This window comes from Apium graveolens, chromosome 11, assembly GCF_009905375.1.
Source record: "Apium graveolens cultivar Ventura chromosome 11, ASM990537v1, whole genome shotgun sequence".
NCBI lineage: Eukaryota > Viridiplantae > Streptophyta > Magnoliopsida > Apiales > Apiaceae > Apium > Apium graveolens.
The window spans coordinates 13,499,581-13,643,759 of NC_133657.1; the positions used below are offsets into that span (position 1 = coordinate 13,499,581).

At 36.8% G+C, this 144,179-nt stretch overlaps 4 protein-coding genes and 2 non-coding genes across 6 annotated transcripts; 4 read left to right on the forward strand and 2 right to left on the reverse strand.

Annotated features, from left to right (window-relative positions):
• Positions 1-6,100: 6,100 nt before the first annotated feature.
• On the reverse strand, positions 6,101-81,827 carry LOC141695367 (glutathione S-transferase T3-like). Its single transcript, XM_074499616.1, has 3 exons — positions 81,708-81,827; positions 6,748-6,936; positions 6,101-6,688 (listed from the first exon to the last, which is right to left on the reverse strand). The coding sequence occupies exons 1-3, from the start codon at positions 81,825-81,827 to the stop codon at positions 6,101-6,103; spliced, it is 897 nt and encodes a 298-aa protein (XP_074355717.1).
• Positions 23,422-23,528, reverse strand: LOC141699422 (small nucleolar RNA R71). Its single transcript, XR_012565886.1, has one exon. It is a non-coding gene; the product is annotated as a small nucleolar RNA R71 (small nucleolar RNA).
• Positions 81,828-86,092: 4,265 nt separating the features above from the next.
• On the forward strand, positions 86,093-91,611 carry LOC141697314 (uncharacterized). Its single transcript, XM_074501611.1, has 3 exons — positions 86,093-86,506; positions 88,181-88,468; positions 90,229-91,611. The coding sequence occupies exons 1-3, from the start codon at positions 86,366-86,368 to the stop codon at positions 91,393-91,395; spliced, it is 1,596 nt and encodes a 531-aa protein (XP_074357712.1). The 5' UTR covers positions 86,093-86,365; the 3' UTR covers positions 91,396-91,611.
• Positions 91,612-97,769: 6,158 nt separating this feature from the next.
• LOC141698358 (callose synthase 12-like) lies at positions 97,770-103,159 on the forward strand. The gene has a single exon (XM_074503048.1). It carries the CDS (start codon positions 97,770-97,772, stop codon positions 103,065-103,067), a length of 5,298 nt encoding a protein of 1,765 aa, XP_074359149.1. The 3' UTR covers positions 103,068-103,159.
• Positions 100,720-100,800, forward strand: LOC141699134 (small nucleolar RNA J33). Its single transcript, XR_012565619.1, has one exon. It is a non-coding gene; the product is annotated as a small nucleolar RNA J33 (small nucleolar RNA).
• A 156-nt stretch (positions 103,160-103,315) lies between the features above and the next one.
• On the forward strand, positions 103,316-106,245 carry LOC141698493 (pentatricopeptide repeat-containing protein At3g49170, chloroplastic). The gene has a single exon (XM_074503198.1). It carries the CDS (start codon positions 103,405-103,407, stop codon positions 105,922-105,924), a length of 2,520 nt encoding a protein of 839 aa, XP_074359299.1. The 5' UTR covers positions 103,316-103,404; the 3' UTR covers positions 105,925-106,245.
• The last annotated feature ends 37,934 nt before the right edge of the window (positions 106,246-144,179 follow it).

Sequence of the window (144,179 nt, forward strand, 5' to 3'; positions counted from 1 at the left end):
GAAATTAGCCTTTGTTGTCTCTTCTCTCTGGACTCCATTGTTAAACTTACTCCTCACTCCGTTCCTAAAAACATTTCTTATTTGTGTTGGACACATTTGACAATTCACACTTTTAATTGTTAATATCTTTAATTTCGTATTACTATTAAATATAAAATTTTCATTGTATTAAAGTACTTATAAATACGAATCTAACAAGATCACTCATGACTATATTTGATCTTATAAATTAGTAGTCAATCGCTTATTATAAATAATATAAAAAGACAAAACGGAAAATATAATATGAAACGGAGGGAGTAATGTTTAACAAATATTACTCGCATAAAACAAAAGTTGGAAGCTTAGCAACCTAAGAGCATCTTTGATACAAAAGGTTGCCAAATTTTGCCAAATTAATAGATATATTACTTTTTTAATCTTATCTCTCCTCCATGTCATTTTTCACAATTTTTTTTTTAAAATACACTCCAATAGTTGGCAATCTCTATAGTTATCAATATAATCCCTACATATGTACAATAAAAATAAATTGGAAATTTAAAAATTGAAAAGAGTTGGATATGTTTTTCGGACAAAAATTTCTTTTTTGTTAAATAATTATTTGAACAAAAGTTGTATTTAACTAAATATTTTGACAAACTTGATTGTCAATTTCTTGACAACTCCGTCCAATAGGTGGACAACCAACATTATCATACTACATAAACAACCCACCGGAGATGCTCCAAGCAACCGTATGTTTGGCAAAATCAGCTAAAAATGATAATCCCTACCTCAATTGTACTAATAGTAGGATCAGCATAGCAATCATCACATTAGAAAAGGAGTACTTACGGTTGGTCCATGTATGCCAAATCGCTGGATGTAACCACCCCATTGTACACTATCTTTTAAAATGCTCCAATTTTTTAGAGGGTTGCTTGTGAGATTCTAGATAAACAAAATGTGAGGCACATTTCAAATTATAATTGAAGAATGTGCAAACTAACACTTTTGTGCAGGAAATCAGCATTAATTGTGTCAATTTAAATGGAAAATTATTTATTTGTCGTTAAAATAAGAAAAACTTATCCAGACAAAAAAAAACTTTTAGTTAAAAGAGAGATACTAACTTCCAACTTAATGTCACACAAAAAGCAGGCTAAAAAAGAATACCCAACCCCCAAAAATCTATTTTATATTAATAATAGCCCAACATGGGGCAATATTGATAAGACATTTTATTATCTCAAAAATGATGAGTCCAATTTGTCCTTAAAATTTGGTGAGACATAAAATTCAATTTAAAATATCTAATTTACCCCTCTTTTTATAAATTGTATAAAACTTGTTATTAAAGGGAATCAAACCCAGGTTTTCAAGTTACAATAACAATCTACTTAACACTTTGCCACTTATTCACATGAGTCTTTCACCATGTATATAATATAAGTGCATGTGATCAAGAATTATTGTTACCTCAAAATTTTGAGACATTTTATTATTCGTAAAATGTCTAATTACTTGTAAAAGTTAGTGAGACATAAAATTCAATTTTTTTGATCATAAACTCTTTATATTTAATAAAAATACATTAACTTTTTATTAAAGAATTATAAGTTTTAAGTAATTATAAATGTGTTAGTAAATACATAATTAAAATGTACATAGTATTATATTTTTAAAAAAATATTTAAAAATAAATAAACATTCACGGGTATAAATAGCCATTAAACTTCAGCTTATTTCGAATTCAAAATTAGTACTTCACTTATTTTTTAAAAGATACTCGAAATTTGACAATGTGATCCAGCATAAATTAATCGTTATTATCCAGTTTTATAGGTTCAAAATTACGATCTCGATAAAAACATCTTACAAATACGACAAAATTTTTGTAAATGCTATATAGATAATGATTGATGTGTTTGAGACTCTTTTTTGTAAAATCAAATTAATAACTAATAGGTATCAAACTTATTAACTTGATCGGTGATAGGTTATTATTTTTCGGACTTAACTCGGGTTTTAAAAAATACTCAAAATTTGAAATTAGTCGTCACCAAATTTGATATGATTACATAATACACACACATAACATACACACACACAACACACACAACATACATACATACATGCATACATACATACATACAAACAAACAAACAAATATACATACATATATACACATGCACGTGAGAAAGATGGGTCTGAGTCATCCTCACGTGACAATCCCGAGATCAAAAGATTTTACATGTAAAATTTTAATGGTGTATTTGTATATTCGATCATATTTTATATATTTACAAATATATCCTTATGCATTATACGAGAAAATAGTCTAATATCAAGGTTTTATCCAAGGTCACCCACATGTGCAATATTATATATATATAAGATGAGATTCGGTACAAACAATCTTTAACGTGTAAACCCATCTCCAAACTCATATATAACTTTGGTTCAACATCGTTTATTAAATAAATAGTTAAAATTATATTGAATACACATAATTTATAAGGAAAATATATTTATTATATTTTATAATTTATTCTTAAACAATTTAAGACAAGTGTTTAACAAATAAATAACTTAAGTTCTACACATATGTTGAACAATAGTTATACTTGTGTAGATCAAATAGATAAAATAATTTTACATTGGTATTATTAATAAAATTATATTAAATTAATAATGTTTCCTTTTTGCATAACCAAATTTAATATTGATGAACCTTAGAAGGATAGTTCAAAATTATGAAATATTTATTTAACAAAATTTTAACAACAGTTTTACACATTCTATATTAAATAAATAAAATTTTCATATCTTTGTACTATAATTTGATATTGATGAACTATAAAAGGATATTGAAAGATTAAATTATATGTATTCAATTAAATTTCAACTATTATTTAATAAATTAAGTTGAATTTACGTGTGTGCGGGCACGTGTACTGCATGTGTGTCAGAGATTTATAAAGAATATAGAACTCAATTTTTAAAAAAATTATTAATTAAAATAAATAAATTTAATTTTACGAATATGATATTTAATGCTAGCAATTTTTATACATATTTTGAAATTACTTTTATATTTAAAATTAAATAAATAAAACTCTAACTGCTCGATGTTGTGCAGTTTCATTTGATACATGTTATTATATTTAATGAAAATGTTGTATTGATTTGTAATTTCAAATGATTAGAAAACCTAACTATTTTTTATAAAAAGTTTAATTGAGAATATTTAATTTTATAGAAATAATTTATAATATATTATCTAATTATTATAAGAAAAGATTAAAATTATAACAGATAAAATTCGAAATGATTTAAATGATGATATTAATTCATAACTTAAGATCAAATTCTAGAAAATAACTCGTGCCTTGCACGGGTTTTTATGCTAGTTAAAAGGAAGTAACTGAACTGCAACAAAACGTCATGGAATAACTTATAAACAACGCTTCACATAAGTTTATTATACGAAAATTGTCGTATTTTTTTGCCAGAAGAAAATAATTTAAGAGCAGCTCCAACGTTGTCCATTTTACTCACTCGATCTGCATTAAAGTTGAGTGGCCTGATCATATGGAAAAACAGGCACCGGAAGAGATCGAAAAAAATGGGCAACCCCAACTTACTGACCGCGGCCAATTGTTTTGTTAATATTATTTTATTATTACTTTTTATTATTTTTTTTTATTGTTGCTGCTGCCTGCCATATAATAAGGAAATAATGGGTCCTATAAAATTGGTAAATGGGCTCTAGAGCACCTCCAATACATGCCCAAATTGTGTATTGAGACAAGTAAAGTAGAAATTGGGTATCATATTTTGCATTGGAGCAAGATAATAGAGTTGGTCCAAACCCTCTTTGGTGTCCCTGCCCAGTTTGATCATAAATATTTTATTTATATTAATTTATCGACTACAACAACCATTACACTACCTTTTAATGTTTGTGTGTGAAACACTCTTGTGCCGTAAGATCAGTTTTATTAATATTTAAATACAAGTGGCTAGCTGAGTTGCAAACTTGCATTGTATGATATAAGCTATTTAATGTTCGTTATACATGTGGCATATGAAGGGTCCCAGCAGAAAAGAAAAAATGGGCTTGTAGATGATCTTTGAGCATCAGTAACGCGCAATCCCTTTTTTCTAATTTTGAAAACCCCACAACACACAGTCACCTCAGCTAAACTAGTACATGGAGAAGAAGTGGCTGATTGCTTCCAATGCAAGGGTCATTTAACTCTTTCCAAAATAATATTATATTAATATCTTAGGCCCCTTTTATAAACTATTATAATGAATGCTCATTGTGTACGATTCTCTAACAACATTTTACGTTTTTAAGCTCAATTTGCTAATAAACAAATTTATTTTTAAATTTTAAAATTTAAAATAAAATTATAATTATAATAATCAAATTAATGTGATTAAAATTTTAAAAATATTATTAAAATACAAAATATGTAATTAAAATGCACCATATAATTAAAAACATCAAACTTAAAAAACAATTAAACGTTACAACATAAAAAAAAAATAACGATTATTAGGGAATTGCGAGATATGCCCAACCAAGTCATTTTGGAGTTGACGATGGATCCGTTTATTACGCATCTACATACTGTTTTGAATATATGTTTCATACGGGATAAAAGGTTCTTCACCCAAGTTTGGTTCCGGTAAGTCATTTGTTGCATCGTCATAAGTTGGTAATGGACCAAATTGAGTGGTATATGTGTCCCTTTCGTCTTCAACAATAATATTATGTATTATGATGCACGCTCTCATGATTCTCCCAAGATCAGCTCGGTCCCAAAAGCGTGTCGGACCACGTACAATTGTGAAACGGGACTGTAACACACCAAATGCTCATTCAACGTCTTTTCGTTGACTTTCTTGATATTTTGAAAATAATTTCCTTTTCTCACTTTGTGGACGTGGTATTATTTTAACGAATGTTAATCATTCAGGATATATTCCATCAGTTATAAAAATATCCCATATTATAATTATTTCTTTTGATAGCGAAATTTACCTCTAGAGCACGACCTTGTATCACATCATCAAATACCGGTGACCGGTCTAAAATATTTATGTCATTGTTTGATCCCGCAACTCCAACAAATGCATGCAAGATCCATAGATCGGATGAAGCAACCGCTTCCAATATAATTGTTGCAACTCCTTTGTGACCACTCATGAACATTTCCTTCCATGCTTTTGGATAATTTTTCCATTACCAGTGCATGCAATCAATACTTCCCATTATACCAGGAAAACCACGAGTCTCACCCATCTGTAATAGTCATTGCACGTCATTTGAGTTCGGCTTTCGTAAATATTCACCCTCAAATATCGTAATGACATTAGAGACAAAAATTTTCAAGCATTTAACCACGATACTCTCTCCAATACGAACATAGTCATCAACATCGTCAGCAGATACACCGTATGACAACATACACATTTTCGCATTAGATTTTTGTAAAGATGATAAACCTTTTCTTCTCACTGCATCAATTCTCTGTTGAAAGTATGGATCAAAATTTGAAAGAGCATTCACAATACGAAGAAAGACATGTCTTCCCATACGGAATCTTCGTCAAAATATATTTTTTGAATATATTGGATTAGGTGAAAAATAATCATTGACCAGACGTACCTGTTTCACGATCTTTATAAATACATTTCTGAGGCGTGGATATTAAACTCTGTCCATATATTTTATGAAAGAACTTGACTCGACGATTGTCTTCAGCGTCATCGCAAAACTCTTCAATGAATTCTTCAGTAAATTCTTAAATGAAACTTTCCGGTGTAGGTGTTTGATTCATGTTGATGTGATTTGAAAGAATTAATACATCTTATTTATATAAAAAGAAAAATCGAATATATTTCAACGACCATCTTACAAAAAAATAAAAACAAATACTAATTTCCAACGACTAGTTTATAAAAAATTAAAAATAAATACTAGCTTCCAACAGCTAGTTTACAAACAAATAAAAACAAATACTAGCTTCCAATTGTATATTGAATTCAATCTACTGATACATTGAATGCAATCTACTGTATAAAAAAACATGAAAGATAAACTCTAGTTTTTGGACATAATTTTCTCAAGTAACTTTGCATGTGCCTTCCGTTGAGCGTCATTCATTTTTGTAGTATCTGCCATAATGACTTCTAAATCCATCTCAGATTGTTTCGCCTCAAGCTCCTTTAGTCGAATTTTATTTAGTTTATCCATTATGTCCATTTTTCTTTCGTGATTAACTTGTAAAGATTTCCATTCATCAACTTCTACAGTTGTGGCCTTCCCTTTTCTCTTCCTTTTAGTTGCAGCTTTTGTACCTTTAGGACGAACCGGTTCAAATTCATCGGATATTGGTGTATCGTTATTTCCTTCTGATGAGTAAGCTCCACAACTACATAATTTATTTCTTTTAGAACTCACACTACTTGGAGGAGTTCTCCACTTGGGATGTCTACGAAATTCACACCAATGAAGCTCAAAATTAGACTTCTTCTTATAATTAGTTAAATGATCTTGGTGAGATTTCTCAATTATTTTGTCCAAGTTTGAACCACTCCCGATTTTTCGCTGAACCTTATCATAATACGCACCAAATTTCTGAGCACCGTCATTTATTCTTTGCCACCTTTTTTCATTGCCACAACTCCTCTTTTAATGACACCGGGATTATCGTCTTCATAATATTGATGAATTCGTTCCCAAAATACGTCATCTTTTTGATCAGTACTGACTAATGGATCAATTGACACATTTAACCATGCACTTATTAAGAGTTTATCTTCAACCCACTTCCACAGACCGGTAATTTCTCGTAAATCTTCGGTTTCTTCGTAATTATCATTTAGATCAATAATATTTTCGCTACCAAACGCCGACACTTGCGCTTCTAGAGAATTCTGGATATTAATTGGTGTTTGTTAAGTTTCAAATTGTGGATTTGAAAACGAAGGAAATAAGAATTTGGTACGGAGAATTTTGAGGACATGAAAATGGAAACTGAGAATTCTGAGAAAATGGAAATTGGTATGGTGAATTCGGATTTTGAGAATTAAAATTAAAATTTTGTGGATTTGCAAAATAGGAAATTGGATATGGATATGGAAATTGAGGGTTTGAATTTTGAGAATTTGAAGGTAAAGGATTGTTGGAATTGTTTGGATTCATATTTTCCCAAAGATTTTTTTTAATATTTTTGAGAATGTAAAGATAATGAATAAGGTATGTGAATTGTGTAATTATAGGGAAAAAATATTGCCATTTTTAAAGTTTATGTTAGAAATATATACATTATATAAAAATGAAAAAAGTTAGAAAAATAATCAGTAGGTATCTATAAACTGAAAAAGCAAAGTAAGCATTCTGGATAACTTTGAATATATATTAAAATAATGAAATGGGACAGTCCCGACAAGGAAGGACTGCCCATTTCTATCTTCTTTCCTACAACGCTAACATAGTCTCAATTTTTATATTTAAGCCACTTCATATGGCCCTAGGCAACAAAAGACCCCGCGTTGCAGGTGCTCTTACCATTGGAAAAACATGGCCAATTTTTTTCACTGGACGATTTTGTGTATGTGGCCAACAGTGGGGTCAGAGAAAATAGGAAATGGGCAGCGGCGTTGTGGTTGCTCTAATGTCAAGCAAATTCTATTTACCTTGATTCGAATTATTAAGCCACTGTAGATATAGCAAAAACAACTATAAATTAAAATGTAAATGTGTGCTACTTGTGGAATCGTAGTAAAATAGTGGCAATAAACTAGCATACCTTGATCAAATTGTACCAAAACAAACTCTTCCATCTCCGTAAAGACAACCTTATTATATTGTGATTCTGCTATATATAGAATCTATTTTGTCCATGCCTGACTTCATCGGAAAAAGAGTGCCTTTTTTACTGCCTTTTCTGCCTTAGAATATGCCGATTGAGAGTTCTTATAAAAACCCATCTATAACTTCAACATAAAAAATAAACAAAATTGTAAATTAGACAATATATTTTTCAGAAAAGCTTAAACTTGTTTGAAAGCAGAGTAGATAAAAGAGGTATAAACTAATGTATGATGAATTAGAAATATATGGAGATACCTTAAGGTTTAGCCGACTAGAAAACTTGAAGTCGACAATGCATGAAGTATTTTCCTAAAAAATTATAGGAAAGTACAAGCGTGAAGCGTGTCTGCTAATGTAAGGCATGTTTTTAATTCTACTTTTTTCAAATATTTTTCTTCCTCTCCTAAATTCTCGTCTTTCCATAAAATTTTTCATTTTTTAGTACTTCCTCCATCCTATTTTAACTGTCCATAAATTTCACACATATTAAATAATTAAATATGTTGGATATATTTGAGATGTCATGTCTAATATGTTTCATGTTTAGTTTTCAGATCTTAACTAACAGGAAATATCAGTACTTACTGGAATCAGGACTTACTGGAAGTTAGGACTTAAGGATATCAGGACTTAGATTATCAGAAGATAATATCAGAAAATGGATATCAGAACTTAAGTACTGGAGGATTAATAGTTAAAAAAGGAAGCTGATTCACATGATAGAAGATCGAGACTAATACAAGAAGAAGATATGCATGGAAAGATTTAGAGGACTAGAAGAATTATATAAGATATCTGGTTGATATATTTTAGGAGACATAATTATATTCCATATCAACTAGAAGTTATCTTGTAACCGTGTGTCTACATAAACACAGACATAGGTTTACTCTATAAGAGTTACGATCATCGAGAAGATCATATATTGTAACCTAGCAGCTCTCGTAATATTTGTTCATCATTGAGAGAGAACAGTTCCATTGTAACAGAGTTTATTATATTGAATACATCTGTTTTCTGTTACTTGTGCTTTCAATCGATTTGATTGTATTCTACACTGTATTCAACCCCCTTCTACAGTGTTGTGTGACCTAACAAGTGGTATCAGAGCACATCTATTAACACACATACAGTAAAGATCCAAAACAATCATGTCTGAAGAAGCAGAAAATCCAACCAAGCCCGCCAAAACTGAAGAAACTCCAAAGACTCAAACCCATAGTTGATATGAGACTATCAGGGTTCCCATGTTGAGACCTTCTGAGTATCCCATATGAAAAGTGAAGATGGCTATGTTTCTGGAAGTTACAGATCCAGAATACCTTGACAAAATTTATGAAGGACCACATAAGCCGACCAAGCTCTCTGTTGTAGTTGCAGATCAGCCAGCAAAGACCATACCAAAGGAGAAAAGTGAATACACAGCTGAAGATATCTCATCTATTGCCAAGGATGCAAAGGTAAGGCATTTACTGCATAGTGTCATTGATAATGTCATATTAAATAGGGTAATTCAATGCAAGACTACAAAGGAGATATGGGACGCTTTGGAGACAAGGTGTCAGGGAACTGATGCAATCAAGAAAAACAGGAGGACTATACTCACTCAAGAGTATGAGCACTTTGACTCGAAAAGTGATGAGTCATTAACTGACTTATATGACAGATTTGTCAAATTCGTGAATGATCTGTCACTGGTGGACAAGGAATATGACATTGAAGATTCAAATTTAAAATTCCTTTTAGCTCTTCCTGAAAGTTGGGATTTGAAAGCTACTATTATAAAAGATAACTATGCTCCTGATGAAACTACTCTTGATGAAATTTATGGAATGCTACAACTGTGGTGAGAAAGGCCACATATCTCCTGACTGCAAGAAAGGAAAGAGTGATAAATGCAAGGCTCTTGTCACAAAGAAGAAAAGATGGACAGGCACCTCAGATTCTGAAGATGAGGAGAACTATGCCTTGATGGCAAATGCTGATAATAGTTCTGATGCTGCTGAGTTAAAGGTACCTCAAACAACTTATGCTTTCATACTGATGATATTACTGAGTTGAGATTATATCTTAAAACCATGTTTATTAGCTATAGAGATCAAACTTTAACATGTGAAAGATTAACTTCTGAAAATCTTGCTTTTAAAAAGAGGAATGATTATTTAGAAAAAGAGTTAGTTATGTTCCATCAAACTCAGAAGGATAGAGATGATGCTTTCTATGTTAGAGATGAAGTGCTAAAAATGAATAAATCTCTAAAAACTGAGTTAGAAAAGGAGAGAGAGATTATCAGGACTTGGACTAACTCTGGCAGAGCAACTCAGGATATACTAAGTAGTGGAAACTGGAAAGAGGGCTTAGGTTATGGAGATGAGAAAAGTGAAAAAGGAACTGAACAAGTTAAGCCAATTATTGTTAAACAGACTACTAAGCCAAAGGTAAATCCTGTTAAATTTGTAGCTAAAACTGTAACGTCTGATTCTGAAAAGATGAAAGATATTGAGACAGAAGTGATAGCAGAGTCAACTTCTGACAAATTAGAACAGGATAAACCAACTGAAGTTAATATAGGCTTAATGACAAAGAAGCAGCTTAAATATAAGCTGAAAGAGATTACCAGTATAAACAAGGTAAAGGTAGCTAGGAAAAATAAGAATAAAAAGGAAGGTGTGAATAAAAGTAACAATTATATGCCTGTTCCTAATGCTCCTAGAAAGAAATACTATAAATGTGGAAACTCTAACCATCTGGCTTCTTTTTACAGGAAGAATAAGAATATAAACTCCTTACCTTCTAAGTTAGGAGTTAAGAGTCAGTCTGTTAGATTTAAGCCACAAAATCCTTGTTTTCATTGTGGTAGTATATGGCATTCCATTTATACTTGTAAGGAATATCATAGTTTGTACTATGACTATTATCAGATAAAACCTTATTTGAAGAAAGTTGCTTTAATTCCTTCTAGTGTAAAGTATGATGCAAAATCTGATACTGTTAATACTAAAATTGTTAGCATAAACTCTGATGTTAAATCCGCTGCAAATGTTAACAAACTTAAAAAGGCCAAAGGATCCAAGCAAGTCTGGGTCCTTACAACTAACCATTAGTGGTCTTTGTGATTGCAGGGCAACAGGAAGAACATCCTAGTTCTGGACAATGGATGTTCAGGACATATGACTAGAAATAAAGCCCTGCTATCAGATTTTGTAGAGAAAGCTGGCCCAGAAGTTTCTTATGGAGATGGTAACATTGGAAAAACTCTGGGATATGGCAAGATCAATCTTGGGAATGTCATTATTGAAAAAGTAGCTCTTGTCTCGGGACTTAAACACAATCTGTTGAATATAAGTCAAATCTGTGACAGGGGTTATCATGTGGATTTCTTTGAAGAACACTGTGAAGTTATAAGTAATTCAACAGGAAAAGTGATTCTGAAAGGATACAGGCATGGTAACATTTATGAAGCCATACTTTCAACAAGTACTGATGGTTCTGCAATCTGTCTGTTGAGTAGAGCATCAATTGAAGAAAGCTGGAATTGGAACAAGAAACTCTCTCATTTAAATTTCAACAATGTAAATGTGCTTGTAAAGAAAGATCTTGTGAGAGGACTGCCAAAAATAGTATTTGCTCCTGATGGCCTTTATGATTCATGTCAGAATGCAAAACAAAGAAAATCTTCTTTCAAGAGCAAAACTGAGTCATCAATTCTTGAGCCTTATCACCTACTACATGTTGATCTATTTGGTCAAGTCAATGTCATGTCTATTGCAAAGAAGAAATATGCTACGGTTATAGTGGATGAGTTCACAAGTTACACTTGGGTGTACTTCTTGCACAAGAAGACTGAAACTGCATCTACCCTAACTGATCATGTCAGACAGCTGGATAAATTGATCAAAAATTCTGTTAAAATCATAAGAAGTGATAATGACACTGAGTTCAAGAATTCAGTCATGGAAGAGTTCTGCAAAGATCATGGAATCAAACATGAATTTTCTGCACCTGGAACTCCACAGCAAAATGGAGTTGTAGAAAGAAAGAATATGACTCTCATTGAAGCTGCACGAATAATGCTTGATGAAGCAAAGCTACCAACCTATTTTTGGGCTGAAGCTGTGCAGACTGCTTGTTTTACACAAAATGCCACACTTATAAACAAGCATGTAAAAACACCATATGAGATGGTGAAGAAGAAGAAGCCAAATCTGAAATACTTTCATGTATTTGGTTGCAAGTGTTTTGTTCTTAAGACTCATCCTGAACAGCTGTCCAAATTTAATCTAAAAACTGATAAAGGAATTTTTGTTGGATATCCACTTTCCACAAAATCCTTCAGAGTCTACAATTTGAGAACAAGAGTTGTCATGGAATCTATCAATGTATCTTTTGATGATAAGAAGATTACTGGACTTGAAGATTTCGATGATCATGATCAGCTGAGATTTGAGAATGAAGATTTAAATTCTGATTCTGGAAATTCTGATGACTTAAATCCTGATCCTGTAAGTTCTGATGGATTAAGTTCTGATGGATTAAGTTCTGATGTTGTTGAAACTGTGGTAACAATTCCAAAGAAAAATGCACCTGTCCAAGGGGAGCAAGCTGAAGAAACTACCACATCTCAAGACTCTCAAGAAGCATCAGAACCTGTCACTGGCTCTTCAAGTTCTAATTCATCTAGTTCTGATGAGCCAAATTCTGATAATTCTGGAAGCTCTGATTCTTCAACTCCTGAAAAATCAAATTCAATTTCTGAAGTCTCAGAGAGCATAACTATAGGGGGAGCATCAGATAATGCTGATGTAGACATCATGGATCATGGGGGAGGATCCAGTTCTAAAGATTAATTTCCATCTGCAAGGAAATGGACTAAAGCACATACACCTGATCTAATCATTGGAGATCCTGACGCAGGTGTCAGAACTAGAACTGCAACTTCAAATGAATGTCTCTATCATTCTTTTCTATCTCAGACTGAACCAAAGAAAGTGGAAGAAGCTCTTCAAGATGTTGATTGGGTGCAAGCAATGCAGGAAAAGTTAAATAAATTTGATAGAAATAAAGTCTGGACCCTAGTGCCAAGACCAAAGAACAGACCAGTTGTTGGTATAAAATTGGTGTTCAGAAACAAAACCGACAGTGATGGCGTAATTACAAGGAATAAAGCAAGACTAGTTGCTAAAGGCTACTCTCAACAGGAGGGTATTGATTATGATGAAACATTTGCACCAGTTGCTAGATTGGAAGCCATAAGGATCTTTTTAGTTTATGCTGCTCACAAGAAGTTTAAAGTCTTTCAAATAGATGTAAAAAGTGCTTTTCTCAATGGAAAATTGGATGAAGGGGTATATATTGAACAACCTCCAGGCTTTGTAGATCCTAAATTTCCTAATCATGTCTACAGGCTTGACAAAGCACTTTATGGCCTTAAGCAAGCTCCAAGAGCATGGTATGAGACTTTAGCTCAATTCCTTCTAGAAAGTGGATTTCACAGAGGCACAATTGACAAGACTTTATTCTACCTCAACCATGGAAATGACTTACTTTTGGTACAGATATATGTTGATGATATCATATTTGGCTCTACTAATTCCAAATTGTGTGAGAAGTTTACAAAGATAATGCAGTCAAGATATCAAATGAGTATGATGGGAGAACTCAACTATTTTCCGGGCCTTCAAGTCAAGCAAACTGCAGAAGGCACTTTTATCTGTCAATCCAAGTATACCAGAAATTTACTGAAGAAATTTGGAATGCCAGATTGTTCAACTGTATCCACTCCCATGGCCACTGCAACCAAGTTAGATAAGGATACTGGCAAATCAGTAGATATTACTAACTACAGAGGTATGATTGGCTCCTTACTCTATCTAACTGTAAGTAGACCTGATATCATGTATGCTATCTGTCTTTGTACAAGATTTCAGGCTGATCCAAGAGAACCTCACTTATTAGCTGTGAAAAGAATTTTCAAGTACCTTAAGGGTACAGCTGATCTAGGATTGTGGTATCCTAGGGAATCATATTTTTAAGTTAATTGGTTACTCAGATGCAGATTTTGCAGGATGCAAAATAGACAGGAAAAGCACTAGTGGAAGCTGCCAATTTCTTGGAGGCAGATTGGTTTAGCAAGAAACAAAAGTCAATTTCCACATCAATTGCAGAAGCAGAATATATTGCTGCAGGGAGCTGTTGTGCACAGATTCTTTGGATGAAGAATCAGTTACTGGATTATGGGTTAGAATTTTCTAAAATCCCTATTTACTATGATAATCAAAGTGCTATTGCTATGACAGGTAATCTAGTTCAACACTCAATGACAAAGCACATCAGCATAAGGTACCATTTCATAAGGGAACATATGGATGAAGGTACAGTGGAATTACATTTTGTTCCAACAGATCAACAACTATCAGATATCTTCACAAAACCACTATGTGAAGCTACTTTTATAAGATTGGTAAATGAACTTGGAATGGTTTCATGTTCTGTCTCTAAATCTGCTTAGTTTTTGTTCTCTTGCATCAGACTTTATGATCAGTGTTTACAGATTGTATTATCTATATGTAATCTGTGTTGAATTTGAAAATTCATTAAATACTGATTATTATCTGATGTGGATTTATATACTCTGATAAGTGTTTTGAATGTTCTGTGACTATTCAATCCAATGAGGATAACTGTGTTAGATGCTGACCTAGTAGTATTTAACATACTAGAAATCCCATGTTTGAATTAGTTGTTTAACACAAGCAGATTCTGAAATTGAGCTTAGTCAAAGTTTACTTTATGTATCTTATTACTAAGTCACAAACTAGATTCTTGTTTCTTATCTGTCAAATTCTGTTGTCAGTAAATCTTGAGAATGAACTAAGTGCTGATAAGCCTCACTTATCAAAAGAAAAGAAAAGAATAAAAGTCAGGTACTCCTTTGAGATCTAGAGTAAAAATGTGGAAGGGAAGACCCAAGTGCATTGCTGGTATTAAGTAATATGCATTAGAAAAGAAAAAAAAATTCTTGGTGACTTTTCACACTCAATGATTACTGGAGAAATACTCTGATTACAACATAAATTATGATAAGGAGTCGTGACTCACTTACACTGAGAAGCCACTGTAAAAAGGAATTTCAAAAGATGCATAAAATGAGCACAAATAGTTGAGGTGGACTCATGCATACAGTTGTTCTATAGTAGACATCATGACTGATGACAGATTTTAAGCATTTTTCTGAGTTATGCCTTATTTCTAAGATGTACTGAAGTTGATCAGACTTTAATCTCTCTCTAATATTTTGCTGAATGCACACACTTTCACTCCATATGAATGATGAAAATTACCGTGGTGATTAAGTTATTTTTGAAAAAAAGTTAAGTGTCATTTGCATAATTTCTGAGGACAAGTTCTGATGGAAGTTCTGATGATTAAACTCTGAAGAAACCAAGTCAGTATTTGTATGAAAAATCACAGAAAAAAGATATTCACTTTTTGAGTACAGAAGCCATGTTCTGATGACTGTTAAAATCTGATATAATATAGTTCTGATATTAAATCCTGATGGAATCTTTGATGCTTACGTGGCATTTTTCTTTACTTGACTTATTTGTGGTAAAATCTGAAACAGTCATATTTACATCAGAATAAATTTGGGTGAGATAAAAACAGTCATAATCATTATGGGTTAGTGGTTAACGGTATGTCTTGAAAAACTGCATGTGCACAGTAATTGTTAATTATTTCCCGTGCCCATTAACTCTTGCTTTAGATCTTTTACTGACTGTTATTATTACACATCAGTCTAGGAAGTCGAGGGATCATTAGTTTTACTTGTAATTGTTAACCAGCCCTCGCGTCCTTTGGTATTCTATTGCCTATTTAAATGACTGATCATTCATCGGTAAAATCACATCTTTTCATTTCTCTCAAACAATGGCACACTATAGTTGGTTTTACTGTTATAGTACAGAAACTGTGACCATTTTTCGAAATGGAATTCTGACTCTATATCCTATCAACGGCATTCCATTCGACATCTGGATTCAACTTCCAAGTAACATTAAAAATGAACAGATGACTTTCCAAAGAGAAGTTCAACTTCGTATTCTTAAACAGCAGGAGCAAATCATTCGTCTTGCTGTTCTCTTTATTGAAAGTAGGAAGAAGACTTAATTGTCATCCATTCGTTTCTCTTTACTGTCAGCTTTGTCAGTCTTCTTAGACTAGGACTAAGGCTGTTGATGTTAAGAATCTTATAATAGGACTATCTTGTAATTTTTGCATGTAATTGATAAATTTCATGACATGTACTCATCTGATATATTAATGAAATTTCCTTTAAATTGCAAGATTTGGTCTTTGTTTCTCAAATTATGTGACTGTGCATGTCTTAATTGCAATTTGTTAATCTTTACTTCATCGATTTTTTAACTTTATCACGTGATGAATGTTTTGATTCAATAATGGTCAATAATAAATTTTGATGATTTGAGGAAATAATTGAAGCACGAGTTCATGCATCTGAACCTGTGATAGTTAAAGCTGAGAATGTTACTTCTCAGAAAGAGAAAGCAGCTCAAAGTTTTGATACTTTGAAAAGGAAATCTGTAAATTCTGATGCTGCTGAAGCAACTCCTTCATTGGCAAGGAGATTGAAGAAAATGAAGGCAAGGAGGTATTTGGCTAAGGCTATATCAGAAGATACTGAAGAAGCTGAGAAAGGGGATTAGGAATCTCTGATCTCACAAGACCCAATTATCATTGAAGCCCTTCCAGCTCAAACCAAAGACACTGCTAATGACATAGTTGTTACCCCTCCTGTCTCTCCTATTAAAGCTACAGATGATGCTAAAGAACAAACTGATAATTCTGAAATAGATATTCATAATTTGAATATACCTAAAGTTCTTTAACTAGAAGCTCCATCTACATCAAAGACACCAGCTCTGGAGATAAATTCTGCTGATCAGAATTTAGATGATGTTATTCCTGAATCTCCAGTTGCTTCACACACTATTGAGCAATCAGAACATAATGAATCTTCCTCAAGTTCTGATGACAGTGTTTTTGTTGAGACTCCAGTACCTACTCTGGGCAAGGAAGAATTGGTGAAGAAATTTGTTGAAAAGGAAGCACCTATTCCTTGGGAGGATACTCACAGAGGTGTTGAGTGGACCAAGAAGTGGAATGAATCAGATTTTATTCCATGTTCTAAAATTCTGACAAAACATATTGCAAAAGCTGATGAGTTGCTTACAAATGTTGATTTTAAGACACAACTCAAGGTCACAGCTCTGTCTACAAAACATCTTCAAGGTCTACATACTTCTACTCATGAAAAGGTTGATACACTCAGGGAACAAGCTGATAAGTTCAATCTACATATCAAGCTTGACAAGAACAGGTATATCAGACCTATTTCTGAAAAAGTTGTAGCCATTGAGAAAACTCAAGAGAAGTAACATGCCCAAATTGCCGAGGTTCTGGCTAATTAAGCTTCTCAGAAAGCTCAATTGGATGAAATCCAATCTTCAGTTGAACTTCTTCTTTCTCTCTTACTTCCTGATGATGCCAAAAAGGGGGAGAAGGTAGTTAAGTCCAAATGCTCACCTACTCAAGAACTGAAGAAAAAGGATGATAAAGGTGATGACCAGGGAAACTCTGAAAGAAAAAGGATGATAAAGGTGATGAACAGGAAAACTCTGAAAAGAGCAGAGGACAAAGAAAAGTTCAAGGAAAATCTTCTATTCTAAACAAGTCAAGTTCTGATGCTGTGAATGCTCAAAGATTGAAGTCAAGTGGTGATAAGCAAAGTCTGATGTTAAGTTCTGATATTCTGATTCAGTCAGGATCTGAAGACTCTCAGAAGTTCTTGCAAACTCTGAAGTTAAAGGGGAAGCAGACTACTGTTTATTATAAAGATCCTAAAATCCAGACACTTGATGAGAAGATAGCAAGAAGATTATTTCTGAAACACAATCCAGGAATGGATTTAGAAACTCTCAAGGAGGAAGAAGCTAGATTTACTGCTAAGAAAACAAATCCTAAGTCTAAAGCTTCTAATGCAAAGAAACCTCCAAGGCCTAAGGAAAAAGGCATTTTGATCAAGGAAAAGTCAAATTTTGAAACTTCAAAGGTCAAAACTAGATCACAGACTGAGAATGATCCCAAAGACAAAGGGAAAGGAAAAATTTATGAACCAACCAAGTCACTGGACTTGAAAACTTTTCAAGCTCTGATGAAACCAGTGTGTAAAATGGTTCAAGTAACTGATGATAATATTGTTGGAGATGAAACCGTTCAAATTCTGAAAAGAAGAAAGATATTTGAAGATTCTAAAAAAACCTCTCACACTGCTCAACTTTTTATGCAGAATAAAGGACATGAAGGAACAGAAGAAACAGCAAATTCTGATCAAGCTATCAAGACATCAACTACTGATAATGCTCAAGTTGATTTGGATTAAATGACAATTGCTGATAAGAAGAAGCTGTTATGGAAGAAAGCTACTCCAGTTGAACCAAAATCCAATCTTATGATTAATCAACTTGCTACATTTGGGTTGAAAGCCAAGCAACCTAGAGATAGAGTTGGATTAGGTTCTGATGAAGAGAAGATTCAAACAGGAGTAGAGGTTACTCTAAGAGATCCTTTCATATTGACAGACAAACCATATGAACAAATCAAAAAAAGGCACCTTGACAAGGTATTGTCTGCTCAAGTTGTGATAGATGCTCATGACAAAGAGAATCTAAAAGAGAAATTGATCTTATTTCTCAATGATGGAAGGACTTATAGATTAGCTGATACTGATGTATTAAAGAAGTCTATCAGAGAACTCCAACATATTCACTATCTTCGGGAAGTAACATCCGATGTTACAAGAAGATGGTCAGAATACATTTTGAAGGCTATAAAGATCTATTCAGAATCTCTGGTACAAAGACTTCTCATTACAGTCCAATGATTACTGAAGGTGATGGAAGAGAAATTCCTATGCTGAAGAATTCTGCTAAGGTGGAAGTTATTCTGAAAGGAAGATGCTTATGTTATAATGAAAACTCTTCACATCCTAAGGTTATCAGACTTGGTGATGGACTTGAAAGAACATCCATTCAAGCTCTCAGAACAGCCATTTATCAAATTGGTGATAGTAATGAAGAAGAACTGATGCAGGTCAAAGCACAGTTAGCTGAAGTTCTGAAGAAAGCTGAAGATAATCTGATAAATGATTTTGTTAAGAATCATTATGGATTCAGATTGATTCAGTGATGTTGGTAAAGCTGGATGTTTTGTAAGTTATAATTAATAGTCTTATTAAACTCTTATTGCATTTGAACTTAAATGTTTTTGACATCATCAAATCTATTAACTTGTACATTCTTGCATAATTTACAAGTTGGGGGAGATTGTTGGATATATTTGAGATGTCATGTCTAATATGTTTCATGTTTAGTTTTCAGATCTTAACTAACAGGAAATATCAGTACTTACTGGAATCAGGACTTACTAGAAGTCATGACTTAAGGATATCAGGACTTAGATTATCAGAAGATAATATCAGAAGACGGATATCATAAATTAAGTACTGGAGGACTAACAGTTAAGGAAGGAAGCTGATTCACAGGAAAGAAGATCGAGACTAATACAAGAAGAAGATATGCATGGAAAGAGTTAGAGGACTAGAAGAATTATATAAGATATCTGGTTGATATATTTTAGGAGACAGAATTATATTCCATATCAACTAGAAGTTATTTTGTAACTGTGTGTCTATATAAACACAAACATAGGTTTACTCTATAAGAGTTACGATCATCGAGAATGTCTTATATTGTAACCTAGCAGCTCTCGTGATATTTGTTCATCACTGAGAGAGAACAGTTCCATTGTAATAGAGTTTCTTATATCGAATACATCTGTTTTCTGTTACTTGTGCTTTAAATTGATTTTATTATATTCTACACTGTATTCAACCCCCTTCTACAGTGTTGTGTGACCTAACAAAATAGGTGCTTAAAACCAGTGTGATGCACAAATTATTTTTAATAATAATTAAATTTTTAAATTTATTTGAAATGAAAAATTTAAGATCTAAATTTTATTTATTTAAAATTTTAAATATATATGATTTAATAATAATCTTAGAAATACACACGTATTTAAGTTAGTGATATTTTTGAAAGAAGTGGCATTTAAAACATATAGTTTTTATTAATATTTATAGTGATGTTTAAAATATAATTATGTTTTAATTAAAAGGTAAATTTTAGGTTAAATTAGTGAAATACATATTATTTTAGTTTGATTCTAAGCTTCTTTTCGTCCCAAGCAATTATATACGTTAATTTTTATTAGCCTAAAGCCCATTATATAATCAAATCCAACTAATTATATTCAATTTTTTTAGTTTAACTTGTTTAAGGCTGGACTAATGGTAAATTGTTTATGTTAGCGCGGATAAATGTAGGTATCATTAAGTTTTAGCTTATTTAATTATTTTCTGATTTTAATTTCATTTTATCATGGATCAGTTGTATAAATTTTGTTAGACCGGATGAAAAGTGTATATTGATCTGTAACAAATTATCTTTAATTTCATTCTAATAAAATAGTAAGGAAACTATAAAAATTTAAAAATCTTGTAATTATATAAACCCAAATATTATATGAATAGACCGACTACCAAACTTTCATTATTTCATCTTTTATATAATAATATAGAAATGAAATGCATTTTTTTTCTCGTTTTAACACAACCATACAACTTAATTTTTCCTATTATATTGATTACACATACTCCAAGGGTTAAGTTAGTGTACACACATGTATATATAGGGGTTACTGTAATGAGACCCTTGTTAAAATTAGAAATTAGTGTCTGTTTGAGAAATTTTAAAATAAATAACTTATGACTTAAAATGAATAAGTGTCTTATAAGTGATAAGTAGATAAATGCTTATAAGTTATTTAAGTGTTTGAATAAAAGTCAGAATTTTTTTTTACCTAATTGAACAAAAAAAATTATAAATAAAATTATCTTAATCCGTGATTATTATATTAGAAAAATAGTTAAGAACACATTTTCTATAACTAAAGTTAATAAAAAAAATCAAAATAAGTTGAGAAAAAGTATGTTGTTGCTAACATTCAACTTATCAGTTTATAAGTTGTAAATCTAACTTAAAAGTTGGGTCGACAAACACTCAGAGATAAGTCATTACGGGCTTACAAACTATAATTAACTTATAAGTTGGTAGACAAACAAGCCCTTAGTATGGGCCTTAAAAAAGCCCAATATGATAAATTATAGAGAGGGGAGAGAAAAATGTAATTTTATTATAATAAAACTTGTTCTCAATTACAATAGAAGAGGGGTTTATATAAACCACCAACCAAACATAATAAACGAAAGTATCCTAATAAGTAAGCTATTATGCTCTAATAAGCTTTGAATTGATGCATTTGTACTCAAGTTGTTAAGTGTTTTAATGGTTTTCTAGTATTTTTGCATTTCAGGCATTATATAGGTAATCAGGTGAATTAGCATTATTTTGGTGCTAATTTGGTGTCAAGGTGGTTTTGGAATAAAAGCTCGTGGAAAGCCGGCTCGAAGCAGCAAGGAAAAAGATGAAATCTGAGTTTTTCCCAGAAGGACGGCGCGCCCCCGCCAAGATTCCAGAATGACAGCGCGCCCGCGCGGTGATAGCGCGCGCCCGTGCTGTGATAGCGCGCGCCCGTGCTGTGATAGCGCGCGCCCGCGCTGTGATATCGCGCGCCCGTGTCGGTGCGAACGTTTTGAATCTTGATTCTAATGCAATTCTATTTGGGAGACTTCCAGATTGATTAGGGTTGCTATATATATTCAAATAAGAACATTTTCATAAGAGAGACGTAAGATAGCGCAAGGAGAGCTGTAAGAAGACCGTATTAGCATGATTCAACGAAGATGAAGAAGATCTTGTTTTTACTTGTGAATCTTTGTTTAAGTTGTAACTTGGATGCTAGTTTTCTTAATTGTGAACCTTTAATCTTGTTTCATACTTGGTTTTGTTATTTAAGTATAAAGACTACGTTTGTTATACCATGCTTTCATCGAAACCCACGTTGATGATGAGTCCGATTATGGGCTAATCGTTATCATGGGTTTCTAGCGGATTTATTTATTGATTTCTTTAGTTACCTTAGTGTGTGGTGATTGTATGATAACCTAGTATTGGTTGTGCGTATTCGTCTTATGAGAGTCGCGAACTTATAAGATAGTGTGTTAATTCTTAAAGCGACAGTGAATTTAAGGATTTAGAACTTGCAATTCTAGCATAGGTTCATGTGTTATTGTTATGCATGATTCGTAGGTAATTTTAACCATCTTACTTGCCCTATGTAATCAAGATAGATAACTTGTGCTTAAAACGTTATGTTGTCAAATTCTATAGACCTATAGGGTCTCAATATAATTGGTGTCTATTCAGCTTCTATCTCTTTTGTGGATGTCTGGTAGTGTGATACTCGTGCAACGAAAGTTGGCGTTTATCAGTTTCGTGTTGTCTGATTAGTGTCATCACCATTGCATGCTAAGGTTAAGAACAATAAGGCTATTGAATGAAGTATTTAATGAAGTTAGAATCCCATGTTTGTCATATATATTAATTCAACCAATCTTATTCTCTTAGTTATAATTGTTAGCTTAATTATTAGTTATAAATAACCCAAATTGTTATCGTCTTAGCATTGAATAATAACCATACATTGTTGCTTATGTGCATGAATTAAATAGTTAACCAACGCCAGTCTCTGTGGGAACGAACTAGAAAAGATTTTATATTACTTGCGAACGCGTATACTTGTGTGAATTATTAGCGCGCGTTTAGCGACTAACAAGTTTTTGGCGCCGCTGTCGGGGACTGCAGTGTTAATTTATAGTTTATGTGCTTTCCATCAGTGGTCGTTAAAGTTCATTGACTCAGACATTGTTACTTATTTGTTTCCTTGCATTATTTCAGGTACTCTAGCGAGGGTGTATGCATACGCGTTCGCGTACTCGTAAGAGAATACTGGATGAAGCCGATGAAGAACTTGTGGTGGTTCGAAAGGAAGTTTTTGAGGAAGAAAAAAAGGTAAAAGAAGAAGAGAAAGTCGAGGAATAAGTTTTAGTAAAGATGGGAGATCAAGCAGAAAATCCTAAGGCTTTGATGGACTATTCTCAGCCTAAGATCAATGACATTCAGTCAAGCATCATCAGGCCATCCATCGGGGCTAACACTTTTGAGATCAAGTCAAGCACGATTCAGAAGATACAGAACTCAGTTCAGTTTGGGGGTTCTCCTACTGAAGACCCCAACATGCACATCAGGGATTTCATCGAGATCTGCGACACTTTCAAATTCAATAATGTGACTGACGATGCTATCAAGCTGCGACTCTTCCCATTCTCTCTGAGGGACAAAGCTAAATGCTGGTTACATTCTCTACCAGCAGGGTCTATCACCACTTGGGAAGATCTTGCTCAAAAGTTTCTCACTAAATTATTCCCTATGGCGAAGACTGCTGCAATCAGTAATGCTCTTACTCAGTTTGCTCAGCAAACTAGAGAATCTCCGTGTGAGGCTTGGGATTGATATAAGGAGATGCTAAGGAAGTGCCCACACCATGGCATGTCTGATTGGATGATTAATAATTGCTTCTACAATGGATTGGGTGCTACTTCTAGACCCATGCTTGATACAACATCAGGAGGAGCCTTGTGGGCCAAAAGCTACGATGAAGCTTATGAACCTATTGAACTGATGGCTGCTAATGAGTACCAGAATCCTTCCCAGAGACTGACTCAGGAAAAAGTTGCAGGAATTCTGGAGTTGGATGCAGCAACTGCTATAGCCGCCCAACTTAAGGCTTTGACGATGAAGGTGGACATTTTGGCTAATTATGGAGTTAATCAAATCACTAGTGTCTGTGAGCTTTGTGCTGGTGCCCATGAGACTGATCAGTGCACAATTTCTAGTGAATCAGCTCAGTTCGTGAGCAACTTTCAGCGTTCGCAGCAACCTGTGCCAGCCACTTATCATCCCAACAACCGCAATCATCCTAATTTCAGTTGGAGTAACACTCATAATGCGGTTCAACAGCCTTATCAGCAGTATCCAGCTAAGGAGTACAACCCCCTGGTTTTCAACAACCATAATATATACCAAGACAACAACTCCAGCTGCAACAAGCCAATGAAAAATCTGAATTAGAGGAGTTGAAACTTATGTGCAAGAGTCAAGCCGTTTCTATCAAGACCTTGGAAAATTAAATTGGGCAAATTGGCAATGCCTTGCTTAATCGTCAGCCTGGTACACTACCTAGTGACACTGAAGTGCCAAGAAAGAGGGAAGCTAAGGAGCAGGTAAAGACAATCACTTTAAGGTCTGGAAAGGTTGTGAATCCCGAACAAACTCAAGTGTTGACTGATGAAGCTGAGGCTGAGAAAGAAGTAGAGCAGCAGAAAGTAGAAGTGGAACCAAGGAAGACTACTGTTGAGCACACTCCTCCTGAGGGTAATATAGGGGAGAAACAGATATATCCTCCACCGCCTTTTCCTAAGCGGCTGCAGAAGAAAAAGCTGGACAAGCAATTTGAGAAGTTTCTGGAGATGTTGAAGAAACTTCATATCAACATACCTTTCGCGGAGGCTCTTGAGCAGATGCCTAGTTATGCAAAGTTTATGAAAGGTATTCTCTCTCGAAAAGTGAAGCTTGATGATTTAGAGACTTTCGCTCTTACGGAGGAATGCAGTGATGTGCTGCAACATAAGTTGCCTCCGAAGCTTAAAGATCCAGGAAGCTTTACTATTCCTTGTACTATTGGAAAATTGTCTTTTGACAGATGCTTATATGACTTGGGAGCTAACATCAATCTAATTCCATTATCAATCTTCAAGCAGTTGGACTTACCTGATCCAAAACCGACTTATATGACCTTGCAGTTAGCCGATCGTTCTATTACATATCCGCTAGGTACTATGGAGGATGTCTTGGTCAAGGTTGATAAACTCATCTTCCCTGCTGATTTCGTAATTTTTGATTTCGAGGAGGATAAGAAGATTCTCATAATCTTGGGAAGACCTTTCTTGGCGACTGGCCAAACCTTGATAGATGTGCAGAAGGGTGAGCTCACAATGCGAGTGCTGGATCAGGATGTAATTTTTAATATGTTCAATGTTATGAAGTTTCTTACGGAAAATGAGGAATGCCTAAAAGTGGAGTTGGTTGATTTTGTGGTTACTTCAGAACTTGATCAATTGCTAAGGTCCGATGCCTTAGAGAAAGCCTTATTGGGAAATTCAGATAGTGAAGATGATGAAGGTGAAGAACAATTGCAGTATTTGAATGCTTCTCCTTGGAAGAGGAAGATAGATATGCCTTTTGAATCTCTTGGAATGGAGGAATTGAACGAAGCTCCTAAACGCCTCAAGCCATCTATTGAGGAAACTCCCACTCTTGAGCTTAAGCATTTACCCAAGCATTTGAGGTATGCGTTTTTAGGTGATGCATCTACTTTGCCTGTTATTATTACATCTGACCTTTCAGGTAGTGATGAGGAAAAGCTTCTGAGGATTCTGAGAGAGTTTAAATCGGTAATTGGCTGGACTATAACAGATATTAAGGGAATCAGCCCTTCTTATTGCATGCATAAAATTCTGCTAGAGGAAGGTAGCAAGCCTACGGTCGAGCAGCAAAGAAGACTTAATCCAATCATGAAGGAAGTAGTGAAGAAGGAAATTCTTAAGTGGCTAGATGCAGGGATCATCTATCATATTTCTGATAGTTCATGGGTAAGCCCGGTTCAATGTGTGCCAAAGAAAGGTGGTATTACTGTGATAGCAAATGAAAAGAATGAGCTTATTCCTACTAGAACAGTCACAGGGTAGAGAGTTTGCATGGACTACAGGAAGCTGAACAAAGCCACTAGGAAGGATCACTTCCCTTTGCCCTTCATTGACCAGATGCTTGATAGATTGGCTGGTCATGAGTACTACTGTCTGCTAGACGGCTATTCGGGTTACAATCAGATTTGTATCGCTCCAGAAGATCAGGATAAAACTACCTTCACTTGTCCATTTGGTACTTTCACCTTCAGATGAGTTTCTTTTGGTCTGTGTGGTGCACCAGCCACATTTCAGAGATGTATGATGGCCATCTTTTCTGATATGATTGGCCAAAATGTGGAGGTGTTCATGGCCGACTTCTCTGTATTTGGTGATTCTTTTGATGAATGCTTGCAAAATTTTGGACACGTTCTCAAAAAGTGTGTTGAGACCAATCTGGTTCTCAATTGGGAGAAATGTCACTTTATGGTCTAACAGGGCATTATTCTCGGGCACAAGGTTTCTAGTAAGGGTCTAGAGGTGGACAAGGCCAAGGTGGGGGTCATTGAGAATCTTCCTCCGCCTATTTATGTAAAGGGAATTCACAGTTTTCTTGGTCATGCTGGTTTCTATAGGCGTTTCATCAAAGACTTCTCTAAGATTTCAAAGCCATTGTGCAGTTTGCTAAAGAAAGATGTCCCTTTCAAGTTTGATGACGAGTGTCTGGCAGCTTTTGAGACTTTAAAGAAGAGTTTAATCACGACACCGGTCATAACTGTACTTGATTGGAATGAACCTTTTGAGATGATGTACGATGTAAGTGACTATGCAGTTGGAGCAGTTCTTGGACAGAGGAAGAACAACATATTTCATGTGGTCTACTATGCTATTAAGACTCTTAATGGTGCTCAACTGAATTACACTACTACGGAGAAAGAACTTTTGGCTATTGTCTATGGTTCTGAGAAATTTTGATCTTATCTACTTGGGACTAAGGTGACAGTTTTCACTGATCATGCTGCAATTCGATATCTCGTCTCAAAGAAGGAATCGAAGCCTAGTGTTCTTTTGCTTCAAGAATTTGAACTAGAGATCAAGGACAGAAAGGGAACTAAAAATCAAGTCGTTGATCATCTCTCGCGCTTAGAAAATCCTAATGCTACTTCATTGGATAAGACATTGATAAATAAGTCTTTTCCCGACGAGCAACTGTTTGGAGTGCAAGAAGAAGAACTGTGGTTTGCAGACATTGTGAACTACCTGGTGAGTAATATCACGCCTCCCGATTTATCTTATGCTCAACGGAAGAAGTTTCTACATGAAGTGAAGTGGTATATGTGGGATGAGCCATTTCTTTTTCATCAAGGAGCTGACCAAATCATCAGGAGATGTATTTCTTACAACGAAACGGGGGGGGGGGGATCTTGCGAGATTGCCACTCAACGGCTTATTGAGGACATTATGGGGGAGAAAAGACAATAATTCGTGTTCTTCAAGCAGGATTCTTTTGGCCAACATTGTTTAAAGATGATCACCAGTTCGTCTTGAAATGTGATCGATGTCAACATGTGGGTAATATGTCCAAAAGGGATGAAATGCCTCTTAATGTGCTTCTCGAGGTTGAAGTCTTCGATGTTTGGGGAATTGACTTCATGGGGCCATTTGTCTCATCTTGCGACAATCAGTATATCTTGTTGGCGGTTGATTATGTGTCGAAATGGGTGGAAGTTAAGGCGTTGCCAAAGAACGATGCGAAAGTGCTGCTTAATTTTCTTCATAAGCAAATATTCACAAGGTTTGGAACTCCAAGAGTCATAATCAGTGTTGAGGGGTTGCATTTTTGTAATCGCAAGTTCACTGCTATGATGCGAAGGTATAATGTGAATCATCGCATTGTCATGGCTTATCATCCTCAGACAAATGGTCAAGCTGAGGTGTCTAAAAGAGAGATCAAGCGCATTTTAGAGAAAGTTGTGTGTCCGTCGAGGAAAGATTGGTCTTTAAATCTTGATGAAGTTGTTTGGGTGTATAGAACAGCATATAAGACTCCATTGGGAATGTCGCCATTTCAGGTTGGTTTATGGTAAGGAGTGTCATTTTCCTGTGGAGCTCGAGCATAAAGCATATTGGGCTTTGAAGAAATTGAATCTTGACTTGGATGCGGCTGGAAAGAAGAGGATGCTTTAGTTGAATGAACTCGACGAGTTTCGACTTCAAGCTTATGAGAACAACAAAATGTACAAGGAGAAAGTCAAGAGGTGGCACGATCAGGGTCTAGTGCTCAAATCATTTGTGCCGAGGCAACAAATTCTAATGTTCAACTCTCGTCTCCGTCTTTTTCCTGGGAAGTTGAAGTCAAGGTGGTCAGTGTAATAACCCCCAAAATTTTCAACTTTTTGTAACCCTTGTGAATAGTGTTTTTGCTGAATGAGAAAACTTTTCATGCCACACTATGTAGGGGTTCTGTTATTGATATTCTGGGATATTATTAGTACTCTATGTGGTATATAAGTGTATGTAAAGATCGTCAGAATCCAATTTCCGAACACTTGGATTTTTCCCGGAAATCCACTAGATACGGAAAGGATTGAGTATAAGGTAACAGGATAAAAAGGATTTAAATTAAAGGATTATAATAGAGGATCATAAAAAGGAATATAATGTATTGAGAAAGGTTAAGGGAACCTAAGTAATAAGATCCCGAGTATGATCCTTCAAACGATAAACGAAAACGAAAGTTAAGCGAACCGTATAACAGATCAGCGGTCATTAGGCAAACGATTAGGAAGTTAAGCAAAGGGATTAGAGGGAGTGATGTCACCCAACCAATGAGAGGAGGAAAAAGAGGGAAAGATGACATCACAACATGACATAGGCATGACATGGGAAGGAAGGAAGTGTGGTGGCTTTTTAACCACACAAATTCCAGGGCAACAAGGTAATTAACTAAATCAAACACAAAAACAAAGCAACCAAACCAAGTAAATTCATTCTTCATCAAAAATCAAAAAGAACCAAGGCTTTGTTCTTGAGAGCTCTCGGCTTTTTACTATTCAAAAGGCAAGGAAATTCAAAAATCAAAGATCCAAGCTTCCTAAATTGATCCAAGCATTCCTAAGACTTCTCAAAGCTTCTTAAGGCTTCCTAGCTCCTCCCACCACTTCAAGGAAGGTATATCATCTCCAAGCCCTAGATTCCTATGTATTATAAGATGATTTTGATTAGTAGGATGATATTGTAGCTTGATATTGGTGATTTAGAGTTTGGGATTGAATTGGTATTGAAATGGAATGGTAAATGTTGTGGTTTTGATTAAAAGAACTTAAGTATGATTAAAGTTAAGCTTAAGCATAAGTATGAATGTTAAAATTGAATTGGTTGGGGTTGTTATGATGTGATAAGGATGGATGTTGGTTGTATGTTGGATTTGAGGTTGAATTGGGTTGGTTTTGAATGGTTTAAAATTGGGAAATCGCGTAAACATAGCCGTCGTAACGTCCGATTTTCTTTAGACTGTTTTTGTGCATAAAATTAGGACCCTAGAACCCCCTGCTAGATTATGACCATTGCCATGTTTAGATAGCTCATGTTACGAGCTTCGTTTTGATATGTAGTTCGTTCGATTCCGATGCACGGTTTAGGAGAAACGACAGTTTCAAGTAACGGCGTTTCGCGAACGAAACTTTTTCCCCTCGCCTTACTTTGAAACATAGGTTAAGGACCAAAAAGGGTTAATTAATGTATGAAACATTTATGGTAAGTGTGTTAGGAAATTGGTAAGACACTCGCGAAGGAATCGCCTTAAAACTCGTAAAGGTTAAATTATTAAAAATGATGGAGCCGAGGGTACCCGAGTGACTTAAGCGAGTCAGTAAGCGCAAAACAAGCGTTAGAGTCTAAGTTAGTTAAAGTATAGATTTACAAGTGACTTTGGTTTAATTCCAACTTACTTGTTGTTTATAGGTTACCAGACTCGTCCCGAGCCTTTTATCACCCCAAGTCGCTCAGGCAAGTTTTCTACCCGTTATAACTGTTGTTGTGATGTATATATGTATTTGCATTATCTTGCGATAGATGCATGTTGGTTAATTAGCAAATGTTGCAATATATTGAAGCATGCTGCTATGGTATATATATATGCATGCCTGTTTCGTATTCTTTTCATATATATCTGTTGATTCTGTTGATAATACATATGCTAGAGGATAGCGGTAATTTGCATATACCCTTAGTACATGGACCCAAAGGTGAAAATATTTTCTAAAACCGGGAGTCGAGGATCCCGAGTAGATTTTGTATATATGGATATAAATATATATATATATATATACTTATATATATATATGGTCATAGTTTTTAAAACTATTAATCGAATAAGGTTTATTCGATAACTTTAACTTTATTTTATTATTGAATATTATTTCGAATATTATTCGAAGGCGTATGACTCCTTTATATTAAATGAATATTATTTTGAATATTCATTCGAGGACTTATGACTCCTTTTATTTTATTAAATGAATATTATTTTGAATATTCATTCGAGGGCTTATGACTCTTTTATATTATTTATTGAATATTATTTGAATATTCATTCGAGGGCTTATGACTCAGTTTATATTATTTAATGAATATTATTTGAATATTCATTTGAGGATCTATGACTTCGATTATTTGCTGAGATATATTCTTTATTTTATTAAAGAATAAGGTGTCAATAATCAAACTTATTTTCGATTATTCAATTAAAGATAGTACTTTCATATATGTATATCTTTGGTAATTTAATACTCGTTTCAAGTATAAGTTTTAATACTTCTACTTCAATTATTTTTATAAAGATTATTCTTTAAGGGAATATTATTTAAATAATAATATTCAGACATTTTCTAAATATTCTGGGGACTGATTTACTTCATTAAATCAGCTTTACTCCAAACACTCTTTAAAGTGTTTTCGAGTCTTCAAAATGATTTTTAAAAGTTAGAGCGGATCCCAAAACTCATTTTTTAAGATCTTCCTTTTTAAGGGGATTTAAATACTCGCTCAAAACCTGAGGGATCCGGCTCTGTGGTGTATTTTATATTCGCAACACGGTTGCAGTTTTGGTAAATGACTTGATTACTTACCCAACGTTCGGGAAGTAAGTCCATCTATTGAGTCGGCATAAGCAACATGGGATCAGTGGGCGTCCATAATAGTGTAAGTGGCTCAGTGGGAGTCCATCAAATGCATAAGTGACTGAGTGGCAGTCCAGCATAAGGTCCTATTGAGACCAGGGTGATGACCAGTGGGGAATTCGTCCATCTACTAGTAGAAAAGGTTACTTATGGGTATCTTTGCCTGATCAGCAAGATATCTGGTTTATGCCAAAATTCTTTTCCTTTCCAAATTTATTGGATATTGCAATTCTGTTCATACTTTACATGATAGAGGTTTTCAGGAAATTGTATAAAGAAGATGTATATGTGGATATATATATATATATATCAGAACTTAATGAAGTATATCATGACTTCATTTCCTTTAATAATATTTCAAAGATTTAATCTATTCAAATCTTGTCTTGTAGTCTCATCTATCTGATGAACTGTTGAAAGCTCATTATACTTTGAACAGTGGTAGTTCAAGCAGCTTTTTAAATGATATAAGTGTAGTGAAGTATTTGGTAACTTCATCCCCTATTTTTACTTATATCTAGTAAGTAATTATCTTACACTTGATAAAAGATTCTAGTAAGTATCCATTTAGATACTTATATTATTGTTATCACTACATATTATCTTGCGAGCTGTCAGGCTCACTCTTGCTTTATTTCTTCATCACACAACAACAGTTAGGAAAGATGGCCAGACTCCAGCAGACCCAGCGCAAGCGCGTGGGAAGCGTCCCGCGTCTTTCCGATGATGTTGTAGCTGCTATAGCTGCAGATGTAGATCTATTGTAGATCAGACCATCTACTTTTGAGAATCAATTATGTATAATTATAACTTGTGGCAGATAATGGCAATTAACTGTAAATTTATCAAGTAATCATTTTGGGTTGTAATAACTTTTAAATTATGGATTCAAAGACTTGTACTTATTTCTATTTCATCTCTGAGACTATAACGGGTTGTGGTGTGTGTTAGTATGGGGTCACATCATAAGGTTATTATTATTAATTAAGTGAAGTAATATTGTGGAAAGAAAGACCGTGACGACCCGGATCCCCGACCCCGGATCTGGGGGTGTTACAGAAATGGTATCAGAGCTAAGCGTTATAAACCTCAGAGATGATGCGTCGATATAATAACAAACTCACAAAGATAATAAGAACTCTTGCCAAGTTCATGGTCGGACTACTTAAAGTAGTGCTGACAGTTAAAACCCTTACGGGAACCCTTATAAGTAGCATGATAGTAACTTAGCTCGTTTAATGTGTAGGCGCCTGAGATAGAGGACCCTGAGAGGTTCGAGCGTGAGCATGATGAGGCACTGCTAGATGTTGAGGACCAGGAGGAGCCTGAGATGGAGGAGGATGAGGAGGACCCCTCAGAGGAGTCAGAGACGGAGGTCATTGCTATTTCAGATGAGGAGGACCCCTCAGAGGAGTCAGAGACAGAGGTTATTGCTATTCCAGATGAGGAGGACCCGGATGAGGTCTTAGTAGCTGAGGAGCGTGTTGGACCTATGGTAGTGTATGCTGGTACCCCATTACCCACACTTCCGGTGGTCAGAGCCCCTACCCCTCCACCACTATCTTGGATTCCCGATGATGACAGCTCAGAGACCCATACTTCCGAGCCTAGGCAGACCGAGGAGGCACCCTCAGCGGCTCCGGATTCACCACCTCTTGACCCTGCCCACAGGCAGTCTTCGTTAGCTCATAGATATGTTCAGGATGTTCTGAGGACCCGAGTGGCTGTTGCCGAGGCCCGACTGGGTGAGGCCAGGAGGGAGTTGGATGCAGAGAGGGCGGGTAGGCGTACCCGAGCTTATGAGACTAGGGCTTCTATACCCCGATCCTTGAGGAGGGAGCTTACGGGGATAGAGCTCACATCCCGAGCGAGGCTCAGATCACTCCAGGGGGACAGGCATGGTAGGATCTCCAGGCGGCAGGCCGACTATATCTTCCGTCGTGCGATGGAAAGGGTATGGGAGCTGACCCGCTCCGGTGTGTGATTCAGGATTGATGATGGAATAGTCTAGTTGTCTAGTTAGCCGAGGCCTTCGTAAGAGCCAATTTTCCGGGATAGTTGACTTGTATATAGCATCCCTTTTTCTGACTAGACAGATAGACTCTTGTGTATCACTTTTGGGATAGATGACTGTAGCACTGTCGTACTTTTGACCAGATCAAACTATGTATTTCTCGCATTATGTATATATTTGTTTCCTTTGGTTCAGTTCATTAGTGACGGGATCACTGTTTTTATCATTATTATTACTGCACTTCGTATTAGAACTGTCATAAAATAATAGAATTGCGATATACGTTCTCCCCATTATAAGAGCTGTGCAGGGCACAATGTTGTATATGATTGTGACCTAACGTTGAATTTTCCCAATAATTTTTTTTATTATCAGAATCATGCCGCCAAGAAAGATTGGAACTAGGGCGAACCCTGGATCTGAGGACCAGGGAAGCCATAACCAGGATGATAGGAACCAGGAACACAGTGAAGAGGAAGATGAGGATTATGTGGAACAGGATGACTCCCTGTATGAAGAGGAAGAGGAAACATATGATGTTGAGGGATTTGAGATAGAGGCTGAAGAAGGAGAAACCGAGGTTGAGCAACCAGTACCAAACCCAGGCATGGATCCCATGGGCCAGTTCATGCAACTCCTAAGGCAGAATTTGGAACGTCAACCCAACCCACCCCCTCAAGAAAATAACAATACTGTGGCAAACTCTTTCAGGGCTTTTAAGTCCCTTAAGCCCCCTGAGTTCCACGGATCAGCCGACCCAGTTGAGGCAAGCGCATGGTTAAAGGAAATGGAGAAATCTTTTGAGATTTTGAGTACCGATGAGGCACAGAAGACTGTATTTGCTACCTACCTTCTGAAATGAGAAGCTAACTACTGGTGGGAGGCCAAGAAAAACATGGAGACAGATGCTATTATAACCTGGGAGAGATTTAGTCAGTTGTTTCTGGGAAAGTATTTCCCGAGGTTTATGGAAAACCAGATGGAGCTCAAGTTCTTGGAGCTAAAGCAGAATAACTTGTCTGTAGCAGAGTACGAAGCGAAATTTACTGAGTTATCAAGGTTTGTGCCGGAGTTTGTGAGCACCGAGGAAAAGAAAGCTAGGAGGTTTCAGCAGGGACTGAAACCGTGGATTCAGAATAGGGTGGCAATCCTTGAGCTTACGGACTATGCCACTCTGGTACAAAAGGCAACGATTGTAGAAGTCGGAAGTGAACAGATGCAGAAGGAAAGAGAGAAGAAAGGAATAAAGAGGAAAAGTATGAGCATGGGTGGAGGTTCCGCAGGAAGGAGCTTCCCAACTAGATTTAATCGAGGAGCAGTGTCCCTACCAGGAAGGAACACTGGGTTTAAGCGGCCAATGAGTGTGAGCGTGAGCTAGGGCGGCCAGAAGTCAAGAATGTCCTATTCCAACCAGTCTCGACCCCCATTGCCAGCCTGTAACATATGTGGAAGGAATCACACTGGGGAGTGTAAAGGAAAGCCAGTAACCTGTTTTAAGTGCGGTCGGGAAGGCCACTATTCAACTAAGTGCCCATCATCAACCCCTGCCGTCATTCCAACCACCACTTGTCATCAGTGCGGACGCCCAGGTCATTGGAAGAGGGAATGCCCAATGAACAAACCAGCAGCTTCGGGAGCAAGCAGGGCTGCTTCTAATAAGCCACCTACTGCGAGGACTTTCAACATGACAGTCCAGGATGCTATGAAAGATTCAGATATGATAGCAGGTACCCTTTCTCTAAATTCAGTCAGTGCAAATGTTTTATTTGATTCGGGAGCAACTAAATCTTTTATATCAAAGGACTTTGCGCGTAAGTTAAGACTTAAGGCTGAACCCTTGATAAAACCCTTGCAAGTAGAAATAGCCAATCATGAAATTATTCCTGTTAACCAGATTCACCCCGCCTGTGAGATAGGCATAGGGGAGCAATCCTTTAGTTTTGATCTGATTCCTTTTAAATTAGGGGAGTTTGATGTAATTTTGGGAATGGACTGGCTATCTAGCAATGATGCTCAGATAGACTGTAAAGGGAAGAAAGTTAAGCTAAATGTCCCAGGGAAGAAAGAAGTTATATTTAGAGGAAAGAGGCAGACGCAGAAATTTTTGACCATGGCCCAGGCCAAAAGGATGCTACGAAAAGGAAGTGAGGCCTACCTAGCCTATGTGGTGGACACGCAGAAGGAGGTGCCTAACTTACAAGATATTCCAGTAGTCAACGAATTTGAAGATGTATTCCCACAAGACCTTCCGGGATTACCACCCGATAGAGTGATTGAATTTGCTATTGAGTTGGCCCCAGGGACGGCGCCAGTTTCAAAAGCACCTTACCCGTTAGCCCCGTTAGAAATGAAGGAGTTAGCTATCCAATTGCAGGAACTCTTGGATAAGGGTATGATAAGACCCAGTGTGTCTCCATGGGGAGCACCAGTTTTATTTGTTAAGAAGAAAGATGGGAGCATGAGGCTGTGCATAGACTATCGAGAGTTGAACAAGCTAACCATAAAGAACAGGTACCCATTACCTAGAATAGACGATCTGTTCGACCAGCTAAAGGATGTTGTTTATTTTTCCAAGATCGACCTGAGAACTGGATATCACCTACTAAAGATTAAACCCGGAGATATTTCCAAGACAGCGTTCCGTACCAGGTATGGGCATTATGAGTTCTTGGTAATGTCCTTTGGATTAACCAACGCCCCAGCAGCTTTCATGGATTTAATGAATAGGGTATTTAAGAAGTACTTGGACAAATGTGTGATAGTTTTTATCGATGATATTTTGATCTACTCAAGGACTGAGACAGAACATGAAGAGCATTTGAGGATAGCTCTAGGAATACTCAGAGAGGAACAGTTATATGCCAAATTCTCGAAGTGTGAATTCTGGCGGAATGAAGTACAGTTTTTAGGACATGTGATCAATAAAGAAGGAGTATTGGTCGACCCCTCCAAGATAGAGGTGGTCTTAAATTGGGAAAGGCCAACCACACCCACAGAGGTAAGGAGTTTCATAGGATTGGCCGGCTACTATCGTAGATTTGTACAGGACTTTGCGAAGATCGCAGCCCCTTTGACACGACTTACTCGTAAGACAGAGAAGTTTGAATGGATGGAGAAATGCGAGAACAGTTTTCAGGAATTAAAGAAAAGGTTGATAACGGCTCCGGTATTGGCATTGCCGGACGGAAAAGGAGATTTTGTGATATATAGTGACGCGTCGCACAAAGGACTAGGGTGTGTGCTTATGCAGCACGGTAAAGTGATTGCGTATGCGTCGAGACAACTGAAGGAATACGAGGTTAGATATCCTACTCATGACCTTGAGCTCACGGCAATAGTATTTGCCTTAAAAATTTGGAGGCACTACTTGTATGGAGAGAAGTGCGAGATTTTCACACACCATAAGAGCCTCAAGTACATATTTACGCAGAAAGAGCTCAACATGCGCCAGAGGAGATGGTTAGAACTAATCAAGGACTATGATTGTGAGATTCTCTATCATCCAGGGAAAGCCAATGTGGTGGCTGATGCCCTTAGTAGAAAGGAAAGACTCAGAATGATAACGACTTCGGAAGAATTGATAAGGGATTTTGAGAAAATGGAAATAGAAGTAAAGGTAACCGGAACCGGAACTGAAAAGCTTTTTGAGATCTCAATGCAGCCAGAGTTATTGGAAAAGATCAGATTGTGCCAGGAGAAAATAATGAATAAAGGCAGAGAGTCAATGACTGGAGAGGAGATCCATACTGAGAAAGATGATAAAGGGATAATGAGGTACTCCTACCGGATTTGGGTTCCGAATGTTCAAGAGCTTAAAGATGAGATATTGGATGAAAGCCATAGTTCAAGGTATTCCATTCACCCGGGAAGTACCAAGATGTATAGGGATTTGAAGGAGTATTACTGGTGGCCCAACATGAAGAGGGATGTAGCAGAATGGGTAAACAAATGTTTGACTTGCCAAAGGGTAAAAGCAGAGCACCAGAGACCCAGTGGACTCTTACGACCCCTGGAGATTCCCGAATGGAAATAGGAACAGATAGCGATGGATTTTGTTGTAGGCTTGCCAAGGACGAAAGCCAATCACGATGCCATTTGGGTAATTATAGACCGACTGACAAAGTCAGCTCATTTCATTCCTATCAATGAGAGATACACAGTCGATAGACTGGTGGACATTTACCTTAAGGAAATAGTAACGCGACATGGAGTTCCAGCGTCCATTATCTCAGACCGAGACCCCAAGTTCAACTCCAGATTTTGGAGGAGCTTTCAGGAATGTGCGGGGACCAAGTTAAATATGAGTACCGCGTACCATCCCCAGACGGATGGGCAGAGTGAAAGGACCATCCAGACACTAGAGGATATGTTGAGAGTCTGTGCAATAGACTTTAAAGGGAGTTGGGATGATCACTTGCCGTTGATCGAGTTTTCTTATAATAATAGCTTTCATGCTAGCATCGGAATGCCGCCTTATGAGGCCCTGTACGGAAGAAGGTGTCGATCTCCCTTATACTGGGATGAAGTAGGAGAGCGGAAGATGCTCGGACCCGAAGTGGTCCAAAGGACCAAAGATATAGTGGATCTCATCAGAGGACGGCTTGTAGCAGCCCAAGACAAACAGAAGAAATATGCAGACCTAGCCCGAAAGGACAAGGAATATGAAGTCGGGGACTTAGTACTGCTAAAGGTATCCCCTTGGAAGGGATTAATGAGGTTCGGAAGGAAAGGAAAACTAAGCCCAAGATATATTGGACCTTTTGAGATATTAAGACGGATTGGAAAGTTAGCTTACGAGCTAGCCCTACCCCTAATTTGCAACAAGTTCATAATGTGTTCCATGTGTCAATGCTAAGGAAGTATCATCGGGATGCCAGACACATAGTGGAGTACGAGCAGGTGGATATGCAGCCATATCTAACTTACGTGGAGAAACCAGTAAGGATTATAGATAAGAAGGAGCAGGTGCTTCGGAACAAAGTGATCAAGCTAGTCAGAGTACTATGGCAGAATCATAATGTGGAAGAATCAACTTGGGAACTAGAGAGCACAATGCTAGAAAAGTACCCCCATTTGTTTTCTGTTTGATTCCGGGACGGAATCTTTTTAAGGAGGGGAGACTGTAATAACCCCCAAAATTTTCAACTTTTTGTAACCCTTGTGAATAGTGTTTTTGCTGAATGAGAAAACTTTTCATGCCACACTATGTAGGGGTTCTGTTATTGATCTTCTGGGATATTATTAGTACTCTATGTGGTATATAAGTGTATGTAAAGATCGTCAGAATCCAATTTCCGAACACTTGGATTTTTCCCGGAAATCCACTAGATACGGAAAGGATTGAGTATAAGGTAACAGGATAAAAAGGATTTAAATTAAAGGATTATAATAGAGGATCATAAAAAGGAATATAATGTATTGAGAAAGGTTAAGGGAACCTAAGTAATAAGATCCCGAGTATGATCCTTCAAACGATAAACGAAAATGAAAGTTAAGCGAACCGTATAACAGATCAGCGGTCATTAGGCAAACGATTAGGAAGTTAAGCAAAGGGATTAGAAGGAGTGATGTCACCCAACCAATGAGAGGAGGACAAAGAGGGAAAGATGACATCACAACATGACATAGGCATGACATGGGAAGGAAGGAGGTGTGGTGGCTTTTTAACCACACAAATTCAAGGGCAACAAGGTAATTAACTAAATCAAACACAAAAACAAAGCAACCAAGCCAAGTAAATTCATTCTTCATCAAAAATCAAAAAGAACCAAGGCTTTGTTCTTGAGAGCTCTCGGCTTTTTACTATTCAAAAGGCAAGGAAATTCAAAAATCAAAGATCCAAGCTTCCTAAATTGATCCAAGCATTCCTAAGACTTCTCAAAGCTTCTTAAGGCTTCCTAGCTCCTCCCACCACTTCAAGGAAGGTATATCATCTGCAAACCCTAGATTCCTATGTATTATAAGATGATTTTGATTAGTAGGATGATATTGTAGCTTGATGTTGGTGATTTAGAGTTTGGGATTGAATTGGTATTGAAATGGAATGGTAAATGTTGTGGTTTTGATTAAAAGAACTTAAGTATGATTAAAGTTAAGCTTAGGCATAAGTATGAATGTTAAAACTGAATTGGTTGGGGTTGTTATGATGTGATAAGGATGGATGTTGGTTGTATGTTGGATTTGAGGTTGAATTGGGTTGGTTTTGAATGGTTTAAAATTGGGAAATCGCGTAAACATAGCCGTCGTAACGTCCGATTTTCTTTAGACTGTTTTTGTGCATAACATTAGGACCCGAGAACCCCCTGCTAGATTATGACCATTTCCATGTTTAGATAGCTCATGTTACGAGCTTCGTTTTGATATGTAGTTCGTTCGATTCCGATGCACGGTTTAGGAGAAACGACCGTTTCAAGTAACGGCGTTTCGCGAACGAAACTTTTTCCCCTCGCCTTACTTTGAAACATAGGTTAAGGACCAAAAAGGGTTAATTAATGTATGAAACATTTATGATAAGTGTGTTAGGCAATTGGTAAGACACTCGCGAAGGAATCGCCTTAAAACTCGTAAAGGTTAAATTATTAAAAATGGTGGAGCCGAGGGTACCCGAGTGACTTAAGCGAGTCAGTAAGCGCAAAACAAGCGTTAGAGTCTAAGTATAGATTTACAAGTGACTTTGGTTTAATTCCAACTTACTTGTTGTTTATAGGTTACCAGACTCGTCCCGAGCCTTTTATCACCCCAAGTCGCTCATGCAAGTTTTCTACCCGTTATAACTGTTGTTGTGATGAATATATGTATTTGCATTATCTTGCGATAGATGCATGTTGGTTAATTAGCAAATGTTGCAATATATTGAAGCATGCTGCTATGGTATATATATATATGCATGCCTGTTTCGTATTCTTTCCATATATATCTCTTGATTCAGTTGATAATACCTATGCTAGAGGATAGCGGAATTTGCATATACCCTTAGTAAGGGGACCCAAAGGTGAAAATATTTTCTAAAACCGGGAGTCGAGGATCCCGAGTAGATTTTGTATATATGGATATAAATATATATATATATACTTATATATATATATGGTCATAGTTTTCAAAACTATTAATCGAATAAGGTTTATTCGATAACTTTAACTTTATTTTATTATTGAATATTATTTCGAATATTATTCGAAGGCGTATGACTCCTTTATATTAAATAAATATTATTTTGAATATTCATTCGAGGACTTGTGACTCCTTTTATTTTATTAAATGAATATTATTTTGAATATTCATTCGAGGGCTTATGACTCTTTTATATTATTTATTGAATATTATTTGAATATTCATTCGAGGGCTTATGACTCAGTTTATATTATTTAATGAATATTATTTGAATATTCATTTGAGGATCTATGACTCCGATTATTTGCTGAGATATATTCTTTATTTTATTAAAGAATAAGGTGTCAATAATCAAACTTATTTTCGATTATTCAATTAAAGATAGTACTTTCATATAAGTATATCTTTGGTAATTTAATACTCGTTTCAAGTATAAGTTTTAATACTTCTACTTCAATTATTTTTATAAAGATTATTCTTTATGGGAATATTATTTAAATAATAATATTCAGACATTTTCTAAATATTCTGGGGACTGATTTACTTCATTAAATCAGCTTTACTCCAAACACTCTTTAAAGTGTTTTCGAGTCTTCAAAATGATTTTTAAAAGTTAGAGCGGATCCCAAAACTCATTTTTTAAGATCTTCCTTTTTAAGGAGATTTAAATACTCGCTCAAAACCTGAGGGATCCGGCTCTCTGGTGTATTTTATATTCGCAACACGGTTGCAGTTTTGGTAAATGACTTGATTACTTACCCAACGTTCGGGAAGTAAGTCCATCTATTGAGTTGACATAAGCAACATGGGCTCAGTGGGCGTCCATAATAGTGTAAGTGGCTCAGTGGGAGTCCATCAAATGCATAAGTGGCTGAGTGGCAGTCCAGCATAAGGTCCTATTGAGACCAGGGTGATGACCAGTGGGGAATTCGTCCATCTACTAGTAGAAAAGGTTACTTATGGGTATCTTTGCCTGATCAGCAAGATATCTGGTTTATGCCAAAATTCTTTTCCTTTCCAAATTTATTGGATATTGCAATTCTGTTCATACTTTACATGATAGAGGTTTTCAGGAAATTGTAAAAAGAAGATGTATATGTGGATATATATATATATATCAGAACTTAATGAAGTATATCATGACTTCATTTCCTTTAATAATATTTCAAAGATTTAATCTATTCAAATCTTGTCTTGTAGTCTCATCTATCTGATGAACTGTTGAAAGCTTATTATACTTTGAACAGTGGTAGTTCAAGCAACTTTTTAAATGATATAAGTGTAGTGAAGTATTTGGTAACTTCATCCCTTGTTTTTACTTATATCTAGTAAGTAATTATCTTACACTTGATAAAAGATTCTAGTAAGTATCCATTTAGATACTTATATTACTGTTATCACTACATATTATCTTGCGAGCTGTCAGGCTCACTCTTGCTTTATTTCTTCATCACACAACAACAGTTAGGAAAGATGGCCAGACTCCAGCAGACCCAGCGCAAGCGCGTGGGAAGCGCCCCGCGTCTTCCCGATGATGTTGTAGCTGCTATAGCTGCAGAGGTAGATCTATTGTAGATCAGACCATCTACTTTTGAGAATCAATTATGTATAATTATAACTTGTGGCAGATAATGGCAATTAACTGTAAATTTATCAAGTAATCATTTTGGGTTGTAATAACTTTTAAATTGTGGATTCAAAGACTTGTACTTATTTCTATTTCATCTCTGAGACTATAACGGGTTGTGGTGTGTGTTAGTGTGGGGTCACAGCATAAGGTTATTATTATTAATTAAGTGAAGTGATATTGTGGAAAGAAAGACCGTGACGACCCGGATCCCCGACCCCGGATCTGGGGGTGTTACAGTCAGGGCCATTCATAATCAAAATTGTGTTTCCACATGGAGCGGTGGAAATTATTGAGAATGATCCGGGCCAGGCATTCAAGGTAAATGGTCAGAGATTGAAGCATTACTATGGTAACACGGCAAACCGCGAGGTGGTTAGTGTCGTTCTATTTTCCGTTTGAGCTCAAGGTTCTACGTCGAGCTAGCAACGTAAAAGAAGCGCATCTTGGGAGGCAACCCAAGTTTATTGTACATTAGTAAGTAGAGGAAGCAAGAAGAAAAGAGAAAATCACAAAAAAATTAGAAAAAGAAAAAAAATCAGGGTTCACTTCAGTAGCTTGGCGCGCCCGCGCTGTCCTAGCGCGCCCGCACTGATTTCACAGAAACATGGTACGCCCGCGCTGTTACAGCGCGGAGCCGCGCCGATTTGGCAGAAGTAGCGCACGCCCGCGCTGTCTCAGCGCGCGGCCGCGCCGTGTCCCGACTCAGAAAAAAAGGTAGTTAAGGGGGGGGGGAAACGGGAATTTTGTTCCAAAATCAATTCCCAACCGAATTTTACTCCCCCACATCCCATAATTTCCTCTCCAAATCAAACCCATTACTCCCATTATTCCTATAATCAAATCCCACTTCTATTCCATATATAATTTTCTTTTCATCACCTATATATACATACACCTCATACACAAACTTCTTCACCCATTCATAAATTCTCAAACACAAATTCTTTCTCAAACATAAATCTTATTCTCTCTACTCACTTCCAATGGCCCCCAAGAGACAAAGAACACAAGTCGACAGTAGAACCACGGAGTCATCAAGTGTGGGTGGTGTAAGGCCAAGGTTCTCTACTCCCGAGACTGAAGCGGAGTATACTAGGCTTATTTCGAAGCCGATCATTAAGGAGTGAGGTTTTCTGCCATCAGGGAATGATGGTCAGCTGTTGGAGATGATTCTTGAGATGGGCTGGGTTCCTATTTGTGAGGCACCCGCTGCTGTGCCCATGAGTATTGTTCGCGAGTTCTATGCAAATGCCAAGGCCGGGAAGAATGGCTTTACGGTGGTTCGGGGGAGGACGATGAAGTATAGAGCAGAGGCTATCAGGACTGTGATTGAGCAGCCCGTGAGGAAGCCCGGGCAGGACACCTGGAACGATAAGACTCCAGAGGACTTTGATCTGGATCTTATTGTTGCTACTCTGTGCCAGCCCGATACTCACTGGAAGATCAAGAGGGGCACAACCGAGTATTCTACGTTCCCGGCTTCCAGAATGAACAGGTTTGCCCGTGCATGAAACACTTTTATATGTGCTAATATCATGCCATCTTCGCATATGCATGAGATTACTATGGAGCGTGCACGGCTGTTATGGGGCATTCTTCAGGGCGATTATATAAATTTGGGGATGGTGATTTATCAGGGGATTCTGAAGTTATATTGGGGGAGTACTACAGGGTCTATTCCGCATGCGTATGTGGTGACGAAGCTGTGCGTGGCAGTTGGTGTTCATTGGCCTGCACACGAGTAGTTGCAGATCCCGAGTGCTCCTATTGACAGCACTACTTTGGCTACGATGCAAGAATAAGATGGAGGCAAGCCCGATCTGAAGGGGCTTGGTTATACTTTTGACCACCTACCTGGTGGGAGGCCAGCTGCTGGGGCCACTCAGGCGAGCATGATTGCATGGAGATCTCAGTTAGGAGATGAGGCAGGGCCATCGCAGCAGGCACATGAGGAGGAGGAAGGGGATGATATGGAAGCTGGCGTGAGCATGACACAGTACAGGCGTTTGGCGAGGATGATGGATGCGATGCATGACATCCACAACAGGTTCGCACGTGATCTCATCTAAGCATTGGAGACAGCTTTTAGAGCCACCGGTGTTGATAAATAGTGGCCAGTTTTTGGTGAGGATTCCATGTATCCACTTCCGGACACACCTGACACTCCACCCGTTGAGGGTGAGGAGCCTGATTCTGATTAGGTATGCATGAATTCCTTACTATTATCTTCACTGAGGACAGTGAATATTTTAAGTTTGGGGGTAGTAGTTTAAGGAATATGTTTTTGTGTGAGTCACATATAGTTACATATTCATGATAGTTTAGTTCATATAGTTTGCATATTTTGTCATGTAGTTTTTTTTATTATTATTTTTGGTAGTTTTTTATGATATTTTGTTCATTTAGTTTTCATGCATTTGCATTATAACATGATCCCTTAGATGGTTTTTCCAATTAATGGGTGATATTGATGTTAGTGTAGTGATGTCGTATTTAGTGATGTTGAGTCTTGTCGAATTAATCTAGAGACACTTGTATTTTACTAAGTCTTATAGGTTGCTAAAGTGCTTGATCATGATCATGGTTTGTTTGTTTGTCGAGGTTTAATTGCTTATTTATATTTAGAATTTAGGATATTCTCTTAAGAATAAAAGACATGGATATTTAAAATTGGAGAAAATTTGATTTCATTGCTAGTTGTTGTGGCTAGGTGTCAAATGGCTCGTAGCCGGCTCATATTTATATGAGTAGTCTAGGGTTGAATGAGATGGAGCGAAACGCATTTATTCAGAAATTCGTTGAAAAAAGAAAAAAAGAAAAAACGAAGAAAAAAAAAGAATAAGTGTTATGTATAATTGATCACGAGTGGGCTCTTTAGTACTCGAGTTATTAAGTTCTTAGGGGACTTTATGCCTAGTGACCTAAGGCTTTTATAGTCTGGGATCTGTTAACCTAACGCTCGCTACATGGGTACTATTATATAAGTCTTTTGTGGACCTTACTCATTGCACGATCAAATAAGCATATATGTGTTGTTTTTTATGAATAAAAGCTTGAATCCGTATAAAACTCCAATATAAGAATTGAAATGTTATAAATTATTTTGAGTTTAGCTTTTATTCTATTTATAAACTTGGGATTATTTTGATAAGTAGTGAGTCATGATTATCGATCTAGTTGCGATAGTATATCTGTAAGCATCTGCACACACACATGTCTCTAGTTTCTAAGTTGATTTGTATAATTTAATTGATCTTTATGCGAGTAGATGCATTTGTTGATATGTTGCTTGTTGAGTAGTTTAGTTATTCTATTGGGATCGTTGCATTCATATAGTTGCATTTATGCATTTTTTATTTCTTGTTCTTTGAGTCTGTTTATGCTTGAGGATAAACATCGATTCAAGTTTGGGGGTATGTTGAGTGTCATTTATGACACTTTATTAAGCTCTAATAAGCTTTGAATTGATGCATTTTTACTCAAGTTGTTAAGTGTTTTAATGTGTTTTCTAGTGTTTTTGCATTTCAGGCATTATCTAGTTAATCAGGTGAATTAACATTGTTTTGGTGCTAATTTGGTGTCAAGGTGGTGTTGGAATAAAAGCTCGTGAAAAGCCGGCTTGAAGCAGCAAAGAAAAAGATAAAATTTGAGTTTTTCCCAGAAGGACGGCGCACCCGCGCTGTGATAGCGCGCGACCGTGCTAGGATTCTAGAATGACAGCCCACCCGCGCCGTGATAGCGCGCGGCCGCGTCAGTGCGAAAGTTTTGAATCCTGATTCTAATGCAATTCTATTTGGGAGACTTCCAGATTAATTAGGGCTGCTATATATATTCAAATAAGAACTTTTTCATGGGAGAGACATATCATAGCGCAAGGAGAGCCGTAAGAAGACCGTATTAGCATAATTCAACGAAGACGAAGAAGATCTTGTTTTTACTTGTGAATCTTTGTTTAAGTTGTAACTTGGATGCTAGTTATCTTACTTGTGAACCTTTAATCTTGTTTCGTACTTGGTTTTGTTATTTAAGTATAAAGACTATGTTTATTATACCATGCTTTCATCAGAACCCACGTTGATGATGAGTCCGATTATGGGCTAATCGTTATCATGGGGTTCTAACGGATTTATTTATGGATTTCTTTAGTTAAATTATTTCGATGCCTTAGTGTGTGGTGATTGTATGATAACCTAGTATTGGTTGTGCGTATTCGTCTTATGAGAGTCGTGAACTTATAAGATAGTGTGTTAATTCTTAATGAAGTGACGGTGAATTTAAGGATTTAGAAGTTGCCATGCTAGCATGTGTTATTATTATACATGATTCGTAGGTAATTTTAACCATCTTACTTGCCCTATGTAATCAAGATAGATAATTTGTGCTTAAACCGTTATGTTGTCAAATTCTATAGACATATAGGGTCTCAATATAATTTGTGTCTATTCAGCTTCTATCTCTTTTTTGGATGTCTGGTAGTGTGGTACTCGGGCAATGAAAGTTGGCGTTTATCAGTTTCGTGTTTTCTGATTAGTGTCATCACCATTGCATGCTAAGGTTAAGAACAATAAATCTATTGAATGAAGTATTTAATGAAAGTTAGAATCCCATATTTGTCATATATATAAATTCAACCAATCTTATTCTCTTAGTTATAATTGTTAGCTTAATTCTTAGTTTTAAACAACCCAAATTGTTATCGTCTTAGCATTGAATAATAACCATACATTGTTGCTTAAGTGCATGAATTAAATAGTTAACCAACACCAGTCTCTGTGGGAACGAACTTGAAAAGATTTTATATTACTTGTGAACGCGTATACTTGCGTGAATTATTAGCGCGTGTTTAGCAACTAACATTATAATAATGAAACTATCCAATAATATAATATCATTTTATATGTTAACACCCCCTCAAACTTGCGATGTTAAATCGGGAGTTTGCGAACTAAGAGAATGAGCCACATAACGAAACAAATCCAAAGTTGCAACACAAGATTCAAGAGCATCCAAACAAATCCAAAAAGAGAGTTACAAATCCAAATGTTAGGTAATGAATACAACACAGAGGGGGGGGTGAATGTGTTTTAAAATTTTTTGAAGGCTTTTTAATTTACTTAGACTTGGTGAACAAAGCAGGCAAGAAATGTAACAATACTATGTTAACTGAGCTAAAGACAGTGAACACAGACTTTCAAAACTCACTTAATTTTATATAAAAATCAAGCTACTGTTTTGCTAAAATATCTGGGTTCTTAGTATGTTAAGAACTCAGCTTCTATCTTGAGAGTTTCAAGAATTTCTAGATCTATTTTGTTACCACTACGACAAAGCATCCAGTGTTTACTTTATTGAACAGTAAACACTGGTTTTACACAACATGTAATAGCATGTACTAAACCCTACTTTTGGATAACTAAATCTTTCTATTTCTGGCTTAGTGTATCTTTGCAAATCGTGCATGTCTGTGACTTTACTTTGTCAGTTAATCTTAGCCTTTGATATTGTACTCTTCAAGCTGCTTTTTGTAGACTTTTCAAATCAGTGATTGATTTATTTGTTGATTGATAATCCTGGATATTTAACTGATCTGCATTCTATACTTTGAGTTTCATATTGAGATCTCCAGTTTGTCATATAGAGAACTCGACATCTCGATAAGTATAATGACTTATCGAGATCTCTTATTACTCTATAGTTGTTTTGACTTATCGAAGTCTCTGTGTTCTCTATAAGAGAATTAGGCTTGTCGAGGTCTCCAATCTTCATGTCTTCATTTTATCTTATCGATATCTCTGAATTCTCTAGTGAAGAAATGACTTGTCGATATCTCAGAGATCTCTAGTGATATTTTGACTTGTCGATATCTCAGAGATCTCTAGTAATATTTTGACTTATCAATATCTCCAATCTTCATGTCTTCATTTTGGCTTATCGATATCTCTGAGACTTCTCTATAAGCTTTTCTTGACTTTTCGATAAGCCATTCTGGAGTTCCGAATGACTTCTCTATAAGACTTAATCTGTGACTTGTAGATTTCTTTACTTAGAATGTTTTTCCTAAAACAAATTTATTCAACTTCAAGATTCTTCACACTTTCTCTGAGGCATGATCTTCATGATCTTCTTCCAGAGTTTATTCTTAGGCTTGAGACTGTTTACATAAAAATACTCTAGTCTAATCTATTTACATTTTTATAGACTTAAGTGATACAATACAAAATACAAATTTAGATTATCATACAACTTACTTAGGGTTGTCAATTTGACTTAGTCTTGTTATAGTACAGGCATGTCTTGCACAATAATTTCCCCCAATTTGTGAGAAGATTGCTTATCATAAATTCATGCCTGTTAACAAGACTAACCCTAATCTATAATGAACAATTTAAACTTTACATACAAATTGACAGAAACACAATATTTAACATTGAGTGGTTATTGAAGTGTTAACAAGGACATTCATTACATAAAACCCTCATAGCCTGGCTCCTTTCTAATGAGATTCTTAAAAGTCACTAACACTTCCATTTCTTCTAAAATTCCAGTTCATCTTAAAGCTTCCACAAGCTTGAGCCACTCATCTAATGAATAACCATTTAAGTAACCAATTCTAAATTTGGAGAATCTGCCAACTTTTATGTTCATAAAATGTTCATCTTTGGAGAGTCTGCTCATCCCTTTTGCTTTAAGCTCATTTGATCTTTTCTCAATTCTTGCAAGTTCTTCTGCATACTTCATATCTCTTTCTTTCTTTTCAGCCTTTGCCCTTACAATTTTCTCATCCATTTCTCTCACCCATACATAATATACAGCTTTCCAGAACCTTGTGATTGTATCCTTATCCTTCATCAAACTGATCACTCTTTTAAATTATGTGGTTAAAAGTGTGTCCATTAGGTTACTACCAAGTAAAGTGAAAGAACCATCATCATAATAAATTTTGACTTCTGTATATGATACAACCCAGACTCTGACTATTTCTTCAGCTAGCTGTTGAAAATATTCTTCATCTGTGAGGCACCAATTTAGTGGCAGAAAATCAGTTTGATTATAGAAATTCCAGAGAAATCTCTCAGTAACTTGTAGTTGCTTTGTTTTTCTCCTAACAGATTTAAAGTGTGTCTTGGTTGCTAGTTCAAATGAAGGTAAGTTTGAAATTTTCTTTAGGCTAGTTTGGCTGGTAGTGATAGGGATTTTGAGAGTTTGCAGTTGGCTTATATAAGAATTTTGGCTTTGAGGTGAAGGATGGTTGAATGTTTGAGCTAAAAGGTTTAGTGGGTTGAGCTTGGTTGATTTGGATTGGTAGGAATTGTTTATGTGGTCCTGAACCATCTTCCTTCTTCTTCCTCCTTCTCTCTTCTCCTCTTTTCTTATCACCTTCCTTCTTCTCCTCCTGCTTTTTATCCTTGCTGTCAGTTGCTCTAGAGGATTGACTTGGATTTGAGCCAGAAGGTGGTTGATCATCTTGCTTCTGCTCATCATCATCCTTGTCATCCTTTAATATAATATGTAGTTGGCAACATGGTCTCTACATTCTGAAGATATCTCCCCAAGATTCTGATCATTTTCTCATTTCAAGTTTCTTATTTATCTTGGTCTTTAAATCAGTCTTAAGGGTCATTATCAATCTCAAGTTATTTCTTACACAATTCTTGGGAACTGTGAAGTATCTGCATTTCCTTGTTTGTGAATAGATGTAGGCAATCCCCCTGCTTGGATAGAGATAGGCTTCTGGAAAAGCTTCTATCTGTGCATTTTTGAGTTCCTTTAGCAGTTGGGTGTCCTTTGGAATATCTGCATGCACTTTATCAATTACCAAATACAGCTCAGATGCTCTCAATATTTGAAGATTTTTGAGAGACGCCTGGAGACATCTGTCCAGTCACAGTCATTTACATTAGCAACAATCCTCTTCTCCAGAAAGTTTTCAACCTTGATAATCACAACTCTAACAAAGTTTATGTTGTTGGCCAAAGCTTTCTTGTATGTGATGTAGTTGTTATGGAGAGAAACCCTCAAGACTGTTAGAAGTTCGTTGAATTCTTGATCTTGACAAGGTCCTTCTATAGATTTTAAAAGTCTTTCATTTCCCACATCTTTAGAAATTTGAGCTTTTGAAGAGCTTGGAGCAGTCTGAGTGGTTGAAGTCAATTTTCTAGGCTCCTTTGACTTATTAACATCCCTGGATTGTTGAATCCTAGCTTCTATCTCCCCCTTAGTCTTGGAAATAGGCATGATGAGGGGAGTTGGTAGTTCTAGCCTCACAGACTCAGGAAGTACAGGCAATGGAATGTTAAGTTTGACCATGATGGCTCCCAAAGCAATAAAATTTTGCATTTGTAAGTGCTTGTGGGAGTCCACCAAAGCTTGAATATCTGCCTATTGACTCTGCACTAGAGTAGTGAGAGCTTGCACTTGAGCTGTGAGTTGATCATTGGGGGACTGTAAGGTTGAAACTTAGCCTTGAAGAGCTTGAATTTGGAGATTTGGAGATGTAGAGGCAGGTTGTTGAGAGCTTGAAGGAATAGAAGGTCCAAAGGTATCTTCCACAACCTGTTTGATGCCCTCCATTAGAAATACAGAAGGCTCATACCTGCTTTGATGGAGTTGATTTAACTTGAGCTTTGTGTCATTTGAGCTTGTTATTTGTTGTTGAATCACCTCATGCAGAGCAATGAAGGACTGTCTGAGATTCTTGACATCTTTTTCCATAGAAGTCAGATCAAATCTTGCCATTTGGTCAGCAAAGTGTTGAAATTTATAAGTGATATTGACTTGAGAAGGTATGATCTCATCCATTTTCTCTCTCACCAGTTTTCTGATCTTGTCCTCATGACCAATCATCTTTAATTCCATAGCTTTACCAAATAGGTGAAAAGCCTTGAGTTGAGCTTTCTATACTTCATTAATTGCATCATAGACATCTTGTAGAGTCGGGACCTTGGTATTGCTCCCTAGTATGGTGATATATTCATCTTTAAATCCAGGCAAGACCCGATCCATTTCTAAAGCAAAGTCCTTAGACAACCAAACATCTGCATTCCCATCTTGCTCAGCTTCATTAACAATTTTCTGCTTCTAACAATTTTCTACTTCTGCTTTTCAACTTCATCATTGTATGTTAACAAAATGGCTTGATAATCCTGATTGCTCATATCCGAACTAAGCAGATGCTGTGAAATGTTGGCTAGTCCAGAAATCTGCTCTACAAGAAGATCATCTACATTAGTAGGTTGAGAGTCAGTTGTCTGCAGCCATTGTGAGATGAGATATGGTTGTTGAGGTTGATAAGAAGAAGGTTGATTGGATGGGTATGAAAGTGACAAAGTAACATAACCACCTGTGACAGAGATCACAGTTTTACTCACAGATTGCTCTGTGGTTATGATAGATTGTTGTTCTCCCCTTGTAGCGGGAACCTCTAGTTGAATTGGAGGGGATTTGATTGGGTTACTGTCATGTGCACCAATCTCAAACCCTTGTGCTTTTTGCAAAGCACTGTCACATGAATATGATAATCTTGCCTCTTCCATAGCAGGATCATTGACAATTATACTCCCAACTTCAATTGTTAATGCAATTTCAGCTAGAGTTTAGAGGGGAGTTGTTCCTGTGACAGGAACCTCTAATTGAATTGGAGAGGATTTAGATAGCTCCCCCTCAGGAGTACTACCCTCAAACCTTATATCATGTGAAGGATGATTTGCACATGAAGGTGCATTTGAGATCACCATGGGGTCTTCAGTAAAAACTGATAAATTCCCCATGTTTGTGATGGTGTCATCAAGGTCTACCCCAGCTAATAGCCTCTCACCATCTAAATTTGGTGTTTGGGTGGTGAGCAAAGTTTCTTGAACCAAGTCACTTGAGTGAGATTGGACCTGAGAATTAGATTCAGGTGATGTGTAGGAAGAAGAAATTTTAGAGACAAGATTTTGAATTTCCATGTTGAGTGTTGGCAGCTCCCCCCGAATAGATGAGGGAGCTTCAAGAGATGTGCTCTTCTTGTGTGTGCCATCCTTATTTCTCCTCCCATACACTTGAATTTGTTCAGGTGATGGTTGTGCAGACTCTTTACAGGGTGCATTTGGGTTAATGGTCTTTTCAATTGAGACATCCTTTTGAGAGAGTGCCTCTAGAGTCTGTTTAAGTCCCTTGTTTACAACTACATCCTTTTGAGAGGATGCATAGGTGGCTTGAGTGGTCAACTATAAGTTTTTAGCCTTCTTTGGTTTTCTCTTGACCAAGGGTGACTCAAATTCTGTTTGTTCCTCACCACTATCATTTATAATTGGTAAATGTGCCTGTTTTCTCTTCTTTTTACTCACTTCACCCTTTTGAGAGAATGAAGTGGTTGGTTTCATATCTTCAAGTGGTATAGAAGAACTGGTTTCAGCTTGGAAAGGTCCCTGTTGGTTGTCCTGTGTATGTACATCTACAGGCTCAGGGACCATAACTATACTAGATTGTGTATTTGATCTCATATCAGGAATGGGGGTAAGGGTAAGTCTTAAACCTCTCCAACATAAATGGAGTGATTTTCAGACTTACAGTTACCTTATTCTTTGCAGTAAGTGAGCCAAATATAATTTTGGGCACTTACTTACAATTGCCTATTTTTGTGCTGTCTATACCATTAAGCAAATGTATGTCTGATACTTTATGATTTAAAGTAGACATAATAAATCTAGGAAAGAAAATTTCCTTATCTCTTGCAGCTAGGGGCATTGTTAGCCTGGTGGCAAGTTCTTCCAGGATCAATAGACCAACATTGAAGTGTCTGTTGTGGGCTATTGAGAACACCAGCTTCTGCACCATACTTGAAATATTGTCATATCTTGTCTTTCTGCATGTGAAGGCCCTAACTATAAAATCAAACACAAAATACCACTCATTTCTTAGGTTTGTTTTGTTCAGACTTGCTAGGTTGATCCTTCCACCATAGTTGATGAAATCCATGAACTCAGCTCGCTCATCCTGTGTTGGCACCTCCACCAGATTTGCAGTTGGAAGACCCAAAGCTGTATTTACATCTTTCTCATTAAACTCTAATTGTTGTCCTCTAATTGAACATGTCACCATCATAGACACAGAGTTATCACTCATAACTGTCCTTACTACAACTGTTGTCCGGAACTCATGCAGGACATCCAAGTACAGGATTGGGTTAGCAGTCAAAGCACCTGCAAGATATGATTCAGACAAAAATTTCACAAACCCCTTGAAACTATCAGGGGCTTGGTTAACATCAGTAAAAGCAAGGTAGTTGGTTCCTTGTTTTGGGATTTCATCTCTAATATTGTTGAGTGCCATTGTTGTTGAGTAAAAAGGAATGGGTAAGAACAATGAGAGAAAAAAAGCTCGAAATGAGAGAGAAATCGATTTGGAATTGAAAATTTTAGGTCACTTAGAGTTCTCAAAGGCGTAAGTATGTGTCTGTCGAGATGTCTGAGTATTTATAGTAAAAGCAAATGACTTATCGAGAACTCAAAAATAAATGTTTGGAATTTATTTATCGAGAAGTCATTTTGAAAATAGAATTACATATCGAGAAGTCATTTTAATTTACTCTTTTAGAGAACTAAAATTGACTTGTCAAGATGTCAAATAAATACTCAGTTTGTCCTAAATGGACTGATTTTTTTCTAATTTTATTTGAATAAATCAAAATAAAATCAGAATGATTTTTATCAAAAGTATTTTACCAAAATAATTTATTAAATTAAATTATCTCAGTTCTGAGTTATTTATAAATCTAAGAATGTACTTGTAGAGAACTTTGTAAGTTAACTCTTATAGAGAACTCTACAATGACTTATCGATAAGTCATAATGAAGCTTATCGAGAAGTCCTTCGAGAAGTCAGAAAATTGACTTGTTGAGAACTCACTCGAGAAGTATTAAAATGACTTGTCGATAAGTCTAATTGACTTATCAAGAACTCAGTTCTCTATACTTTTGATTACTTTGATTCTGCCTTGTGTTAATTCTACATATTGAGAATGCAAATCAATATTTAGATAGTTTACTTAGAATTTGAAAAATTCCAAGTTAAATTTTGAATTTTGAAAAATAAATATGCAGATATTTCTGAAATATTTATAATTCATATTTAAGCTAATTTCCAATTAAATCAAATTAATTTTGATTTACTAGAAATTAATCTACTGCAAAATATTTGTTGAGTTCTTGCCTTAGGATGAAGAATTTAACATTTCAATTTCACCTACAAGTCTAGTGAAAATTGCTTCATCAAAAAGTTTAGTAAAAATGTCAGCTAATTGTTTTTCTATTGGAACAAAAATGAGCTCAATGGTACCATTTGCACTATGTTCTCAAATAAAATGGTATCTTACATCAGTGTGCTTTATTCTAGAATGATTAACTGGATTAGCCACAATAGATATAACACTAGTATTGTCACACATAATTGGAATTTTGTGTAACACTAGGCCATAGTCCATTAGCTGATTTCTAATCTAAAGCATTTGAGCACAACAACTTGCAGCATCTATGTATTCAGCTTCAGTTGTGGAAGTTGACATAAATTGTTGTTTCTTGCTATATCAGGATACAAGTCTTTGTCCAAGAAACCGACAACTTCCACTGGTACTCTTCTTGTCAGCCCTGCATCCAGCAAAATCTGCATCTATGTATCCAACTTCTTCAAAATCAGTTCCCTTAGGATACCATAATCCCAAGTTTGGAATCCCCTTTAAGTATATGAAAATCCTCTTCATAGCCATCAAATGTGATTCTTTTGGATTGGCTTGAAATCTTTCACACAGACATGTGGCAAACATGATATCTCATCTACTTACAGTTAAGTACATCAAAGATCCAATCATTCCTCTATAGCTTGAGATATCTATACTCTTTCCCTTTTTATCTTCATCCAATTTTATAGCTGTAGATATAGGTGTAGATGCAGGTGAACAATCAACCATACCAGACTTTTTCAATAACTCCTTGACATACTTAGTTCGGTTGATGAAAATTCCATCACTTCTTCGACTGACCTGAGGTCCAAGAAAGTAACTTAATTCCCCCATCATGCTCATTTCATATTCACTCTGCATAAGCTAGGAGAATCTTTGATAAAGTTTTTCATTAGTAGAACCAAAAATAATATCATCCACATAAATCTGAACTAGGATCATATCACCACCATGCAGCTTGTAGAAGAGTGTCTTGTCTATTGTTCCTCTAGTGAATCCATATTTAAGTAGAAAATATGACAATATGTCATACCAGGCTCTAGGTGCTTGTTTTAGTCCATAGAGAGCCTTGAGCAACTTGTATACAAAGTTTGGAAATTTTGGATCTTTAAAGCCAGGTGGCTGTTGCACACTAACTTCTTCTTCCAACTCACCATTTAGGAAGGCACTTTTGACATCCATTTGATATACTTTAAAATTTGAATGAGCAGTAAATACAAGAAAAATCTTATTACTTCAAGTCTTGTAACTGGAGAAAAAGTTTCATTATAGTCAATTCCTTCCTCTTGTGAGTACCCTTTTGCAACCAACCTTGCCTTGTTCCTGGTGACAATTCTATTTTCATCCATCTTGTTCTAGCACACCCACTTTGTTCCAATTATACTTCTATTCTTCGGTGCAGGAACCAACTCCCAAACTTTGTTTCTTTCAAACTGATTTAGCTCCTCTTGCATAGCAGATATCCAATCAGGATCAAGTAGAGCTTCTTCAGTTTTCTTTCACTCAATTTATGAAAGAAAACATGCATGTAGACATTCTTTTGCAGTTGCACTTCTAGTCCTCGCTCTAGCATTTGGATCTCCAATAATTACTTCTCTAGTGTGACTTCTATCCCACTTTCTGGTGTGAGTTTGTTGACTTGAGTTTTCTGTGTTTTCTTCACCATTGGCATGACTTGCAGAACCTTTCTCTCTTTCTCCCCCTGAGTTTGTGCTATCAAATTCAGGTTCATGAGATGAGCTTCCATCCTCATGATTCACTTGTTCAGTTGACTCTTCATTTGTTCTGTGATTTATGTTGACTTCAGCTTCATCATCAGAATCACCATCAATATTGAGATTTTCAAACTTTTGGGCTTCGGCTTCATTTTCATCAAGGTATTCCAAGCTTGGGAACTTGTCATCATCAAAAGTAACATTTGTGTTTTCCATAAATTTCTTTTGATCAAGCATATAGAGCTTGTATGCAGTTCTTTCCAATAAATATCCCAAAAAAATTGCCTCAAAACTTTAGAGTCAAATTTTTCCACATATTCAGAGTTGTCTTTCAACACATAGCACTTGCTTCCAAACACATGAAGATGCTTCACAACAGGCTTTCTCTTAGACAAGATTGAGTAGGGTGATTTGCCAAGACTCTTGTTGATGAGATATCTGTTTTGAGTATAGCATGCAGTCTTCACAGCTTCTTCCCAAAAACTAGTTGGCAATTTTGCATCTTGCAACATTGTTCTAGCACCTTCCACCAGTGTTCTGTTCTTTCTCTCAACTACACCATTTTTTTGAGGTGTCCTAACTGCTGAGAATTCTTGAAAAATGCCTTTATCTTTGCAGAATTCAGTTAAGTTTGCATTCCTGAATTTTGTTCCATTATCACTCCTCAATCTTTTCACACAATTTTGATCTTCAGCCTGTTTCTCAATCTTCTTGATGTGTTCAATTATGATGTGTGGAGTTTCATCTTTAGAGTGCATAAATTCTACCCATATATATCTTGAGTAGTCATCCACCATCACAAGTGCATATCTCTTTCTTGAAATTGACTGGTCCAAACAAGTCCATGTGAATAAGTTGCAAATGTGCACTTATAGAATTCACAGTTTTACTCTTTGATAGGGATAAATAAATCCTGATTGTATAATTAAATATTATATTAATTATACATGATTTGGGCTACTAGGCCCGATAAGAAGATGTATGATATTCAGACCAAAAAGGTTAACACATTGATCAGGCCTGATGGACCAGATCAGCCCTGATGGAACAAAGAAGGCCAAAAAACCCTGAATATTAATTAATTTCGTAATTAATTAATAAGGAAAAAATCAGCTATTGAGAAGAGTCCCAATAAGGACATAAATCCTTGCAGATTAGCCTCTAAGGGACCTAGAAGGATAAGGAATCAGTTTTCTACTATTTAGGACTCCAAAGTCCATTCTAATTCTGAGACTTGGCTACCAAGTCTCCTGTACCAAGTCCAATTCAAGGACCACCAACATCTATATAAGGGGTCTCACCCCACAAATCAGAACTACATTTTTTGACTTGATCCTTGGCAATCAGCAAGGTACGTAGGCATCTTGTTAGGGCAGATTGAGTCACGAAACACAAGAGCAGTCAAATCGAGCCTCGAAGCTCACGTTCCTTAGTAATAAATACAACAGTTATTATACTTTAGTTTTTAATCCATAACATTTGGCGCCATCTGTGGGAATAACAACGACAACCATGGCGAGAACACGAAGAATAATTAGAGCTCTTGAGGAAGGAACACCATCGGGGACAACCCAAGTGATTTCGTCAATCGTGGAGGTACCTCCTCATTCAACTTATGCAGTCACCAAAGGAGAAGCCCGGATAGGGGTAACTGAACCTCAGCCACAAGGGATGATTCCCTCGGTTATTCAAGGTACGAATCCCCAAGATCAACAACTACATGCACTTGTGAATTCTTGACCTATTGGATACGAGTATTCAACTGTTGTAACTACTAACCCCTTATGGGATGCCCCTTTACCCCAAGGTTGGAGGAAGTGGACATGCTGGACGGAGTGAAGCACGAGGGCGATCGCCCCCTACATACGAGGTTTGGCTCCTATCCCTGAGGATCAGGAATTTTCTGGTCCTTACACTGAGAGAGACTCAGAATATTCGGATGATAAAGTAGCCCCAAGAAAGAGACGTGCTGGCAAAGAGCCGATGGCTAATGGTAGCCAACGTCCTAGAAGCACCCAATGGACGAATCCCCAAGAAGTGCAGGAAAGGATCAGGGCTCACAAGGCTGAGATTCAAAGGCTGAGGCGCGACTTGGAGGCGCACCAGACCACCAGACCCCCACTACCTCCTAGGGGGAGAAATCCTCCTCCTATCATAGACCTGGATGGTCCAATACAGAGAAGGGCTGTTATCCCAAGGGCTGATCTAAGCAATCTTCTTCCCCTTGGAGATCCTGATGATCCTACTCTGCCCTTCACTGAAGAAATAATGAATGCCCATATCTCAAGAAAGTTCAAGATGCCAACTATCAAAGCTTATGATGGCACGGGAGATCCTGCTAATCATGTTAGGACATTCTCTAATGCACTGCTGTTGCAGCCCGTGAATGATGCTATTAAGTGTCGGGCCTTTCCTCAAACCCTGTCGGGTATGGCTCAAAGGTGGTATAGTCGTTTGCCCCCAAACTTTATTGGGTCCTTCAAGGAATTAAGTCAGGCTTTTATTAAACAGTTCATCAGTGGGAGAGTGCATGAGAAAAGTCCAGCATCCCTCATGAGTATTGTGCAGGGAACAAAGGAATCCTTGAGAGACTACCTGAATCATTTCACAAAGGAGGCTTTAAAAGTCCCGGACCTTGATGATAAGGTAGCCATGATTGCACTGCAACAAGGATCTAGAGTATGAGAAAAATAGTCGTGAGCAATGAACCCGATGGAGGCAAGAAGCGGAAGACCGATCTGGAATACATCGCTAAGGACAAATATCCTATAACTGAGCAAAAGTCGGACTCAACTCCCAAGAGAGGAGGACCTGGATAAAAATTTACTGAGTATGCTAAACTGAATGCTCCAAGGAGCCAACTTTTAATGAAAATCGAGAAAGATCGAGATATTCGCTGGCCTAAGCCCTTGAAGGCCGACCCTGCCAAGTTAGATAAGAGCAAGTATTGTAGATTTCACAAGGATGTTGGTCATGACACCGATGAGTGTAGGCAACTGAAAGATGAAATTGAGTTCCTTATTAGAAAAGGGAGGTTAAACAAGTATACTGGAGATGGAGAGGATAGGAATAACAATGGAAGAAAGAACTTTGAAGATCGTAGGAGGGACCAAGACGATCAGGGGCGGAATCCCCAGCCTAGGGGACCGGTGATAAATACAATCTTCGGAGGACCATGACCCTGAGGGCCTGTGATAAACACAATTTTTGGAGGACCAACTACTGCTGGGTTATCCAAGAACTCCAGGAAAGCGTATGCCTGAGAAGTTATGCATATTGTTAGGGAAGCCCCAAAGAGGGTCAGGACAGGAGTAACAATGTCTTTTGATGATTCTGATATGGAGGGTGTGAAATTTCCTTATGACGACCCGTTGGTTATAACCCCGATAATAGGGAACAACCCAGTGAGAATGGTCCTTGTGGATAATGGTGCTTCAGTGGATATCTTGCTCCATGACACCTTTTCGAGGATGGGATATAATGACTCCAAATTGACCCCAACCGACATGCCAATATATGGATTTGCGGGAGTGGAGTGCCCCATAGAAGGGATAATCAAGTTGCCAACAACCATAGGACAGGAACCAAGGCAAGCAACTCAGATGTTGGACTTTGTGGTGGTGAAGGCTAGTTCGACTTACAACGCTATCATGGGAAGAACAGGGATACACGCCTTCAAGGCAGTCCCTTCTTCCTACCATTCAGTTATGAAGTTCCCCACCCGGGATGGGATTGCAGAAGAGAGAGGAGATCAAAAAATGGCTAGAAGCTGTTATGTGGCCTCTTTGAGGGCAGATGGAGTTGGGGGACAGGTTCTTCCTATTGAAGATCTGGATATCCGAGAGAATGATGAGAAGAGAGGAAAGCCAGCAGAAGACTTGGTTTCAAATCCTTTATCCCCCGAAGATCCTGAGAAGGTGACCTTTATTGGAGCCACGCTCGAGGAGCCCTTTAGAGGGAAGTTGGTGAAATTTTTGTAAGAAAATAATGACGTATTTGTATGGTCAACAGCTGATATGCCAGGCATAGACCCGGAACTAATTACGCACAAGCTGAATGTGGACCCAAATCAGAAGACAGTGAAATAAAAGAAAAGAAGTTTTGCTCCAGAAAGGCAAGAAGCTATAAAACAGGAAGTAGAGAAGCTCTTAGAGGCTGGTTTCATTGAGGAGATTCAATTTCCGGAGTGGTTAGAAAACCCTGTAATGGTGAAGAAGGCCAATAGAAAATAAAGGATGTGTGTGGACTTCACTGATCTAAATGATGCATGTCCTAAGAACTATTTCCCGTTACCAAGGATCGATACTTTGATAGATGCCACTGCTGGGCATGAGATGCTGAGCTTCATGGATGGAATTAGTGGATACAATCAGATCAAGATGCATAAGGATGACATTCCAAAGGTATCATTCATCACTAACTTTGGTGTTTATTGTTATCTTGTTATGGCATTTGGTCTCAAGAATGCAGGAGCCACCTATCAAAGGTTGGTAAATCAAATTTTTAAGGATCTTATTGGAAAGACTATGGAAGTCTATGTTGATGACATGTTAGTCAATAGTCTAGTAAAAACTGATCATATAACCCAATTGAGGGAAGCTTTTGAGGTCCTAAGGTACCATAAGATGATGTTAAATCCTACGAAGTGTGCTTTCGGAGTAGGATCTGGAATTTTTTTGGGATTAATGATCTCTAAGAGAGGGATCAAGGCCAACCCCGATAAAATAAAGGCAATCCTGGACATGGAGCCACCGAAATATGTCAAAGATGTTCAGAAGCTCACAGGAAGGGTTGCTGCGTTGGGACGATTCATCTCCAAGTCAGGAGACAAGTGCCTGTCGTTCTTCAAGTCCTTAAAGAAGGTCAAAGATTTTCAATGGAGTGAGGAAAGCCAGAAGACATTCGAGAAATTAAAGAAATATATGGCCCATGCCCCGTTGTTGGCCAAGCCAGCTTTGAATGAAGTCTTATACTTGTACTTGGTCGTTTCAGAGAGTGCCTTGAGCGCTGTGTTGGTTAAGGAGGAACTGAAAATCCAGAAACCCGTATACTATGTCAGCAAAATTCTGCATGGAGCTGAGTTGAATTATTCAACCATTGAGAAGTTTGCTTTAGCTCTGGTAATGGCTTCAAGAAAGCTTTGTCCTTACTTTCAGGCTCATCAAATTGAGGTTCTAATAAATCAACCCTTGAGAAATATAATCCATAGTCCTAAGGCTAGTGGGAGACTGATCAAATGGGCAATAGAGCTGGGAGAATTCGACATCAAGTATAAGCCACAAACGGAAATAAAAGCCCAGGCATTAGCTGACTTCGTGGTGGAATGTACCATACCCAACCAAGAAGTCGGGGGGCAGGAAGATACCATACCTCAGGACAAGGAAGTTGATAAGGGGGACAAAGAAAAGGATGATAAGGAGAAAGAATATTGGGTTCTCTATTTTGATGGAGCATCAAAAACAAATTCAAGTGGGGCAGGTTTGGTTTTATAAAGCCCTGATGGGTTCTTGATTGAGTATGCCATGAAGTTAGACTTCCCAACCACAAATAATGAGGCAGAATATGAAGCTCTGATAGCTGGTCTTGGCTTAGTAGGGATACTTAGAGTCAAGAACTTAAAAGTCCGTGGAGACTCGAAGCTGGTCATATCCCAGGTAAAGGGAGAGTTTGAGGCAAGGGATAATACGATGGCTAAGTATGTCCGCCTAGTAAGGGCTGTGATGACCCAGTTCGATGAATGCCATGTTGAGCACATTCCAAGGGAGGAAAATGCTAAGGCAAATACATTATCAAAGTTTGCTTCATCTGAGATATAAGAAAGTTCTAGAAGTGTATACTTTCGCATTTTGAAAACGCGGAGCATTGATGTTAAGCTTGTGGCTCCTATAAGCCTGGGGACGTCATGGATAGGTCCCATTAAGGCTCATATTCAAACCGGTTGGTTGCCAAATAATGCTATGGAAGCACGGAAATTGGTTGTTCGAGCACTAAGATACTCTTTGATAGATGGAATTCGGTATAAAAGATCTTTCGTGGTTCCCTACTTAAGGTGTCTCAGGCCCGATGAGGCACGTTTAGCTCTTGAAGAAGTACATGAAGGCATATGTGGGCAAACAGTCTCTCCAAAGTAAACTCCTTATAATCTTGTGAGTTTCTTAATGAGACTGTCATTGGTTTCCATTCCTTTGGAAGAGATCTAAGGAATTTCATATTGGAGTCTTTTGTCTGATAGACACTTCCATGCAACTTTAGAGCATTTAGTAGTTTTTGAAACCTACTAAAAATGTTAGTGAGAGACTCACTTTCTTCATTATGAAAATGCTCATATTGCTGAATTAGTAGCTGCATCTTGTTTTCTCTAACTTGCTCAGTGCCATCACAGATGATCTGTATTGTATCCCAAACTTCCTTGGCAGTTTTGCAGTTGATAATGTTGTCAAACATATCTCCATCAACTCCATTAAACAGAATATTCATGGCCTTTTTATCCTTCCTGACTTGTTCAATGTCAGGATCAGACCATTCATGCCTTAGCTTGGGGACTGATGGCTCGTTTCCTGTTGCAGCTCTCATTGGAACATGAGGGTCTCTTTCTATGCAGTTAACATAGGCCTCATCTTGAGAAAGCAAATGAAGATGCATCTTTACCTTCCAATGATGGTAATTATCTTTATCCAGAAAAGGGATCTTGACTCCAACATCCTTCTTGTTCATCTTGTTATATTGTTTTGATCTTTAAACTCTTTGTAAGTTAAGAGCTTGCTCTGATACCAATTGTTAGTCCCTTAATAATATGACAAGAATTATAGAAGGGGGGTTGAATGGAATTCTTGAAACTTTTTCTCGAAATAAAAATGTTCTAACTCGAATACATATATAAGTGTGAATTGATTTGCACAATGCGGAATAGTTACTTAAATGAATCAAAACACAAGTAATTAAAAACAAGAGTCTTTAAAAACTTTCTGGTGGATTTGAATGACACGAGAGATATATATATTATATATCGAGAGAATCCTGTGTGCAAAATGCTCACAGCTGCTTACAAGTATTGAACAACTTAGAGTACAGAGAAATGCTAAGAATTATTCTTACAAATGTTTCTCTGCTTTGTTGCTTCGATGTTCTTTAGTTGCTACTTCTTGGTTTATATATCACCAAGATTACAAAGTAATGAGACAGGATAATAAAACAAAAACTATCTAGTCTATTACGATGCTACTTTATTACTCTATTCCAGCATCTTTGAATATCTTCATAATAGCATGGAAATGGCAATGCTTCTTTGTTCTCGAAAACCCAGTTGAATAGGCTACCATATTCCATTTGCATCCACTCGACGTATGTGACTGTGTTGTCATTGTCAACATATATTTGAATTCTTTATCCGTCGAATTCATGATCATCCGTCGAGTTATTGATCATCCGTCGGGTTGTTGATCATCCGTCGAATTCATTGTTGTTTATCCGTCGGGTAGCAATCAGGCACTTGACTTCATTTCACTTATGCAGAATTACAAGACATCATCTATGTACAATTAATTAACCTATTTTGCATATCTAACTAAAGTCAACATGACTCAAATACTACTACAGATTCTAAATAATGTGTATGCAGAAATGTGCTACAGACTTATTGTTACATAAGCTACTCACTCGATGGATAATAAGTCATCATCCGTCGGGACTATAATGAGTCATCCGTCGGGACTATAAATCTTATCCGTCGAGTGCTACATAATTTCACTAAGTAAAATCTATGAAGGTGTTTTGTTCATGAAATCATCAAGTACACAACATATACACAACAATCTCCCCCAATTTATGTCTACTGGAATTGTAGCCATAAATTAAGAGACACTTGATGATAACAAAATACCTTAAAAATACAACTTTTAAAAGACAGTAGATAATACTGAAAAGTGCTTCAAATAACAAAATGTACAAAGTTTTGCTCACAGTCATTTTCAAGATGCTCCTCTAGCCTGAGCAGATTTATCTAGTTCCTTGATGGTCTGGATCTCTTTCCAAGCTTTCTGTTGTTTTCCTCAATCTGATTTTGGAGCTGCTTGTGGAATTCCAGTTCATCAGATTCTGAGAGATTTAGCTTTCCTTGCATTTCCAAAAGAGTCTCATTGCTAGAGATGCTCAATTGGTCTTCTAATCTGAAAAATCTTCTCACTTCTTTGTCATCTATGAACTCCATTAGCCAGTAGGGCCTTAGATGCACTCTTCTCCCTGTGTAAGGGATAATTAGAGTCTTTGGGAGTGCATCTTTAGCTCTAACACTCCTTAGCTCTTCAATCTTCTTCAGTACCAATCTTCTTGCAGTAATGTTGAACCCAAAGTTCTTCTTGAAGGATGAATAAACTTTAATCAGTACAACTTGGCTTTCTTGAAGGATCCTGTGAAGTGGCCACTGAATCTCCTTTCCTCCTTTGTACTTGAACACTAACCTTTCAGGTAGGTTTCTGTTTACATCAATTCCTCTCACTTCATCTAGTTCATCTAGATAGAGGTTTAGATCAAAAAATTCTTTGATGTCACACAAGTACATGTAATCTCCCTTATTGGCTTTAGATTGAGCTTTGACTAGAGATTTGGATTTGAGAGGTGACAATTTCATTTTCTTGACTGCTCTTGACTTTGTTCTCTTTGGCTTGTTAAGGATTGGCAAATAGAAGTCAGGAATTGGTATGTTCTCCCATTCTACCGGTTCATCCTTAGGCACTATAGGTTCACCATGGATGTTCCTGTAAGGATCCACCACTTTGATATCTTCAAATACCACAGAGGGTCTTGATGCTTGAGTTGTAATTGGAGTGGATTCCTTCGGAAACTGATTCTCCAATTCCTTATCAACAATGTCCAGTTTCCTTTTAGTTCTTTTAGCTAATTCCTTGATTTTTGGAGATTTCTTCTGTTGTTCAACTTGCTTCTTTGATTCAATAACTTCAGATGGCTGAGAAGGAATTTGTTGTGATGAATTTACAGCATGTAGCTTGGCCAAGATAGCAATTTGCTCTTTCTTTTGTTTAGTCTTTTTAGCATCTAGAGCAGCTTGCTTCTTTTCCTGCTTCAATCTAGCCTTTTCTTCTCTCTTTGCTTGAGCAAATTGAGGATGTCCAACCACCACATAAATTTCTTTCCCATTCCTGAAAATTTTAGCAATTTTTATTTTTGAAGTTGAATCAGCTGGATCTTTGTAGAAAGCAATTGATCTTGACAGAAGCTTCTTTTCATCAGGTTTAGGTATCTCATACACAGTATCCAAAGGGTTCTTCAATGATGATTTTGAGTAGTTTACCCTTGGTTTTAGAATTGTTTCAGCCTTTGGAGATTTGATGCATGATGGCTGTCCTCTTTCCAGATAGTTCATGCTCATCTCATTCACACTAATTTGCTGGACTTGAGAGTGATGGATGGCTGACTTAACTGGCTCCTTGACAAGTTCAAACTTCTTTTATATTTCCTCATCAATTTTCTCCCAGTTGACTAAACTCAACTTCTCCTTATCAGCTGCTCTTATGTTGGCTGCTGCTGCATTGATCAGATCAATACTATCTGTAACTGGTGGCTTTGAGATAGTAATTGAAGGCACAATTACTTTACTAATTTGAATCTGAAGTCTCTCCCCCTCACTTGGTCCTTTCTCCCCCTTTTTGTTATCATCAAGTTGAGTAGAGGAGGAGGTTTGAGCAGCCACCAATTTTTGAAGTAGATCTGTCTGTTGGGCTTGATGAAGATGAATGGCTGTTAAAGATGCTTCCATGGCTGACATTCTTATGTCCAAGGCATCTATCTTGGTTGCAAGATCAGAGTTTTTCCTTAATTGCCTCTTGATGTCAAGCATTGTAGCTTCTGGAAGTTTAGAATCTATCTTGTCTGAAATGGCCTTCTTCATCTCCTTAATATCACCCTTCATGGTGTTTACATCCCTAGTATGCTGGAAGCCTTGGATTTGTTGAAGTTGCAGGGAGGCTAGGTGTTCCTGAAGGAGCTTCTTGGTGCTGGCATTAGTAGTGGTTTGAAGAGCAGTATTTGTCTGATTGATTAGCTGAATCAAGGTTGTCTTGAAGTAGTGCTCATAACAGTGCTTTGAAAATGCCCATTATGGCATACCTGATCTTGAACTAGAACCTACTTCTCCCCCTATGTCCATTGCCTCATCTTCACTATCCCCACTCCCATCTCCAAAAAAATCAGCTGAACCACCAGTCTCATAGTCCACATCACCAGCTGTAGAGGGCAAAACTGTGATGGCATCCTTCGCTCTTAGCATAGACTGAGTGGTATGCACCAGATTGAGCATCATTTCTGCATTGTCATTGCCCTGTTCAGCTAGAATTTGATAAGCTGGAACATGGTGAGTAAATGCCTCAGCATCAAGGGATGTGGAATCTATAACAGCTTTAGGTTGCTGAGATAGTCCCTCCTTATCTGCATCCTGGACATTCATTGACTCACTAGCAATGACATCCATCCTTATAGCTCCAGTACCTGCATTTTTCTCGATTTCTCTCTTTTGTTGCATCAGGGCCTCACCCTGGCTCCCCACCCTCACACCCTCACCTTCACCATCTAAGGTGGGACTCCACTCACTCTCTTTTGCCAATCCTAAAGAAATGGATTGCATAGTTTCACTCATTTCCTCTCCTTTTTCCTGGGAGCAACCCAGACTCTCACTCAAAACACTCTTCTCTCTCAATCCTAAGAGTGACTGTACAATCACTAAATCTTCTGCACTTAAAATAAATGAAGTTTGAAGCTATGCATAGATACTCGACGGATGAGTGATATCCATCGAATGAGTGGTTTTGCTATCCGACGGATAACTGCTGTTAAGCTTATCCGTCGGGATACAATCACTACTCGACGGATGAGCAATATCCATCGAGAGAGTAGAAATGAATGAACTGGGAAAAGGAACTATTGTTGACTCTGTGCTGATTGAAGATATTTTGGGCACATATGATACAACAGTTCCTGAAAGAATTGGCAAGTGAGCCAACAAATCATCTAAAAGATGATGCTCACTTGCACTAGATTTTGGCTTCCCCAACAGAGTTAAAGAAGGGGAATCAGGGATTGATGTGTTTACCATATCCACATCCAGAGAATTTGTTGGTGAGTTTGGTGTTTGAGGTGCTTCTATAACTAGAGATTTTGGCTGTGACTCCATATTTATTGGAGCCACATCAAACTGAATTTGTGAAGGTGCAGTGACTGTGTCTTTTGCACCAGTTTGCACAGTGTGTGTACCCTGTGCATCCCAAAGGGTTTTGGACTTCTTCTTTCTGGCATAAGTTTGGGGTGAGCTTGTGTCCCTAACCCTCTTTGTCTATGCTCTTGGTTGAGAGCTTTGTTCAATAACTATATCCTTTTGGGAGGATGCAGCTAGAAATGAGCTTTTATTCTTTTTAAGCACTGCAGTTTGTTTGAAAACTGCTGTGTGGCTAGGCCGGGATCCACTCAACTCTCCATCCTTATTCTTAGGGTTTCTTTTATGTTCACCCCTTCCCTCACCTATCTTGCCCTCCTTCATACTCTCCTCTTTGGTTTTAGTGGATTTTGCAACTGGCATCTTTTAAGAGATACCAGAGGGGGCTTTCTTTGATTTGGGTTTGAAAATTTTTGCAATTTTGGTAGCTTGGGTAGGCAACTGTTGGGTCATTGACACAGTTGCCATAACCACACTGGAACTCAAAGAAATTGTTGAGGTTGGAGTAGTGGTAGGGATAGATGAACTTACCTCACTTACCTGAGGTGCTAGCATTACAGGAAAATTGAACAATGGCACATCCTTGTGATGATTGGCCCTGTTCCAATCTGCAATAAGCCTTCTCTCTTGAACCCAACAATCTAGTTTGTTGTTAGGGTTCTCAAGCACAATCTCTTCACAGAGTTGGTTAGCTAACATCATAAATAATCTAGCATAATACACATTTTTACCTCTTTTATTTAACTCTCCTAATTTAAAACCTAACTCAAACAAGACAAGGTCACTGAAATTATAGAATTTGTCTGTAACTAGCATGTAGAGCATGTTAAGCATTGAGATATTGACTGAATCAAAATTCCTGACTTTACCTGAAAAGACCTTTGTCACAACATCACACATAAAACTCCATTATTTCCTAAGACCCATTCTCCTAATGTCACTTAACTTAGAAGTAGAAAGAGCATAGTTCATGGAATTAAGCATATTGATTATATCAGTGTCAGTGTGTGGTGAGGTCACAGTGTTATCAGGAACTTGAAACATGCTTTTATAACATCACTATTGATACAGAACTCTTTACCTTTAATGGTGAGTGTGATTGTCTTATCTGTTGAGTTGTAGGTAGCAGTGGTCCACATCTCTTCAACAACTTCACAGAATATTGTGGGTGATTCCAGCATGGCATAATGCTTGCAATTCTTCACAAAGTCCATCATCTTGTGATAGTCACCAGAATGTTGAATACCCTTGTTCACTAGTGCAGTGAAATTGTTCTTCTCATAAATGAACCCAGTTTGAGACATAATCTTTACAACAGGTGCCATTGTTAGAGAATAAGAGCTTGAAGAGAAAGAGGGTAAGTGCTTTAAGAGAGAATGAAATTAGAGCAGTTGAATTAAGAATGATAAAAGAAAATCGATTGAAATGAAATAAGCTTTTATACTATCTCAAAAATAACTGTTAAAAAATAATAAAATAAAATAAAGTAACCAATAGAAATTGCCTAAAATAGCCGTTTAGAAATAAATTGTAAAAATTTCCACCCATTATCTGTCGTGTTATGCTTACAAACTGTAAGTATACTCGATGGATAATGTACAGGGAATCAACGGCTGAGATTAAGACAATTCGACGGATGAGGATAAACTGTTATCCGTCGAGTCATAAAATATTCCAGAAAAATAATTGATTTTTGTTAGCAAATAGTATACCGACGGATGATTAAACTCGATGGATAAAGATCATCCGTCGAGATGTAAATTTTGACTTAGCCAAAATTTCATCCAAGACTGAAAAATCAATTAAATTTATGGCTGCATTTCAACTTGCAAATTAGTTCATATAGATTTAATAGTAATTAAGCATACCTAACTCACTTACCAACCTTGAAAAGGTGGATTCATCCAGTGGCTTGGTAAAGATATCTGCAAGCTGCTTCTCACTTGGAACAAAATGTAGCTCCACAGTACCATTCATTACATGTTCCCTTGTGAAGTGGTACTTAATATCTATGTGCTTTGTCCTTGAATGTTGTACTGGATTTTCAGTGATGGCAATTGCACTTGTGTTATCACAGAAAATAGAAATCCTTTCAACTTGCAAACCATAGTCTAGCAATTGATTTTTCATCCATAAAATCTGTGCAGCTTCAGCTGTAGAAGTAGAAACTAAATTTTGCTTTTTACTGAACCAGGACACAAGCTTGTTTCCTAGAAATTGACAAGTTCCCGTTGTACTTTTTCTATCAATTCTAAAACCTGCATAATCTGCATCTGAATAACCAGTTAGATCAAAACCGGAATCTCTAGGGTACCAAATGCCAAGTTTTGGTTCCCTTGAGATATTTGAAAATTCTCTTAATAGCTATTAAGTGAGATTCTCTAGGATCACGCCTGAAATCTAGCACATAAAAATGTAGCAAATATTATATCTGGCCTACTAGCTGTTAAGTACAAAAGTGAGCCAACCATGCCCCTATAACTTGAAATATCCACAGACTTTTCAGTAGTGTTTAATTCAAGCTTAGTTGCAGTGGCCATGGGAGTTTTTGCAGATGTGCAATCCACTAGATCAAACTTCTTTAAAAGATCAAAAATATATTTAGTTTGACTAATGAATATTCCATCACTAACTTGCTTAACTTGTAAACCAAGAAAGTAAGTTAGTTCTCCCATCATACTCATTTCATACTTACTTTGCATCAATTTGGCTAACTTTTTGCAAAGTTTCTCATCTGTAGAGCCAAAAATAATATCATCTACATAAATTTGAACAAGTATACTAGAGCCATTAACATTTCTGAAAAATAAAGTTTTATCTACAGTACCTCTTGTGAAGTGATTTTCCAAAAGGAACTTTGATAAAGTGTCATACCAGGCTCTAGGTGCTTGCTTCAGTCCATAAAGTGCTTTCAAAATATAATAGACATGTTCTGGAAAATTTGGATCTTCAAAACCAGGAGGTTGACTGACATAGACTTCCTCCTCCAAATCTCCATTCAGAAAGGCACTTTTGACATCCATTTGATAGACCTTGAAATTGGCATGAGCTGCATAGGCTAAGAAGATTCTGATGGCTTTAAGTCTTGCAACAGGAGCAAATATTTCATCAAAATATATTCCTTCTTGTTGACAATAGCCCTTAGCAACCAATCTAGCTTTGTTCTTGACTACTGTACCATTTTCATCCATCTTATTTCTGAATACCCATTTGGTGTCTATTGGATTCTTTCCTTTAGGCTTGGGCACCAGCTTCCATACATTATTCCTTTCAAATTGGTTTAGCTCCTCCTGCATAGCTAAAATCCAATCAGGATCCAACAAAGCTTCTTCTACCTTCTTTGGCTCTTCCTTGGAAAGAAAGCTATTGTATAGACATTCTTTTTGAGTTGCTCTCCTTATTTGAACTCTAGAATATGCATCACCAATTATGAGCTCAAAGGGGTGATCTTTTGTCCATTTTCTTTGTTGAGGTAGATTAGCTCTAGATGAAGAGGCCTCATTGTTATCTTGATGTGTGATTGAGTTTTGATTGTTAGAAACTCCCCCTGAGTTTGTGGATCTTTGATTTGAGAAAGGAGAACTTTCTATAGGTGATCTATCTTAATTTCCAGCTTCTCTTGATAACCCGACGGATGGTGAGTTTTGAGTACCGACGAATGAGGCTGGTTGTTTCCCGACGGATAACGCAGATTGCCTCCCGACGGATGAAGCATTATGCAACTCGACAGATGTTGAGTTTTGTGCTTCATTTGTAGTAGATTTTTCTGCATTATCCTTATATACTGTTTCTTGATCACTTTCATTATCACTGTCATCACTAACCATCTCCACATGGTTGAATTTGAGGCTCTCATGGTAATCTCCATCTTGCAGTCCTTCAATCTTTTTATCATCAAACACAACATGTATTAATTCCACAACAATGTTGGTTCTTAGATTGAAGACTCTATATGCTTTACCAAGAGCATATCCAACAAAAATTCCTTCATCTGCTTTAGCATTAAACTTCCCATTTTGGTCAGTTTAATTTCTCAGAATATAACATTTGTAGCCAAAGACATGAAGAGAGTTTAGAGTTGGAATCTTTTTCTTGAACAATTGATAGGGAGTCATGCATCTTGCTTGATTAACCAGAGATATATTCTGAGTGTAGCATGTAGTATTTACAGCTTCAGCCCAGAAATATGTTGGCAGTTTAGATTCTTCAAGCATTGTCCTTGCAGCTTCAATAAGTGATATGTTCTTCCTTTCCACTACTCCATTCTGTTGTGGAGTTCTTGCTACTGAAAACTCATGCAGAATCCCATTTTTCTCATAAAATGCTCTCATGACAGAATTCTTGAACTCAGTTCCATTGTCACTCCTGATTCTTCTAACCTTGAAATCAGGATGATTATTGACTTGCCTTATGTGATTGATGATGATTTCACTAGCCTCATCTTTAGACTTTAGGAAATATGTCCAAGAGAACTTTGAGAAATCATCTACAATTACTAGGAAAAATCTTTTTCTTGAGATAGACAACACATTGACTGGTCCTAACAAATCCATGTGCAGCAGTTGCAAAGGTTCTTCAATTGTTGAATCAAGTTTCTTCCTGAATGATGCTTTAATCTGCTTTCCTTTTTGGCAGGCATCACACAGTCCATCCTTAGAAAACTCCACTAGAGGAATGCCTCTAACCAGTTCTTTCTTTACTAGCTCATTCATGGTCTTGAAGTTTAAATGGGATAACTTCTTGTGCCATAGCCAACTTTCATCCTGACTTGCTTTACTGAGAAGACAAGTAACAGATTCGGCATTAGATGATTTGAAATCAGCTAGGTACACATTTCTTTTTCTCACACCAGTGAGAACCACTTTGTTGCTCCTTTTATTAGTCACAACACAGGCTTCTGAGTTGAAGGTTACTGAGTTGCCTTTATCACAAAGCTGGCTGATACTCAACAAATTGTGTTTGAGACCATCCACTAAGGCAACCTCCTCAATGATGACATTTTCCATTGAAATCAAGCCATATCCCAAAGTATAACCCTTGCTGTCATCTCTAAAAGTAATACTTGGGCCAGCTCTTTCCTTAAACTCTATGAGCAGGGTAGAATCACCAGTCATGTGTCTTGAACAACCACTATCCAAGTACCAAAGATTCTTTATGTTTCCCTGCACACATCAAAATCAAATCAAGTTGATTTTGGTACCCAAGTTTCCTTGGGTTCTGCCTTGTTAGCTTTCTTTTTTTGTTTTTAAGGCTTTATCTCATTTAACTTGGGGATATCAGATTCATCCTTGGTCATTTGAGTTGAGCCTTTGAAACCATTCATTGCAACAAAAATTATCATGCATATTATAATCAACAGGAAATGGCATGCTATTAGTAAACATGTTATTCCAGTAAGGCATGCTAAATGGCATTTGTGGCATACTAAATACAGCATAATAAGGATTAGGTGAAAATGACATGTTAGCAAACTGTGCATTCATATTCTGTATAGACATAGCATTCATAGGCATGGGAGGCATGTCATTCATGTTAGGAAAGTGAGGTGGCACATACATGGAAGTAGGCATGGCAGATTTACAATTAACAGACAAATGATTTACACTACCATACTTGACACAGACTTTTCTAGGAGCATATTTATCAGGTGTGTAGTTATTGTGTTTGTTAATCCCTACTTTACCATTTCTATTGTTTTTCTTTTTAGCCTATGTTTTTACCTCAATCTTTTCAAGTATGTCACTTAACTGTTTGACAGTCATGTGACCAACATTAGCCTTTTTCCCTTTCTTAACATGACTCGATTCTCCTGAAACAAAGTTCTTGGAAACAGACCCATACTTCTCATTCAGCTTAACAAGTTTGGCTTTACTAATAGGCTTGCTCACAGCCGACGGATGAGGATTTTCATCATTCGACGGATAACCCTTTTTTATCCGATGGATGATCCTCATCATCCGTCGAGTCTACATCTGTCAGCACTCCATCTACCAAATTTGGTTCTAGTTTCTCTTTGTTCTTTTTCCACGCTGCATCACAGAAAGACTCAATTCCTTGAACTTTGGTGATTTGAACATGGACATCCCTGGATGTTTTCCATGCCTTAATTACCTCTTGTTTATGCTCGAGCTGCTTCTTTAAAATTTCTTCTTTCTTCAAGGACTCAGTTAATACCTCCTTGGCAATCTTACACTCAATTCTTAACTTTTCAAAATCAATGAACTGAGACTCAAGCACATTATTTCTCTCACTCAAAAACAAATTGTTTTCTTTGATTTTAGCATTTTCTTTAGTAAGAGACTTAAGTGTAATACGCAAATGATATAACTCTGTAGACATGTCATTTATGGCATCTTTACACTCAGCTTTAGATAAATGTGCAAGGTTTGTAGTAATTACTTGAAGAACTTATTTCGTCTCATCAGACTTGGCCATTAGGGCTAGATTAACATAGCTGACATCCTCATCTTCATCCAGACCATCTGCTGCCCATTCATTTTCTTGTGTTATGAAAGCCCTTTCCTTTTGTTTGAGCAGCTCAAAGTATTTTTACTTATAATCCACAGGCTCAAACTTTTTCTTACTAGAATCTGACTTCCTACACTCACTGGAAAAGTGCCCTGCCAAGCCACATTTGAAACATTTGAATTTTGATTTATCCACCATATTTCTATTTGTCTTGGCTGCTCCAAAGTTCTTCTTGAACTTGAGCTTAGCAAATCTCCTCGAAAGAAATGCTAGGTGTTTATTAATGTCCTCCATGTCATCTTGGCTCAAAGAATCTTCCCTTTCTACTGCAAGCCCTTTGCCTTTGCTTTCACAGACCCTTGAAGTTGACTCAACAGCTTCCATCTTCACTTCCTTCTCTTTTTCCAACTCAGCAACTAGTGCAATGGATTCTCCTTTCTTCTTTCCTCTCTCCATCCTCTCATCTTGCTCTATTTCAAGTTCATAGTTTTCAGGATGCCATACAGTCTCTCCAAAGTAAACTCCTTATAATCTTGTGAGTTTCTTAATGAGACTGTCATTGATTTCCATTCCATTGGAAAAGATCTAAGGAATTTCAAATTGGAGTCTTTTGTCTGATAGACACTTCCATGCAACTTTAGAGCATTTAGTAGTTTTTGAAACCTACTAAAAATGTCAGTGAGAGACTCACTTTCTTCATTATGGAAATGCTCATATTGCTGAATCAAGAGCTGCATCTTGTTTTCTCTAACTTGCTCAGTGCCATCACAAATGATCTGTATTGTATCCCAAACTTCCTTGGCAGTTTTACAGTTGATAATGTTGTCAAACATATCTCCATCAACTCCATTAAACAGAATATTCATGGCCTTTTTATCCTTCCTGACTTGTTCAATGTCAGGATCAGACCATTCATGTCTTGGCTTGGGGACTGATGGCTCGTTTCCTGTTGCAGCTCTCATTGGAACATGAGGGTCTCTTTCTATGCAGTCAACATAGGCCTCATCTTGAGAAAGCAAATGAAGATGCATTTTTACCTTTTAATAATGGTAATTATCTTTATCCAGAAAAGGGATCTTGACTCCAACATCCTTCTTGTTCATCTTGTTGTATTGTTTTGATCTTTAAACTCTTTATAAGTTAAGAGCTTGCTCTGATACCAATTGTTAGTCCCTTAATAATATGACAAGAATTATAGAAGGGGGGTTGAATGGAATTCTTGAAACTTTTTCTCGAAATAAAAATGTTCTAACTCGAATACATATATAAGTGTGAATTGATTAGCACAATGCGGAATAGTTACTTAAATGAATCAAAACACAAGTAATTAAAAACAAGAGTCTTTAAAAACTTTATGGTGGATTTGAATGACACGAGAGATATATATATATATATTATATATCGAGAGAACCCTGTGTGCAAAATGCTCACAGCTGCTTACAGGTATTGAATAACTTAGAGTACAGAGAAATGCTAAGAATTCTGCTTACAAATGTTTCTCTGCTTTGTTGCTTCGATGTTCTTTAGTTGCTACTTCTTGGTTTATATATCACCAAGATTACAAAGTAATGAGACAGGAAAATAAAACAAAAACTATCTAGTCTATTACCATGCTACTTCATTACTCTATTCCAGCATATTTGAATATCTTCATAATAGCATGGAAATGGCAATGCTTCTTTGTTCTCGAAAACCCAGTTGAATAGGCTACCACATTCCATTTGCATCCACTCGACGCATGTGATTGTGTTGTCACTGTTAACATATATTTGAATTCTTTATCCGTTGGGTTCATGATCATCCGTCGAGTTATTGATCATCCGTCGGGTTGTTGATCATCCGTCGAATTCATTGTTGTTTATCCGTCGGGTAGCAGTCAGGCACTTGACTTCATTTCACTTATGCAGAATCATAAGACATCATCTATGTATAATTAATCTACCTATTCTGCATATCTAACTAAAGTCAACATGACTCAAATACTACTACAGATTCTAAATAATGTGTATGCAGAAATGTGGTACAGACTTATTGTTACATAAGCTACTCACTCGATGGATAATAAGTCATCATCCGTCGGGACTATAATGAGTGATCCGTCGGGACTATAAATCTTATCCGTCGAGTGCTACATAATTTCACTAAGTAAAATCTACTATGTACACAACATATACACAACACCACGGCACAAAGAAAGATCATGATTGTAGCCATTGATTATTTTACTAAGTGGATTGAAGCCAAGCCTTTGGCCAAAATCACAACTAAGCAGGTTGCACAATTCCTGTGGGAAAATATCATGTGCCGGTATGGAATTCCCCGCATCCTAGTCACTGACAATGGAACACAGTTCAACAATGAGGAATTCAAGAAGTATTGTGAGGAGAATGAAATTGAGTTACAATTCACCTCTGTGGCTCACCCGCAAGCCAATGGGCAAACGAAAGTGGCGAATCGAATAATCCTGGATGGACTTAAGAAGAGGATCGAGAAGTCGAGGAATAACTGGGTGGATGAAATACTCCCAATACTATGGGCCTATAGGACTACCTGTAGAGTCACGACTGGAGCAACTCCCTTCATGTTAGCATATGGTGCAGAAGCAGTTGTTCCTGTAGAGATATCACATTCCCCCCAGGATTCAAGCTTTTAATGCTGAGGAAAATGAAGAAGGGCAAAGGTTAGCCCTGGATCTAATTGATGAAGCACGAGATGAGGCACATGCAAAGATAGTGGAATATCAGAAAAAAGCCTATTAGATTGATGCATTGTGAAGGATAAAACCAAGTTATAAACTTGAGTTTGAAAACTCGGAAAAAATACGATGATACTTGGGCAATACAACTGAAAATAATAAAAGTCAATTAAAAAGTTCAATATTGTCTAAGAAAGAAGAAATACATAAAACTTAGGCCTTGGAAGGCTCAGATTCTTCGGAACCACTATCCAAAGTCTCCTCGGACGTCTCTTCAGTCGTTCCCTCGGATATCTCTTCGGAAGTCTCCGCAGAGGTTTCCTCAGAACTATCATCGGACGCCTTGGAGGCCGCATAAGACGTTGGTTTAGGAGACGCTGGCTTTGGAGGCTCTTCTACCCTGGCCTTCTTTATAACATGCTCGGTCTCCTCCTCAGAAGATTCCTCCTCTTCAGAGCTGGATTTAAGCTCTTTCCTTTTTTGGCCTTGGCCCTGGCTTTCTGATGGGCCATCCTTAATCAGATCAGCAAGTTTATCTGCAATGCCCCCAAGTGTTGGAACTCGCACAGGACAAGGGAAGGAAGATTGTTCAAGGACTTCTGGAAACTCGTCCTGCATAGCCTCCACAGCGGCGTCCTAGCCTTCCTTGTAGCTAACTGGATGTAGGAGGGCATCATGCTCCACCATTAAATCCTTGAATTCCTGAGTATCCATCAAACCATCAAAGGCTTTGTCCTTTTGAGCCTTGAGGATAATATTCTCAGCCCGGGCCGTTTCCAGGTCAGAAGTTGATGAGGCGAGCTGGGCTTGAAGAACCTCTATCCTCTAATTGGCCTCCTCCAGCTTCTTGTTTGCATCCTCTAGGCCAACTTTCCAAGCCTTGGCTTGGTGAATTGCCCCTTGAAAATGGACGTTCGCCTACAAGATACAAAGCAAAAGTGAGAAACGAGAAAAATTACGGCAAAAAGCTATGAATGCCAAAAAAAAGACATACTGTCGCCAAAGCCTGAGCTTCGAAAAGCTCGTTAGCCTCCAAGTCCTGTTGAAGGACAAGGTCATGATAGTCAACCGGGGAAATGGAATGCATAGACCATTCCTTGGAAAGCACTGTGTTACCAACAATTGAATACTTTCCCCAGATTCCCCAAGCGGGTTAGAAGAAAGCCCCTGGTTTTTGTTTAGTACGTAAAGGTTGGTCGGGGCCTTCTTCGCCTGGTTCCTTTGCCTAGAGTAGGAACTCCGGGAAACGATCCCTGAGGCGCGGGTCTTTGAAGACCTTCCCAGCATGTTTCATCCTAGTTGTCTCCAGGTTTTTAGGCTTTGTAGCCTCCTCAATCTTCTCATCCACAGCAACAAATAAGAAAAGTGAGTTGAGAAATTAGCAAGGTAAAAGATGGAAAAAACGAAGACAACTAGAGAAGGAAGGAAACATACTCTTTTTAGGAACGGGAGAAAGGCCACGTTCTACAAGAACGGTCTCCCTGATGAGATCCTAAGAGTGGGAAGTCCCATTATCTTGAGTAAGGAGTTTAAAAGCTTTGGTCTCCTCCTAAGACAAAACTATATCATGAGGGCTCCCATCTACAGCTAGCCCAAAAGACGAACGAAAGAGGGTGCCCCAATCACCGCCCTCCCAAAGAACGTACATAAAATCTTTCTTCCACCCCAAATTATTGTCAGGGATGGACTTCCCGTTCACTATGTGGGGAACGGTTGGGCGCTGGTTCAAAGAGACCCACTCCGGATTCTTCTCGGGACTGTTCTTGAACTGAAAAATCTTTCTAAAAACGGCAACCGAGGTAGGAACGTTGTGTTTGGTGCATTGCGACAGGGAGCACAGAATCAACCTCAAAGAGTTTGGAGGGAGTTGGCAAGGGATGATGCCCACATCAGCTAGCAAAACAGGGATAAATATATAAAAGGGGAGTCTGATACCTGCCCTTAGAGTGTCCCTGTAGACGCATAGTGCGTCCTTCCTCCATTGACAGGCCCTGTTGGTTGGACCCGCAAGAACCAGCTTGAAGGGCTCCTTGATTTTGAAACAAGCAGTCAACTTGTCCAGCTCCTTTGGATCCCGGAAGACACTGATATGGTCATGCGCGTCCAGATGCGCGTCAGATGGGTACTCATCCCCTCGGCTGTTGATCATATCAATCAAGGATGTGTACCTCGATCGAATGGGGAACTCACTGGACTTTTTGGCCACGTTCATCTTGGCCAAACGTGTAATTCTCTTATCAGCCATATGAAAAAAGGGCACAAAAGAAGACAACTTTAAACACGAGCTACGCAAAAACAAGTAAAAACGAGTAAAAGAAAAGAAGGGAAAAGTGTTTACCTGAAGTAATGCTACTAAAAGAGGCTGGCTTGCTAAATGGAGGCTTTGGGGCTAAAAAAACTCCGACCTACAGTTATTTCTCTGAGATCCTTAACAGAAGAAAAGAGAAGGAGAATTTAGAAATGAGAAAGTGAGGAGCAATAGACTCTACTCACTCCTTTATATAGGAGAAAAAGTGAAGTTGAAGGGACAAAAAGCCCAGTAAGATTAAAGGCCCAAAGAAGAAAGCCCAGAAATGGAACGTTCCAGAATACTCCAAGGAATTCCAAAGAAAATAAAAAAAAATCCCGAGAATTCTAGAGAATTTTAAAGAAGGTGTTTAAACATATTAAAGTCTAGTTATAATATGGAAGAGGCCCAAATCCAATTAGGATTTGGAAAAATGGAGGCCCAAATCCAATTAGGATTTGGAAAAATAGAGGCCCAAATCCAATTAGGATTTAGAATAATACAGGCCCAAGTCAAGGCCCAAATCAAAGCCCAAACCCAATTAGGATTTGGAAAAAGAGAAGACCCAAACAAGGCCCAATCCAAATTGAATTAGGAAGAAGGACAATAAAGACCAGGGTTGAGGTCGAATTTGAGGTCGTGAATTCTATTCGAATTCTTTCGAACAGACACCAAAAATTACGGTTAAAAAAGACCAGGATTGAGGTCGAAGTCCAGACCAGGATTGAGGTCGAAGTCCAGACCAGGACTGGGGTCGAAGACCAGGTAAATGAGACCAAGATTGAGGTTGAATTCCTGAATCAAGCATAATATTTTTCGAGAACAAAGACAGAAATTTCGACCAAAATCCATGACAAGGATCCAACTAGGATCCTGGTCGAGATCCAGGTCGTAAATCCTAGTCGAAACCTTACGACCAGGAAACAAATAAGCACAAAAATTTCGACTAAAAAGCCAGGTCGAGGGTTTGACTAGGATCCTGGTCGAAATCCAGGTCGTAAATCCTAGTCGAAACCTTACGACCAGGAAACAAAGAAGGACATATATTTCGACCAAAATTCAGGTCGAAGGTTCGACTAGGATCCTGGTCGAAATCCAGGTCGTGGATCCTAGTCGAAATCCTTAGACCAGGATTGAAAAGCTGCCCCAAAATTCGACTAGGATCCAGGTCAAAATTTTAACTAGGATCCCGGTCGAAAAAGGGCTGAAATTTTAAAAATATTTGTGAAAATTGCAGAAAAATTTGGAAAAATCTCGGAAATAAAGGGAAAATTCCTGAAAAATACCAGAAAATTCCTAAAAATAGGAAAAAGGTAAGAAAATAAAAAGGAAGTTTTTAAACGACCCTGAAGCCGCGTACAAGGCAAATCGTTGTAAACGTGTAGGTCGCTCCACACTTTACGCAAAACGATACCCTGTAAGGGAATGAATGAACTTAACTTTTGCGAAATCTTATACGGTTTCCCAAAAGTTGGGGGGAAAATGATAGGGATAAATAAATCCTGATTGTGTAATTAAATATTACATTAATTATACATGATTTGGGCTACTAGGCCCGATAAGAAGATGTATGACATTCAGACCAAAAAGGTTAACACATTGATAAGGCCTGATGGACCAGATCAGCCCTGATGGAACAAAGAAGGCCCAAAAACCCTGAATATTAATTAATTTCATAATTAATTAATAAGGGAAAAATTAGCTATTGAGAAGAGTCCCAATAAGGACATAAATCCTTGTAGATTAGCCTCTAAGGGACCTAGAAGGATAAGGAATCAGTTTCCTACTATTTAGGACTCCAAAGTCCATTCTAATTCTGAGACTTGGCTACCAAGTCTCCTATACCCAGTCCAATTCAAGGACCACCAACATTTATATAAGGGGTCTCACCCCACAAATCAGAACTACGTTTTTTGACTTGATCCTTGGCAATCAGCAAGGTACGTAGACATCTTGTTAAGGCAGATTGAGTCACGAAACACAAGAGCAGTCAAATCGAGCCTCGAAGCTCACGTTCCTTAGTAATAAATACAGCAGTTATTATACTTTAGTTTTTAATCTATAACACTCTTGTGACTTGATCTCTTCATTTTTCCTTTTTGACAAGTATCACAGACTTCATCTTGAGCAAATTCTAGATTAGGCATGTCTTTCACCAACTCCTTTTTGAATAGAGTATTGATTGCCTTGAAATTCAAGTGAGATAGTTTCTTATGCCATATTTTGTTTTTCTCTACAGATGCCTTGGTGTAGAAGCAACAAATTTCATCCTCATTTGCTGAGTCTAAGTCTGAAACTAATAAGTTTCCTTTCTTTGCTTCTTTTAGAGTAACTTTACCAGTCTTTTTGCTGATAAAAATGCATTATCCTTTGTCAAATGAGACTTTAAATCCTTTGTCTGCAAATTGAATAACACTAAGGAGATTCACCTCAAGACCAACTACTAGTGCTACATCTTCATTGACAACATTTCCAGAAATCAATTTGCCATATCCCATTGTGAAACCTTTGTTGTTTTCTCCAAAAGTCACTAATGGGCCAACCTTCTCCTCAAATTATGATAGCAGGGCCATATCACTTGTCATATGTCTTGAGCATCCACTGTCTATGATCCATATGACTTTCTTTCCCTTGCCCTGCACACAATGAGTTTTAAGTGTTTTTAGCAACCCAAACAGTGTTGGGTACTATTCTCCTGTTAACATATTTGATAGAGGTAGAGTTTGATGATTCAGAAAGAATAGAATTCATTGAGTAATGTGCATTGTCCTTTTTAACTGAGAACTCAATATTGATTTCCTTAAGGTCAACTCTCAGCTTGTGCCAACTTGTCATTATTTTCATGTTGCAAGGTAAGCAATCAAACTTGTCACAGAATGAGTAGAGATCTTCAGTTTTTGCCTCATTGTACTTTCATGCTCCCACTCCTGGCTTACTAACAATCTTTTTACCAAGGTGAGTTAGATAATTCACAGAGCCATATTGTTGACATTATTTTCTTGGAGCATCTGCAACATAAGCAAAATTATTGCTCTTGTTTATCCCAATATTCCCATTTCTATTCTTTTTTTCTTTCTTGCATCTTCAATTTTTACTTTCTTGACAGGTCTCTTGGAATCTTGGTTGACCATGAGCTTCTTTTCAGTTTTGGAAATTGGAGTTGTTTCTACATTTTTATTCTCATTGTCCTCATCAACAATTTTTTGCTTTATGATCGACTCTTCTTCACTAAAATCTATTTCACATGCTTTGAACATAATTGTACCAACCTTTCTCAGCATAGCTGGGACATCTTCATTTTCTGTTGCTTTTCCTTTACCACCAACATCTTTCTTGTTGTTGTTCAAAACATCATAATCAAGACCAATTGCTATGTTAGCACATGGTTTGTTCTTCTCATTGTACTGACCAACCAACTCAGATGCATTCCTGAATGATTTCAGTTTTACCTCATTCTTTTCAATGTTTTCTCTTAACATAGCTTCAATGTCATTGGCACCCTTCAACTTATTTTTCAAATATTGATTCTCTTTCTTGACTGGCTCAAGCTCCACAAGCAATAGATCCATCTTTTACTTCTCACTCTAAAGCTTCTCATTAGCATTTGTTAGCCTGCTTACTTTCTCAGTAGCTGCTACTAAGCTAGTGTGAATATGAAACATCTCCACACTCATATTTTTCCACAGTCTCCTTATATTGACTAACATTTAAATTAATGGTGGTTAGAGTTGGTACCTTTGATTTTGAAGTTGATGCTTCTCCATGCCCAAAAGCCATTAGTGCATAGTTTTCAACTTCTTCGTCCTCATCATCAACATCAGTGTCTTCCCAACTCTTTCCTTTTGTAATATAAGCATTTCCAGACTATTTCTTCAAGAGAGCTTCATACTTTGCTTCCAGTTCTAGATAAGCTTTATCATTCTTCACCTTTTTAGCCTTTCTGCATTCAGTAGCAAAGTGACCTAACTCATCACAGTTGAAGCACCTTATCTTTGATCTGTCAACATATCCTGTTTTGTAGCCACCTTTCCTAACTGAATTGTACTGAGTTTTTGGTTTCCAATTGTTGTTGTTGGAAGATTGTCCCTTGCTCTTAAAGAACCTTGGCTTCTTGACTCTTTTTTTGGAGAATTTCCTAGCCAAGTAAGCCATGGATTGGTCCATTTCATCTAGCTCATCCAATGTATAATATTCATCTTCCTCTAACTCCAATACAACTTGCTTCTGAGGTCCTTTTTTCTTTTGTTCCATAGCTTGAACAACTGGAACTTGATCATCTTGCTCATATTCACTTTCTTCTCTGTCATTCACAATCAAAGCACTTAAATTATCAACAACATGTCCATGATGTGCTTTCAATGACTTTCTTTGCAGCATCTCAAGTTCATAAGTTTTCAAGATTCCATATAGAACTTCTAAAGTCATTCTACTTAAATCTCTTCCTTCTCTTATGACTGATATCTTTTGTTCAAGATGTTCAGGAAGGGCTAGCAGAAACTTTAGGTTAACCTCCTCAGCTTCATAATATTTATCATGTAGCTGCAAGTCATTTATCAGCTTATTGAACCTTTCATAAACTTTAGTAATTCCTTCTTTTGGTTTAGCCATACACCCTTCATACTGAGAAACCAGAATCCTCCTTTGGTTTGGCCTAACTTCCTCTGTTCCTTCACATAAGATCTTTATTTTATCCCAGGTCTATTTGACTGTGTCACAGTTGGCAATGTTGTTGTACATTACATTTTCAAGCGACTCTATCAAGATCAGCTGCAAGCAACTATCTAGAGAGACTTTTTCTTTTTCAGGCTCAGTATATTCTGAAGGATCTTTAGGAGCATAATGTGTTGGAATGACCATGTATCCATATGTAGATTCCCTAACTCTTACCATGGGGGTGAAATTCCCATTCTTGAGGATATGAATGTATAATGTATTGGCCATCCTGATGAACCTCATCATTTTTTTCCATAGTGTGAAGTTAGATCTGTCAAATATAGGAATTTTGATACTGATGAGTTTCTGTATATTCATTCTTCCAAGATCTTTAATCTGTTTTCTTTCAGATTTTGCTCTGATACCACTTGTTAGGTAATGAATACAACACAAGGGGGGTGAATGTGTTTTAAATAATTTTAAAGGCTTTTTAATTTACTTAGACTTGGTGAACAAAGCAGACAAGAAATGTAACAATATTATGTTAACTGAGCTAAAGACAGTGAAAACAAACTTTCAAAACTCACTTAATTTTATATAAAAATCAAGCTAGTGTTTTGCTACAAATATCTGGGTTTTTAATATGTTAAAAACTCAGCTTCTCTCTTGAGAGTTTCAAGAATTTCTAAATCTATTTTGTTACCACTAAAACAAAGCATCCAGTGTTTACTTTATAGAACAGTAAACACTGGTTTTACACAATATGTAATAGCATGTACTAAACCCTACTTTTGGATAACTAAATCTTTCTATTTCTGGCTTAGTGTATCTTTGCAAATCGTGCATGTCTGTGACTTTACTTTGTCAGTTAATCTTGGCCTCTGATCTTGTAATCTTAAAGCTGTTTTTTTGTAGACTTTTAAAATCAGTGATTAATTTATTTGTTGATTGATAATCCTAGGTATTTAACTGATCTGCATCCTGTACTTTGAGTTTCATATCGAGATCTCCAGTTTGTCATATAGAGAACTCGATATCTCGATAATTACAATGACTTATCGAGATCTCTTATTACTCTATAGCTGTTTTGACTTATCGAAGTCTCTGAGTTCTCTATAAGAGAATTAGGCTTGTCGAGGTCTCCAATCTTCATGTCTTCATTTTGGCTTATCGATATCTATGAATTCTATAGTGAAGAAATGACTTGTCTATATCTCGGAGATCTCTAGTGATATTTTGACGTATCCATATCTCAGAGATCTCTAGTGATATTTTGACTTATCGATATCTCAAATTTTCATGTCTTCATTTTGGCTTGTCGATATCTCTGAGACTTCTCTATAAGCTTTTCTTGACTTCTCGATAAATCATTCTGGAGTTCTCGAATGACTTCTCTATAAGACTTAATTTGTGACTTGGTAGATTTCTTTACTTAAAATATTTTTCCTAAAACAGATTTATTCAACTCCAAGCTTCTTCACACTTTCTCTGAGGCATGATCTTCATGATCTTTTTTCAGAGTTTATTCTTAGGCTTTAGACTGTTTACAGAAAAATACTCCAGTCTAATCTATTTACATTTTTACAGACTTAAGTGATACAATACAAAATACAAACTTAAATTATCATACAACTTACTTATGATTATCAATTTGACTTAGTCTTGTTATAGTACATGTTGATCTTTAGCTATAGTGACTAAATACTGATGTTATTTACTGATCAGTAAATGCTGATGACATATGCTGATGACGTCACCTTCTGCTAAACTCTGATATCAAATGTTGATAATAAACTCTGAATATTTATAGGCTGATATCATTAATTTCTTCTAACATCCTCATCTCTGCTCTAAATGTAATATATAATATTGGCTCTTAGTGACTTAATGTGTGTTGTTTTCCAACGATACTCTTTATGTTTAGTTTTAATTGATTTTTTATAATTAAATATAAGTAATATTCATATAGGACAAAGATAATGGGGAGAGAAAGATACTCTTTATGCAAGTCCGACATTGTCTTAGTTGGTTCTTTATAAATATTATAAAAGAATGAATCTCAGTGATTTAGGATATCGATACTCAATACTCAATCCTTATTATTATTATTATTATTATTATTATTATTATTATTTGATAATAAATTTGAAAGGAGAGCGACAAAAAAAGGGAGAGAGAAAGAAAGTGGATAGACTGGTATATTATAAAGTATAACTTAGAAGTGTGCTGCGACTCTTAAGAAGGAAAAAAAGGCTCTTAGTAGTTTAAGGAGCCACTCAAATTCTATTGAAGTTGAAATTTCAATATTTTTCTTTATATTATGAGTAAAGTGCTTAAATAAAGAGTTTGTTGGAATTGGTCTTAAATAAAAAGTTTGTTGAAATTGCTAATAGTGAATTTAAAAGATCCTGAGAGTATCCTTAAGTAAAAAAAAGCTCAAATCACGTCTCAAATTTCTAGTTAAATGTTAAGTTAAAAGAATATTGGAGATACTTTAAGGCTATAAATTATATTAACCAAAAAAATATAGTGATGTAACTCGACCCCTAGGTCTTGCTCCAAATTTTTAAAAGAAAAGTAAATGATAAAGAGGTAAACTAAAGTGAAAGTGTATCAAAATTATATTCATAATCACTTACTTTCGTTTTTTTAAAAACTTGGAAGTATAATTAGAAAACTGAAATTACTTTAGCATCTCTAATGTTTCTTAGCTAAAATGATTGGTTAAATAATATATAATACTGATTATTTAAATTTTACTGAACCTGTAGGAGATTGTATTTTAGCGGAGTTGGCAATAATTGTTGGCTATATTTTAAAAATAACATGTTATTATTATTTTTATTTATTATAAATAAAATATTTTATTTCAATATGATAACAGCTGATTTGGCATATGCTACGGGTCTCCAAATGTTCAATAAATATGGATAACATCATGTGGTTGGCTAAAATTTCAACTAATGGTTATATTTTTACATAATCTCTATAATAATATTTATGAAATGCCATATAGACTTTTAGCCGATGGTTTTGTACATTGAAGATACTTATCATTCATGTATTTTCAATTTTTTTAAAATTCGGGACTTATTTTCATTTTTTTTAAAAAATTCGGGAGCTAAGAGGCAGCATGACAACAAACTTTCCGGCCTAAGCACGCCTAGTAAAATCAAGAATTTATAGTATTATTCTTATCCCCACTATCAACCCCCCCTAAACCGAAAGCACACATCTCCTCTCCTCTGAAAACGTTTACAATTTGTTATTGTCTGAAACCATTTTGTATATAATAAACCCAACCCATCAGCTACGAACTTTCCTTTTTGCAACCAAGCTACGCAAAGTAATCAACTTTCTCTCCCTTCCATTCAATATCTCACTCATCCCTATACATACCCTCTTTTACTTTCTGCCAAACCCTAATCTCTCTCTCTCTCTCTGGGTATTAGCTATGGCATCTGGATCTTCTTCGGGTCGGGTCAACGTGGGATCCAAAGGGTATGATCTTGGTAACGAGGACATTCTTTCCTCTTACTCAAATCTTGATTCCCTCAATGAAAATTACTCTGATCCTGCCACTATTTCTTCAAAGGTTTGCCCCCTTCTTTATCTCTTTCATCTATGTCTGTGTATTTTAGTGATTTGGGGTTTTCATTTATGTGGTTATTATGATTAATTTTACACTAATTTGTTTAAAAATATCATCTTTTGATTGATTTGAGCTTCTGGGTTTATTCTATGAAGAGATTGATGTAGCCCACTTTCTTATGCGTTTAGTATTGTTCCTTTTTTGGTGATTTGTTAGTATTTGAGATTAGTTTGGTAAAGTTTAAGTTAATACTGTTTATTTGAATTATTGTTGAATTGTTTTAATGTGGGGGACAGGGTTGATACTGATTTTGGATGAGTTTGAGCATTTATTTAGGAAGTTGGTTCCTTTGTTCGGTGTATTGATTAGTGTATATAATGGACTAGTGACTTGCCGAAAATAATCCAGCTACATGACATCATGTGTTTGGAATATCGTTGCCTGTAAAATTGTTTTTTGTTTTTATCTGCATTGTACGGCAGTAATTAATGTGTTGTTGGAGTTTTAGGAGGATTGCGTGTAAATTGTGTACATTATGCTCCTTCTTTTGGTTAAGATAAATCAATATATAGAAAATTTGATATTAACTAGTTATGTTAGTATGCGATTTAATACTATGAGTGTAGATTCTATTGTGCTCTGGTTTGTTATTGGTTGTATAGGAAGTTGATTGTTGTCAAAAAATAGTTTTTTTTTCTATATAAGGCTCTGAGTTTTCGGATTGCTGCTGTGTTCTTTCGTAAAGTTGTCGTGTCAATTTGAGCTTGAAATGTACGCAGCTAATGGCAGCATTTTAGTTGTGTTGAAAGGTGTCAGCTAATGTATATTATGCACAAGGTTAGATGGATTTTACGAGTAGACATGACTACCCTGTCTTGAATCTTGAGATATCCTGGACTGTGATAGTCATGGGTGATGACTTTTAGGTTCATTTAGATAAGTTTAGCAATGCAGCTAAGCAATTTATTGGTTTTTAGTGGATGCATACAACTTTAGTCGTTCTCAATTGTTAAAATATGAATTATATTATGTCATGGCCGACATTATTATTTTAATTATAAATTTATAGGTGTATCATACCCATTAGTCATCAGTTGTACATGAAGTGATTACTTTTTGAGATAAAGGCAAAGAGAAATATTTGACAGATTACCTTTTAAGTTTTTACTATATTAGGTTCTGGCTGAATGTTATTTTAATAAAGTGTCTTATTAGTGGTTAATGTATGAGCGGTTTCAGATGAAAAGATTTTTTCTTAAATCTGTTACTTGAAAGCATGCATGTACATATATGTATATGTGTGTGGATGTACTAACTGAAATTTTTCATACGTTTTTAGTCCCTACTCTCGTGATGCTTCGGTGTCCATCGCTCTCTTAGGTTACTGTCTTTGCTTGCGGTCAATTCGTAACCAAGCGCCCAATAATATATGTCACCGAATCCTAGTCATTCTTTCTGTCACTTTTGCCATCTGTTTATTTTAGAGTATGTTGCGGGATTACCCTTTCAGTCATGTACTCGTGTAGTCGTGTATGACTTTGGTCTTTTGTTACTGTGGAAGCACGATTATTTATTTCTGCTTTTAGCACATGTGAAATTTAACTGCTGAGTTGCCCGTGGTTTATTTACATAGCTTTCCATGCATATTCTTGAATAAATTTTTATTATGTTGTCCAGGATTTCCAAAAGAGTAGAATGGCACAGTCATCAGCCTTCCCTGCTCCCTCTTATAGTCCTCCAGAAGAATATGTTAACCAAGATTTGGCCACAACTGTTGAAAGGACAATGAAGAAGTATGCTGACAATCTGATGCGTTTCCTTGAGGGAATTAGTTCTAGGTTATCACAGCTTGAATTATACTGCTACAATCTTGATAAATCTGTTGGAGAGATGCGTGCTGAGTTAGCCCGCGACAATGGGGAAGCAGATTCAAAACTCAAATTTATAGAAAAGCATCTACAAGAGGTAATTTTGTTACAACTAAACAGTACTAGTTGGTAACCCGTGCTTTCCCAAAATTAAAAATAATAATATCACATTATTATTTGCATAAAACCAAAACTCATAATCCGTGCAAAATACAGATCTAAATATAATATATAAAATGTTGTTAAAATATGTAGTTAAAAAATAGAAGTTAAGTGTAAATCTAAAATTTTACCGTATAGTTCTAGTTATGCATGCACCTAATTACTTAGGTATATAAATCTGACATGTTAACTTACTAATACTATTAATTTAATGTAAACTGAAGCTTGGATGTTCATGGATGTTCAGCAACAAATAAAAATTGAAGAAAAATAAAATTTACATAGAGTAGAAGTTAATTTTTGTCAGTTGAGATTGTATTACATAAAATTTTAAAAATAGTTGTATAATTTTCTAGTAAGTGCCAAGATTTGGAACGCTTATTAGTATAAATAGTTGATAACCCGTGCGAAACACGGGCCTTCGCACGGGCCAGAGACTAAAAATATCAAAAATAATATTCGTAGAGAATTATTCATAATCCGTGCGAAACACAAATTAAAATTAATATATTAATCTTAAATATTAAATTGTTACTTGCAAAAAATAGTTATGTGGTTAAAAAGAATTGAATCAGTTATAAAATTTTCCACTATAATTCTAGTTTTCATTGTTTTACTTGATATAGAAATCTAACATATTACTTTTATTTTTGTGAAACGAATTGTATTTCTATCTTATGAACCAAATATTTGTTCTTTAGATAATTTAATAATAATTAATATAATTTGATAAGTATCTTATAATTACCCTTTTCAATATAGTTTATTTAATATTACTTAATTATCGATAAAAATTAATTTACAAATTAAAAGTAAATAGATGTTATTAAACTTAATTTAATATTACTTAATATAATTTAAATACAGCACAAAAATCTGTATAAATCTGTAGCTGTTAAAATATGTTTTTTAATTTAAAGTAAATAAACGTTGTGATGTACAGTAACAAATACAATCATTAAATCAATAATTTTAAGTTTAAAAGTTAATAAATGTTACTAAAGTCATTTGCTATTACTTAATTATTTTTAAATTAATGCTATAGAAAATACAGTTTACAGTGAATAAAAATCAATTTGTGTTAATAGTTATTTTGTAGTTAGTAGTTTTTTGAAATAAAAGTATATATATGTTATTTTACTTAATTTAATGTAACTTAATAAATTTTTAATATAATTTATAAATAAATAAAGTTTACAGAAAATATAAGTCAATTCGTGTTAGTAGTTTACCTAGTAGTTTGTAGTTTTTCTAAAATTAAAATTAAATATAAGTTATTTTACGTAATTTAACGCAACTTAATAAATTTTTAATATAATTTACATATCATTTAAAAAATATTTTTATTTTATGAAGTAAATAGACGATTGGATGAATACTAACTAAAAAGAAAATAAAATTTACAAAGAATAAAAGTCAATTTGTGTTAAAAACAAAGTTTATAGAGAACAGAAGTCAACCTATGTAGGTAAGTACCAAAATTTGGTACTTTTGGTACTTTGGTACTTTTAGCACCAAATTATACATTGTTTCGCTTATTAATAAAGTGTATAGATTATAAACTTCTGTTTAATATGCAGCAACTTTGCCTTTGCATGCATCCTTTTTATACTGTTCATCCTCTGTATATTATTTTATTGATTAGTTGAAGCTGGTTTCTATATTCACTTCTTCCTTGCATACCGCACCCTGCAGGTCCACAGGTCTGTACAGATATTAAGGGACAAACAGGAGCTTGCTGAAACTCAAAAGGAACTAGCTAAGATTCAGCTTGTGCAGGAGTCTAATTCTTCAGTCCATTCCCAACAGAGTGAGGAGAGAGCTTCACCCCCTATTTCTGATCCAAGAAAAAATGACAGCACATCAGATATGCATGGCCAACAACTAGCTCTTGCTTTACCTAACCAAGTGTCTTCACAACCTTCACTTCCCGCTAGACATGTGGAGCAGCGCCAGCCTCACATTTCACAGCAGCCAACAATGCCACCTCAGGGTGTTATGCTGTCCCAGGGTTATTATCTACACCCAGTGCAACTTTCAAATATGCCATCTCAGATGCAACAGACACAGGGTCAGTATCTACCATCTGATTCTCAGTATCGTACTCCCCCACAGCCCACACAACCTCAAGTGAATCAGACACAGCAGAACCACTCCTTATCCCAGTATCAGCAACAGTGGTCCCAACAGCCATCTCAACAGGGTCAATTAGAACAACAAACATCTCTGCAGCCCCATATTAGGCCCTCATCGCCTGCTACTTATTCTCCTTATATGCCTGGTCAAGCAGGAAATCCTTCTGCTCCAGAGACCCTCCCAAATAGCATGCCAATGAAGATGACATATTCAGGAATATCTCAGCCCATTTCAAGCCATGCAGAATCAGTGTCTTATGGATATGTTGGTGTTAGTAGACCTGTTCAGCAGCAGCAGCAGCAGCAGCAGCCGCAGCCGCCACCCCATCAGCATCTGAAAACCACTTTTGGAGCACAGCTGGGAGATGGATATGTCACTTCTGGATCTCACCAGACACAATCCCCAGGAAATGCTTATATGATGTATAATGTTGGAAGTGGAACACAGTTGCAGCTGCCTCAGTCTCACACCCAGCAAAGTTCTTATCCACAGAACCCACAATCACCTACTGCCACAAACCTGATGGTTCGTCCCCCGCAGATTATGCGAAACCATCCCTACAGTGAACTGTTTGAGAAATTAGTTAGCATGGGTTTTAGAGGAGATCAAGTTGCAAGTGTAATCCAGAGGATGGAGGAAAATGGCCAACTTGTTGATTTTAATGCCGTGCTCGACCGGTTGAATGCGCACTCTTCTGCGGGTTCTCAGAGACCATGGTCTGGCTAAGCAACATTTTCGGTTTCCAACATGGCCAACTACGACGACAATCATGACGCGTTTTTAGTCTACATTGTGTTGAATAAATGAAATGTAGTTGGCACGTTTGCGTATAGATTGATGAATGCATGGTATTATTTTGCATTCTCTATCCAATCTATCAAGTTTGTTACTGATTGTTATTTTTCAAAGCTTTAAAATGTTGCAATAGATACTTCTAATAATGTCTCTCAGGATTCATAGGCCGGCCTTTCTGATATGAACCTCGTTAATATATAACAAATGAACGATGACTTCAGCTCAATCTATACTAGATGAGAGCTGATTGAGTTACTTCTGAGAATCAACCAGGCAATAGAAAGGCAATTCTGAAGAAAGTTACTCATAGATAGCCATTAATGGAACACATAAAGAAGAGTCAGAGAAATAGTTTTTATATCCAGATAACCTCAAAAATATGATTTAGGGTGACATATATCCCTTTCATAACTGAAATGAAACTCAAATTAAAATGGAATGCAATGAAATGCAAATGCGGCTTCTAGTGGTCCCTCAGCTAACGGTTTGCAGTCTCATTCTGTGGAGTATCCACCTCGTGTTCCCCAGGGAATGCCAGCTCAGCCTTGGTCCCCTCCCTTATCTGTCTGTCCCACCAGCTGATCTGTACCTCCATCAATATCACTCTCTGTCCCCCTACTGATGATTGTATCAATGCTTCCCCCATCGAGAGATCCTTGACCCCAAGGATAAAATTGAGGAAACCTCTTTACTATGACGAGTGCACTTTCCTATGTGGTTTCTTCAACTGGAGCATCTTTCCATTCTATCAACCACTGGACCTCTGCCACATTCTTCTTCTTGATACTTCTGATTTCCAACACTCGATTGGGTACCTTTGCTTCCGCTGTGCTCTGAGTATCATAAGTAGCAGGTAGACTGTTATCAATTTCCACAGGTGGTGGTCGAAGGTGCTGTTTTAGCAATGATACATGAAATGTAGGGTGAATTTTGGAAGAGGGAGGTAACTTGAGTGTGTATGCTACAGCTTCTATCCTTTTGATCACCAAGTACGGTCCAAAATATTTAGTACTCAACTTCTGAGATTGTTTAGAAGCCACGGAGGTTTGTCTATAGGGTTGTAGTTTGAGGTACACCCAGCTTCCCACTTCAAAATTTCGCTCAGACCTTCTCCTGTCTGCCAATTGCTTCATTCTGTTTTGAGCTCTGTGTAGATTGTACTTCAGCATTTCCAGCACCTTGTCTCTAATAAGCATGCTTCTGTCTACAACATCAACATGGCTAGCTCCAGCTATGTATGGCCTGTGTATTTGAGGGAGTTGATTATACATGATCTCAAAGGGTGTCTTCTTGATGGCAGAGTGAAAACTGGTATTGTACCAATATTCTGCTAAAGTTAACCATCTAGACCACTCCTGAGGGTGTTCATGACACATACACCTCAGGTAAGTCTCAACACATCTATTAAGAACTTCAGATTGGCCATCCGTCTGAGGATGGTAGGATGTTGATAGTTTTTGAGTAATACCCTGCAATCTCACGAATTCGGTCCAGAATTTGCTCAAAAAGATCTTGTCTCTGTCTGATATCATTGCCTTCGGGAAACCATGTAGTTTATAGACATTGTCTAAATAACATTCGGCTACTTGCAATGCTGAGAAAGGATGAGAAAGAGCCATAAAGTGGCTGTATTTACTCAACCGATCCACTACAACCATAATGACTTCCTTACCATTGGACTTCGGAAGTCCCTCGATAAAATCCATTGTAACTTCTTCCCAAGTTGCAGAAGGTATAGGGATGGGTTGTAAGAGACCAGAGTAGGCATTGTGGTCGTACTTACACCTTTAGCATACAGGGCACTGCCTTATAAACTCAGTGACAACTTTTTTAAGGCCATGCCAAAAGAATAATTCCTGGACCCGTTTCAATGTAACCGTTATACCTGAATGCCCACCTTGTGCAGAGGTATGCATCCATTGTAAGACTGTGTTCTTAATCGTGTTGTCGTCCCCTATCACCAGTTTCCTCCTTCGTGTTAAATTGACCTTATCCCAGGTATATAAAGGATGGGAGTTGAGATCTTTCAGAAGTTCTGCAATAATTTTTCTCAAGTTGACTTCCTCTTGCCAGTGTTTCTTCAAGTCCTCCATTAACGTAGAACTGACAGATGATATAGTCATAGCCTACAGCTGTGCCACTGGAATCCTGGATAGGGCGTCAGCGGCTCTATTTTCAGCACCTATTTTATATTCAATTGAGAAATCAAAACACGCCAATTTCGAGAGCCACTTTTGTTGGAAAGGAGTGGCCATTTTCTGTTCTAGGATATACTTTAGGCTTCTTTGGTCAGTTCTGATAACAAAAGGAAGGATTCCCAGGTAGTGCTGCCACTTTTTCACTGCAAAAACAACAAGAAGGAATTCTCTTTTGTATGCCGAGAGCATAGCATTCTTGTCTGAGAAGACTTTGCTAACATATGCTATAGGATGAGAGTCTTGCATCAGCACCGCCCCCATCCTGGTACCTGAAGCATCAGTTTCAATGCAGAATGGTTTATCAAAATTCGGTAATGCAAGTACTGGAGGGTTGGTCATTTTCTGTTTGAGTAACTCGAAAGCTACTTGGCTTTCTTCAGTCCAGCGGAATGCATCTTTCTTGAGGAGATTAGTTAAAGGCCTGCATATTTGCCCATAGCTCTGTATGAAACGTCTGTAATACCCCGTAAGCCCCAAGAATCCTCGTAACTGTTTTATATTTCTGGGCACTGGCCATTCTACTACAGCCTGTATCTTGTCCATTTCTGTTTGCACGCCCTCCCTGGAGATGACATGTCCCAAGTAATGGATTTTTTCTACTCCAAATAGGCATTTCTTGTAGTTAGCATGGAGAGAATTAATTGTCATGAGCTGCAAGACCTTACTGAGATGTTGTAGATGAGTTTCCTTGTCAGGGCTGTAAATCAAGATGTCGTCAAAGAAGACAAGGACCCCTTTCCTCAGCAATGGCTTGAAAACGTGATTCATGAGTGATTGAAAGGTCGAAGGTGCGTTGGTAAGACCAAACGGCATGACCAAGTACTCAAAATGCCCAAAGTGAGTTTTGAATACCGTTTTGTGCACGTCAAGTGGGTTCATTCGAATTTGATGGTATCCCGATTTGAGATCGATCTTCGAAAAGAATCGATTTCCATGTAACTCATCAAGGAGTTCCTCAATGACGGGAATGGGAAACTTATCCTTAATGGTGACCTTATTTAAACTTCTGTAGTCTATACACATACGCCAACTGCCATCTTTTTTCTTTACTAACACAACCGGGGCTGCAAATGGACTATTGCTGGGTCTAATAACTCCTTGCTCCAATAATTCATGCACCATCTCTTCTATCACATTCTTCTGCAGATTTGGATACCTATAAGCCCTCATGTTAATAGCATTCGTTCCCTCCTTCAGCGGTATCCTATGATCAAATGTCTTCCTCACAGGTGGAAGTCCTGTAATATCTTTAAACACTCCTTCGTGCTTTCTCAGTATCTCTTGTATTGCAGTGTCTATTTCTGCAGGTGCTTGCCCTTCCATACTTAGTATTTGTGGATTTACTCCTGCATTCACGGGTATGATCTGCAGCATTGACAGCTCCCCAGTTGCTTAAAACAGTTTATTGAGTTTCTGGGAGTGTATATTTTTCATTTTCTTCCCTTATATTCCCCTCAAGTGTACCTTTTTGCCGTGATACGTAAACTGCATAGTCAATTTGGAAAAGTCCCAGAGCACTGGACTTAGCTGCGAGAACCAGTGAATTCCTAGAACCAAGTCACTCCCACTCAAGGGAAGCAACATCACATCAGCACTAAACTCCACTCCCTGCATTCTCCAGCAAAAGTTTCTGATGATCTTGTCGCAAACCAACTGCCCCCCATCGGCTACCTTTACTGTCATTGGAGGTAATTTTTCTACTCTGCATCCCATCTTCAAAGCCTTACTAGCATCGATAAAATTGTGAGTACTCCCACTATCCAACAATAGTTGAAGCACCTTCTTCCCATGATGACCACTAACTCTCATCGTTTGATATGTTGATGCGCCGTCTAATGCTTGCATTGATATTTGAGCACATTGGTTCCCCTCATTATCCATAGTTTCATCCACCACATCTGATTCCTCTTCCCCAGGTTCTTCACTTTCCACCTCCAAATGAAACAGCTGGGGTTTCTTCCCTCTACAATTATGACCAGGTGTATATTTCTCATCACACCAGAAGCATATATTCTTGGCCCTTTTCTCGTTAAATTCCTCTGGGGTTAAAGTCTTTCTGTTGGTATTTGTGGTGGTGGTATAGGTGGTGTTTGGCTTTGTGAAGTTAGTTTTGGTGAAGGCACTGTAAGATTTAGTGTGAGTAGCAGTGGGAAGCAAAGGGGTTTTGTTAGGCAATTTAGCTTTCTTGGCCTTTCCTGCTGCTTCTTGAAGCTTGACTAAACATAAAGCTTGTTGAATGGACCTGGAAGAGAACATTCTCACCGAAAGCTGTATCTCATCCTCCAAACCTCCCAAATAGCAACTCAATAAGTACTCCTCGGGAAGATTCAACCTACTCGTCAAAGCATCAAAGGTATCATCGTAATCTTGTACTGATCCAGTTTGTTTTAAAGCCTTGAGGTCAGCCATGAGATCATCATATATCTCTCCAAACCTTACCGTAACCGCCTCAATATATTTATCCCAAGGGGGTGCTATATTGTTGCATCTTTTCATATAAGTTTGATGCCATAACAAAGCCTTTCCCTCTAGATGTATTGCAGCTAGTCTCACCCTTTGAGGGTCCTTAATGTCATCTAGTTGAAAGAATTGGTTACATCTATACATCCATGATCTCAAATCAGTACCACTAAATTTAGAAAATTCAACCTTAGTCATCCTAGATATGAAATTAGGTTGTCGAAAATTATTGTTGTTATTATGGTTGCCATTCTCATGTTCTCCTTCCTGATCTATAGTTTCAGACCCCTTACCATCACTAAAAACTAGCTTAGCTACTTGCATAGAAAGACCTAGCACCAGCTCATTCAATTCTGCTATCGATTTCGCGTTTTGCTCAATATTAACATTATTATTATTACAGGTCTGTACCAACCGTTGGTTCTGAGTTTCAAACAGAGATCTGAGGCTTACCTCCATACGATTCAGATCTGTACGTTCCCCACCTTCATCATCCGACGTTCCTGTCTTTGTATTTCTTCCTGGACCCATCCTCGCCGAGAACCGAGTGCTCTGATACCACTGATATGAACCTCGTTAATATATAACAAATGAACGATAACTTCAGCTCAATCTATACTAGATGAGAGCTGATTGAGTTACTTCTGAGAATCAACCAGGCAATAGAAAAGCAATTCTGAAGAAAGTTACTCATAGATAGCCATTAATGGAACACATAAAGAAGAGTCAGAGAAATAGTTTTTACATCCAGATAACCTCAAAAATATGATTTAGGGTGACATATATCCCTTTCATAACTGAAATGAAACTCAAATTAAAATGGAATGCAATGAAATGCAAATGCGGCTTCTAGTGGTCCCTCAGCTAACAGTTTGCAGTCTCATTCTGTGGAGTATCCACCTCGTGTTCCCCAGGGAATGCCAGCTCAGCCTTGGTCCCCTCCCTTATCTCTCTGTCCCACCGGCTGATCTGTACCTCCATCAATATCACTCTCTGGCCCCCTACTCCCCTCCCTTATCTGTCTGTCCCACCGGCTGATCTGTACCTCCATCAATATCACTCTCTGGCCCCCTACTGATGATTGTATCACTTTCATCTTCTATAAATCCATTTCGGTTGCTACATATTTACAGGCTAAGTTTTGGTTTTGCACGTAACATGACCATAGAACCCTTGTTGCCTTGTACTTTGACTTGGTGCGAACCCTAAGATGTCTGTGTACGTCAAAATATTCAAAGCGCAAGTAGCATGAACTTGTTGAATCCAGCTAGTATAATACTGTTAACTTAATACAAGACGAGTAGGTTATAATATTTTGTTAACGAATAGGTTAGTAAAATATTTTGTTTCTTCTGTTATAATGTGGTATAATGTATATAGATTATATACCTTTATGTACGTCCAGTGGAATGAATTATTTTTAATTTTTTAATTTTCTTCAGAGATGCATATCTATAGGCACGTGGATTATAATTTACATCAAAAGCTCAGTGTAGTTGCATTTATCATGAAACAATTTTATATAAAACCAAGTGTCAATTGCCACAAAATTTACTCCACCTGATCATTGTCTTTCTCCCCACAATTTTCTCGTACAAAGAAAACCTTTAGGCACCACCGCAATTTTCTCCTCCTCCATGCAATGCCATGAGCCTCCGTCACCGCCACCCAACACCGTCCCAGGAGACTCCACCATCGGAACGAGCCTTTAACATAATCCCAGTAGATACCCTCCTTGCTGACCACCCTTCCCTCCGTTTCCCAGAAGTTCGAGCCACCATCACCGCTCTTCGTGACGTTGGGAACCTCAGTTTACCACCCTCAGTGAGCCAATGGGAACCCCACATGGACCTCCTCGATTGGCTAGCTGCATTCTTTGGTTTCCAACGCGACAACGTTAGAAATCAACGGGAACACCTGGTCCTCCACTTAGCCAATACACAAATGCGCCAATCTGACAACATTGATTCCCTTGACCCTGTTGTCCTTCGCAGGTTTCGCCACAAACTTCTCAAAAATTATGAAACTTGGTGTTCCTTTGTTGGCAAGAGATCCAAAGTGAAACTTGGCCATAATTCACACTCTGACACTGATCACCAGCGACGTCAGCTTCTTTATGTTTCTCTATATCTTCTTATCTGGGGTGAGTCTGCAAATCTTCGGTTTGTTCCAGAATGTATTTGCTTTATATTTCACCACCTAGCCATGGAACTCACTAATATTCTTGATGATCATATTGATAAATATACCGGCAAACCATTTCTACCTTCTGTTTCTGGAGAAAATGCTTACTTGAATAAGATTGTGAAGCCCATTTATAATACAATTAGTGGTGAGGTGGATAATAGTAAGAATGGGACTGCGCCGCATTCAGCATGGAGAAATTATGATGATATAAATGAGTATTTTTGGAGTAAGAGGTGCTTTCAAAAATTGAAATGGCCTATTGATCTAAATAGTAATTTTCTAGTGGCTGATAATAGAGGTGGTAAATGGATTGGAAAGACAGGGTTTGTAGAGCAGAGGTCTTTTTGGAACCTGTTTCGGAGTTTTGACAAGCTTTGGATAATGTTGATTTTGTTTTTCCAGGTTGGAGTTATTGTGGCTTGGGATGAGAAAGACTATGTGTGGCAATCACTTGAAAGTAAAGATGTTCAAGTGAAATGTTTGTCTGCCTTCATAACATGGAGTGCTTTGAGATTACTTCGGTCTATCCTTGATGCGCGAATGCAGCATAAAATAGTTTCAAGGGAGACTTTGGGGCCTGGTGTGAGGATGATATTAAAGATTGGTGTTGCTGCAGCTTGGATTCTTGTTTTTGTGTTTTGTTACTGGAAGATGTGGAGTCATAGATATGATGACAAGAGGTGGTCAGCTAAGGCCAATGACTGGGTGACAAGATACTGTCAGGCTGCAGTTGTATATCTTATACCAGAGTTTCTGGCTATAATACTATTTCTGTTGCCATGGGTTAGAAATTTCATTGAGGAAACAGACTGGAAGGTCTTCTATGTGCTGTCTTGGTGGTTTCAGAGCCGGATTTATGTTGGTCGTGGCCTCAGGGAAGGTCTTGTGGATAATATTAAGTATACCATATTTTGGATTGTGGTGCTTGGTACAAAATTTTGCTTTAGTTACTATTTACAGATCAAACCCATGGTAGAACCTACACATGCCCTTATAAACAAGAAGAATGTGAAGTATGAATGGGACCAGATCTTTAAGAAAAACAACATTGCTGCAGTAGGGCTCCTGTGGCTTCCTGTCGTATTAATTTACCTCATGGACATACAGATTTGGTACTCCATTTATTCTTCATTTGTTGGTGTAGGAGTTGGACTATTCCAACACTTGGGCGAAATTCGGAACATGCAGCAGTTGAAGTTGAGATTCCAGTTCTTTGCAAGTGCAGTTCAGTTCAATCTCATGCCAAAGGAACATGTACTGAATGCAAGGGTTAATTTGATAACAAAGATTCAAGATGGCATTAACCGATTAAAGTTGAGGTACGGGCTTGGTCGCCCCTTTAAGAAGCTTGAATCTAATGAGACAGAAGCACAGAAATTCGAGTTGATGTGGAATGAGATCATAATGACGTTTAGGGAAGAAGATATTCTCAGTGATCAAGAGGTTGAACTGTTGGAGCTGCCAAAGAATACCTGGGACATCAGGGTTATCCGTTGGCCGTGTTTTCTCCTCCGCAATGAGTTGCTGCTGGCCCTTAGCCAGGCTAATGAGTTAGTTGATGCTCCTGACAAGTGGCTTTGGTATAAAATTCGCAAGCATGACTACAGGCGCTATGCTGTAATTGAGTCATATGACACTACAAAGCACCTCTTGCTGCAAATTGTCAAAGGAAACACTGAAGAGCATTCCATCATTACAGCTTTATTCCATGAGATTGATACTGCAATACAGTCGGAGACCCTCACGAAAAAATTCAGAATGACTGCTCTTCCCAAGATTCATGCCAAGTTGATTGCTCTACTTAGTCTTATAAACAAGCCAAAAAAAGACATCAGCAAAATGGTAAACACTCTACAGGCCCTTTATGAGGTTACTATTAGAGATTTCTACAGAGAGAAGAGGAGCACTGATCAGCTTAGAGTGGATGGCTTGGCTCCAAGCGAGAAACTTATAAGTGAAGGATTGCTTTTTGAGAATGCTATTGAGTTGCCAGATACAAACATTGATACTTTCTATTGCCAGGCTCGACGCTTGCACACCATTCTTACTTCTCGGGACTCCATGCAAAATGTCCCTAAAAATTTTGAAGCCAGACGGCGACTTGCCTTCTTTAGCAACTCTCTGTTTATGAACATGCCTCATGCTCCTCAAGTTGAGAAAATGAGAGCCTTCAGTGTTTTGACTCCTTATTACAATGAAGAAGTATTGTACAGCAAGGAAAACCTCCGAACAGAGAATGAAGATGGAATTACCACTCTATATTACTTGCAAACGATATATGATGATGAGTGGGAAAATTTCTTACAGAGAATGAAGCGTGAAGGAATGGTAAACATTAATGAGATCTGGACAAGCAAGGTGAGAGATCTTCGTCTATGGGCATCATACAGAGGCCAAACACTGGCCCGTACTGTGAGAGGAATGATGTATTACTCTCGGGCTCTCAAGATGCTGGCTTTTCTTGACACTGCATCTGAGATGGACATTAGGGAAGGATCAAGGGAGCTTTATACAGTGAAGCATAGTAGCACCTCAAACAGCATGACCTTAGAAAAGTCATTATCTACCAGAAGTTTTAGTAGAGTAGATGATGTAACAAAGTCATTGTTTAAAGGACACGAATATGGAACTGCTTTGATGAAATACACTTACGTAATTGCCTGCCAGATATATGGCGCTCAGAAGGCCAAGAAGGACCCTCGTGCAGAAGACATTCTGTATCTAATGAAAAACAATGAGGCTCTTCGAGTGGCCTATGTTGATGAGGTTCCCCGCGGGAGAGATAATATGGAGTACTACTCTGTTCTAGTAAAGTATGATCAACAATTGAAAAAGGAAGTAGAGATTTACCGAGTTCAGTTGCCTGGTCCCTTAAAGCTTGGAGAGGGGAAACCGGAGAATCAAAACCATGCTTTTATCTTTACTAGGGGAGATGCTGTACAGACTATTGATATGAATCAAGACAACTACTTTGAGGAGGCACTCAAAATGCGTAATCTACTGGAAGAGTACAGACACTACTATGGTATCAGGAAGCCTACAATCTTGGGTGTTCGAGAACACATTTTCACTGCTTCTGTATCATCACTTGCTTGGTTCATGTCAGCTCAGGAGACTAGTTTTGTCACATTAGGACAACGTGTGTTGGCAGACCCTTTGAAAGTTCGCATGCATTATGGCCACCCGGATGTATTTGACAGGTTTTGGTTCTTAACTAGAGGTGGAATAAGCAAAGCCTCTAGGGTGATAAATATAAGTGAAGACATTTTTGCGGGGTTTAACTGCACTTTGCGTGGTGGGAATGTCACTCATCATGAGTACATACAGGTTGGGAAGGGAAGGGATGTGGGTTTAAATCAAATATCTATGTTTGAAGCCAAGGTTGCAAGTGGAAACGGTGAGCAAGTTCTCAGCAGAGATTTATATAGGTTAGGACATAGACTAGACTTCTTTAGGATGCTGTCATTCTTCTACACTACAGTAGGTTTTTATATGAATACATTGATAATAATCTTTACTGTTTATTCATTCCTCTGGGGTCGGCTCTATCTGGCTCTTAGCGGGATTGAGAAAGCTATGGTAGACGATGTAGCTAACAATACAGCGTTTGGTACAATATTGAACCAGCAGTTCCTATTACAGCTTGGAGTTTTCACTGCATTGCCAATGATAGTGGAGAACTCTCTGGAACTTGGGTTCCTTTCGGCCATTTGGGAGTTTATAACAATGCAACTCCAGCTTTCATCAGTATTCTTCACATTCTCCATGGGAACTCGTTCCCACTATTTTGGCAGAACTATTCTCCACGGTGGTGCAGAGTATAGGGCAACTGGTCGTGGTTTTGTTGTGGAACACAAGAGTTTTGCAGAGAATTATAGATTGTATGCGCGTAGCCACTTTATAAAGGCAATTGAGCTTGGGCTAATACTTATAATCTATGCTGCATACGGTGCTGTAGCCAAGGACACATTTGTGTACATAGTGTTGACCATATCAAGCTGGTTTATGGTAGTGTCATGGATCATGGCCCCATTCGTATTCAATCCTTCTGCATTTGATTGGTTAAAACTTGTATATGACTATGATGATTTCATGAACTGGATATGGTTCCGAGGTAGTGTTTTTGCCAAATCCGATCAGAGCTGGGAAAGATGGTGGTACGAGGAACAGGATCATCTAAAAACAACAGGGTTTTGGGGTAAAGTCCTGGAAGTAATATTAGACCTCCGGTTTTTCTTTTTCCAATATGGAATTGTATACCAGCTAGGAATATCTAGTGGGAGTCACAGTATAATTGTTTACCTGTTTTCTTGGATATATGCAGTAGTGGTTCTTGCAGTTTATTGTGCAGTGAGGTACGCTCAGGAAACATATGCCGAGAAAGAACATATATACTACAGATTATGTCAGTTGCAGATTATCATAGTGGTGATACTTCTGATTATCGGACTGTTGCAGTTTACAGAATTTGAATTTGTCGATATTTTCAGAAGTATGTTGGCACTTATTCCAACAGGCTGGGGAATAATATTGATTGCTCAAGTGTTTCGACCAAGTCTAGAGAACACCGAGATCTGGAGGATTATTGTATCTTTGGCTCGGGTTTACGACATAATGTTTGGAGTGATTGTGATGACTCCTGTGGCAGTTTTATCCTGGTTCCCTGGCTTCCAAGCCATGCAAACAAGAATTCTCTTTAATGATGCATTTACTAGAGGTCTCCAGATTTTTAAGATTGTCACTGCAAAAAAAAGCTAGAATCAATCTATGAACAGGTGTACAGTATTACCATCCCGTGTAGTTTTATGTATGAAAACCAAGTCATTTGTATACAAGTCATTATCGGCAAGTTTTTTCATCTAACATCCCTGTTCAACATTATAATTATGATTATAAGAAAATGTATAAGCAAAAATAATAACTGGTGATTATTGTATATAAGCTCGTTAATAAAACAAGAAATCGATCGTACCACCCAATTATTAACATTTGAGTGCTGAACGGATATTTATTAACATTCATTTCTAGAACTAATTTGAAACCAATCATAACGGATAACTAACCAAGGCCAAGGACAGTGTCCGCCAATGAAAAGATGATGATGAGTAACAGCACTTTCACTCCCGCGAAAATTCCCCTTAAACCCATTAACATAAACCCTAATTTCAAAACCCCCAATTTAATTCATCTAGCCAATACTGGCCAAATTCACAAAGCAATCAATCTTTTAACAACCCATCAACACAAAATCATCCCAGACCTAACCACCTACTCAATTCTTCTCAAATCTTGTATTCGAACTCGCAATTTCGATCTCGGTAAGCTCTTACATAACACCCTCATTTCTTCAGGTCTTGTATTTGATCATGATGTTATTATGCTTAATTCACTTATTACTTTGTATTCTAAGTCTGGTGATTTAGTTACTGCTAAATTTATATTTGATAGTATGGGTGATAAGAAAGATTTGGTTTCGTGGAGTGCGATAATTTCCGGGTTTGCGCATAATGGGATGGGAAGGGAGAGTGTTTGTGTTTTTGTTGATATGATTAAGTTTGGCGAGTACCCGAATGAGTTTTGTTTTTCGGGTGTTCTTCGTGCGTGTTGTAGTCCGGGGAATGTGGATGTTGGGTTGGTGGTGTTTGGGTTTGTGATTAAGACCGGGTACTTTGAGTCTGATTTGTGTGTTGGGTGTGCATTGGTTGATTTTTTTGCGAAGGGTTTGGGTGATATGAAGGCAGCGAGGGTAGTGTTTGATGAGATGCCTGAGAGGAATGCGGTTACGTGGACGTTGATGATTACTAGATATGCTCAAATGGGTTATTCGGGTGATGCTGTGCAGTTGTTTTTGGAAATGGTAGAGAATGGTTTTGTTGCTGATCGGTTTACTTTTAGTAGTGTTATTTCGGGTTGTGCAGAATTAGGATGGCTAGATGTTGGAAAACAACTGCATTCTTTGGTGGTCAAATCTGGTTTGTCTACTGATGTTTGTGTAGGCTGTAGTTTGCTAGATATGTATGCGAAATCTGGTGGATCTTTAAATGATTCAAGGAATGTGTTTAATAGGATGTCGGAACACAATGTCATGTCATGGACAGCAATGATTACTGGATATGTATTGAATGGAGGATTTGATAGAGAAGCTATAGAAATGTACAGTAAGATGATAGAAAGTCGTGTCTTACCCAACGAGATCACATTTTCCAGCCTTCTAAAAGCTTGTGGAAACCTTGCTGATACAAAAGCTGGAGAACAAATTTACAACAATGCTGTCAAGTTGGGATTTCTATCAGTAAATTGTGTAGGAAATTCTCTTGTTAGTATGTATGCTCGATCTGGTAAAATAGAAGATGCTCGAAAAGCCTTTGAGATTTTGTTTGAGAAGAATTTAGTTTCATATAACATACTTGTTGATGCCTATGCTAAGAATTTGAATTCTGAAGAAGCCTTTAGTATTTTTAATCAAATTGAGGAACGTGAACTGGGGGTTGATTCTTTCACTTATGCTAGTCTCTTGAGTGGAGCTGCAAGTATTGGTGCAGTTGGCAAGGGCGAGCAAATCCATGCACGGTTACTAAAATCTGGGTTTGAGTCCTACCAGTTGATCTGTAATGCTTTGATCTCTATGTACTCCAAATGTGGGAATATAGGAGCTGCATTCCAAGTTTTCAGTGACATGGAAGATCGAAATATAATTTCTTGGACATCAATCATTACTGGTTTTGCAAAACATGGATTAGCACAAAGATCTCAAGAAATGTTTAAACAAATGCTCCTAGCTGGTGTTAGGCCCAATGATGTCACCTATGTCGCTGTTTTATCAGCCTGCAGCCATGCTGGTATGGTTGATGAGGGATGGAAACACTTTAATGCAATGTACAAAGAGCATGGAATAAATCCAAAGATGGAACATTATGCATGCATGGTTGACTTATTTGGGAGATCGGGATTTCTTGAAAGAGCAGTGCAATTTATTGAGTCAATGCCGTACGTTGCTGATCCTCTGGTCTGGCGAACATTGCTTGGAGCTTGTCATGTTCATGGTAACACAGAGATAGGAAAATATGCTGCAGGAATGATTCTTAAGCAAGATCCAAATGATTCAGCTGCTCATGTATTACTTTCCAATTTGTATGCGTCAACGAGTCAATGGGATCAGGTTACAGACATAAGAAAAGTCATGAAAGAGAGAAATGTGGTTAAAGAAGTGGGATGTAGCTGGATAGAGACAGGAAACAAGGTGCACAGGTTTTATGTTGGGGATACTTCTCATCCACAGGCTCGAGAGATATATGAAGAATTAGATCAATTGGCAGTTAAGATAAAGAAGCTTGGATACATTCCTGATACGAATTTTGTTCTACATAATGTGGTAGAGGAGCAGAAGGAGCAATATTTGTTTCAGCACAGTGAAAAAATAGCTGTAGCATTTGGTCTTATCAGCACGGCTAAATCAAAGCCCATCAGGATCTTTAAGAATCTACGTGTCTGTGGTGACTGCCACACTACAATGAAATATGTATCCTTGGCAACAGGGAGAGACATAGTGGTAAGGGATTCAAATCGGTTTCATCATTTTGTCAATGGTTCGTGTTCCTGCAACGATTACTGGTAATTATTAAGTGAAGAAATGAGGATGAACATTTTTTTATAACCAAGTGTCCGGGCCAGCTTACACCTTCAGTTTTGCAAGTCTGATACAAAAACATAAAGAAAAGGAAAGTAGAAGAATGACAACTCGGAGATGGTTAGATCGATGTCTGCTGGAAAAGTTGCTTCAGCTCCTACGATTTCGTAAATTATCCTTAGAGCAATTTGAACAAGCTCTTAAATTTTTTGCTAAAAATAATATAATTAATTGGCTCTTAAGAATTTAAGATATAAAATTACTCATCATCTTCAATAATATCTTTAGTTATGCCTCTTAAGTTATTTTTTATAATTAAATGTACTTACATATTTTAGAAAGAAATGGAATAATGGTAGAAAGTTGAAATGTAGCTATGTATATTAATAAAAAATAGAGTAGAGAGATGAGAGATACTCTTAAGTTTGAGAAGGATATTGGCACTCCTAAATATTTGAAGAAGTTTAAGGAGATTGTTGGAGTTCATTTTTCATTCCATTCTTTTCAAATTTTAATTTAGGAGCTCATTTAAGAGCTTCTTGAAAATGCTGTTACCGTGAGATTAGTCAGTTATCTCCTTATTTTCAACAGCTGCAGATGCTGCCTGGTCCAATCCTAACTTTTGCAACTCCTTTAAGAAACCATCAACATTCAACGTCATCACCACTAATTTTGTAGGATATTAAAATAGGTAGAGATGTACAAAAATCCCGGACTCGAAAATCTGACCCGGCCAGATCCGGTCAAAACCCGTTCAAGCCCGGTCCGGTCTCGGTCCCGGCCCGGGCTTCGGGTCTCGACGGACCCTATATTTTTAGGCAAAACCCGGCCTGACCCGATTAAAAACCCAGATTTTGGTCCGGTCCGGCCCGACCCGATTCAAAACCCGAAAAAACCCGAAAAAACCCGGTTATAATCTGATTATTCTAATATATTTTCTTATAAATTTATAAATTCACATTTATTATAAATATAAATAATACTTTAAACACATATATATTTACATATATGTGATTAATAATATTATTTATATACTTCGTTGCATAAATAATTAAATAAGATATAATAAGTACACTATATATATTTGGATATCATTGTTATCATAACAATGATAAACAATGATAAAACATACTACATCTGTCCCTCTCATTTGTTTACAGTTTTTTTCACATGCTTGACACGTATTTTAAGGCAACTATAAAATATATTTCTATTATTTATTTTTAAAATTTTCTTTTTTTGTATTAAAATTTGAACATCATATTTTTATTTAGAAGAAAAAAAATTAAAAAAAAATTATGCAACTACATTTAATAAGAGCATTAAAGTGCGTGCCGAGCCCACGTCCCCCAATGTAAAGAATTGAAGGGGACGGAGGGAGTATTATTCTATAAACATGTTTATTTATTTTCTGAACTTAAATGTTTTCAACGAAGTAATATTTTCATAAAATATTCCATGTAAACTAATACATTGTTACGATGATCTAGTTGATAACATATCTATTTTTCGGAATCTCTAATAATACTCGATCCGATTTAAATTAGAAAAAAGCCCGGCCCGATCCGATCCGGCCCGAGAAAAAGCATGGTTAGGCCCGCCTAGAGGGCCCAAACGGGTTCTGACATTTTCGGAAAACCCGACCCGGCCCGGTCAAAGTCAAAGCCCGAAAAGCCTGGCCTGGTCAAAGCCCGGGTTTTTTAAGGCCCGGTCAAAACCCGACCCGATGGATCTTTTGTGCATCTCTAACCTCAAGTATTGTTAGATATATTTGATAATGTCATGACTAATATGATTTATGTTTAGTTTTCAGATCTTAGTTAAACAGGACAAATCAGTACTTAACTGAAATCAGCACTTATACTGAAGTCAGAACTTAAGTTATCAGTACTTAAGGTTCAGGAGATATTTATCAGAAGATAATATCAGGACTTAAAGGATACATTCAGATAAGGAAGGCGGCTGATTGAAAGGAAAGAAGATCAAGACAAACATAAGAAGAGATATGCATGAAGAAGAAATCCTATGAAGAATGAAATACTTGGAAGAAAAGATATCTGATTGATAGATTTTAGGAAGCAGAATTATATTCCATATCAATTAGCGATTATCTTGTAACTGTGTAGTATATAAACACAGACATAGGGTTTACACTAGAAGTGTTATCATTATCGAGAATATTATTCATTGTAACCCTAGCAGCTCTCGTGATATTTGTTCATCACCGAGAGAGGACAATTCCGCATTGTAACAGAGTTTATTGCTTTGAATAAAGTCTGTTTTTCTGTTACTTGTGTTATTAGAATTCGATTTGATTGTGCTATACACTGTATTCGATCCCCTTCTACAGTGTGTGTGACCTAACAAGTGGTATCAGAGCCTATCTGTTAACACACAAACAATTTAAGATCCAAAAACAATCATGTCTGAAGTAGAAACTCCAACTAAGCCCACCAAAACTGAAGAACCTCCAAAGACACAAATCCATAGTCGATATGAGACTATTAGAGTTCCCATATTGAAACCGTCTGAATATCCCATATGGAAGGTGAGGATGACTATGTTTCTGGAAGCTACAGATCCAGAATATCTTGACAGAATCAAGGAAGGACCTCACAATCCAACAAAACTCATTGTTGCACTTGCAGGTGAAGCAGCAAAGTCTGTACCAAAGGAGAAGAGTGAATATACTGCTGAAGATATCGCTTCAATTGCTAAGGATGCTAAGGTACGACACTTACTGCATAGTGTCATTGATAATATAATGTCAAACAGGATAATAAACTGCAAAATTGCAAAGGAGATATGGGATGTCTTGGAAACAAGATGTCAGGGAACTGATATGATTAAGAAGAACAGGAAGATAATACTCACTCAAGAGTATGAACACTTTGACTCAAAGGCTAATGAGTCATTGACTGATTTATATGATAGATTTGTCAAACTCTTGAATGATTTGTCACTGGTTGATAAGGAGTATGATCTTGAAGATTCAAACCTTAAATTCCTGTTAGCTCTTCCTGAAAGCTGGGATTTGAAGGCAACAACTATAAGAGACAACTATAATCTTGATCAAACGACTCTTGATGAAATCTATGGGATGCTCAAGACTCATGAACTTGAGATGGAACAAAGAAGTAAGAGGAAAGGAGGAAAGTCAAGAACAATTGCTCTTAAGGCTGAAGAAGAATCTCCCAAGGCAGCCACCTCAAGGAAAGGCAAGGGTAAAGCGCTCTTTACAAAGTCTGATACTGAGTCATTAAGTTCTGATAGTGATGATGACTCAGAATCTGAAAGCTTGCCTGAGACGGATGCTGATGAAGAGATGATGAAGCTGTGTGCTCTTATGGTGAAAGGAATCACAAAGATTGCATACATGAAGTTCAGGAAGGGAAATAAATTTTCCAGGAAAGGTGCAAGTTCTGATAAGAAGAATTTCAGAAAATCTGAAGGTAAAGGAGGAAAGTATGACAGAGGAGATTACACAAATGTGAAATGCTACAACTGTGGTGAGAAATGCCACATATCTCCTGATTGCAAGAAAGTGAAGAGTGACAAAGGCAAGGCTCTTGTCACAAAGAAGAAAAGCTGGACAGACACCTCAGATTCTGAAAGTGAGGAGAACTATGTCTTGATGGAAAATGCTGATATGGCAAATGCTGAAAGCAGAACTGAAGCTGCTGAGTTAAAGGTACCTCAAACTACTTATGCCTTTCATTCTGATGATATTAATGAGTTGAGAAGATATCTTAAAACCATGTTCATTAGCTATAGAGATCAAACTTTAACATGTGAAAGATTAACTTCTGAAAATCTTGCTTTTAAAAAGAGGAATAATTATTTAGAAAAAGAGTTAGTCATGTTCCATCAAACTCAGAAAGATAGAGATGATGCTTTCTATGTTAGGGATGAAGTACTTAAAATGAATGAATCTCTAAAAACTGAGTTAGAAAAGGAAAGAGAGATTATCAGGACTTGGACTAACTCTGGAAGAACAAATCAGAATTTGTTAAGTAGTGGAAACTGGAAAGAGGGCTTAGGTTATGGAGATGATAAGAATGATAAGGGACTGTAGATATTAAGGCTATAGTTGTTAAACAAAAGTCAAAGTTAAAACCTGTTAAGTTTGTAGCTGTAAAGTCTGGTACTGAGAAATCAGAAGTTAAAAAGTGTAACACCCCCAGACCCGGGGTCGGGGATCCGGGTTGTCATGGTCTTTCTTTCCACAATATCACTTCACTTAATTAATAACAACTAACCTTATGCTGTGACCCCACACTAACACACACCACAACCCGTTATAGTCTCAGAGATGAAATTTAAATAAGTACAAGTCTTTGAATCCACAATTTAAAAGTTATTACAACCCAAAATGATTACTTGATAAATTTACAGTTAATTGCCATTATCTGCCACAAGTTATAATTATACATAATTTGATTCCCAAAAGTAGATGGTCTGAACTACATTAGATCTACCTCTGCAGCTATAGCAGCTACAACATCATCGGGAAGATGCGGGACGCTTCCCACGTGCTTGCGCTGGGTCTGCTGGAGTCTGGCCATCTCTCCTAACTGTTGTTGTGTGATGAAGAAATAAAGCAAGAGTGAGCCTTACAGCTCGCAAGATAATACATAGTGATAACAATAATATAAGTATCTAAATGGATACTTAATAGAATCTCTATCATGTGTAAGATAATTACTTACTAGATATAAGTAAAAACAAGGAATGAAGTTACCAGTACTTCACCACACTTATATCATTTATAAAGCTACTTGAACTACCACCGTTCAAAGTATTATAAGTTTTAAGAAAAACATCCCATAGATGAGACCACAAGTTAAGACTTGAATAGATTCAATCTTTGAAATATTATTGAATGAAAAAAAAGTTACGAGATACTTTATTTAGTCCCGATATATATATATCCACATATATATCTCTTAAACATTTCCTGGAACCTCTGTTATGTAAAGTATGAACAGAGTTTGAAACATCCAATAAATTTTGGAAAGGAAAAGAATTTTGGCATAAACCAGATATCTTGCTGATCAGGCAAAGATACCAATAAGTAACCTTTTCTACTAGTAGATGGATGAATCCCCCACCGGTCATCACCCTGGCCACATAAGGACCTTGTGCTGGACCGCCACCCGGCCTCTTACGCGTTGATGGACTGCCACCCAGCCACTTACACTTTCATAGACCGTACCCCGGCCTGTCGCTTATGCCGACTCAATTAGATGGGCTTACTTCCCGAACATTGGGCAAGTAATCAATTCATTTACCAAAACTGCAACCTCGTTGCGAATATAAAATACACCACAGAGCCGGATTCCCCAGGTTTTGAGCGAGTATTTAAATCCCCTTAAAAAGGAAGATCTTAAATATAAAAATGAGTTTTGGGATCCGCTCTGACTTTAAAAATCATTTTGAAGACTCGAAAACACTTTATAGAGTGTTTGGAGTAAAGCTGATTTAATGAAGTAAATCAGTCCCCAGAATATTTAGAAAATGACTGAATATTATTATTTAAATAATATTCTCATAAAGAATAATCTTTATAAAAATAATTGAAGTAGAAGTATTAAAACTTATACTTGAAACGAGTATTAAATAACCAAAGATATACTTATATGAAAGTATTATCTTTATTTGAATAATCGAAAATAAGTTTGATTATTGACACCTTATTCTTTAATAAAATAAAGAATATACCTCAGCAATTAATCGGAGTCATAGATCCTCAAATGAATATTCAAATAATATTCATTAAATAATATAAACTGACTCATAAGTCTTCGAATGATTATTCAAATAATATTCAATAAATAATATGAAAGAGTCATAAGCCCTCGAATGAATATTCGAATAATATTCAATAAATAATATGAAAGAGTCATAAGCCCTCGAATGAATATTCAAATAATATTCAGATAATTAAAATAAAAGGAGTCATAAGTCCTCGAATGAATATTCAAAATAATATTCAATAATAAAATAAAGTTAAAGTTATCGAATAAACCTTATTCGATTAATAGTTTGGAAAACTATAACCATATATATATATATAAATATATATATATATATATATCCGTATCCATATATACAAAATCTACTCGGGATCCTCGACTCCCGGTTTTAGAAAATATTTTCACCTTTGGGTCCCTATACTAAGGGTATATGCAAGTTACCGCTATCCTCTAGCATAGGTATTATCAACTGAACCAACAGATATATATGGCAAGAATACGAAACAGGCATGCATATATATACCATATCAGCATGCTTCAATATATCGCAACATTTGCTAATTAACCAACATGCATCTATCGCAAGATAATGCATATACATATATACATCACAACAACAGTATAACGGGTAGAAAACTTGCCTGAGCGACTGGGGGTTACGAATGGCTCGGGACGAGTCTGGTAACCTATAAACAACAAGTAAGTTGGAATTAAACCAAAGTCACTTGTAAATCTATACTTTAACTAACTTAGACTCTAACACTTGTTTTGCGCTTACTGATTTTCTTAAGTCACTCGAGTACCCTCGGCTCCACCATTTTTTGTAATTTAACCTTTACGAGTTCTAAGGCGATTCTTTCGCGAGTGTCTTACCAATTGCCTAACACACTTACCAGAAATGTTTCATGCATTAATTAACCCTTTTTGGTCTTTAACCTATGTTTCAAAGTAAGGCGAGGGGAAAAGTTTCGTTCGCGAAACGCCGTTACTTGAAACGGTCGTTTCTCCTAAACCGTGCATCGGAATCGAACGAACTACATATCAAAACGAAGCTCGTAACATGAGCTATCCAAACATGGCAGTGGTCATAATCTAGCAGGGGGTTCTCGGGTCCTAATGCTATGCACAAAAACAGTCCAAAGAAAATCGGACGTTACAACGGCTATGTTTACGCGATTTCCAATATTTTAAACCATTCAAACCCATTCCAAATCAACCTCAATTCCAACATACAACCAGCATCCATCCTCATCACATCATAACAACCCCAACCAATTCAATTTAATCATTCATACTTATGCCTAAGCTTAACTTTAATCATACTTAAGTTCTTTTCATCAAAACCTCAATATTTACCATTCCATTTCACTACCATTTCAAATCCCAAACTCTAATCACAACAACAAGCTACAATATCATCCTACTAATCAAAATCATCTTATAATATATAGGAATCTAGGGTTTGGAGATGGTATACTTTCCTTTGAGTGGTGGGAGGAGCTAGGAAGCCTTAAGAAGCTTTGAGAAGTCTTAAGAATGCTTGGATCTTCAAGAAAAACAAGAAAATTTCAAGTTAAAAACTTGAAAACACTATTCATTGTCTTCTTCTTTGATTAAATGAAGAAGATTGAGAAGAAATTTATGGCTTAAACTCATGATATAGTCCTAACTAAGCATGAAGATGATTAGGGAATTATCTTACCAATTTAGGAAGCTTGGATCTTTGATTTTGAATTTTTCTTGCCTTTTGAATAGTGAAAAGCCGAGAGCTTCAAGAACAAGCCTTGGTTGATTTTTGATTTTTGATGAAAATGATTTTACTTGGCTTGGTTGCTTTGCTTTTGTGTTTGATTTAGTCAATTACCTTCTTGCCCTTGAATTTGTGTGGTTACAAAGCCACCACACCTCCTTCCTTCCCATGTCATGCTTGTGTCATCCTTATGATGTCATCCTCCCTTCCTTGTCCTCTTTCTATTGGTTGGATGACATCATTCCCACTAATCCCTTTGATTAACTTCCTAATCGTTTGCCTAATGACCGCTGATCTTTTATACGGTTCGCTTAACTTTCGTTTTCGTTTATCGTTTGAAGGATCATACCCGGGATCTTATTACTTAGGTTCCTTTAACCTTTCTCAATACATTATATTCCTTTTTATGATCCTCTATTATAATCCTTTAATTTAAATCCTTTTTATCCTGTTACCTTATACTCAATTCTCTCCGTATCTTGTGGATTTCCGGGAAAAACCAAAGTGTTCGGAATTGGATTCTGACGATCTTTACATACACTTATATACTTCACAGAGTACTAATAATATCCCATAAGATCAATAACAGAACCCCTACATAGCGTGGCATGAAAATTTTTCTCATTCAGCAAAAACACTATTCATAAGGGTTTCAAAAATTTCCCAAAAATTGGGGTTATTACAGTCTCCCCTCCTTAAAAGGATTCCGTCCCGGAATCAGATAGAAAACAAATGGGGATACTTTCTTAGCATTACACTTTCTAACTCTCGAGTCAATTTTCCCACATTGTGGTTCTACCGCCAAACTCTGCCTAGTTTGATAATCCTTCTCCTAAGCATTTGTTCCTTTTCACTCTATAACCCTTCCTGGTTGCTCCATATAGGTTACGTCGGGTTGCATATCTATGCGCTCATATGCCTCTATTTATCTGGAATCTGAATTACCCTTTCTTAACATTGATACGTGAAACGCGTTATGACTCGCTACATGTTCTGGGGTAAGGCTAGCTCATATGCTAACTTCCCAATACTCCTTAATATATCCAAGGGTCCAACAATTGGTGGATTTAGCTTTCCTTTCTTTCCGAATCTCATTAATTCTTTTCAAGGGAATACTTTTAACAAGCCTCCTTCCTATTCTTTGTCCTTTCGGGTCAAATCGACATACTTCTTATGTCCTTCCTGGCTACTACCAGTCGTCCTCTGATTAGATCTATTATATCCTTGGTCCTTTGGACTACTGCGGGTCCGAGCATCTTGCGCTCTACAACTTCATCCTAACGTAAGGGAGATCGACATTGTCTTCCCTCAAGGATCTCATAAGGCGATACCTCATTACTGACATATGATCTATTATCGTAAGATAACTCAATCCGAATTAAGTGATCATTCCAAATTCTTTCAAGTCTATTGCACAGACTCTCATTATTGCTTTTAGCATTAGAGCTTCTGCTTCTCAATACCCATTCTTTTCCAGTTCATAATCGCTACTACCTTCCGTTCCTAATATTATACTGGTTATACTTTTGCTCGTTAGCGTTCTATAACCTTTTAATAACCACGTCAACCTTAGTATCACGAATGTGTTCCCATTCCGCATACTACCACCACTTTATTACTCCTTTTTCAGTTGTTTCTATTTTCCAAAATTTGATCAATCAAATAGAAGTAAAGGAATTTGTTGAGAGATCACTACGATCATGAACACTTGTTATATCGCATAGTTAGTACAGAAGGTGGCCAGCCTTTAGTACTTGACAAGCAATTAAACAACATGTGGTATCCTACTAGGCTTCTATCACACAGATATATAGTCATTCGGCAATACCTCCCCTTCTGGAAGGGTTGTTCTTCTCAACTTACATGAAATGAAAATGAGAGAAAGGAACGAATTGAAGAGAATTGTATATATAAAAAAAATATACTGCCACAAAATATCTGGCTTGGAACCTACCTCTGAACTATAGAGGTTTGTCATAGGAGAACAAAACATATGTATTTATATCAACATCAAGTATTATCGCATCGCATTTTGCATGCTTAAATAATTTTTGCTAATCCGTCCATCATTCTATGGACCCATGCTCTTCCTCGACCTTATACACAATCACCTTTGAAACTCCCTCGACATCGAAAATCGAATCTGGGTTTTCATTCCAGACATCACCGTTACTAAAATTCTATGCCTGCACTGCAACCTTCCTCGTATAGTAATACGACTCTCTTTTCATAAGAGGGAATAAATATTCAATAGGTAGATACTCTACTTAATTAGTCTATCAATGATAACTTATACACTACCACGACCCGATTAGTGGTACTCAATCTCAACATCCATTCCAATACAACTCTCACGGTTGTAATCAACTCATTACTCGCAGAATCATTGCTGCATTACTATGGTCCACCACTGACCTACTGTAGTCATTCATTTTCCATGAAGTCTTAATAGCTAACCATACGGAGTCCATACATCTCGTATCTAATTCTTCTAAGGAGGTAACATGATCACCGTTCATGATTCATGAAGAACAATCCTGAACTTGACGTACTTTCATGACATGAAGTAGATAAAATTGCAGAAGAGTTTCAGTCAAAGCAACGATAGCAGGTTAATACCATTCTTAATCGTATGCCTTCAATAGAAGAATTAACTCAAGGGTTCGTCTAGTCCTTTTTGAAACATGGTCCTGGCTTATCTCAAGATAGTATCTTCTGAGATAGGTAGCCCGCTCATGGCGATTACACGAATTAAACCTTTACCAACTACTATTACGGTTGGGCATTGCACAGTCATCAGAAGGAATGTCAATCTTCCAAACCATAATACAACCTTCTTAGCTTTAACCATCATCACTATATTCCTTTGGCACAAGCGCCTATAATTATCCTCTTACCTTTAAAGTGTCGGCCACCTCTTTGGCCTTTCCTGATAGTAAAATTTCCTTACAGTCAATGTCATTTTAACCACCTCCAAATAAATTTTCTACCTTATTTCAATCACAGCTTATGTGAAGATGTTTTCCTTAAAATCTGATGAGTAAATTTTTTTTTACCATTTTTCCATAAGTTATTGCCTCAGTCTTTAGAGGTTAATCACTGTCATGACTGACTCTCAATCATAATTAGAACAACTTTTATCTTAAGTCCTAATTGCCCTGAACAATTTCGACCATTACTGGTTCGATCCATACCTTCTCGTGGTTTAACACGTGCCTCACTTGGCATCATTATAATTACGTCATTTTTCCTTTATCAACATTTCTATTCTTGAGAATTTTGAATTTTACCTTTCTCCTTGTAAAACCTCTAAGGTTATCCTTGAATTGTTCCTCCTGTATTCGTTCCTCCTGTATTCCCTAGATACAGGGCATATCAAAATACCATTTACTAATACTAAAACCATTGTCTATATACTTCTAAAAAATTTCTCCACTGATTCTTAAAGGTTGTTGTTACCTTATCCCTTTCCAAATCATACTGTCAAAACTCAGACTGTCCCTATTAAGGGTGAAATGCCAACCTTTATGCATTCCCCTAGGATTCATTTTAAGTTACCGATGTTCTATCCTTAATTCCACCTTTAAAAGGTACCTGCATCCTTCCATGGATAAATCAAGTCATATATCCTTGATAGATTATCTTATTCATCATTCCCACCTCGATAGTCTATACCTAACTTCATAATAGCATCCTTATTCAAATTGAGGTCAATCCATATGGCCTCCAAAAGATAACAATGGTCATCCGCTTTTCTTTCCTGATTTGGTAATGATAACATGGATGTTCTGGAAGATATTGGTCATGTTCAACGTGAACTTCTTCTTAATAATTCCTTATTTACTTTTGTTGTTTATCTCAACAGTCATCTCAATGTTGGGATACCTCTCATACCTGGCGTCTCCCTTTCTGGGTATCGAGCCACCGGTCTTACATTTCACATTATTGAAGGTCACTTCCTTCATCCAATTTTCCTACTTTCTTACTTTCTTGTCTCCTTAGTCTATCCGCGACTTATTATTTATCCTTCTAACTATTTAAAGGTTTCCTTGAATCCCCCCAACTTACAGGGGATAAAATATGTGTATCTCTTATTCCTTCAATCATCAACTTTAACTCATGGTGAATCACCCTCATCCTGACGATTACATACTTTTCTATTTCTATTGCTACGAGTCTTTAGGGTTTCCTCATACCCGACTCTCTTATCATTCCTCATACTCTATTGCCTTTATATTCCTTTCCACTTTAGTTTCTTTTTATTTTCCTTTCTCTTATCATTATTTCATGAACCAACATAACATAAGCATTGATTTCAAACATCCCGTCATTCTGGATTCGTGTCCTCAGAACGAATCTTGACAACTTTTACATCTTAGATTCATAATTCATCATACTTGTCTGCCTTTGTTCTGGCTCTAAAGCTTTTACACTATCTCCTTATCTTTGGGAATTACTTTCCCGAAAACAATTGACTGAACTTAAATCAGTTTATTATAATCTCTTGCTCTGTGCCTTCCTTGGTCTTTCACCAGCGGGTGGTCTCTTTCTTAGGAGGGTAAGTGACAAAACAGTCCTTTTGAGATTCATCAATCATTTAGAATCTCAAATGATTCCTATATTTCCTTTAGCCAGGCTCTTGCCTCGGCTGGGTCAGCTTGTTCCATGGAACTCTGAGAGCTTAGCGACTTAAAGGTCCTGAAAGAATTTCTCACCGCATTGTTTCCTCAAGGTGGTGATTGGGGATAGTAGTCTAAGTTCTTTTTAGACAGATCCATGAATTTCCGTATAGGAGTACCGTCTCAGGTCTCCTTTCCTTACTCATCTTTCTGTTTCCTTAGTATGAAATGTGTCATCCTTCTCCCATACTTGGGGTTATCTTATACATTAAAATCCTCATTTTCCACTTCATTATGTTATGGGTTCCTTCTATCTTGATGGCGTCCTCCCTGACTATCACATTCAGGGTTTGCCCTTAATCTTATTCTTTGAACTATGACTTTCATCTAAGATCTCATCTTTAAGCTCTTGAACATTTGGAACCCAAATTCTATAGGGATACCTCATTATTCCCTTATCATCTCTCTCGGTATTAATCTCATATCTATTTGTTGGCTCTCTGCCTTCATTCATCACTTTTACTGGCACAATATGTTCTTTTCCGATAATTCGGTCTGTATAGCAATCTCGAACAGTTTTCGGTACCGGTTCCGGTTACCTTCACTACTATTTCCATTTTCTCAAAATCTCTTATAAACTCTCCAAAAGACATTATCATCTTGAGTCTCTCCTTTTTACTAAGGGCATCAGCCACCATATTGGCTTTCCCCGAATGATAAAGAATCTCCCAATCATAATTCTTGATTAGCTCTAACCGCCTCCTCTGGCGTATGTTGAGCTCTTTCTACGCTAAAATGCACTAGAGCACTTATGGCTTGTGTAATTCTCGCACTTCCCTCCATACAAGTAGTGCCTCCAATCTTTAGGGTAAAACTATTGCCACGAGCCTAAGCTCATGGGCGGGGATATCGAATTTCATATTACCTTAATTATCTTGACATGTACGCGATTACCTTACCGTGCTGCATAAGCACGCACCCTATGCCCTTGTGCGAAGCGTCACTACACTTCACAAAATCTCCTTTTTCCATCCGGCAACGCCAGCATAGGGGCCATCACCAACCTCTGCTTCAGTTCTTGAAAGCTGTTCTCGCATTTCTCTGTCCATTCGAACTTCTAAGTCTTACAAGTTAGCCGCGTTAAAGGGGCTACTATCTTTACAACTTGAACGAACCTCCTGTAGTGACCGGCCAATCCTACCTCTGGTAGTCGACCTAACCATGGTCATCAATTCATCAGTGGTCCTTTATCCAATCTTGTCAGGATCCTCCTCAACAACTATCCCTTCTAGGACAACATCCTCAACCGCTACATCCTCAATATCAACATCATCCGGTCCTGCATTAGGACACTCTATCGGATCCACAATCCGATCTCCAATTAGTAATAAAACATCATCGCGCTGTTGCTCCTCAACCTCAGGGTTCGGAGTCCCGCTACCATATACGATAACGAACTACGCTCCTATTACGATATTTATAAGGGTTCCCATAAGGGTTTTAACTGTCAGTACTACGTTAGGTAGCCCGACTATGAACTTGGCAAGAGTTCTTATTATCTTTGTGAACTTATTATCTTAACGTCCCATCATCTCTAAGGTTTATAACGCTTAGCTCTGATACCATTTCTGTAACACCCCTAGATCCGGGGTCGGGGATCCGGGTTGTCACGGTCTTTCTTTCCATAATATCACTTCACTTAATTAATAACAACTAACCTTATGCTGTGACCCCACACTAACACACACCACAACCCGTTATAGTCTCAGAGATGAAATTTAAATAAGTACAAGTCTTTGAATCCACAATTTAAAAGTTATTACAACCCAAAATGATTACTTGATAAATTTACAGTTAATTGCCATTATCTGCCACAAGTTATAATTATACATAATTTGATTCCCAAAAGTAGATGGTCTGAACTACATTAGATCTACCTCTGCAGCTATAGCAGCTACAACATCATCGGGAAGACGCGGGACGCTTCCCACGTGCTTGCGCTAGGTCTGCTGGAGTCTGGCCATCTCTCCTAACTGTTGGTGTGTGATGAAGAAATAAAGCAAGAGTGAGCCTTACAGCTCGCAAGATAATACATAGTGATAACAATAATATAAGTATCTAAATGGATACTTAATAGAATCTCTATCATGTGTAAGATAATTACTTACTAGATATAAGTAAAAACAAGGAATGAAGTTACCAGTACTTCACCACACTTATATCATTTATAAAGCTACTTGAACTACCACCGTTCAAAGTATTATAAGTTTTAAAAAAAACATCCCATAGATAAGACCACAAGTTAAGACTTGAATAGATTCAATCTTTGAAATATTATTGAATGAAAAAAAAGTTACGAGATACTTTATTTAGTCCCGATATATATATATCCACATATATATCTCTTAAACATTTCCTGGAACCTCTGTTATGTAAAGTATGAACAGAGTTTGAAACATCCAATAAATTTTGGAAAGGAAAAGAATTTTGGCATAAACCAGATATCTTGCTGATCAGGCAAAGGTACCAATAAGTAACCTTTTCTACTAGTAGATGGATGAATCCCCCACCGGTCATCACCCTGGCCACATAAGGACCTTGTGCTGGACCGCCACCCGGCCTCTTACGCGTTGATGGACTGCCACCCAGCCACTTACACTTTCATAGACCGTACCCCGGCCTGTCGCTAATGCCGACTCAATTAGATGGGCTTACTTCCCGAACATTGGGCAAGTAATCAATTCATTTACCAAAACTGCAACCTCGTTGCGAATATAAAATACACCACAGAGCCGGATTCCCCAGGTTTTGAGCGAGTATTTAAATCCCCTTAAAAAGGAAGATCTTAAATATAAAAATGAGTTTTGGGATCCGCTCTGACTTTAAAAATCATTTTGAAGACTCGAAAACACTTTATAGAGTGTTTGGAGTAAAGCTGATTTAATGAAGTAAATCAGTCCCCAGAATATTTAGAAAATGACTGAATATTATTATTTAAATAATATTCCCATAAAGAATAATCTTTATAAAAATAATTGAAGTAGAAGTATTAAAACTTATACTTGAAACGAGTATTAAATAACCAAAGATATACTTATATGAAAGTATTATCTTTATTTGAATAATCGAAAATAAGTTTGATTATTGACACCTTATTCTTTAATAAAATAAAGAATATACCTCAGCAATTAATCGGAGTCATAGATCCTCAAATGAATATTCAAATAATATTCATTAAATAATATAAACTGACTCATAAGTCTTCGAATGATTATTCAAATAATATTCAATAAATAATATGAAAGAGTCATAAGCCCTCGAATGAATATTCAAATAATATTCAATAAATAATATGAAAGAGTCATAAGCCCTCGAATGAATATTCAAATAATATTCAGATAATTAAAATAAAAGGAGTCATAAGTCCTCGAATGAATATTCAAAATAATATTCAATAATAAAATAAAGTTAAAGTTATCGAATAAACCTTATTCGATTAATAGTTTGGAAAACTATAACCATATATATATATATAAATATATATATATATATATCCATATCCATATATACAAAATCTACTCGGGATCCTCGACTCCCGGTTTTAGAAAATATTTTCACCTTTGGGTCCCTATACTAAGGGTATATGCAAGTTACCGCTATCCTCTAGCATAGGTATTATCAACTGAACCAACAGATATATATGGCAAGAATACAAAACAGGCATGCATATATATACCATATCAGCATGCTTCAATATATCGCAACATTTGCTAATTAACCAACATGCATCTATCGCAAGATAATGCATATACATATATACATCACAACAACAGTATAACGGGTAGAAAACTTGCCTGAGCGACTGGGGGTTACGAATGGCTCGGGACGAGTCTGGTAACCTATAAACAACAAGTAAGTTGGAATTAAACCAAAGTCACTTGTAAATCTATACTTTAACTAACTTAGACTCTAACGCTTGTTTTGCGCTTACTGATTTTCTTAAGTCACTCGAGTACCCTCGGCTCCACCATTTTTTGTAATTTAACCTTTACGAGTTCTAAGGCGATTCCTTCGCGAGTGTCTTACCAATTGCCTAACACACTTACCAGAAATGTTTCATGCATTAATTAACCCTTTTTGGTCTTTAACCTATGTTTCAAAGTAAGGCGAGGGGAAAAGTTTCGTTCGCGAAACGCCGTTACTTGAAACGGTCGTTTCTCCTAAACCGTGCATCGGAATCGAACGAACTACATATCAAAACGAAGCTCGTAACATGAGCTATCCAAACATGGCAGTGGTCATAATCTAGCAGGGGGTTCTCGGGTCCTAATGCTATGCACAAAAACAGTCCAAAGAAAATCGGACGTTACAACGGCTATGTTTACGCGATTTCCAATATTTTAAACCATTCAAACCCATTCCAAATCAACCTCAATTCCAACATACAACCAGCATCCATCCTCATCACATCATAACAACCCCAACCAATTCAATTTAATCATTCATACTTATGCCTAAGCTTAACTTTAATCATACTTAAGTTCTTTTCATCAAAACCTCAACATTTACCATTCCATTTCACTACCATTTCAAATCCCAAACTCTAATCACAACAACAAGCTACAATATCATCCTACTAATCAAAATCATCTTATAATATATAGGAATCTAGGGTTTGGAGATGGTATACTTTCCTTTGAGTGGTGGGAGGAGCTAGGAAGCCTTAAGAAGCTTTGAGAAGTCTTAAGAATGCTTGGATCTTCAAGAAAAACAAGAAAAATTTCAAGTTAAAAACTTGAAAACACTATTCATTGTCTTCTTCTTTGATTAAATGAAGAAGATTGAGAAGAAATTTATGGCTTAAACTCATGATATACTCCTAACTAAGCATGAAGATGATTAGGGAATTATCTTACCAATTTAGGAAGCTTGGATCTTTGATTTTGAATTTTTCTTGCCTTTTGAATAGTGAAAAGCCGAGAGCTTCAAGAACAAGCCTTGGTTGCTTTTTGATTTTTGATGAAAATGATTTTACTTGGCTTGGTTGCTTTGCTTTTGTGTTTGATTTAGTCAATTACCTTCTTGCCCTTGAATTTGTGTGGTTACAAAGCCACCACACCTCCTTCCTTCCCATGTCATGCTTGTGTCATCCTTATGATGTCATCCTCCCTTCCTTGTCCTCTTTCTATTGGTTGGATGACATCATTCCCACTAATCCCTTTGATTAACTTCCTAATCGTTTGCCTAATGACCGCTGATCTTTTATACGGTTCACTTAACTTTCGTTTTCGTTTATCGTTTGAAGGATCATACCCGGGATCTTATTACTTAGGTTCCTTTAACCTTTCTCAATACATTATATTCCTTTTTATGATCCTCTATTATAATCCTTTAATTTAAATCCTTTTTATCCTGTTACCTTATACTCAATTCTCTCCGTATCTTGTGGATTTCCGGGAAAAACCAAAGTGTTCGGAATTGGATTCTGACGATCTTTACATACACTTATATACTTCACAGAGTACTAATAATATCCCATAAGATCAATAACAGAACCCCTACATAGCGTGGCATGAAAATTTTTCTCATTCAGCAAAAACACTATTCATAAGGGTTTCAAAAATTTCCCAAAAATTGGGGTTATTACAAAAAGGAATTAACTTCTGACAAACTAAAACAGGAAAAGACAACTGAAGTGAACGTAGGCTTAATGACAAAGAAGCAGCTTAAGCATAAGCTGAAAGATGTTAAGAATGCAAACAAGGTAAAATCACCTAGGAAAAATAGGAATGGAAAGGAAGGTGTGAATAAAAGCAATGATTATAAGCCTGTTCCTGATGCTCCTAGAAAAATGTGTCATAACTGTGGAAGTTATAACCATCTGGTTTCTTTTTCCAGGAAGAATAAGAACATAAACTCCTTACCTTCAAAGTCAGGGGTTAAGAGTCAGTCTGTTAGATATAAGCCACAAAATCCTTGTTTTCATTGTGGTAGTTTATGGCATTCCATTTATACTTGTAAGGAATATCATAGTCTGTACTATGATTATTATCAAATAAAACCTTCTTTAAAGAAAGTTAGCATTGTTCCTTCTAGTGTAAGTTCCGATTCAAAGTTTGATAGTGTAAATTCTGATAAGAAAAATGTTAACATAAACTCTGATGCTAAATCCGCTGCAAATGTTAACAAACTTAATAAGGCCAAAGGATCCAAGTAAGTGTGGGTCCTTAAAACTAATCATTAGTGGTCTTTGTGATTACTAGGCAACAGGAAAAATATCCTAGTTCTGGACAGTGATGTTCAGGACATATGACTGGAAATAAAGCCCTGCTATCAGACTTTGTGGAGAAGGCTGGCCCAAGTGTTTCTTATGGAGATGGCAACTTTGGAAAAACATTGGGATATGGAAATATAAATCTTGGGAATGTCATCATTAAAGAAGTAGCTCTGGTCTCAGGACTTAAATACAATCTGCTGAGTGTTAGTCAAATCTGTAACAGAGGTTATCATGTGGATTTCTTTGAAGAACACTGTGAAGTTATAAGTAAATCTACAGGCAAAGTTGTTCTGAAAGGATACAGGCGTGGTAACATTTATGAAGCCAAGCTTTCAACAAGTACTGATGGTTCTGCAATCTGTCTGATGAGTAGAGCATCAATTGAAGAAAGCTGGAACTGGTACAAGAAACTCTCGCATTTAAATTTCAACAATATAAATGAACTAGTCAAGAAAGATCTTGTGAGAGGACTGCCAAAGTCAGTATTTGCTCCTGATGGCCTTTGTGATTCTTTTCAGAAGGCTAAACAAAGGAAATCTTCATTCAAGAGCAAGACTGAATCATCAATTCTTGAGCCTTATCACCTACTACATGTTGATCTATTTGGTCCAGTGAATGTCATATCTATTACAAAGAAGAAATATGCTATGGTCATAGTGGATAAGTTCACCAGATACACATGGGTGTATTTCTTGCACACAAAAAGTGAAACTGCATCTATCTTGATTGATCATGTCAAGCAACTGGATAAATTGGTTAAAGACTCTGTGAAAATTATAAGAAGTGATAATGACACTGAGTTCAAGAATTCTACAATGGAAGAGTTCTGCAAAGACCAGGGAATCAAGCAGGAATTTTCTGCTCCTGGAACTCCACAGTAAAATGGAGTTGTTGAAAGAAAGAATAGAACTCTTGTTGAAGCTGCACAAACTATGCTTGATGAAGCAAAGCTTTCAACCTATTTTTGGGCTGAAGCTGTGCAGACTGCTTGTTTTACTCAAAATGCAACACTCATTAACAAGCATGGAAAGACACCATATGAGATGGTGAAGAAAAAGAAGCCAAATCTGAAGTATTTTCATGTATTTGGATGCAAGTGTTTTGTTCTTAAGACTCATCCTGAACAGCTATCCAAATTTGACTTAAAAGCTGATGAAGGAATTTTTGTTGGATATCCACTTTCCACAAAAGCCTTCAGAGTCTACAATTTAAGAACAAGGGTTGTCATGGAATCTATCAATGTCTCCTTTGATGATAAGAAGATTACTGGACTTGAAGATTTCAATGATCATGATCAGCTGAGATTTGAAAATGAAGACTTAAATTCTAATACTGAAAATCCTGACAGTCTAAATCCTGATACTGTAAACTCTGATGGATTAAACTCTGATGTTATTGAAATTGTGGTGACTACGCCAAAGAAAGATGCACCTGTGCAGGGGGAGCATACTGAAGATACAACCACATCTCAAGAAGCATCAGAACATACAACTGGCTCTTCAAGTTCTGATTCATCAAGTTCTGATAAGCCAAGTTCTGATAATTCTGAAAATTTAAATACTGAAGGATCCAACTCAGAGAGCATAGTTTCAGGGGGAGCATCAGAAGATGTTGATGAAGATGGCATGGATCATGGGGGAGCATCCAGTTCTATAGAAAACCTTCCATCTGCAAGGAAGTGGACTAAATCACATACACATGACTTAATTATTGGAAATCCTGATGCAGGTGTCAGAACTAGAACAACTACTTCAAGTGAATATCTTTACAATTCTTTTATTTCTCAGACTGAACCAAAGAAAGTGGAAGAAGCTCTTCAAGATGCTGATTGGGTGCAAGTAATGCAGGAAGAGTTAAATGAATTTGAAAGAAACAAAGTCTAGACCCTAGTGCCAAGACCAAAGAACAGATCTGTTGTTGGTACAAAGTGGGTGTTCAGAAACAAAACTGATAGTGATGGCATAATTACAAGGAATAAAGAAAAGTTGGTTGCAAAAGGATATTCTCAACAGGAGGGAATTGATTATGATAAAAACATTTACACCAGTTGCTAGATTGGAAGCCCTAAGGATATTTTTGGCTTATGCTGCTCACAAAAAGTTTACTGTCTTTCAAATGGATGTGAAAAGTGTTTTTCTCAATGCAGAACTGGAGGAGGAAGTATATGTTGAACAACCTCCAGGCTTTGTAGATCCCAAATATCCAAATCATGTCTACAGGCTTGATAAAGCACTTTATGGCCTTAAGCAAGCTCCAAGAGCATGGTATGAGACTTTAGCTCAGTTTCTTCTGGAAAGTGGATTTAACAGAGGAACTATAGACAAAACATTGTTCTACCTCAACCATGGAAAGGACTTACTTCTGGTTCAGATATATGTTGATGATATCATCTTTGGTTCTACAAATGACAGACTTTGTAAAAAGTTTGCCAAACTGATGCAGTCAAGATATCAAATGAGTATGATGGGAGAACTTAGCTATTTTCTGGGCCTTCAAGTCAAGCAGAATGAAGAAGGCACTTTTATTTGTCAAACCAAGTATACCAGAAACTTGCTGAAGAAATTTGGAATGCAAGATTGTTCAAGTGCATCCACTCCCATGGCCACTGCAACAAAACTGGATAAGGATACTGGTAAATCAGTAGATATTACTGATTACAGAGGTATGATTGGCTCTTTACTCTATCTAACTGCTAGTAGACCTGATATCATGTATGCTACCTATCTTTGTGCAAGATTTCAAGCAGATCCAAGAGAACCTCACTTAACAGCTGTGAAAAGAATATTCAAGTATCTTAAGGGAACAGCTGATCTGGGATTGTGGTATCCCAGAGAATCAAATTTTAAACTAATAGGTTACTCAGATGCACATTTTGCAGGCTGCAAAATTGACAGGAAAAACACAGGTGGAAGCTGCCATTTTTTTGGAGGAAGATTGGTTTCTTGGTTTAGCAAGAAACAAAAGTCAATTTTCCACATCAACTGCAGAAACAGAGTACATTACTGTAGGAAGCTGTTGTGCACAGATTCTTTGGATGAAGAATCAGTTACTGGATTATGGGTTAACATATTTTAAAATCCCTATTTATTGTGATAATCAAAGTGCTATTGCTATGACAGGTAATCCAGTTCAACACTCAATGACAAAGCACATCAGCATTAGGTACCACTTCATAAGGGAACATATGGATGAAGGTACAATGGAATTGTACTTTGTTCCAATAGATCAACAACTAGCAGATATCTTCACAAAACCACTATATGAAGCTACTTTTACAAGATCGGTAAATGAACTTGGAATGGTTTCAGGTTCTTTCTCTAAATCTGCTTAGCTTTTGTTCTGCTGCATCAGACTTTATGATCAGTATTTACAGATATTACTATCTTTGTGTATTCTGTACTTAATTGAAAATTGCTTAAGTACTGATTGTCGTCTGATGTGAATTTCTAAACTCTAATAGTGATATGACAGTTTCTGTGACTATTCAATCCTATGAGGATAACTGTGCTAGATGCTGAACTAGTAGTCTTTAATATACTAGAGATCCCATGTTAGAAGTAATTATTTATGTGGAAATCTATTGACACAAGCAAATTCTGATATTGAGCTTAGTTAAGTTTACTTTGTCTATCTTATTACTAAGTCAAAAACTAGAATAATGCTTCTCATCTGTTAAGTTCTGATGTTAGTAAATCTGCTGAATGTACTAAGTGCTGATAAACCTCACTTATCGAAAGAAAAAGGAAAAGAACAAGGAATAAAAATTAGGTACTCCTTTGAGATCTAGAGTAAAAATGTGGACGGGACGACCCAAGTACATTGCAGTTATTAAGTAATATGCATTAGAAAAGCAAATAATTATTTTTCTTGGTGACTTTTCACACTCTATGATTACTGGAGAAATACTCTGATAATAGCATAAATTCTGATAAGCAGTCGTGACTCACTAACACTAAGAAGCCACTGTAAAATGGAATTTCAAAAGATGTATAAAATAAGCACAAAACAGTTGAGGTGGACTCATGCATAAACTCATTCAATAGTAGGCTTCAGCATAATGACAAATTTTAAGTAAAGATTCTTAGTTATGCCTTATTTCTAAGATGTACTGAAGTGAATCAGACTTTACTCTTTGTCTGATATTTAGCTTAAATGCACACACTTTCACTCCATATGAATGATGAAAATTACTGTGGTGATCAATATTGTTTTAGATGAACAGTTTATGTGTCAGATTGCATACATTCTGAGGACAGGTTCTGATGAAAGTTCTGATGATTAAGTTCTGAAGAACTGAAATCAGAATTTGTGTGAAGAATTACAGAGATAGGCATTCACTTTTCGAGTTAAGAAATCATGTTCTGATGACTGTTAAGTTCTGATATAAGTCTAAGTTCTGATATTAAATTATGATCCTTTAATTGACTTATTTGTGGTTAAAATCTGAAACAGTCTTGTTTAAATCCAGAATATGTTTTGGTGAGATATTAACAGTCACTACAATTTGGGATTAGTGGTACACTTTTGTGCACAGTCATATTTACTTGTTTCTTGTGCGCATTAACCCCTGTTTTACACTTCCAATGACTGTTTTTACTTTCCTTAGTCTAGGGAGACGAGGTATAATTATTTCTACCTGTCAGCATTAAATTTTCCTTGCGTCTCCTGACATTCCATTGCCTATATAAACCAACACTTCACTCCAGCCAGCACATCTTTAAATTCCTAAAAAACTCACTCTCGTTTTATTCTTAACATCAAAAATGGCTGCTTTTGGCTGGTTTTACAATTATGGCGATGAGACTGTACATGTCTTTATAAATGGAATTCCAACTCCATAACCTATCGCCAACATCCCTCACAATCTTTGGATTCAATTTCCAGAGGTTATTAAACGTGATCTATTGACAGTTCGCAGAGAACTACATCTCCGTCGTCTTCGACAGCAGGAGCGAATCATACGACTCACTATTCTCTTTGTTGAGAGCAGGAAGAAGAAATAGTTTTTGCTCCATGTTTCTCTTCACCATCAGCTTTGTCAGGCTTCTTAGCTTAGGACAATAGTTGTTGCTGTTAGGAATTGTAGCTTAGGACAATCTTGTAATGTTGTGCTGTAATTTAAATTTCATGAATGTATTTTCTCAATATATTAATGAAATTTTCTATTTTTGAAAGATTTCGTCTCTGAGTTGTTTGAAATTCTGATACATTTTTAAATCCTGATTTATCCATATTCTGATGACCATTTTATTTCTGATAAAAATCAAGTTCTGATTCTGACGTGGCAGTACCTGTTTACTTGATTTATTTTTTTGGTCATTCTCTCACTTAGTGTATGTTTACAGAATATTGGTTTCGCAGTAAAAATGATTTAATAAGTGGGAACAGTTTAAATTTTAAATTAAAACTGAACTACCTAAATTAATGGGATTACTTGGTAAGTGGAACGGTTTTTCCTTGAAAAACTGCATGTGATAAGTAATGATTACTGTTTTCCCGTGCCCATTAATTATTATTTACTGCTGCATGTCTGACAGGTGTCCAACGGTTACTTTTTCTACCGTGTATAAGTAAAGGAGAGAGAAGATTGTAAAATCTTTTATTTACTTTCACACTCTATCTCTCTTTTCTTTACTTCTATTCTCTCTCATCTCCTAACGTTTTTTTTCATACAGACATTTTGTCAAACACCTTACAGGCAAACTTCTTTCTCAATTATTCTCATGGCACCTAAGGATTTGATTATAGATGGAGCCAAGTTTGTTCCCAACAACTATGCTGTAATTTTAAACCATGATGAAGCTCCATCTGATTTGCACTTTTTGCAAGATCTTCTAGCACACAGTGAGATTGGGTATGCATTAACCCAGCCTCAAGTCATTTCCAGTCAACAAGTTCTGACGTTCTGGCGAACTGGACATTTTGATAATGGTGGTGCTACTGGTACTCCAAGCATTATTTTTGAAGTAAATGATGTTGAGCATGTGGTAACTCCTGGAGCAGTTCGTAAAGCTCTACACTTACCAGAAGGCTGCATTTTCTCAACACCGGAGGAACCCGTTCTCCAGCAGCTCATGGCCAATTTGGGGTATGAGAAGAGTTTGGCCAAGCTTGGACAGTTGAAAAGAGCATATATCAGAAAGGAATGGAGCTTTTTCTTCGACTGCATCACTAAAGCATTCGGCAACAAGTGTTCCAACTTTGATGCCATTCCAATCATGAGTCAGCACATCGGGTATGCTATTATTCACCAAAATCATTTTGATTTTGCAAGTGCTGTGCTAGGCTTTATAGGGGATAGGATGATAGAGGATAGGAATGTCGTATACTTTGCTAGATTCTGTCAGCTTATATATACTTTTTGCTGTGCTGATGAACCTCAACTAGCCAGTTCTTTATTTCCACCCTTTAAACTTGCAAAACGGGCTTTTAATGACTTGGTAAATGCTGACCTTAAGAAAAAGGTGGTTAGACCCTTACAGATACCTCAGTCTGTAAAATGGATCTTGGTAAATGCTGATCCACTAACCTACAGATCTGTTTATCCTGATGTTCAACCTACCACCACATCCCAAACACCACAACAACCTTCAGAACATACCACACATACACCGCAACCTACTCAACCCTCTATCAGAACACATCTCAAACCTTCACAGATAGCTCAACCTTCATCATCAGTACATACTGTGAAGCCTTCATCTTTCAAGCCTAAGAGGACAAAGACTGTCCCTCAGACATCACAGAAGAGAAGGAGGATTGTTCTGAGAGATGAGTCAGATAGTGAGGAACAGGTTTCTGCATCAGAACCTATTGTTAAAGAAGCTGAGAAGGTCCCTTCTCAGAAGGATACTGGAATTGGGGGATCTAAGCTTCTCAAAAGGCTTAGAAGAATGTCTTATGCTGAAACTCCCAAGGAATCCACACCTTCAAAGAAAAGAAAGAAACAGAGAGCTCACAGGCCAGCTTCAGATGATGAGGAAGCAGCATCTAAGGAAGGAGATCAGGAATCTCTGATCTCAAAAGAGCCAGAATTCGCTGAAGCTACTGCATCTCCACCTCCATTGTCACCAACTCAGGAAGCTGCTACAGATAAAGCAACTACACCACCTGTGTTTCCTGTAAATGAACCAGTTTCTACTGTAGACCCAGACACAAGTGCTGAAATTGATATTCACAACTTGGTTGTGCCTGAGCTTCTCTACTTAGAAGCTCCAACAGCTCAAATTAATCCATCAACAACACCAATTACTGATGCTAATGAAACTCCAGAATTGTCTACAACACCTTCTCTGCATCTAGACATTGAAGATCAGACTATAGGTGAGCATCAGAATATGACTGTTGATCAGAACTTGGAAGCAGATCAGAACTTAGAGGATGATGTGGAAGCCTCAATTGCTTCTCATACTGTTCTTTTAACAGAAGATGCTGACTCTGTAAATTCTGATGCTGCAAATGCTGATACTACTGGTGATGCTGCTGTAAATGAAGATGCTAATGCAACTGGTCCATCAGGACATGCACCTCAACAAACTGTTCACAAAAGTGAGATAGTCAAGAAGTTTGTTACAAGGAAAGCACCAGTACCTTGGAGTGAAACTCCTAGAGGACGGGAGTGGACTAAAGAGTGGAACACAGTTACCTTTGTTCCATCTGAAACAATTCTTGCTGAGCACTTGGAAAAAGCTAATGAGATGCTAATTAATGATGATTTCAAGATACAGCTTCGAGTCACTGCATCGAGTACTAGACATCTGCAAGGTCTACATTCAACAACTCATGCAGAGGTACATAAAATTCAGGAAGAATTGCTCAAGCAAGAAATGACTAAGAAAATTGACATGCAAACTTTCTTCCAACCTACCTTTGATAGAGTTGCTTACATTGAGAAGACCCAAGAGAAGCACCAGTCTCAGATTGATGAAATTTTGAAAAATCAAGCTTCTCAGCAATCTCAACTCGATGAGATCCAATCCTCAGTGGAATTGCTTGTCTCTCTTCTTTTACCTGCTGATGCCAAAAAGGGGGAGAAGGTAATTAAGTCCAAATGCAAAACTGTTAAGACACTGAAGGGGAAGGATGATGAAAAAGATGACCAGGGAAACTCTGGAATGGGTGGAGGTCATAGTCAAGGTAGAAGTCTTTCATCAAGAAGAGCTGAAGCTACAAGTCATAGAACAAGTTCTGATACTGGAAAAAGATTTACTTCTGGTACTAGTAAAAGAATAAGTTCTGATGAACTTTTGGATCTTGATGAAGAAATTTCAAGACATTTATTTCTGAAGGAAAATCCAGGAATGGACTTTTAGAGTCTATTGGAAGAAGAAGCTAGACTTAAGTCAGAAAAAGTTAACTCTAAATCTGAAGCTTCTGTTGGTAAAAAGAAACTTCCAAAGGCCAAAGGAATTGTGATAAAAGAAAGGACAAATATTGAGGCAACTAAGGCCAAATCACAATTGCAGATAGATCCAGGGTCTAAGGGCAAAGAAAAAGTTGGTGAACCTATAAAGATTTATGTGTCTCCTGTGGATGAAGAAATTACTGTTGAAGATACTGATCTTACTCTGACTTTAAGAAAGATTTCTAAGACAACCTCTGACATGGCTCAAGTTGTTCAGAGTCAAGATTTAGTTAGTTCTGATATTATAAAGAAGCAAGTAACCTCTGACATAGCTCAAGTTGAACCAATGATCCAACTTCCTTAAGTGAACCAGGTGTTGGAGCAACTCCTGAAAGATTGAATCAACTAGAATCTGTACAAATGGTTTACCATACCTATTTGAAAGAACACATCTTGTTATACTTCATGACAGATGGTAGGGTTTACCATATAAGGGAAAATGCTATTCCACTGAAGTATTTTGAAGAACTGGAACATGTTTTATTTTTACTTCAAGTAAATGACAGAATAACAGAAAGTGCTGCAAACTATTTGAAGAATCAAATTCAGAGACAGAAAAGGCTTTATTCTGTAAAGTCTGACAGCACATATCTTCCAAAGTACATAGATCACAAGGGTGATATTGTTGAGATGAAGCCTAACTCTGCTAAGATTATAACTACCTTTCTGGGTTATAATGCTGTAGAATTTAATCTTGAGTCTGACAAGGCGTATTTGATCAGACTGGATCAAGACATAAGGAAAGCTAGAATTAATGATCTCAGAGCTGCTATCTTCCAAACTGGTGAAGATTCTGCAGAGCTTAAAGATGCTAAAAGGAGGATGATTGATGAACTCAGATATGCTGAGAGATGTTTGTTAAAGAACTATCTCAGAATAACTCCTGACATCAGAGAGATCAGAAAGTGAAGCCAAGTCAAGATCTACAACTGCTCAAATTCTGATATGAATACAGACTGAAGCTGTTATCAAAAGTTAAAGTTGGTAAAGCTTTAAGGACTGTAAGTTGTAGTTATCTAGTTAATTTCTCATGCATTTATACTTAATGTTTTTGACATCATCAAATATCTGTTAAATTTGTATATTATGCTAATTTACAAGTTGGGAGAGATTGTTAGATATATTTGATAATGTCATGACTAATATGATTTATGTTTAGTTTTCAGATCTTACTTAAACAGGACAAATCAGTACTTAAATGAAATCATCACTTATACTGAAGTCAGAACTTAAGTTATCAGTACTTAAGGTTCAGGAGATATTTATCAGAAGATAATATCAGAACTTAAAGGATACGTTCAGATAAGGAAGGCGGCTGATTGAAATGAAAGAAGATCAATACAAACATAAGAAGAGATATGCATGAAGAAGAAATTCTATGAAGAATGAAAGACTTGGAAGAAAAGATATCTGATTGATATATTTTAGGAAGCAGAATTATATTCCATATCAATTAGCGATTATCTTGTAACTGTGTAGTATATAAACACAGACATAGGGTTTACACTAGAAGTGTTATCATTATCGAGAATATTATTCATTGTAACCCTAGCAGCTCTCGTGATATTTGTCATCACCGAGAGAGGACAGTTCCGCATTGTAACAGAGTTTATTGCTTTGAATAAAGTCTATTTTTCTGTTACTTGTGTTATTAGAATTCGATTTGATTGTGCTATACACTGTATTCAACCCCCTTCTATAGTGTGTGTGACCTAACAAGTATGATATTACATGTAATGTAGATGTATATATTTTCATTACAAGGAGGTTGTTAATATGTACGGTGAACTAACCGGGGCATAGTAAACCAGCAGTTGATCGCGGTGCGGACGGTGCGGTTCTTAGCTCAAACCGTAAATTAAACCGCGCATGCGGTTTGATCAAATTTCCAAACCGCACCCGCACCACGTAACCTCAAAAATTACATAAATCACACTACGAAATTCCAGTGCAATGTAGTGCGGTTTGTGCGGTTTAGTTAATCAAAAAAAATTAATATTTACATACAAATATAAGAATAATTTAGCTAAGAAGAAAGCTAAAAAAATATGTTTTTGATTAAAAATAAAAATTTCGGTAATTTGTAATATGTAAGTTAGTATTTATAACACAAAATAATAGTAAATAAGAATTGGATCTATAATATATAAATATATATATATGTACATTATATATATTTTATAAATTATAAAGAAATTTATATGTATATAAAATTACGATGCGGTGTAGCTTGAACCGCATTGTCAAACCGTAAATAGGAAACCGCACCACACCACGCGGTTTGTCAAAAATTTAAAGCGTAACTGCAACACAAAATACTAAAAACCGTATTTTGTGGTACAGTATGGGGCGGTGCAAACGGTTTGTGCGGTTTATACGATTTGATGATCACCCTGCCGCCATCAATAATAACAATTGTTACTACCTGACTAATTTACTCATGTAAAAAATTATCTTTTATTTTAATATCCCGATACCATATCAAAATATATGTTTCAAAATTATCGATATTAAGGAATTTGTCATAATTTTTTAGTGAAAAACTAAATATAATCTTTGGTGTAGTATGTAACATTAAACGAAATGCTATCATTTTTAATTTGAAAATCAATAATTAAAAGAAAATAGGATGCCTATTTGAAATATAATTTGAAAATTAAAAAAGAAATATCTCTATATTTAGGGGACTTTAAAAAATCCTCAAAATATGTTACTAAATATAATACAATATTTGTTATTATTTCTAATTTCCTACGATTTTAGGGGACAATTTAAGGGATTTTTTCGCACATAAAAAGAGTTATTTTTCCTTTTTAGCATTAAAAAAGAAAAGAGGTTTTTTCAAAAATATGATTTTTTGATTTTTTTTGCAAAAGTATGGCTTTTAAAATTTTATTTGCAAAAATACGATTTTCATTTTTTCGTAAAAATACGATTTTACAAACCACCGCAACCAAATGTAACCCGCTGCAAACTTAATTGCAACTAAAAAAATTAAGTACTATTTCAAAAAAGTTGCATATGTGGTTGCTTTTGGTTGCAAATCGTATTTTTGCAATTTTTTTCATAAGATGTTAAAATTGCAAATAAACTTAGAAAAAACAGTATTTTTGGCGATTTCTCAAAAAAAGTGTTATTTTGTTGTTGTTATTATCTGATAAAAAAATATTTTTTTTTTAATTTTTTAACTGGAACTCATTATTTTAATTCGAGAAAATATACTATTACTAATATTTTTAAGCAAACACTAATTTAAAAAATTTCTTAAATAAGACCATTTAAGTAGATAACTAAATTAGAAAAAAATATTTCAAAATTTATGGATCATTTGGGAGAATCTTTGTTTCCCTTTTTATTAATTTTTATTAATGTGAAGAATAGTTTCATTCCATCCAAGTCGATAATTTAGAAGGCTGTCGTGTACCGCAAGATGAAAAAGTGTTAAAAAAAATTTTGTTTATCCTTTTTTTTAAGAGAAGCTCATGCATTAGAATCACGAAGAAGCAATTACAATAACGGTACAAAAGGGAGCATACAGCCTGGGATAAAAACTACTACATGCCAGTGTGCTTCAAGCATGATCTGAGTATAGAACGCTAGAATCTAAGAATTCTATAAATATGTAATTCTTTATAATAGAAATAAGAATAGTAATTATCATATTTAATTATTGAAATTAAATCAAAAGAGAAAGTATACCTAAATTCATAAGACGATAATTGTTATGATATTTGAATTTGTATTATGTTTTTTATTATTGTCTTTCTCAACTAAGCACTCGTTAGGGTTTCTCAATAACTCTTTCTGATGGATAGAAGATAAGCTGTGTAGCATACTTGATATATTGGGGACTATAACTCATTTATATACCACCTAATTAAATCACCCATTATAATTTAATTGGACTGGTATTGGGTATCCACTTATTAGGTCCATACAATAGATTAAAATTTAATTGAGTTTCTTATTTGATCACTTAATTTAACCCAATAAAATAAATAGTTAGCTTATATAATTGATGTATTTATATGTAGCCCATTAATTAAATATTATTATTAAAATAATACTAACAATCTCCCAATTGGGCTTCATATAAATCCAGAATCAATTATACAAAATTTTAATTCACAACTTTATGCTATTTATCGTCCTTATATTTTACCAAAACAATTCGGCCCATCTACTATATATGCATGAGATTCTGGCGGCATTCGTCACAAACTTTACATGACTAAACCTTCCATGGTCACCACACAAATATATTCAACGACATGAATCAATGCATGGATAAGTGGCATGAAAATTACATATAATGTGATCTATATAATGTTTATTTCCAACTAGTCCTTAGTCAATCTCTAACGAGATTGATTCCAATTATTTCAACTCAATGTTATACCACAATAAGAAAATTGAACAGAAGTAGAGTGACATTTAATAAAATTTTATCAACTGTATTCTGCTGAACATAAACAACTCAATGTTTATTACATAAAATACCAAAATACAAACTCCCATTAAACCAAAGTATCACATAAGGTAACACCCATATGAGCCGTATGCTCGTGAAAAACCTTAGGTGTTAATGCCTTAGTGAGCGGATCCGCAATCATGGAGTTAGTGCCAATGTGTTCTATCGAAATCTGTCCACTCTGAATCTTTTCTTTAACAACTAGGAACTTAATATCTATATATTTTGCATTTGTAGTGCTCCCATTGTTGTTTGAATACTCCACTGCTGATTTATTATCACAAAATATATTTAATGGTATTTTAACACCATCAAGGATACTTAGAACAATGACAAAGTTTCGCAGTCATAAAGTCTGATTGGATGCCACAAAACATGCTATATATTCTGCAGTCATGGTAGATGAAGCTATGAGCGTCTGTTTGGCAGACCTCCCAGAAATCACTCTACCAGCTAGTAGATAAACATAGCCCGAAGTAGATTTTCTTTCATCTTTGCATCCTCCAAATTCAGAATCTGAATATCCAATGATTTCTAGATGATCTGATTTCCTGTATGTGAGCATATAATCTTTTGTTTTCTTCAAATACCGTAAGACTCGTTTCACTGCTTTCCATCGCTCCATTCCCGGAATACTCAAATATCTTCCCAACATTCCAACAATGAATGATATGTCAGGATGAGTATAAACTTAAGCATACATTAGGCTTCCCACTGCCGATGCATACGGTATCTTTTGCATTTTTCTTATCTCAAGTTCATTATTCGGACATTGTTTGAGACTAAATTTGTCTCCCTTAGACACATGTGTATTCATTGGTGCACAATCTTTCATGCCATACCTTTCCAGTATCTTTTCGATATAGCTCTTTTATGACAATCCTAGAATACCTTGAGAGCGATCTCGATGTATCTGAATTCCTAATACAAAAAAGCGTTACCAAGGTCCTTCATCTCAAATTGACTAGAGAGAAATTTCTTGGTATCGTGCAATAAGCCTATATCATTAGTAGCAAGTAAGATGCCATCAACTTATAAGAGATAAAGATAAATTTGCTCCCACTGAACTTGTGATATACACAATGTTCCACCAAGTTCACTTCGAAACCATATGATGTGATTACATGATGAAATTTGTGATACCATTCACGAGAAGCCTACCTGAGACCATAAATGGACTTCTTTAATTTGCAAACCACAGTCTTTGGATCTCCAATGACAAAGTTTTCTGGTTGTACCATATAAATTATCTCGGCAATGTTTCCATTGAGAAACGCCGTCTTTATGTCCATCTGATATAGTTCTAGATCATAATGAGCCACAAGTGCTATAAGAATACTAAATGAGTCTTTCGTGAAAACTTGGGAGAAAGTCTCATTATAGTCGATACCTTTCTTTTGAGTGAAACCTTTAGCGACTAGACGAGCCTTATATCTTTCGATGTTACCACTCGAATCCCTTTAGGTTTTAAATACTCATTTGCAACCAATAGGTTTTGAGCCTTTAGGCAACTCGACAAGATCCAAACGTTATTGTCTTTCATAGATTGCATCTCTTAATTAATGGCATCAATCCACTTTTGAGAGTTATGACTCTACACGGCTTATTGAAGATTTACAAGATCATCTTCCTCTGTTGTGAATATGTTGTGTACTTGATGATTACCTAAACAAAACATCTAAGTAGATTTTACTTAGTGAAATAATGTAGCACTCGACGGATAAGAATTATAGTCCCGACGGATAACTCATTATAGTCCCGACGGATGATTAACTTATTATCCATCGAGTGAGTAGCTTATGTAATAATAAGTTTGTAGCACAGTGTTGTATGCACCTTTGTATAGAATCTGTAGTAGCATATAAGTCATGTTGACAATAACTAGATATGCAGAATAGGTTGATTAACTGTACATAAGCAATGTCTTGTAATTCTGTATAAGTGAAATGAAGTCAAGTGCCAAAATAGCTACCAACGGATGATTAACAAAGCTTCGACGGATGACCAAAATAGCTACCAACGGATGCTTAACAAAGCTTCGACGGATGATCAAATGACTATCAACGGATGTTTAACATAGCAGTCGACGGATGATCAATTAAGTCATCGACAGATGATCTGAAAGTCGACAGATGATCACATCAAGATTCAAACATTAGTTGAACAGTGAAAGCTGACACACAGCCGTTGAGTTGGATACAATTACACTGTGGAAGCCCATTAACTGGTTAATAGAGGACGAAAAGCAGCAAAGATCAAGACTGTTAGATTTTATATTTGTTCAGTTCTTTTGACTTTGTAATCTTGGTAATATATAAACCAAGAGAGTAGCAAATAGAAAGACAACTGAGATAACTAAGAAACAACAACAGAGAAATCTTTGTAAGCACTATCTTTAGCATTTCCTGTGTTCTTAGCAGTTATATTTTTGTAAGCAGCTGTGAACATTTCTGCACACATAGTCCTCTCGATATATTAAATATATCTATGGTGGAATTGTTTAAATCCACCAGAAAGTTTTTAAAGACTCTTGTTTTTAATTACTTATGTTTTGATTCATTCAAGTTTACATTCCGCATTGTGCTAATCAAAACAAATATATCCATAATCGAGTTGAACATTTTTGTTTCAAGAAAAAGGTTCAAGAATTCCATTCAACCCCCCTTCTGTAATTCTTGCTATATTGTTAAGGGACTAATAATTGGTATCAGAGCAAGCTCTTAATCTACAAAGAGTTTAAAGATCAAAACAATTCAGCAAGATGAACAAGAAAGATGTTGGAGTCAAGATTCCTTTTCTTGATAAAGATAATTACCATCATTGGAAGGTAAAGATGCATCTTCATATGCTTTCTCAAGATGAGGCCTATGTGGACTGCATAGAAAGATGCCCTCATGTTCCAATGAGAGCTGCAACAGGAAATGAACCATCTGTTCCAAAGCCAAGGCATGAATGGTCTGATCCTGATATTGAACAAGTCGGGAAAGATAAAAAGGCCATGAACATTCTGTTCAATGGTGTTGATGCAGACATGTTTGATAACATCATCAACTGCAAGACTGCCAAGGAAGTTTGGGACACAATACAGATAATCTGTGATGGTACTGAGCAAGTAAGAGAAAATAAAATGCAGCTCCTGATTCAGCAATATGAGCATTTTTACAATGAAGAAAGTGAGTCACTCACTGACATTTTTAGTAGATTCCAAAAGCTACTAAATGCTCTTAAATTGCATGGAAGAGTCTATCAGACTAAAGACTCCAATCTGAAATTTCTCAGATCTCTTCCAAAGGAATGGAAACCAATGACAGTCTCATTGAGAAACTCACAAGATTATAAGGAGTTTACTTTGGAGAGACTGTATGGCATTCTGAAGACCTATGAGCTTGAGATAGAGCAGGATGAAAGAATGGAGAGAGGAAAGAAGAAAGGATGATCCATTGCACTAGTGGCTGAACTGGAAAAGGAGAAGGAAGTGAAGATGGAAGCTGTGGAATCAACCTCAAAGGCAGGCCTGTGAAAGCAAGGGTAAAGGGCTAGCTGCAGAAAGTGAAGATTCATTGAGCCAAGATGACATGGAGGACATTGATGAGCACCTAGCATTCCTTTCAAGAAGATTTGCCAAGCTCAAGTTCAAGAAGAACTTTGGAGCTGCCAAGCCAAATAGAAACATGGTGGATAAATCAAAATTCAAGTGTTTCAAATGTGGCTTGGCAGGGCATTTTGCAAATGAGTGTAGAAAGTCAGATTCCAGTAAGAAAAGATTTGAGTCTGTGGATTATAAGCAAAAATACTTTGATCTACTCAAACAGAAGGAAAGGGCTTTTATTACACAAGAGAATGATTGGGCAGCTGATGGTTTGGATGAAGATGAGGATGTCAGCTATGTCAATCTAGCCCTTATGGCCAAGTGTGATGAAACAGAGACAAGTTCCTCAAGCAATCAGGTAATCAGGTAATCACTACAAACCTTGCATATTTATCTAAAGCTGAGTATAATGATGCAATAAATGACATGTCTACATAATTGTATCATTTGCGTGTTATACTTAAGTCCCTCACTAAAGAAAATGCTAAAATCAAAGAAAACAACTTGTTTTTGAGTGAGAGGAATAATGTGCTTGAGTCTCAGTTTGTTGAGTTTGAGAAACTAAAAATTGAGTATAGAATTGCCAAGGAGGAATTAACTGAGTCCTTGAAAAAGGAAGAAATTTTAAAGAAGCAGCTCGATCGTCAACATGAGGTGATTAAAGCATGGAAAACATCCAGAGATGTTCATGCTCAAATCACCAAGGTTCAAGGAATTGAGTCTTTTTGTGACGAAGCCTGGAAAAAGAATAACGAGAAACTAGAACCTATTTTGGTAGATGGATTGCTGATAGATGTAGACTCGACGGATGATGAGAACTATCCTTCGGATAACAAAAAGTGTTATCCGTCGAATGATAAAAATCCTCATCCTTCGGCTGTTAGCAAACCCATTAGCAAAGCCAAATTAACCAAGCTAAATGAAAAGTATGGGTCTGTTTCCAAGAACTTTGTCTCAGGAGAGTCAAGTCAAGGCAAGAAAGGGAAGAAGGCTAATGTTGGTCACATGACTGTCAAACAGTTAAGTGACAGACTTGAGATGATAGAGGTAAAAACAGAGACTAAAAGGAAAAACAATAGGAATGGTAAAGTAGGGATTAACAAACATAATAACTACACACCTGACAAATATGCTCCTAGAAAAATCTGTGTCAAATGTGGTAGTGTAAATCATTTGTCTGTTAATTGCAAATCTGCCATGCCTACTCCCATGTCTGTTCAGCCTCAATTCTCTAACATGAATGCCATGCCTCCCATGCCTGTTAATGCTATGCCTACACAGAACATGAATGCACAGTTTGCTAATATGTCATTTGCACCTAATCCATATTATGCTGCATACAATATGCCTCAAATGCCATTTAGCATGCCTTACTGGAATAACATGTTTTCACCAAGCATGCCATTTTCTGTTAGCCATAACATGCATGATAATTCTGTTGCATCTAGTGGTTTCAAAGGCCCAACCCAAATGACTAAGGAAGAATCTGAAATTCCTAAGTCAAATGAGTTAAGACCTAAGAAACAGAAGAAGAAAGCTAACAAGGCAGGACCCAAGGAAATTTGGGTACCAAAATCAACTTGATTTGATTTTGATGTGTGCAGGGAAACAGAAGGAATCTTTGGTACTTGGATAGTGGTTGTTCAAGACACATGACTGGTGATTCTACCCTGCTCACAGAGTTTGAAGAGAGAGCTGGCCCAAGTATCACTTTTGGAGATAACAACAAAGGTTATACTGTGGGATATGGCTTGATTTCAAAGGACAATGTCATCATTGAAGAGGTTGCCTTAATGGATGGTCTCAAACACAATCTGTTGAGTATCAGCCAGCTTTGTGATAAAGGCAACTCAGTAACCTTCAACAAAGAAACCTGTGTTGTGATTAATAATCAAAACAACAAAGTGGTTCTCACTGGTGTGAGAAGAGGAAATGTGTATCTAGCTGACTTCAACTCAACTAAAGCAGAATCTGTAACTTGTCTTCTCAGTAAAGCAAGTCAAGATGAAAGTTGGCTATGGCACAAGAAACTATCTCATTTGAACTTCAAGACCATGAATGAGCTGGTAAAGAAAGAGCTAGTTAGAGGCATTCCTATGGTGGAGTTTACAAAGGATGGACTGTGTGATGTCTGCCAAAAAGGGAAGCAGATTAAAGCATCATTCAGGAAGAAACTTGATTCAGCAATTGAAGAGCCTCTACAACTGCTTCACATGGATTTGTTTGGACCATTCAATATATTGTCAATCTCAAAGAAAAGATTTTTCCTAGTAATTGTAGATGATTTCTCAAAGTTCTCTTGGACCTATTTCCTAAAGTCCAAAGATGAGGCTAGTGAAATCATCATCAATCACATAAGGCAAGTTAACAATCATCCTGATTTCAAAGTTAGAAGAATCAGGAGTCATAATGGAACTGAGTTCAAGAACTATGTCATGAGATCATTTTGTGAGGAAAATGGAATCTTGCATGAGTTTTCAGCAACAAGGACTCCACAACAGAATGGAGTAGTGGAAAGAAAGAATAGATCTCTTATTGAAGCTGCAAGGACAATGCTTGAAGAATCAAAACTACCAACATACTTCTGGGCTGAAGCTGTAAACACTGCATGCTACACTCAGAACATCTCTCTGATTAAACAAGCAAGATGCATGACACCTTATCAATTGTTCAAGAACAAGAAGCCAACTCTGAACTTTCTTCATGTCTTTGGCTGTAAATGTTATATTCTGAGAAATCAAACTGATCAAAATTGGAAGTTTGATGCTAAAGCAGATGAAGAAATTTTTGTTGGATATGCTGTTGGTAAAGCATATAGAGTCTACAATCTAAGAACCAACATTGTTGTTGAATCTATACATGTTGTGTTTGATGATAAAAAGATTGAAGGACTAAAAGATGGAGATTACCATGAGAGCCTCAAATTCGACAATGTTGAGATGGTCAGTGATGAAAGTGATGATGAGAGTGATCAAGAAACAGTGTCTAAGGATAATGCAGACAAATCTACTACAAATAAAGCACAAAACTCAACATCCGTCGAGTTACATAACGCTTCATCCGTCGGAAGGCAATCTGTATTATCCGTCGGAAGACAACCTGCCTCATCCGTCGGTACTCAAAATTCACCATCCGTCGGGTTATCAAAAGGAGCAGGAAGTCAAGGCAGATCACCCATAGAAAGCACCCCAATCTCAAATCAAAGATCCACAAACTCAGGGGGAGTTTCTAGCAATCAAAACTCAATCACACATCAAGACAACATTGAGGTCTCTTCATCTAGGGCTAATTTACCTCAACCAAGAAAATGGACAAAAGATCACCCCTTTGAACTGATTATTGGTGATGTTTCTTCCAGAGTTCAAACTAGGAGAGCA

Bases quoted from the DNA above. Each gene is read 5' to 3' on its own strand.
- LOC141695367 (XM_074499616.1), bottom strand. From the start codon at position 81,827: ATGGATCTATTGCTTGTGGAGCTTGAGCCAGTCAAGAAAGAGAATCAA. The intron at 6,937-81,707 runs GTAAAACTGAAA...ATTAATATCCAG, and splicing joins AAAACATTGAAAAGAATGAG to AATTCTCTAGAAGCGCAAGT. The intron at 6,689-6,747 runs GTATTTTGGGAA...TGTCATTAAAAG, and splicing joins GTACTGATCAAAAAGATGAC to AGGAGTTGTGGCAATGAAAA.
- LOC141697314 (XM_074501611.1), top strand. From the start codon at position 86,366: ATGGCATCTGGATCTTCTTCGGGTCGGGTCAACGTGGGATCCAAAGGG. The intron at 86,507-88,180 runs GTTTGCCCCCTT...TATGTTGTCCAG, and splicing joins CTGCCACTATTTCTTCAAAG to GATTTCCAAAAGAGTAGAAT. The intron at 88,469-90,228 runs GTAATTTTGTTA...CGCACCCTGCAG, and splicing joins TAGAAAAGCATCTACAAGAG to GTCCACAGGTCTGTACAGAT.
- LOC141698358 (XM_074503048.1), top strand. From the start codon at position 97,770: ATGAGCCTCCGTCACCGCCACCCAACACCGTCCCAGGAGACTCCACCA.
- LOC141698493 (XM_074503198.1), top strand. From the start codon at position 103,405: ATGATGATGAGTAACAGCACTTTCACTCCCGCGAAAATTCCCCTTAAA.